This window comes from Triturus cristatus, chromosome 3_1 (assembly GCF_964204655.1).
Source record: "Triturus cristatus chromosome 3_1, aTriCri1.1, whole genome shotgun sequence".
Classification (NCBI taxonomy): domain Eukaryota; kingdom Metazoa; phylum Chordata; class Amphibia; order Caudata; family Salamandridae; genus Triturus; species Triturus cristatus.
Window position 1 is genome coordinate 686,000,203 of NC_140583.1, and position 144,179 is coordinate 686,144,381.

At 45.6% G+C, this 144,179-nt stretch overlaps 1 protein-coding gene across 1 annotated transcript; it reads right to left on the minus strand.

The window, feature by feature from the left end:
• Nucleotides 1-16,560: 16,560 nt before the first annotated feature.
• Nucleotides 16,561-119,686, minus strand: LOC146860803 (spexin prohormone 1-like). Its single transcript, XM_085646378.1, has 5 exons — nt 119,549-119,686; nt 119,379-119,456; nt 119,243-119,300; nt 48,588-48,665; nt 16,561-16,792 (listed from the first exon to the last, which is right to left on the minus strand). The coding sequence occupies exons 1-5, from the start codon at nt 119,549-119,551 to the stop codon at nt 16,734-16,736; spliced, it is 276 nt and encodes a 91-aa protein (XP_085502504.1). The 5' UTR covers nt 119,552-119,686; the 3' UTR covers nt 16,561-16,733.
• Nucleotides 119,687-144,179: the final 24,493 nt, after the last annotated feature.

Genomic DNA, 144,179 nt, shown 5'->3' on the forward strand with positions numbered 1-144,179 from the left:
TCATATTTTTCCTCAGTTCATATTTTATGCGTCCCTTCTCGGCTGCTTTTCTCAGCCGTGTCAGACGCAGCATCATACTTTTTACCCGTTTCTTTATTGTCTTTTACATCACTGTCAATCGCTTTTCATGACCTATTTTTTAGATCCTTTTACGTGTCATTATAGAGACTACTAGTCTTTTTTCTTTGTAGTTAATTTTCACGCGTGTTACCAATCAATCACGCCCGCTAACATTTAAACCAATGAAGTCCTACTTCATTCACTCTCCGATCCAGGACCCGGAAATCCATCGTCTACATTCGAAGATGAGCGCTCCGTAATCCGTACACGAAAGTAAGTGAATGCTTTCCAGCATTCCAGGACTCAAAATCTATCCCTTTTTCACATGTTCAGATTCCTGCCATTAACATTGATGTTCTAATTTTTCCAGGAGCTTCTACGCGTCCGTTTACAGACTAAAACCTATACAAGCGCCCAGTTTGTCTTTCTTTAAGTGAGTTTTTTAAAGCATGTTTTACAAACTTTATTTACACGCCTTGGGATACAGTTTGAGCAACCGCTTACTTTCTCATTATTCTTTAGAGTGTTTGTACCACACGTTCACCATTCGGTTGCTTTCACCAGCTTTTATTCACCATCCCATTAAGTCTTGCACGATCCACTACCCTTTTTATTTTTTCATTTCACCCCTTTTTTTCTTCACCACGGGTATTATTCACTTATCTTTTCCTTTTATACACCTCTGACAACAGCGCTTTTTCGACTTAGCATGACACAGATTTTCTGGTACCCTGTTTCCTCATTTTCAGCTTGACAGCCCCTGATGAAGGGCTCATAAACCCGAAATGCATTGGGCAGCATGAAATGCATCAAGTTAAAAAGCATTTATTTTGAAACAATGAAAGTTATCCTTTTCAATAATTAAACCATGAAGAATTAATGGATTTAAGTACAAGATCAAATAAAGGATCAAAATACAAAGAAAGGTTGTTTATTTTTGATTACATCTCTCAAGAGTGCAAAAGGGAGACACTCTTTACGATTTAAGGAGTGCAGTCAATACCTTACAACATCCTCACACTCAGGAGGATTCACCCAATTGCACAACCAACCTACTTACCCGTGAGATACTTATTTTATCCAGGAGTGCGATTATCTGTTCATTTACCACTTACATTCCCTTTCTGAGTAAAACAGAGCACGCACCCACCATGTCATTAGAAGACATCGCGAAATCTACAGAAAACAGAGCTGACACTTTCGTGTATACCACGGAAGACACCCAACAAATTTATGATTTATTTGAGGAAACAGAGGGAACTAGCACCAGTACAATCTCAATACAATCAACCATCAAACAATTATTATACGCCTCCAAGAAAGTCATCAATCAAAAATTACATGCCAGCACACTTATCAAATACCACAAAGTGCAACGGATACCTAGGGGACTAAGAATAGCGCTAAAATCCACACTCTGCAAAAACAACACCCGGTTCACACAAAAATGGGAGGCTATCCTGAACAAATGCTCGTTGGATTTGATTTTACTAATAGTAGAGGAACTGTCTAAATTAGTAGAAGATCTCAACCAAGAAATCATTGAACTCAAACAAGATTTGTCTACCAGACTAGAAGACACGGATTGGAATAAAACACTACAGGACATCAATAAATAACTCGATGACTACACCAAAGAGATTAACAAAAGGAAAATCAGAAAATTCAAAAGAGATACTGTCGTCTATAAGCTAGGAGAAGTATATACCTGGGCTGAAGTGTATGCCAATAGACGACAACAGAGAACCAACACAGGTCGGTTTTCAGACACAGACGCTTCATCTTCTGACGACGCGTCGCAAAAAAGACCACCACGCAAACCAGACAAGACCCAACCCTTGGATACAACTAGATCAACACACGACTCACCTGAGTCGGAAATAGCAGGTCCATCAACATTGCATACCACTGATCAGTCTTTTTTAGACCCAGGTCAAAGACCACCAGACGAAGTAGGAAGAAAAACCGTACCACCAAAACCAGTGGCGAAAGGAACACGCAGCCAGAGAATTTAGTAATCAACATCTCTAAACATAAATTGACAGATTTCCAAATCAATACCTTACAGAAAGGATTATCCTTTGTACCTACTTACCATTCCAATCCTCTTGACATTGAGATAAGTTTTTTCAAATTCATGCGATCCCTCCATTTAAAACACTTCTTCAACAACATTGTGGAGCCCACCAAAAGACCCAAAGAAAACACTCTTCTAGGATTACGTAATACAAGTACTTTTATGGCTCCCACCAGCCACAAAGTATTGGACGCATTTGAAACCATCACTCTCAAAGAGTTGAAAAAGACTTAAAGTTTCCATAAAACTACAATTACCAACATCACCCACAAGGAACAACAAGCTTTGAGACAAATCGCGGAAACAAGCGAAATTACGATTCGCCAAGCCGATAAAGGGGGAGCAATGGTGATTATGGATTCTGACTTCTACGAGAAGAACGTCCAAAATCACATCAACGATCTCAACACATACATGATGACAGCTTCCGATCCCACCCAGGAATTCATGAGAATCTTACAAACTATTTTGATTAAAGTATTAGACCTAGGCACTATTACTACAGAAGACGAGAAATACCTACGCAAAATCAATCCAGCGGTGCCTTACATCTATATGATTCCCAAGATACATAAGAACGCTACAAATCCACCTTTCAGACCCATAGTCTCAACCATCAAGTCCATACATGAACCTATCGGGAAATATTTGGATAAACACTTACAACCTCTGGTCCAATCTATGAGCACATACATAAAAGACACCACGGACTTTCTAAATATACTGGAAACAACGCGAGGCAAAACCGACTCTGACACAGTACTGTGCACCATAGATGTAAAAGCCTTATATACATCAATACCACATGACAAAGGAATGGAGGCAGTTGAATCCTTTTTACTTCACAGTGACAATCCCACAGACCTGAAAGTTTTCCTGATGGAACTTATGCATTTTACACTTTACCACAGTTATTTTCAATGGGACAATAAGTTTTATTTACAGTGTTCAGGTACGTCTATGGGCAATTGTGCCGCACCAACATATGCGAATCTCTTCATGCACAGATTTGAGCTAGACTTCATTCTAAGTAACAACACATGGTCACAGCACCTAATACTGTATAAAAGGTACATTGATGACATTTTTTTACTTTGGCCAGGATCCATAACAACACTGCAAGATCTAATTGATGACCTAAATCAGGTGGACAACCATATTCAATTTACATCTTCTATCAGCAAACAACGTATCTCATTTCTAGATGTTACCATTGAAAACATTAACGGAATTCTAACTACACAAGTGTACACAAAAGCCACTGACCGCAACAACTTTATTCATTACCACAGCTTTCACCAACCATCTCTAAAAGATCATCTTCCATATTCTCAATTACTACGACTCAAAAGAATATCAAGTACCGAAACATCATATACAGAAAGCAGAAAAGCATCTATGGAAAAATTCAGAAAAAGAAAATACCCAGAGGTCATTCTCAACAAAGCACAAGAGAAAGCCAACAAAACCACTAGATCCACTTTGCTAATCAGCCAAACAAAAAAACCAACAGAGAACAGAAGCGTTTTTGTATCTAAATATTCTGTACAAAGTTACACCTTCAAGAAAACGATTCTTCGATTTTGGCCCATGTTGGCAACTGAAGCAGACTTTAGACACATATTTGACGATCCTCCTTTATTCGCGTATCAAAGATCAAGGAACCTAAAAGAAATATTAACCTCTCCCAAAGACGCAATTGAACCTCAATACAGAGGAACTACCCCATGTCTCAATTGTGGCAACTGCAACTCAATTATAAAAGGCAACATCATTCAACATCCACAGAAAGGAGTTAACATCAAACTCAAAGTATCAGCTACTTGCAACAGTCAAAATGTCATTTATATGCTGAAATGCCTGTGCGGACTGGCGTACATTGGAAAGACTGAACGCAAAAAGCGTATCAGACTCAACGAGCACAAAAGTAATATCCGTACTAGAAACGCCAAATCACCCATTGCTCAACATTTTGAAATCGCGAAACACAACATCAGTCAACTTAGATTCCTAATTTTGGAACAAGTAACCATTCAAAAAGGACGAAACAACACTCAACACCTGCTGCAGAGGGAAGCATACTGGATAAACAGAATGGACTCTATCAGTCCCAAGGGACTGAATGAACGATGTGACTTAAGTTGCTTTCTATGAGACATACCCCGTACAGTCTCCAATGCACTTTGTATTGTATTTTGAAGGCTACCCTGAATGATGTACCATGTTATTATACGAGCATGTCGTATCTCCATGAACATGATCTTTATGTTTTTGTTTACACACGCATGTACTACTTTGTGTTTATGCTTGCGCATTATCCCAACAGTCTCATAAGCTACTGATCAGAACCTTTTTTCATCTCATTGTCTCCACTACACAAGATAACACACACTCCTTTTTTACCAACTTTCCATTACAAGCTCTGCCTTTTTTTACACCACATCGCACTCGTCTTGCACTTTTCCAGTTCCTATCCTCTGTTCATTCACCTTCACGAGTTCTTACTTTACTGCTGGAGCTCGATCTTTCGCTGTCCGTCTCACCAGGAAGGACCTCCCAAGGGCACATTACTGTTGCAAAATATTTTCTACACATTATTACCATTATTCCATTCTACATTGCAATCCTTGTAACGTGTCTCTTACCGTTTCACTCACGGTACAACGTAATTCTTGCAACGTGTCCCTCACCATTTTATATACGGTACATTATAATCCTTGCAACATGTCTCTTACCGCTGTACATACGGTAATATTCATATTTTTTCTCAGTTCAGATTTTATGCGTCCCTTCTCGGCTGCTTTTCTCAGCCGGGTCAGACGCAACATCATACTTTTTACCCGTTTCTTTATTGTCTTTTACATCACTGTCAATCGCTTTTCATGACCTATTTTTTAGATCCTTTTACGTGTCATTATAGAGACTACTAGTCTTTTTTCTTTGTAGTTCATTTTCACGCGTGTTACCAATCAATCACGCCCGCTAACATTTAAACCAATGAAGTCCTACTTCATTCACTCTCCGATCCAGGACCCGGAAATCCATCGTCTACATTCAAAGATGAGCGCTCCGTAATCCATACACACATCCGTACCAAGTAAGTGAATGCTTTCCAGCATTCCAGGACTCAAAATCTATCCCTTTTTCACATGTTCAGATTCCTGCCATTAACATTGATGTTCTAATTTTTCCAGGAACTTCTACGCGTCCGTTTACAGACTAAAACCTATACAAGCGCCCAGTTCGTCTTTCTTTAAGTGAGTTTTTTAAAGCGTGTTTTACAAACTTTATTTACACGCCTTGGGATACAGTTTGAGCAACCGCTTACTTTTTCATTATTCTTTCGAGTGTTTGTACCACACGTTCACCATTCGGTTGCTTTCACCAGCTTTTATTCACCATCCCATTAAGTCTTGCACGATCCACTACCCTTTTTATTTTTTCATTTCACCCCTTTTTTTCTTCACCACGGGTATTATTCACTTATCTTTTTCTTTTATACACCTCTGACAACAGCGCTTTTTCAACTTACAAGCATGACACAGATTTTCTGATACCCTGTTTCTTCATTTTCAGCTTGACAGCCCCTGATGAAAGGCTCATAAGCCCGAAATGCATTGGGCAGCATGAAATGCATCAAGTTAAAAAGCATTTATTTTGAAACAATGAAAGTTATCCTTTTCAATAATTAAACCATGAAGAATTAATGGATTTAAGTACAAGATCAAATAAAGGATCAAAATACAAAGAAAGGTTGCTTATTTTTGATTACATCTCTCAAGAGTGCAAAAGGGAGACACTCTTTACGATTTAAGGAGTGCAGTCAATACCTTACAACATCCTCACACTCAGGAGGATTCACCCAATTGCACCACCGACCTACTTACCCGTGAGATACTTATTTTATCCAGGAGTGCGATTATCTGTTCATTTACCATTGGATGCTGGAAAACCCCACCATAGAGCTAAATTAGTGATAGGTACACTTTTAGGGGTAGTGATAGCTGCTATAGTTGCGATAGTTGTAGCCTCATATATAGTGTCACACAAGGAGGAGGAGGAGGTACAGGGGACACCTACCACTTTCAGCCAAAAAGGGGTTACTATAGGAGCCCAAAGAGCTTTGACATTTGAAGAAAGTCGTAGATTCCATGTAGACCTGTCTAGAGGTGATTTCAAGCTTAATGCTTATGCGAAGCTGTTGTATGAGTATGTTGATGCGATGGATGCGAAAGATTGCTATGTGTGCATGCATCGACCTTCTTCTGTAGATGAGGGTATTAGATACCATCACCTTCCACTAACATATGGGATTTCTTGCAGCTTATTGCTTAGCATGTTCTATGAGAGGAAACAGTTTGAGTATTTCTTTTCTAATTATGATGCAGTACTTCCTGAAGTTCCGGCATATAAGCATTTGAATAAGTATGATTATTATAAGTCAGAAGACAGACTCCGGACTTCGAGCCAGAGGCTGGAAGCATCGACACTGCATGGAAAGTTACCCACCAGGAGGTGCCTAGCTGGATGATCACTTGATGTGACGATGGGTGTGTCCTATGATTTTGGAGTTAGGGTTAGGGACAGAGTCCGGGAAAATCTGGGGAGAGAAGATCTGATGAGAGAAAGGAGCATCTCAGAACGAGCTCTGTAGTTTTATGCTATTTGACCCATTTAACGTGAGTGCACTTCTTAGGAAGTCTTCACGCTCTGACACCTTGTCCTGAACTTGCCTTAGAAATGCTAAGTAGGGACGTCACATTAGTGGTAGTGTAGGGACAGACTGATGCTTTTTACTTACGAACCTCCAATGAAGAAGACTCTTGATGTAGGCGCAGTTATCTTCTACGTCTTGATTCTCAAACTGATCATTCTTTGTATGCTTCATGGACTCAATTTCACCCGTAGGTTTGGCTTTGAATTAGATCTAATGTATTTCTACACCCCTATCTTGAGGTGCTTGTATGTCCAATTATTCTTGACCTTGTAATAAACTAACTAAACCTAGAACTGGTGATTCTTCGGAGTCATGGTTTATTGGAATTGTGATATATGATAGGTCAAGATATTTCTCCCCTCTACACTTTCAAGCAGAAACCAACGATCCATCGGCCAGGGCTTCCAGAGTAAATCTAGAATGTGAGACCTGGCATCATCACTGGCAAGGAGTTTAGTGCTGTAATCGATTAAAGCAAAGAGTCGATTAGATCCCAAAGTACCCCCTTTAAAGATTGACTGGATAATGGAATCTCTCCAGGATGCTAAATGCTGTTAGATACCAGGTAGTATTTAAACAGAGGAAATAGCGCCTTGGCCCAAAATGTAGAATCAGATGTAAAAAGGGCTGTGGGAAGTCCTCTGGGCTGGGACCCCATCTTTCCACAGCCCCGCCAGCTTCAGGATGCAACGTTACTCTAGATAACTAAAAGAGCATCATTCGATGAGTGATCCATCATTAAGTGTGTTAGTTAGGAGCATCTTCACTACTTCCAGAACAACAAGATGGTCACTTTATGATCCATACAAACATTGTGTGGCCGTGCAGTCGACGTCTTATGAAAAGTGTGACATCTGAACCGAAACCTAAACAGGTTTTAAATATTCGCCTTGGTGCCCCTCTTGCTTACGGGTGTTGCTTAATTGATCAACGACCAAAATTGTTAGGTGTTCTTTTTCTTGCTTACAAACAGCAATCAGGTCCAGAAATCTTCATTTTTTTTTTCTTTTTGGCATGCCAAATTGATTTCCTGAAAAGGGACTTTGAGTTTTATAAATTGAGTTTTGCAGTTGGAGAGGCAGACTGCTGAACAAGGATAGGCATATTGCGGTCAACTTTACCTCTCAAGACCTTCTGAGGTCCTGTCAGTTTAAATTTGGAGGACAACAATCACATGACTGCGTGCTGGGAGGGAGATTGAGTTGGAATTTCTGAAGGATCTGATCTGTGAAGTTCATCCAGTGCCTGATGGGGGAGCTTCTTTGAGAGATGGATGCAGTAAACTGAGTTCTGACCCTATCCAGAGCCTCTGGGCTGATTTCATTATCCCATTTTAGTAATTTGAGGATTTCTGTCTGTACCCCACTGCTGGTGGGGGGAGCACTTTCCAATTTCACTGGGCTACTGACAAGATGGGTTTACTGCAGTCTATGGTCGCTATCAATGCGAATCCCTAGGGAGAAGCCATCAATGTACTTGAAGAGTGGAGCTGAGCATAGAGTATATCCAATGTAAGAGGTGAACTTTCCAGCAGCTAGCTCCAGCCATTGAGGTGCCTGAGACCTATGGGATCTCACTCTGTCAGGAAGGACTCTGCAAGTTTGCTCCGAATGTTTGTCACTCCAATTTTGTGCTAGAATATCACATGCAATGTCCAGGTTATTAGCCTCCCAACATATTGATCCCCGAAGCAAGTTGGTATTGAAGTCACCAGATAGCAAGATATTTGCCAATGGGAATTTTAGCTTAAGCTCTGTTAAGATAGACACTAAGCCCCTGAGTTTCACCTTCTTTCCAGACTTGCCGGGATTTATGCAGACATTCATAATCAGGAACAGGACATTTTGCTTGTTGTGGGGTGTGCTTAAGTAAATTGCTTGGACCCATAATTCTTTCAGGGGAATATCCCCAGGCGTGTGGTGCAGTGATGTAGAAATGTAAGCTGTTAGGCCAACCATTGGCCGACCATGTCTCTTGGTTTTGGTTCCTGGTTTCTGGTATTCAACATACCCGTTTGGAGGAAATGCGGTTTGAACCCAAGTTTCTTGCAGTATGCGGAGATCAAATTGGTTTCCGAATGTTACAACTTCATAATCTGCCAAATTTTGGATAAGTCTGTGGATATTCCACGACCAAAGTCTAAGTTTTGTCCTAGATAGGTGTTGGCTGGCGCAGCTTTTTTTATTTTGTCACAGAGATCTTCTTGCCTAAAGGGTTTTTGGCAGCCAAGTCCAGTTAGATGGGTGGATCTCAGTCTTTGTTAGACTTTGTGTTTCGTGTGAGTTTTTTATAGCTGAGTACGGGCAACAGTACGGGTTACAAAAAAGGGTTTGTTGGGCCTCGTGCTCCTTGTGCATTTCTTAAGACTTAGGGGCTTATTTTCAAGCCCATTGCACCATCGATGTGTCACTTTTTTTAACGCACCTGCCGCGCAATGCGCTTGCCCATATTTACAACGCCACGTAAAGTCACCCTGCATGACTTTTCATGGCCTTGAAAATATGGGCCCCTTTCACGTATTACTCTGTGTTAGTGCGGGGTTGCATGGGTGTTGCTATTGGTGTTTCCACGGAACAGCCATGGAACTTGACGCACTGCAAGATTTACAACATTTTGTAAAACTGGGAATGCGTCAGAATCCTATGCCTCCCCTGGGGAGGAGTAGGAATGGCGAAATGAGGAAAAATGTTTTTATTTCTCCTTGTTTTTTCTCTTTCTATGTTTGCTGCTGCTTTCAGCAACCCGCATAAAAAGAGGAAAATGCCATTAATTATTGTTTTTGTACAGGATGGTGTCCCTTCCTCAACAAAAACAATCATCCCTGCAGCGCAAGCCCCCTTTCAAAATGACGCAAGGGCGCCTGCACTGGCGCATTGCAGCCTATAGTGCACCAGCACAGCAGAATGCACTGGGATCTGTCGCATTGCTGTTAATACGATGCATCCCTGCGCTTTGAAAATGGCAAAACACGTTGAAGCTAAATGGCTTGTAGCGCCGTGCTGCGTCATTTTCTTGTAGATGAGGCCAGTCGAGAATGCACTGTCGATTATCCTGTAACCCCCACTCTTTCAGGCTTTATATCCCATTCTTCTTGTACTGCAGATTTCACAAGGATTGCTTCCACCCATATAAGGGAGAGAAAAGTGACCTTAGTGGGTTCAGATTCTTGCTTTCTTCTCGGCTGTAGGAACTCAATCAAAGAAATGTTCACAGATTTTATATGGTTGGATTGGAGCAAGAGAATAATGTCTCCCCTTTTTAGAATGTTGTGTTTCCCCCTTGTTTGGTATTAGAAGAAGAACCAACTGATTAGGCTTGTATGAGTCAGACTAGCCCTTGGGAGGGTCCCGAGCGTTCAGCATCGCAGGAGGGGAATGATGTGGTGGAGAATCATTCTGGCAGGATTCTCTCTGATGTACTCTTATAAACAGGTTTAAGCAGAGTTCCTGAGTGGTGCCAGATTTGTTGTGGAGCTGGATGAGTGCTCGTTTCCTAGTTGGCGTGCTGTTAGATTTATTTTTACGGTCTGAGTGCACTGAGACTCCTCATGGTGTCTAGGAAGCCTCTTCTTGGGTATCTTAGGGGCCTTGACTCCGTCCATTGTCAAGAGCTGACTGCTGGGTACAGCCAGGGAACTTGAGGAACAGAATGTTCTGACGAGGCACCTGCCAGAACCGGGATGTTTAAGGAGGTCCAAAGAGCCGGCACATAAGGTTTAGCATCTGGTGGAGAAGTGTGGCTCACTGGTTAGAGGCGGCAGATCCGTAAGCAGAGAATCGGCCAGGGACCAGGGTTCAATTCCCGACGCGGCAGGGTCGTGGACCAGGGTCAAAACGGACTCGATAATTCTCGCCTCGGTACCTACTCTAACCAGGAACACACTCGGCAACTCTGGGCATTAGCTTGCCTCATCTCCACAACGGCCCCCCACATTCGCCGGGGATGCCTGGTTTCACCTTGGAGATACCCTGGAGGGACCATCTCACAGGGATAGCCAGGACGGGTTCCCCAGCGGTCTACAGTGCCAGGACGCCTCAAGGCAGCAGTGCGCTTTACAAGACACATACATTTACATACATTTACATTTACATTTACTGTAGTAGATTCCCTCTGAATCGTATTGCATTGTTTCCTCAGCCGTTTGCAAGATCATTTGCTCAGCTGTGCAGGAGATATATCACTAGGCAGGGGAGATGGCATAGTGGGTTTAGAGATAACTGCGATGATGTTGCAGGTGTAATGGGGGGAACCTTCTTTCCTCGGTGGTGGAGCCCTAATTGTTCCTGAATCCGTGACAGATGGTTTAGGGGTGATCATTTGTGCGCCTTGTGTCCTGTCAGAGTCAAAACTAGTAGCAGTATGCTGTGGGTCACCCACATTAGCTGGGTGGTTGGATAGTGGACTCTGGGACCTGAGGTCCTGCAGCAGGGCTTCCATAATTTGCGGCAAAGTAGACAGTTTATTCAAGATCAGAGCGCACAGGCAGGATTCCAACAGCCAGGTCTGCCTCCGATTGTGCCCGTTTAATCAAGACATTCAGGTCTTCCAGTATCCTGCCTATACCTGTTATGAGGTTCACAAGGGACCAAGGATGTCCACTTGTGCATCTAATTTGTCGGAATGGGAGCTCAAGACGGTTGCCATTGATTGGATGGTGCACAGCAAAGAAGACCACAGATCCATCATTTGTGACGTTGAGATGGGAAAGTTGTTATGATTTAATGGCAGGTTGCATTGGTTTGGGGCCCCTGAGAGGGCAAAGTCTGCATTGACACCCTGAGCTGGTGCCCCAGATGTTGTTTTTATGATGAGGGTTGAGGTGGATAGGGGGCCCCCAAATGGGGTCACTAGGTAAGTAGTGAAAGAGGTGTAAGGCAGTAGTCCCTTCTGTGCCTCACTTAGCCTTTCCAAGTCAGGGCTGAGACAGACATGGAGCTTTCACTGCAGTCGGACGTTCTCTGGGCTATGCGAAGCTATTTCAAAAGGGGGCAGAACAAGAATCAGACTAGAGCCAGACTCTCAGTCTTCCGTTTCAGGTTCAAGATCAAACGGGACAGAAGACTCAATGTTGGTTTTTGAGCTGGATACGGCATTTTCCTCGAATCTGTGTGTTGAGTGGCTGGAGAAGTAGAAGTTTGTGCCGGAGACCGATCCTGAGCTTGGGCTTGAGATGCATCTAATCATGAAAAAGTTGATGCGGTAGTTGCTGCCCCTGATGCTGTAGCTTCTGCAGTGTCAGTATCTGCCTCCGATGCTGTATGTGTTGGTCTCCTAAAGAAGTTGCTGGTCAGATTCCTGTGAGATGTCTGGGGTGAGCCTCTTATCTGGCTGAAGGAGTAAAAGGGCTGGGGCCCAAAGGTATTTCCAGGTCAGAATCACTGTGAATGTTCCCTCGCTTGATATCTAATAAATCCGTAGGGTAAGCCCTGGACATCCTGGGCCTCAGGCTTGCCTTGCCCACAATATTGCCCAGAGGCAGATGACTGTTGCAATTGGATGCAGCTCATTGGCGCAGGTATGGAGTAACAGGCGTAACTGGCTGGCTAGCTGCTCACCCTACCACTCCTGCCACCGCTCTTCATAACCTGTCCCTGACTCGGCGGGGTGCTCCTGTGGGATTTTAGGGCTGTGGTTGAATACAGCCAGGGAGAGGCTGCTGCAATGATGAAAGGGCTTGTGAAGCATAAGGTGCTGGATCTTGCAGTCCCTGTTTCAGTGCTAAAGGTATGGAGGTAAGGAGGTAAAAGAGGTAAGGTGAAGCAGGTCTAGTGGGCTGTGGGCCGCAACTGCACTGAGTCCTGGCTCGGCTGCCTCCTCTGTACTTACATTAACCCCCCTGGTGAGGCCCCCTCTATTGGAGGACAAATGCCAACAGACTAGCCTGGTGCTCACCTCTCCGCACCTTCGCAATCTAGGCCCCTCACACAGAGATACCCCATACGGGCAGGTCAGAAGGGTGGGGAAGTTGGCTAGTCAGCCAGAAAGCCTGGAAAGAGTGTAGAGGGTGGCAGCAGGCCTCCTCCTTGTGGCACGCGGCTCACAGTGGTGGTGGCAGCAGTATCGTTGTCGAAGGAGCCACGACGGTCTGTGTTGCTGCGCTGCGAGTATCCAACCACGCCTCCAAAATATTCTGCCTCTTCTTTTGGTTGGCAGTCATGCACCTAAGTAAAGTATTTATACAGTACTTCAAGCAGTAATAAAATGAAAACACCACAGAAGAAAAATCCCAGCTCAATTTAGGAATATAGGGTAAAGTGTAACACACTTTACCCAGGGGCCTTCATCTTTGGTGAGTTGCTGAAGGTCCTCTTGTGACCCCTGTGTCTTCAGTCTGTGGGTCCTCCTGAGGCTCTTCTCTTGCTTCAGTGGGCTCCGCTACTTGTTCAGAGCCTGCTCTGACTCTCCTACTGTTAGTGAGTCCCTTGGACCTTGCTTTTTCCAAAGTTGCTCCTTTTTCATCTTCCAGGCTAGTTGCGGCTACCAAGGCTGGTTGGTGCTCCCACCAGACACCAACCACCAACCACCTAGTCATAGACATCAGACATGGGACAGCTCACGCACAGCTCCTGGTCTTCCTCAGCGCCGCCTGGTCCTAACAGCTGCAGCAACAAGGTCACCGTTGACTCCGCAGAATCTTTTGACATCGGTGGCCATTGTGTTTCCGCACCTCCTGGTCTCCTCTGAGTTGCATAAACTCTGTCCCCATCTGCTCGCAGGTTCTTCGCTTCCAGAATCCACCCTTGGATTCCATGGGACTCCTTAACAGTCTTCTCCAAAGGTATCTTTTTCTAAGTCTCCCATTGCTATCTACAGCAGGTTCTGACTTCACTTCACCCCTATGCACCCAGCTTCCCTGGTGCAGGTTACCTGGTTCCTGTGGCATCCACGGGTGGGGTGGCTCTCCAACATTCTGTCTTCCAAAGGTTTATTCAGGGTCCTCCGGGAAGAGTCCTTCTTCTTTTAAACTGCCACTGCAACATCTTTATTGACTTCCATGGGCACATGGCTGTATTTCCACTCTGCACACAGCCTCCGTGAGGTTCCTGGGTACTCACCTTGGGTGGTTCCTTGTGTCCCCTTTGCAGTTCTTATTCCACTTTCTGTCTATATGGTTTGGCCTCTCTCTGGTGACCACTGTATTTTGTGCCTTTTACCCGATTGCTTTTGAAGTATTCTTGTGTATTGTGCTGATATCTCCGGGTAGGAGATATACCAACATGATAGTGATATTGTGTTGTAATAAATAGACTTATTTTTATTTAAAACTGTGTGGTTTCTTTTCATCTAACTTATATTATAGATTAAATTAGTAAAACAAGCTGCTTAACACTCCTTCAAGATACACCTGAAGGCAGCTCTTCACAACTACCCTTGCGCTGGCGCACAAACTGCTGCCATGCATCGGCGCAAGCCCCCTTGCACCATGGTGCAAGGATGCCTGTGTCATGGGGAGATTGGTTTTGTGCAGGAAGGGGCACCTTCCTGCACAAAAACAATCACTGCAGGCAGTTTGCTCTCTCAATGCATGCTGTAGAATGCAGCACGCATTGAAAGAAGAAAAAACGAGGAGGAATGAAAACATTTCTCCTCGTTGCACCTCTAGGGGTGGCGTAGCATTCAGAAGCATTTCCAGATTTCGTAAATCTGGAAATGTGTCTTGTTCCATGAGTGTTGCGTGGTAACACCCACAGCAACACCCATTGAACGCCCCTTTCATGCAAAGTGCTGCGTGTAAAGGGGCCATATTTATAAGGACAGAAAAAGCAACGCAGGGTGGCTTTTCCTGTCCTTGTAAATATGGAGCAGTGACATGCTCCACCAGTACGTCACAAAAAGTGCCGTACTGGTGGCGCAGTGGCCTTGTAAATCTGCTCCTCTATTTTACCTCCAGTACTGAGCAGCTTTGAAGGAGTACTGCTGACCATGAGCAGGGCAACGAGAATTATGCGATTCTGCGATCCCTGCTTTTTTGCATAATTTTTAATTTACTGCATTTGCTACATCATCCATCATCTAGTCCATAAACTGAAGATTTTAACAATAAAAATTGGTTCTAACTAAAATGTATCAAAAGTTACAAACGTTTTGAGGTGGGAGGCCCTTCAGAAATTTTAACTTGTCAACTTTCACTTATTCTGTATTTGGTTGGTAAACCATTACTAATGAGGTGTTCTTTGCCCAGACAGTGTAACCACCTCGTGAAAATATCATAGAAATAATAAATACAATCAAAAATGTGCCGTATTATGCCGCATAATTTGCCTTTTCTTGCTGCATAATTTGGTCAACTCTGCCACATAATTTGGTGTTCCTCTCCCACATAATTCCATTGGCCCGGCTCACTAATCCTATTTTTCATGTTAATGACCAACAGTTCATTATTATGATTATCGATACGTCCCATCTACATATTTGGTTAAATTAGGGACAAGTAAGCAATTACAGAGTACAGCGTATACTCTATTGAAACAAATTTTCCTAAACTACAGACTGGCTTGTGTTCTTAATGAGGATCTGAAGGTTGAATAGATGGCAGTGTTTTATCTTGGATGACGTTTTTGAGGCATATAAAGAAACAAATCGCAGTTTCAAAAAGTTTGGTTGAGTCAGAGAAAATATTGACTTTGAAATTTAAGAAACAGAAACCTATTTCACCGGCTGATATATTTTTTATCAACGAGTAATACTGATAAATTAAGATACACTGGGTTTAGGTGTATGAATATGTGCCGCACAGTCGCACTGGTCTGTATCATCAGCACATGCACAAACAGTTACGGAGAACATCTTGATTTCATGGAAATATGCAGCATGGTGCCTAATATGAGCTCATGACTCCAGTGGTGGTAAGTAATTTTAGCAGGGAAGGTGGTGGGGGGGGCACCATGCACCCATATACACTCACTGACACTCATGCATTCACACACCCACACATACACATTCAATACACTCACTCACTCAAATACAAATAAATACATACATTCATAGATACATGCACTCATACACCAAACATTAAAAAATACAAAACTTGAATGTTCCTGGGGAGGGAAACCTCAGAGGTAACAGGAAGGTTGGAACTGCTGCATTCCCTCACAAGAGAAGGCAGCAGTCTCTCACTCGTCACACAGTGGTATGGGGTCAGCAAAACTGCTGACCCCACCCCACTCTGTGACGAGTTGTCACTGATTGATACTTGGCCCTAGACACTTAGGGGCTTGAAACTGAAGCGCCCAGATCCAAGGCAATCAGTGACGCTCCCTCTCATCAGAAGGCGGGACTAAAGGCACTTTTGCAAGGGTGAGGAGGCCTCGCCCGCAGAGCTGTGAAATACTCAGCCTAGCAAAGTTCAGCTCAGGCAGCCAGGAGCCCGTGCAAATAGCGCATGTCTAGCTACTGGCTGCCTGACCTAAACAAAAACAATGTCTGTCAGGCTGACCTTTGTTCGGTCTGACATATACTCTCCTTATGGGGAAAAGGGTAGGGGGCCTGGCCCCTCAGTCCATACGGACGGGTCACCCCTACATGACTCCTTAAGTAGTATTATTTCATACACATGTTATCATGAGTGACAACAGATTTAGAATTGATACCTTTTCAGTATAGGAAGCTGAGTAAACTGTGTCTTTATTTAGTATAGTTGCTATATTTGAGTAAATACCTATATACAAATCAAATGTGAAATCTGCAGTCACCTAGATCTTACTTCTTAAGCCCAGCCCATTATTTTGTTTGGGTTACGCCCCCACGAGTCTTGATATAGGTGCCTAAATAAAAATGGTGGGCAACAGTAGTTTATCATACAATGACAGCATCGTTAGCAATGAGAGTGAGGTTGGTTTATTCTTCTCGGCAAATTAGCATCCGCATTGCATCCACATTTCAGGTCTGGTATCGTCTTCTTAAGGTGACATGTTCCAGTGGTCTTGACCTTTCATAACCTAAAATGGAAAAAGAATGAAAAACTTTGTAATGTCAATATCAGTAGTTGTAGAATGCTCGATGGTGGAGGTGATATGATGTGTGATGCAGAGAAAGTGGGATTTCAGGCTTGACCGAGTGCAGTCATGGGTGAAAGGAGTTTTCTTTAGTATGCATTTGCTGCAATCCTTAAGACATTGGGGTATGAAACCGACTGATTACAGACATTTAGAGCCCCAATCACAAAGGGCCTTTGCACTCATGGCAGAGGCCCCACAGTTGTGGCGAGGACCTCACACTCATGGCGGAACTCCGTACTGCAATTACCCATTGTGGAGTTCCCAGCATGAGTGCTGAGGCCCTTTGTGAAACAGCCCTTTTCTGTCGCAGAGACACACTTGACTCTTGTATTCTATGAATCCAGGCTAGGCTATTTACCCTTACAAGTTCTCATGACTGTGCACCTATACGGAGTTAGTGTACCAATGTAACTCCTAGCTTAATTTTCTGAAATATGACTGAACATTTTTACTCCTGATTGTATTAGTTTATTCAGTTTTCTTAAGTTCCTCTGTGCGGAGAGGGACCGACAGAGTGTAAATTAGAACAGGTCGGGTTGCTCTAAACACCTTCAACTTTGATATTTTATGGTTTGAATACAGTACAATCACCGGGGTTTTTTTTCAAATAAACAACCCTAGATTGCATTTTACATTTAATAGGAGAAAAGTAAGTAATTGTGAGAAACCTGAGTAAGGATGTGCCAGGGCAATTGTAGGTTCCACGCTCTAATCATGTCAACTGTGGTCCTACTGGGAGCCAAGAAACCCTTTTAGAACTTGACTCTCAGGGTCAAAGCAGAGCAGTCCAAGGTTGACTCTGGGAGATGATGTGGGCTGGAAACTCATGATCAGCAACTCAACGATTAACATTCAAAATAATGTCAAGTATAGTCAGTGCTTTTTCGTTTAAAAAGGAAATGTGACATAATGCACACATAACTAAATAATAGACAAACATATGTACAAACCGGACTAGCAAAGTACCTGATGTACACCCTACAGGAAGGATTCAGGTGTTAGCTAACCACTTAGAAGCAGGCTAAACGGTATGAGTCTGGGGCACCTATAATGGTATGAGCACCAACAAACCCAAACCCCTAAATTCACAAAGGGATGTTCCTTCACCGCAAGGGCTTATTTTTTAAGTAACCACTACAGACGGTCATTTTTCACTTTTTGATGTGCCCGTTGGGTTAAGATGATGCCTCGGTCCTTGTGGGTCACACGCTATCCTGTCTCCAGGAAACATGAAACAGTCCCAGGGCTGCGTGGTCCTGTGCGTCTCCCCACTGCCTGCGCCCATCAGTCACCCATCAGTAAGGTGCCTGGTGGAGAGGACCACTGCCTTCTGCTCCTCCGGCACTTCACTTTTCATCACAGGGGAGTGAGTAGACAGCAAGCGGACTGTGCTCGGTGCCTGGAAATCTCCCACCGCCTAGTGCCATACAAGTCAGCACATCGACCAAAAGTTGGGTCCCATATCTACCTAAGTGATAATTAATTAAATTAGTCCAGCGTTCAGCAAGCTCACCGGGTGGAAACAATCAACACTGATAGGAATTTATTAACCAGAGGAGGTGTCCCCAACTCGCAGGGCACCCACTGCAGGGATGACAAGTCTGCCAAAAGTAACAGGTACTTTTCTAAATATCTCCAGCCTGTTGGCCCAGTTAGGATGGGATATTTTGCTTGGTGCCTTTGCTGGTGTGCTTGAACCACCATATGTGCTGGTAAGGTGTATCCTAACCCACAGAAATGTACTTATGGGTTAGCTGGTGCTCTTCCACAACCACTGGTGCTGCTGCTTTATTTTCCTCAGCAGCATCACAGCTGTAGTGGCCTGGATCTGCCTTCCTGTCCAGTTCTGGTTGCCTCTTAATTTCTTGACCTAAGGTAGTCCTATCAGCGCCACATAATCGGTAGACAGAACACTGTCCCCACACTCTTGGCTTGTGAAGATAAATCTATTGTCCAAAGAAGAGACAATTGTACCTGACACACTTTAAAATGCCACCTCATTAGCACAGTAATAATCTTGCCAGCAGGACAGCTCATGGCTGATTTAAAAAACAAAATAAAATGGTCGCACACTGCTTACCTACCAACGTGTTACCCCAATGAACTGTGGTCCCTGTAGTCAGCGTCGGCGGGTACGCCTATGCTCAGTGGTGCATGCAAGTCAGAGTAGCGTTAGCCATCCCTGGACACGTGTTTCGAGGTTGTTGCCTCTCGTCAGCAGGGAGTAGGAAGAGTGTAGGGTTGCTAGTGTAGGCTGTTAAAATCATATCAGGTCTGGTACCTCTCGTAACAACGCAGGTGCGTAACCTAGAGCCCGTCGGCTTCCGGGGCTCAGGGAGCCACTAAATAACTAAACAAAATGGTCGCACACTGCTTACCTACCAACGTGTTACCCCAATGAACGGTGGTCCCTGTAGTCAGCGTCGGCGGGTACGCCTATGCTCAGTGGTGCGTGCAAGTCAGAGTAGCGTTAGCCATCCCTGGACACGTGTTTCGAGGTTGTTGCCTCTCGTCAGCAGGGAGTAGGAAGAGTGTAGGGTTGCTAGTGTAGGCTGTTAAAATCATATCAGGTCTGGTACCTCTCGTAACAACGCAGGTGCGTAACCTAGAGCCCGTCGGCTCTCGGGGCTCAGGGAGCCACTAAATAACTAAACAAAATGGTCGCACACTGCTTACCTACCAACGTGTTACCCCAATGAACTGTGGTCCCTGTAGTCAGCATCGGCGGGTACGCCTATGCTCAGTGGTGCGTGCAAGTCAGAGTAGCGTTAGCCATCCCGTGTCCAGGGATGGCTAACGCTATTCACACTTGCACTCACGACACGAGCATAGGTGTATCCGCCGACGCTGACTACAGGGACCACAGTTCTTTGGGGTAACACGCAGGTAGGTCAGCAGTGTGCGACCACTTGGATTTAATTAATTAGTGGCTCCATGAGCCGAGGAGTCGACGGACTCAGTTTACGCACCTGCGTTGCTATGAGAGGTACTTTACCTGATAATGATTTTAGCAGCCTACACCGCAACCCTACACTCTTTCCTACTCCCTGCTGACGAGAGGCAACTACCTCGAAACACGTGTCCAGGGATGGCTAACGCTATTCACACTTGCACTCACGACACGAGCATAGGTGTATCCGCCGACGCTGACTACAGGGACCACAGTTCTTTGGGGTAACACGCAGGTAGGTCAGCAGTGTGCGACCACTTTGATTTAATTATTTAGTGGCTCCATGAGCCGAGGAGTCGACGGACTCAGGTTACGCACCTGCGTTGCTATGAGAGGTACTTTACCTGATAATGATTTTAGCAGCCTACACCGCAACCCTACACTCTTTCCTACTCCCTGCTGACGAGAGGCAACTACCTCGAAACACGTGTCCAGGGATGGCTAACGCTATTCACACTTGCACTCACGACATATTTCTAATTGAATTATAAGGCCTTAGCAAGCCATTACCAATTTAATCTGAGTCTCATTTGTGACAGTTCAACCAGGGCACAGATGCCAGGCTGGATTGGACAACAGTCTTTCTCAATTGAACATTCAAACGATCAATTTATTGCCTTGATTAATGTGCAATTACCCAAAAGTAAAGATTGAATTGTATTTCTAGTGGTGTCGGATCATTGACCAAAATGAATAATTTTATATGTTGTTTTGAGCAGCCCAATACTTAGTAATTTCATAGGGTTTTTGGATTCAAAATATAAAAATATACTGTATTCCTCGTGTTCTGCTCACTAACAGAATCAAATTACTTCTAGATTTTGGTCTTAGATTTGGAATTAGATATTGAAGCGTGTCTGCTTACCGGTTTTCGCCATTAAACAGACAGACAAATGGAGAGGTTAAATCAATGTCTTAAAAGGTATTTAAGATATTACGCCTTTAAATAAGATGAGGATTATAGTAAAATGGTATAGTCAGCAGAACGAACCTACTTTAATACTGAACAATCATTGGTTGGAAAGTCTCTCTTCTTTTGTATGAACGACCATAATGCTTGAATATTGCCTTTGAATCAGCCCGTCTGTACATCAGTTTCCTTGATGCAAGAAAACATCAGTGAATTAATTAAGGCACAGAGATCAGGACATGCACCCCAATATGTTGTTGGTAATAATGTATGGTTTCTCACAAAAAACATCCGCCTGAATAAATTCTCTAAGTTGCAACCCAAATTTGTGCATCCATTTCATAATGAACAAATTGTGAATTCAGTAGCTGTAAGTCTGGGGACGCACTTATCTTCTCGCATTGCCGTCTTGTTGGTTGTTTGCTGCTATACTGCCTGGGCCTGCGCTGGGACATCGCGCCGCCGCCACTACCACTACCACGGGACACTGCCTAATTTCGTTTCTGCTCCTGCGCGCGGACTACCTGGGACTCCATTTCCCAGAGGGCAGTGCGGTCTCGCGTGAGGAGCAAAGTCAGCTGGTCCATAAATCTCTTTGGCGACTCCCGTGGCGCGGGACGCGTGCGGGCTCTCCCGGGCTAAGCCCGGACCAAGGGCGGGCCCATCCTTGCCCGTCATCGGCCGTAAGAGGCTGGGCCATGGCTCTTGGCTGTTCAGTTCTGATAACCATTTCAAGGTACTGTGTATATAATCACCACGCTTGAAGGTTGATCTTACTGAAGGGCTTTTTGCCTGTTCCGGATCTGGACTTGTGTGGGTTTGAGTGGTGCTAGAACTTGCTTTTGTATAATCAATACAGCATGGGGAAACGAAAAACATCAACTGCCCCGCCCAAGAAGAAGCAGACAAAAATGGGGGAAGGGCCCTGTCTATCCGTATTGAATTATCTGACTGGTGCAATGGTGCTATTGAAAAGCAAATATCAAATGTGGAAGAGGCTATGATTTCAGATAAATCTAATAGTAGAGGCCTCTATTGTATCCACCACTGTTAGAAATAATACCAACATAACAATTGACCCCCGAATGGACCCTCAAATGGAAAAGCCTAACAGTCCAGATGGTACAGAAGTTAGAAATGGTTTTGTGGTAAACATCTCTGACCATATTGTCTACACTGATTCAGAGAGTGACCCTCAGCCACCCCTGAAACGACCTCGAAATCCTGATAACCCTCAAAAGCAGAATATGGAAAGTAGTCTAAAGGGTTTGGCCACAATAAATTCAAAACAAACAAAAGTAATAAAAAAGGGCAGGACACCGGTACATAATAAAATCTGCAGGTGGGAGAAGGCCTTAGCCAGTTCTGATGCAGGGATACAGATCGAAGTTATAAAAGTGAAAAATAAATTGGAAGCCTTTGATACTTACCTTAGGGATATCTTAGGAAAATTGAATGGAAGATTGGGAGTAATAGAAGATGTACTGACAAAAGCCCGCAATAAATGCGAGCTTTCAACAGATCCTAAGGTTACACAATATGCAAAAAATAATGTTACTTTTTTAGATCCTGGTACATATATACAAACGCATAATCAAAGTTCGCCACCAATAAACTGGAAATGTGGGGAACAGCTCCAGATTATCGATACATAATGGATGTAATATTAATCAGCGTGAGGGGCAAAGTGTGAATAGAAAGCCAAACGTAATGAGAGGTCTAGAATTTGAGAAACAAGTGCCATTCATAGATCTACCTCCGGCTGTAACTCCATACACTGTGGTACTAATTAATGTACCAAGGCTGCGTAAAGGGACTGAGGAGACATGGGAAAGTTTAAGAAATAAATCGTTATCCTGGTTGGGGGGCAGAACAGGCTTAACAGATAGACTATTCAATGAGTTTAAAATGGCTAGAAGGGTGGGCTGGATAGGAAGGGGACAAAAAGACCAGGAAGGAGACTGTGTGATTTTGAATTTTAAAACCCCATATTTAATTGAGACAATTTTGGGCAAGGTGCATAATAGTCCAAATCGGGAAGATCAGATCAATATTGTGCCATTAGGATACTTCTATAAACTCAGCTACTTTGGTTATGTCACACAGAGAAAAGTCGCTCCACTGACAACTCACAGTACAAGTTATGGAATACCCACTTTTAACCGCTTTAATATGTTACTGGATTTGGAAGAAGTGGATTGACAAAATGGGTCTGATAATATTTTTATGAATGGAGTACCTAAGATATATAGTGTATCAAGTAGGGATAGAGCGCCAATGAATTGTATGGTTGATGTTGGCATGGGCGGCTTGGCATTTATGGGAACATATGAAATTGTAGCACATCGGAATATATCAGAAGGCGACTTAGCATTGATTGTTAAGTCTGGGAATCCTGTCACTAGTGATGATGCGCTTATGACAATGATGGATACCAACCCGGGGTCTAGCATAGTAGAAAGCTTGATATCTGACAGAACCCTAGTGAGATGGGTAGATGTAACTTTATGTTTTAGAATATAGCAGGCTTAAAATCTAAAGTGAATAATGTAATGTGGTATGTATTTATACAACAATTTGAAGTTTTCAGTTTACAGGAAACATGGGTGACAGAACCAATACATATTAATGGTTACAGAACCTTTCATACCAATGATATAGTTTCCAAACATGGTAGAGCAAAAGGGGGGCTGTGTACGTATATCTCGAACTTAGTTAATTTTGAAAAAATAGATCTGGTGTGGGAGGACTGTTTTTATCAAATTATTAGATTAAAGGTTGATACAAATTGTTTAGTAATACTTGTGAATTATTATAATAATATTCCCCATGATTAATTAGAAGGGGTTGTGAAGGCCATACGTGGACATCTGTATAAGTTGCAGGAGTTAGGGAGCAAAGATTTGATTATGTTATGTGGGGGAGATTTTAATACTGCTCTTTGCCAACACTCGGATAATGGGAACTGTGGATTTACATATGATATGGAGACTTTTCTCCCACATTTCCCACATACAATGTATGGTGAATGTTTAAATGAATTAGTATTCGAGTTTGACTTGGGTCTTGCAAACAATTTAAGTAGTCCCCCTGTGCCTCTCGGCCCTACGTTTCATGGGCATGAATCTTTCTCTACGATAGATTTCATCTTGGTTTCTAATCGTTATGGCTCAATCGTTGATGATTTCTCCCAACACCAGATTGCACTGAGTGACCATTTTGTTCAGAGCGTGGGTATATTGCTATTTAGACAAAATGTTGGCAAAGTCAACAGCCCAAATATTATTTTAGAAAATATTGCTTTATCCCGCCAAAATGGTTATACCCTGAGTTGGGAGAAAGTGGTACCCTCAGATTTTTAGTTGGGGGGTAACAAATTGTTACAAGGCGATTAGGGTATGTTTGGATGAAAATACTGCACCTAAGGATATTATTGATAGTTTTACTATAATCATAGATTACATTAAAAGGGCGCTTAGGAGGAGGGAGTTCCGGAGCCAGGTTTTGCGGATTGCCGCGACGCTGAGCAGTGCAGAGCCGATCTGTGTGGACGATCGAACGGGAGCCGCTCTTCGTAGCTCCCTTTCAGTTTGAAGCTTCTCTCTATTCGCCTACCGCCCAGCTGTTGCTCGGGGGTCCGCGGAGTGCTGCTTGGGCTGGGGCTTGGGCTGGGGGCTGGGGGTCTCTCTATTGACAGCAGGATTCCCGCGATTCCACTTTTACGGAGCCCGCTGCCGAGTTGGCCTCAGGCCTGGACCTTGCTGACAGGGCGCGAGTCCAGCGGCGGTGGCGGTGGCGGCAGCAGGAAGCGGGAGCAGTTGCCTTTCCATTCGAGTGGTTCCTGCGGCAGAGAGCCTCAAAGAGCCGGGTTCGGAACCGGCGCCATCAGCAATCAGCAGCAGTAGCTCCAATGCACCAGTGGATTCAACGGAAAAAGTCCATCAAGGAGAGCAAAAGACAACAGAGGTGAGGGGTGAGAGGTGGAGTTCTCTTTTCATTTTGAAAACAACCGCAACCACTGCACCCTGTCCCTCCTTGCCCTTCTATTACCCAGTTATCAGTGCTAGTAGAACCTGTTGGGCACGACACAGCTGAAAAAACTTCCTGTAGGCTCTCACCCAATCCGCTGACTGAACAGCCCTAGCCCTGGCCAGGTTTTGCGGCTTGCTGGAGGCCAGAAGCCAGACACCGTGCGAGTGACCGATTGAGTAGGTTTCCCCTCTCACTGCCTCTTACGGCCTCACACGGCCTCTCTCACGCTTTCACTGCTGATTTGCCGTCATTGCTGACCTACTGCTCCATCAACTCTGCACTGGCCCTGCACCGCCGGAATTTGGCGAGAGCAGTGCCCAGGAGAGCGCAGGTGTTATCGAGTGCCAGTAGCTGGCACTAAACTCAGAGCCTACAACCAGTCAAAAGTAGGCAACCAGACAACAAGGACATGAGATCAGGGACAAACAGGCAAGCGCCACCGAGCAAAGCTTCACGTGGTAAAAAGGCAAAAAAACCTAAACCAAACTCTGACACAACCCCCCACGAAAACCACATTCTAGTCGCTGTACAATCGGGGGGGCCAGCTGTCTTGAGGACATCAACGGCTGGACCCGTGGGAACACCAGTCAAAACTGGTCACATTTCAGGAAGCCAGCTCAAGATCGACAAAATCTTCTTTTTAAAAGCCCCGGTTTCTGCACTTTTTGCGACAACAAAGGAGGCACAAAACCTGCCGAGCCCCATCCAACCAGCCAAGCCTAAACTTTCTAAACCTTTGGCAAGCTCTCTTTCGGGCAACTGGGCACTCGACCAAATATCTAGCGAAACAGTACGACCTCTCCCACTCTTACCCTCCGATCACCTGGGTAATCAACCTCCAGGACATCGCCTGGTATCTGTGCAGGTCCAGGCCCAGGTCCATAATCTAAATCAACCTGTGCCTAAAATTATGTCGACACCTCTGCTGCAAGAGGACCAGACTCAACTTAACTCTCAATCAACTAAAAGAGACGTGATGAGTGACCAACATCCATCACCAATTTTTTTGACAAGCTTAGGAAATGAATCTCTAGAGAACATCTTCAATAGTCTGGATAAAACGAACTTAAACGGCCACAGATTCAAGGGAGTCTTGCCAAAGGAGCTACTTCAGGGTGAAACTGACGGATCACCAAAACAGAGGACAAGAGGGGAATACGCCCGGTTACTATCCCCCCCTGCATTAAACGGTTTAAATCAACAAAAAACCACAAGATCAAGTATACTAAAAACACTGGCGCCAGGGTCCATTCCATCACAACACCCATCTTTTAATGAGCCTACACAGGGCCCTGTTGCCTCTACACCATCCAATTTGGCAGATATCCTCGACAATCAAAGAATCTGGATAGAAGACAGCATTAGCTATGGAGGATCAACAAACAAAGAAAACAAGCAGCTGCCTATTTCCATTTCATCAGGAAGCAAGATCTCACCTACAGGCAAACAGGACGGGCGTACAGGTAGCCAAGAGCCCAACGTTCACTGGGGGAACGCACTAAGAAGTACACTTGACAAGGCTATAAATGCACTCAACTACCAGTCTGATAAAATGGAGGTGCAAATTGACCTCATAAATGTAATTGCAGAGCACATTGCACTCATTAGCTCCAAGATTGACACAATAATATCTACACTGGTAAATAGACCAAGGGTGGAGGGCTCCCTAAACAACACTTCAAACAAATTTTTATCCAACAAAGGACACATTGACCCTTCACCAACCATTTGTGATTGTGGGAGTATCATTGAGAAACTAGCGTCTCTTCCTGAAATCCTAAAAGATATACTGAGAGTTGTAAAATTATCAAACAATCGCAAAACCAACCAAGACCTATCAGTTAACAAAAAAAACAAGCCTAGAAAAGAAAAAAGTAGTGTTTCAAGTTCTCAAAGCACAAAGTCTAGTAAAGGGGAGGACAGGTCACACAATCAAACAGTTCATACAGAGCATCAGCCAAAGGAACCCGCCATTCTTGACCTTCACCCAACTATGCCCCCGGTCACTCTCCACCCTCAACCCCAAGCCAATCTGACAAAAAGGCAAAGGAAACGAGTCAGGAAGGGAAGATCAAAGGCAAAAAGCAATCAACCAACTGCCCTAGACTCCCTCTTTCCGATATTCAGAAACAACTCAAGAGGAGAACCAGTAAAGCTACATAATCCCCCGAACACTTTGATTAGTAGAACGGAGGATTCAAAGCAAGAACGGTCAAGCCTTCCGAACAAGAAATCTACAACACTTGAGTCACCTTACGAACCAGGCTCAACACCAACTGGGAGTTCGAACCAGCGTTTGTCACTACTAACATCCAGAATTATTACAGAAAGTTCTAGTAAACCAGGATTGACAAAGGCCACATTAGTAGAGGACGTTCGAAATAAGCACTTAGCAAACCACCACTCACTCTCAATTCACTCAATTACTTCCACCGAGGCCAGTCCCCCTCCAAAGTCTCGGAGCACAGAGATAACAGAAAAAAGGGGTGGCGGAGAACATGATAAAAATTCTAAGCACTCACGACACAAAACTAGGCTTGTTAACCAAGAGTTTGACCGGACCCCATTGAAGATCACGACGAAGGGCTCCTCTAGGCACTGTGCGGTTTATAGTTCTACCCGAGCACAAGTTGAATCCAAAATACACCAAACAAGAGCGATGGGACTCATTAGGGACATGACCCCAATTAAGATCACAAAAATTGAACACGAACGCCAATGTTCAATTCACAGCAAAAATCATGATCAAGTAAAAATTATCCAAAGCACAAATGGAGAACAGGCGTCCCCCAGGGATAAGAACAAGGAGAAAAGCTCAAGTCAGGCTCAATTCAGGCCTACAAGCAATGCTGAATCTCTCAAACCGGACTCCCGAGTAAGCCAAACAATCTGCAAGGAAGACATCGAACCAATTTTATCATTTATACCAGAATATGTAACAAGAGGCAGGCACGACACACTCAACAGAGGGAACATAATAAAATTAATCAATACTATTCCAGACCTAAGGGGAATAGTTTCCCAAGACTTGCTGGCAGTGGAATTTCGGCAAAACAAACACTTTCCAGACACTGAAGACTCAGTTACCACCTGGGCCTCAAAGGACATAGCTGCTAAAATCCTTGCCAACAAAGAATCATTCGAGAGCTGGGGTATAACCCTGATCCAACATAAACGCCCCAGATACCCATATCCCCTAACCGGAGGCACTTCCTCACCAAAAGGGAATGAACCAATTGGTCACAAGCATAAATCATGTCTCCGTGGTGTCCGCTCTATTACTCAGGAAAAAACCCCTGGAACAACGCATACTTATCCAATCCAGCCTTGCAACAAAGGACCCTTTAGTCCAGTCCAGGATTGGTCATGGATTCCTTCGACTCTAAATCAACAGAGTTCCTAAAAATGACACAACTCTATTTTCCAACAAACACACACTAAACCAACATACCGACAAAGCTTATCCGGAAACAATTAACTTGTGTTCATGGAACACACATGGCTTTAGTAGCATGGATCAGGATCACAAGACTCAACACTTTTTTCAAAAACACGACATACTCCTCCTCCAAGAGACCTGGAACCTGACACATCCCGCAATTCCAGGCTTCGCAGAACACCACATCTTGGCGAAGAAGCTGTCCAAATTTGGACATCCATGCGGAGGGCTATCGATATACGTATCTCAGAATTTTAACTGGGAAACCGAGATGTTGGATGTGGGGTTAAGCTGGGTTCAAGTAGTAAAAATAACCAGAAAGTTGCTACAACAATTTTTATTAATAAACATCTACATTCACCCCGAACGGTCAAGCAAGGAAGAAAAAATGGAGACACTAGCCAAACTCATTAAAGTCCTACAGAAATCAAACGAGCAATGTCCTCTGATAATTTCAGGGGACTTTAATTCTAACCTAATGAGAGACGGAACATCTAGTCGTAACCAGACCACAAAACTCGGATCAGGTTATATAGCAACGTTCTTGAATACACTAGAAACACAGGGCCTGACAATCCTCAGAAGTGAAAAAAGGGGAAACTCAACAACAGGACCAACTTATATGAGTGGGAAAGTCAAGTCCACCATAGACTTTACAATAATAAGTAAGAGCATAACAGCTAGTATTGTAGACTATGACATAGTCCAGCGTACAGAAAGTGATCACTTTCCCCAAATCATCAGGTTGAAATCAGCAGTCACCAGGCTTAACAAGATAATCTCACTGACTCACTTGCCGGAGAAATTTAATTTGAGAAAAATCAGATGGAGAGGGGGAAAAATCGAAGAAATCCAGGCAACAGCAAACAAATTTATGTTAGAACATGAACAACCAGAGGATGGAGAGCTTGTAAAACACTGGGAAAACCTGGTTGACACCTTAATTCAAAAACATTCTGCTCCCCCAGCCACTCCAAACAACTTAAAAACCTTAAAAGAACCCTGGTTCACTGATGAACTAAGACTGGAAAAAAAAAAATATCTAGGGAGCAACGGAACGTTCACACGTCCAAAAATCAAGGAAACAATTCGAACTACACTCTGTTAAGGAGCCTGAGGAAGAATTACCGTAAAATGCTGTGGGTGGCAAAGGCCAAATACAAAGAATCAATCTGGCTAAAACTTCTATCAGCCAGTAAACAACAAAACTCTCGGGATTTCTGGGGGATTATTAACAACTTGAACAAAGGCGAAGTGATGTCTCACGATCCTGGCATTAATGCCGATGTCTGGGAAGCCCACGTAAGGAACCTCTATGCAACAAAGGACACTGCCCCATCTAACAAAATGCTACGGGCAACCAACGCAACGGACTCAGGTAACCAAGTGGGCCCCCAGGAAAGTTTAAATAAGCTAATCGACCTGGACAAGGAAAAACGGGATTACGACCACCCAGTACTGACATCCTGCAAAAGTGTAATAAAACTTTTACAGAAACTAAAACCCAGGGTGCTCCTGGCCCAAACGGACTACCGACAGCCATATTTAAATTGAATAAGGACTTCTGGTCCAACCACTTAACAGCTTTGTTCAACCAAATCTTTATCACTCGTCGTATGCCTACATCGTGGAAAGGAAACATCATCCACCCCATCTACAAAAAGGGGAATAGAAGAACCCCAGCTAACTATAGGCTGATCTCTCTCATAGATGTAGAAGGAAAACTGTATGCTTCATGTCTTTTAGAGCAGGTTCAAGTATGGGTAGAAAATAACAACTTACTTCCCATTTTCCAAATCGGCTTTAGACAGGGGATGGGGACAACAACAAACCTGACGACACTGGCACTGCTGATGGAGAGAGCTGAGAAAAAGAACCAACGATTGTACGGGTGTTTTATAGACATAAGAGCAGCCTTCGATCGAGTGAGCCGGTTAGGACTATGGGAAAAGCTCAAAGACTGGGGGATGCCTAGGATGCTGCTAAACGCTATAATCTGCCTATACACCGACACATGGGCAAGGGTTAAATTAAGCCAGGGATCGAGCTTAACATCAAAAATCAAAACTCAGGACGGCTTAAAACAAGGCTGTGTCCTGGCCCCGTGCCTATTCAACCTGTTTTTGGCAGACTTAGGTAGTAACCTAGGACAAATAAACAACCACGCACCCAAACTAGGGAATGACTACATTCCAATCCTGCAGTTTGCGGACGACATTGTTCTACTAAGCAAAACCCCAATAGGCTTACAACGTCTGATAACCAACCTTCATTCCTATTTAGTACAAGAAAAACTGGAACTAAATAGGGAAAAGACAAAAATTCTTCGACTAGTTGAACATAAGAAGATTAAATTTACATGGTCGATTGATAAGTCAGTACTGGAAGAAGAGAATTACTACCGGTACCTAGGCGTGACAATTGGGAAAGGCAACTCAAAAAAAGAACATACTCTGACTATAAAAGCAAAGTCCCAAACACTGATTTACGCATATAGACAGCTTCAACAAAAAATGGGGGGTCCCAATTATACGCACCTCCTGAGGGTAATGTCTGCCCAAATTCAACCTACACTATCATACGGACTAGTCACTTGGCTCGGAGGTGAGGCCAAAATTTTAAACGAACTACAGAATAAAATCTACAAATCTGTGTTCAATCTGCCTAAATCAGCATCTGCGGCTCAAGTCCGCCTTGAATTTGGCTTACAAAATCAACACTTTCGCTCAATGTCAAGGTTTGCAAAATGGTGTCATAAACTTCGGCTAGCCCAACCCAAGTCCATGGGCCACGTTTGTTGGCAAGAAATAAGCTCCCAAGACAGAGAGTCTACCGGAAATTCTTGGGCAATTTACCTGAACTCCTGTTTGCACGAATTAGATCTCCTAGAAACTTGGAACAAAGAAATCGAACATACTACTTTCTGTAAAATAGCCAACAGAGTGGCAAAAAGGAAATCTTTATTAGAGGACAAAACTATACTGGCTTCTCGACGCCACGCTTGGACCGTAATCTCTTCCTACTCTTATCAGAAACAGCAGACCTATTTAGCAACTCACTTTAGTCAACACTTAAAAAAAATCTTCATAGACTACAGACTGGGTCTGCATTATTCTAAAGATCTAAGACCGTCGTGGAAATATCAGAATGAAAGTCTCCAATGTAGACTATGTGGATACCATAATGAAACCCTAACTCATCTGTTTTGCGTGTGCCCAGCGCTAATGACACTGAGAAGGAAATACCTACGTGCTATTTGTCTCAATTTGAACATAAAAACATGCCGGCAAGCGATAATAACTTGGTTGAGTGGCTCCTCTCCCACTTTTGCTTGCCGGGGACTCAAATTCATGACAGAAGCTAAAAAACTACTCCTGGGCAAATGAGCAGCTCTACACTTTAACTAAAGTGGAACACAGTGATTAAGGCCGGACGCTCTACCACGTGATTACATCTTAAAACGTGTTAGACTAAGAATTCAAAAACTATAAGTTTATTCTTCCGAGGACTTGTGACCTGGTTTAAAAAAAAAAAAAAAAAAAAGACAAGATGAAACAAGTAATTTATGATCGCAAGTTTTACAATTGTTTTTATTAAATGTGGATTGTAATAATTTTTATTAATTATGCAATAAATTGAATTGAATAAAAGGGCGCTTACTATTAACACAAAGCGTAGAAACAACTGCAAAGGGAGAAAGGGGTGGTTTGATCTAAACTGTAACCGGGCCTATAGAAACCTTAAGCATGCCCTGCATAAAGAAGTTAAAGACAGGGATAAAATCAGAGAGGCACGGAAAGAGTATAAGCTGGCCCTAAAAGGCAGAAGAGATAACTTGAAAGCAGAGGCCTGGATAGACCTTCATGAAGCATCAATTGCTAAAGATTCGTGTGCATTCTGGAGGGCAGTTAATGCACCTTTTTTTAAAGATAAGGCGGTATCTACTATTGAGGTGGCTATCTCAGAGAATAGATGGACAGGGCACTTCTCGCTTTTGTATGATGTAACAACCCCACAGCCATATGAAACGGGGAGAATGAAATATTTTAACAAGGGATGTTGTGGAGGACAAAGGTTTATTGCCTAGGGACCTTGGGAAAGCAATATCATTTGAGCTTAGTGAGGTAAATCTGGCCGTTGGCGCAAATTCGGGAGGGAAGGCAGCGGGGCCGGATGGTGTCCCTGTCGATATTTTTTATGCTAATACTGCTCTATGGGGCCCTTTATTGACACAAGTATTTCATGCATCTAGCTTGACAGGTTTTATTTCAACATGGTATGAGTCCATCTTTGTCCCAATATTTAAAAAAGGGGATAGGAATGACCCGGCCTGCTATCGACCAATATCGTTGTTAGATTCAACAGTAAAAATCGTAGGTCTGGTTATATTGAACAGGCTTCAGGATTGGGCAGAAGAAAGGTCGGTGATAAGTGACTTAGAGTTTGGCTTTTGTAAAAAGCTAGGCACAATTGAGCAGGGCCTAAACTTAAACATTTTACTAAATAAGTATATTAAGGAAAAAAAGGGGCCCCTGTATTTGGCCTTTGTTGACTTATCATCGGCATTTGACTGTGTCAGTCACAATGCGTTGTGGCTTATTTTAGAGGAATTGGGCATCAAATCAGTTTTAATCTCTTTTATAAGAGAGTTTTATTTAAGGGCGAGGGCACGGGTACGGTTTGGGACGGGTGGAGAATGCACAGGACACTTTAAAGTGAAACGAGGTGTTAGGCAAGGGTGTGTCCTTGCACCGTTTCTTTTAACCTTGTACATAAACAATATTGAAAAGGTTTTAGTTCAAGAATGTAAAGACCTACCAGAGGCTGGTAAGCGCCCTATTGCCGCATTATTATACGCGGACGATGCGGTCTTAATGGCATGCATCCCTCTGGGATTGCAAAGGGTGGTTTCCAGCTTTGCAAATGTTATGTCAGAGAGAGGTCTCACTATTAATTCCTCTAAAACCTTTATAATAAATTTTGGGACAGGGTGCATAAAGACAAAATCCATTTTTATTGATAATAAACGGATAGAAACCACAAAGATATTTCACTATTTTGGAATATTGTTTGATCGTACGGGGTCATGGGTGCAGGCTGTTAAAGCAAGGAGATTATTCTACGTTAAGACCTTATCTGCTCTATCTAACCTTAGCAGTAAATTGGGCAGACGTCCCACGGTGGAACTTTCAGATATTTATAAAGCGAAATGCTTAAGCGTTGCTGCATATGGAGCAGGCATAGTGGGGTATGCGGAAGTGGGTTCACTCCACGTGGCTGAAAATATGTTCTTAAAATTTTTATTGATGGTCCCTAACAGCATTTCCTCCTTTGTGTGCCACACTGAATTAGGACTGGCATATTTGGAAGATATTATAAGGATCCAATCAGTCCTATTGTGGCATAGGATATGGATAATAGAGGAGACAAATTTTAATAGGGGAGTTTTAGAAGAGTGTAGGGGCTTGGATGGGGCAATAAGGATTGGATGGTTGTCATACGTCAAATCATTTTTATATAATATAGGACTTCATGAATTTTATGATAAACCGCTCACTATGGTTTGGATGAGCACGAAAAATCTAAAGAATATTTGTCTGAATTTTTTGTCGGAACAGAGACTGTGTACTGACCTGAATAAAACTTTGGTTCAGGTACACAATCTCATATTGGGAAGGGTATGCCCAGACGTGGGTCCCGTGCTCACTACGCCACTGGAGTCAAGCTATCCTGGCTGAAGAGGGGTGAAACCCCGAAAGCGGTCCTAGGATGCTTGATTCCGGTCCAGGGAAGACATGGCTTGGCAGTTCGGGCTGGACTGTTCCCATGAGGCACAGGGTCAAGACTGATTTGCATATGGCCATGTCTGAACTGGGGTGGCGTGGTGAGCAAAATAACGATGGATTAAACCCAGATCTGTGACTGGGGGTGAATGTTTTGCCAATGTGCAACATTCCGTCCATCATCTTGTGTGTTACACAATCTCATATTAACAACTTTCAGTCTCCAACCATACTTATGCCTGTCTATGAGTGACTACGACCGATTCCTACTTGTGCGTTTCCGCCTGGGTACTCTACATAGATTAATAAGCCTCTCTGTTGCCGATGATTGGTCAAAACAGTTCTGCAAATGCCTGTGTGATGACACCTCTGACCAGTCTACAATACACGTGTTATTCTTTTGTAAATTTTACACCATACAGAGAAAAACATGGATTGTCCCTGTTTTAAAAGAATTAGGTATGAGGTCTTGTCGCTTTTGTGGCACTTCAACAATAAGAGACAGTTTTTGTTGTAGCCTCTGTAACGGCCTTTTCAAAAAATGTTTTTAGACTTAGAAAAACGATTATAATGTGATAAAAAGCAAATGAAATGAAGTTTATATATGTACTACTGTGTCCTCTTATGAAGCTTTTATTATATGTATTTTAATAATAATGTATAACGACTTTGTATGTGCTTTTATGGTTATATATTTTTGTAACCGAATAAAAGTATTATTGAATTGAAGTCTGAAAGTACTTCAGAATGAACATTAATCGGGTATGCCATAAATTGAATGTATGTATAATGATCACTTGATGTCCAAATGCTATTTAGGAAGTGAAATGTTTTCTTAAGAATAGAAATAACAGATGTTTATAATTGTTAATTATTTTGAATGTATGTAAAAGACAACTCAGAGCCTAAGATAACCAGTCTCATGAGGTGCATACATATGAAGTTGTATGATGAACATTTTAGTAGTACTTATATCTCATTATATTTCAGTTTCAGGAAGGTCATCTTTATACCGAGAACACAGGTATTTTTTGAAAGTATATTCTTTCACTGTTTTAAGTTAGATGCAGAACACTGATGCCAGAGTATTTAAGATCTCTTTTTTGCCTGTGGATACCACTTAATTTCTGTTCTCTATGTATGTCTTTTTTTGAAGTCGCAAATGGCCCGATTAGTAGAATTGGGTTGTTTGTGACCACAAAAATGCTTTTTGGGACACACTGGTACAGAATTGCAGTTTAGGTTTGCAAATCGGTATTTGGGAGGGGCACGTTTAGGGCATCTCTTCCAAATACTGATTAGCAGTAGTATTTATTAATGTTTGCAAAACAAATATATTTTACCAACTAGTGAAAGGAAATAGTAACAATTTGCAAATGAAAGCGGTCCCCCTGGGGCCCATTCACCTTTGAGAATGTTAAAAATAAATGAACAGCAGGTAGTGATCCCACGGACCAGTGTCTACTCTTTAAAAATGAAACGTAAATGTTTCATTTTTTTTTAAACCTACCCCATTTTTCTTTAGAAAAAACTGCTGTTTAAACAGACTGCTTAATTTAAAAGCAATCACATATATGGTGGTCTGCTGACTGCAGGGTGCCACCATCCTTCTGATAGGTATCATTCCTAATGGGTCTCAAACTGCCACCTATCTCATTAATATTCACGAGGTAAGTAGCTTTGGGGGCCACTAGGAATCGCTATTGACACTGGACACTCTCCCCATGGAGAGCATCTCTCCACAAGAAGTTACCTATAGGGTTACATAAGGGTGCTCAATGTTTGACTTCATGTTTAAAATACATACTGGTGTAATTCTATATATGAATGTAATGTATCACATTTTTGTCTAACTATTTTTTCTTCCTCACAATTGTTTGTATAAATGAATATTTGTACTCACATTTTGTATTGAATAGTGTAACTTTACAAATCACAGACATATTATAAACGTTACAAAGTGTTTCTTAAACACTTAAATCATGGTGAAATGATTAAACCAAGTTCCAAGGATTTTGTACATATTGGCCCTTTCTCTGCTAAAATAAACAGCAGCGTGACAAAAACGGCAGCCAGGCGACTTTGTTTATTTAAACTTTAGCATGTCCCACCTGGCCACCTTTATCGGACGTAACCCACCATTGTTCAATCACATTTTTTTAAGTGGCATATTCAAAATTGTGACTTATAATCTGACTTTAACATTAAAGAGGATTTTAAATTACAATTCTTTTGAAGCCAAACATAGCATTTATACCTTTCCCCCCAAAACGTTTGTCATTTATTAAATGTAATAACGTAACCCGATGTTATCCTATAGGAGAGGTAGACCAAGCAGTAATGAAAAACGAATTTCCCGAGTTTTTTCAATACCAGGACATGCAAAACTTTTAAGTTCATGTCACACTTTTTAAATACACTGTGCCCTGCCCTATGGGCGGTCTACTGCTATCATAGGCGTGGCTTATATGTATTAAAAAGAAGATTTAGCCTGGCACAAGGGTTATTTTGGCATATTAAATTGGCAGTTTAAGAATGCACACAGACTGCAATGGCAGGCCTGAAAAATGTTTTGAAGGGATACGTAAGGGGGTGGCACAATAAGGGATGCAGGCACACTAGTAGCATTTAATTTGCAGGCAATAGGTACATGTAGTAATACTATAATAGGGACATATAAATAAATAAAATGTGTCAAAATTGGGTGTAAGCCAATTTTACTATGTTTAGGGTAGAGAGCAGAATCACTTTAGCATTGTTTAACAGCTGTAAAATGCACACAGTCTTACGGCCAACAAAATCTAATTTTAGTAAACAGGAGGGGAGTAGGAAAAATATTTGGGGGAAGATCCATCCTAATGCTGCCAGGTCTAACAAGGGACGTTACTGTGAGTTCCTTTCCCTTTCGTATATATTGCAGCTTAAACGGGTGCCCCATCTGCCATTGACTATGCTGGTTTCTTAGGAAGTCTGCAACCACATGGAAGTTCCTGCATTTCCTCAAAGTTACCACCAACAGGTCTTTGGAAGGTCTGGCTTGTGTGGCCCAAGAACCCAGAGTCATATTTGTTTCATATTTACCTCCTAGTCGTCGAAAAAGTGAAATCCCATCATGCTGTCCAGTGGTTTGTCTCCTCAGGTTGCCTGTAATTTGCTCTGTGGATTTAGTCTAATCTAATTGGAGGTGCATGGAGGTGAGAAACAGATCCAGCACATATTCCTGTATGCTTTCTCCCCCATACCCTTTGGCACTTCTCTGCACTGAGAGGGATTTTGAAGGTGCTCCTACTCACTTAGCAACTCAATAATCAATTTCTACTGAGTCTGCATTGTTTCCCCTAGCTGCACATTCTCTTCTAACTTGTCATCAGCCATACCTTAAAGATCATCTACCTACCTTCAAGATCATCCACCTACCTTCGATTTCTGCCACTTCCCCATGCAGTTATTGAGGCCTTGAGATCCGACCTGATCAAGCCCACTAACGTCATAATAATTTGATACATAAATGTAACCAAGTGTGTTAGACCTGTCAGCCCTTTGGGTGGTCCCTCCTCATCATTATTTATTTTGTCCCACTTTTGCCTCAACCCCTGTTTGAATTTTTCCTTTTTATTGGGAACCACCAGACTTTTTCGTGTTGCTACAGATTCAGGGAGCCATTTTAGCTACCCCTGAAACTTCTGTCTGAGGGCCTGGAGCACAAAATGGTGACCTCCCATGACATCACCAGCATCCACTGGAACCTACCAGCACCTTCCAGAACCTTCCAGGAGATTCCAGAACTATGTGACAGTTGGAAACCGTTTAGAATGTTGGGAGGATAAGAGAGGCAGTTGGCAGTTGGAGCTGGCAGTTGGCACCTGACTGGTGAAGAGAGAGGAGCACAGCAGTGAAGGAGGAAGGAGTGAAGCAGCAGGGGTGGAAACTTGTGCCTGGAGTGGGGTCCATAAACCCACCCTTGATACTTGTCCCTACTGATGGATCCCAGCCTATAGCCCTGTGTGGGAAGAAGTCAGAAGAAAACCATCCTAAGGACCTGGACAGCAGGAACAGGCCTTAGAAATAAGAAGACAGCAAGATTCTGACCTGAGAACTGGTTTCCCTGGAGCCTGGCGTCGAGTAGCCGAAGACCTGGAGCCCGAGGTGGAGAAGCGGCGCTGACTGAGGTAGCAGACGTCGTACCCGGAGCCGCCTGAGGTCGTAAGAGGGCGCCGGCGGGGGTCGAGAGGAATACCAGAGGTCGAGGAGGAAGTGAACCGAGGTCGAGTGAGCGGCGTCATCGGAAGGGTGAAGTCCGCCCTCCGGAGTCGTCGGAGACCGAGGTCGAGGAGCACCGGAGGTCGGGAGTGAGGATCGCACTCCGGAGTCGCCCGGAACCTGTAAGGAGGAACACCGGAGGTCGGGGGTGAGGATCGCACCCCGGAGTCGCCGGAAGTCGACAGCGAGGCCAGGCCGGCCGACGTCATCGGAGCCGAGTGCGCCATCGGACCGGAGCCGCCCGAAGTCGACATCGTGAAGAGACTGCCCGACGCCGTCGAATCGGAGGTCGAGTTCGAACCGAGGCCACCGACATCGGACCGGAACCGCCTACCGGCGTCGACAAAGAACTGACACGGTGCCGAGGCCGCCGAGACCGAACCGGAACCGCCTCACGGCGTCGACACGACTCCAGCGGCGTCGGAACATCAGAAAAGGGCAGTAAGTGGAGTAGAGGGCGCCTAAGGCCCTGTGGAGACCTGAGAGACTACTCTGAGGGGCTAGGGAGGTGCTGAAACCCACCTGACTGTGCCTGGGGGTGAACTGGGACTAACCTAGAGAGGTTGTGTGGAGAGGGAAGCCAGGGCATTGGAATTTCCCCCCTCTTGATCTACCTCAGTTTAGGCCTCAGCCTTTGCCTCAGCCAGGGAGTAGCCCCCCTCAAGCCTTCCACACCCTACAAGCTGTACCTGGGCCAAATCAGCCCTTAAGAATTGAAGTGCCATCTGATTCACAAAGTGTACTGTATACTTCTAATTGTTTATTGGGGATACTGTATTTATTAAGTTCTTATCTATTTAATGCTGCACTGTATTTATAGGTCCACAGGACTTGTTGGTGTACAGTATTTATTGGTACAGTATTTATTGGTACAGTATTTATTACCTCAAAGTATTTAATTGTCTGTATATATTGCACTTGTATTTATGCCCTGTTATTTATGATCACCCCTATTTATTTCAGCAAACAGCAAATATTTATTTGACCTGCTCTATTTAAAATGTATATACTGTGATTGTTATTTATTTTCCCAATCAGCAACTAAGAGAAAAAGATAAAGAAGAATATTTTCATAATTTTTACGGTGTAGAGTCGTTTTTGGAACGGATGCACGCATGGTTATTGTATGGGTATATTGTATGCTTAGCACTGCGCCTGTTTCCTGACCACTCGAGCCAAGCTACCCCGTTGTGTCGGGAAGGTCCACCACCACCCTGCGGAGTGGGAGTGGGCTGTTTCCAACATAAATTGGTGTTCAGTGGTGGGATCGAGCTGTGCCTACATATACTCAACAATAACTGTGGGTAGTCCATAGGCCTACACCGGGAGTTTTCTCACAGCGGCCTTCCTAATTGTGGGTTTTTGTTTTTTCCAAATTTACTCTGGTGGTGGGAGGAGGTATTACTAAAGGTACCCCCCTGCATTGTTACTGCACAAAACCTATCCTCTAACCTGAGTGGGCAAGATGGAGTTTGTTCTTGAAGATTTAGAAACATACACTGTGGCCCAACTCAGGGAGTTTTGCCAGCGAGAGGGGGTGTACTGTCCCCCAGGAGCAAAGAAGGGTGCACTCCAAACCAGCTTAAGGGCTTGGGGGGAGGCACGCCGAGAAAGCAAGGCTGAGGAGGAAGACAGGGATGGAGAGCCTGACCCCGAGGGGGCTGAGATGTACCAACCTGAGGTGGGGAACCTGTCAGCAGGGCCCAGGACACTTTCTAGGAAGGGCAGCACTGTCTCTAGCGGGGGCTTATCCAGCGTGGAGTTAGCAGATCGGAGAGAGAAAAGACAGCTCACATGGGATTTAGCAAAGCTGGAGAAGGAGAAGGAGGAACAGAGGTTGGCTCATGAGACGGAGAAAGAGAGGATGGCTCATGAGATAAGACTGAAGGAGATAGAGCTTCAGATCCTAAGAATTGGGGCACCAACTGTTCCTAATGGTGGCAGCCAAAACCAAGAGTCCACTAGGGAATCCAAACCTTACCTGCCAAAGGACATTGTGGCAAGCTATGGGGCGGGTGACGACATCGCCAAGTGGCTCGCAGCCTATGAGGTCTTATTGAGGGCCCATGGGGTTCCAGTGAAGTACTGGGGAGGGGGGTTGTACAAATACATGCCTCCAGCTGGTAGGGATGCTTTATTGGCCCTCGAAGAGGATGAGCAGACCCACTACCCCACCATGAAACTGGCGCTCATCAGAAAGTTTGGACTAACACCTGAAAAGTACAGACAGAAGTTCAGGGGTAGTCACAAACTGGGCACACAGAATTGGGTGGACTTCCTGGACTATGCAAAGAAGGCACTGGAAGGTTGGATTCAGGGCAGTGAAGTACGGAACTACGAGGAGCTGTTTGACCTAGTACTGAAGGAACACCTACTCGAGAAATGTTTCCCTGAACTGCGGCAACACCTGGTGGATAGCAAGCTGACCAGCCCCCGGAAGCTTGCTGAGGAGGCGGACATTTGGGCTAGTACCCGGGTGTCCACAAGGGGGACTGGAGGGGATACTCAAAAGGCCGGACAGGGCGCCCCCCAGAAGAAAGAAGGAGGGGAAAAGAAAAAGGAGTTCTCCAAAGGCCCCCAAAATAACTTCCAAGGGAAGGGAACAGGATTCACCTCTAAGGCTAACCCACCCAGAAACCCTAATCCTGGCCAGAGTCAGCAGCCAAGGGTTGTCCATTGCTACGAGTGCGGTGGCGTTGGACACTATAAAGGAGATCCGAAGTGTCAGAAACGATCACCCCCTCCCACTGGAGGAAAGCCCCCCGGAGTAGCTAGTGTCGTGCTCGGGGAGGAGATGCCCTTAACTAAGGGAAGGGAGTGGGCGGGTGTCACTTTAGTGTCCCTGGGAGAACGGGAGATGGTTCCTAAGATCCAGGTGCCCGCAAATACCGCAAAGTATGGGCAGTGGATCACCATCAATGGCCAAAGAGGGGAGGCTCTGAGAGACACAGGAGCCAGTATGACTATGGTACGTAGCCAACTGGTGTCTCCAGAGCAAGTCATTCCCGATGTACTCCACCCAGCCGCGATGGCTGACGGCAGAACCGGCCACTATCCCGTGGCTGAGGTTCCCTTTGAATGGGGGGGGGTTGCAGGTTCACTTCGAGTTGCCGTAAGCCCTGCCGTGCCAGTCGATTGTCTGCTGGGCAATGACATGGAGCACAACGCTTGGAAGGAGGTGGAATACCGGACTCATACCGAGATGCTGGGTACACCTGACTGGGCCTGTGTTAGCACAAGGTCCGAGACTACCCGAAGAGGGAGCTCATTCCGGCTGGAGCCTGGAACAAAGGCCCAGCCAGCTGCCAGTCAAGGGAAGAACCGAGGACAGGAGGAGCCTGCCTCGGCGTCTCCACCCCGTAGGACGGATAGGCCACCGGAGGTGGTGGACCAGGAGTCTGCGGAGGGGGACGTTACCAACCTGGAGGACCTACCCATCCCGGCCGAGTGGCACGTGGAGGGAGGCCCGTCCAGGGAGGAATTCTGCCAGGGCCAGAGGGAGTGCCCTACCCTTGAGGGGCTGAGGCGACAGGCCGAAGCCCAGGCAGCAGGGAACGTTGAAGGGAACTACAGTGTTTACTGGGAGGATGGCCTCCTCTACAGTGAACCCAAGGCACCCCTACATGGATCGTCACGAGCCTTGGTAGTCCCTCAACGTTATCGAGCCTTCCTTTTAGAGTTGGCTCATGAGATCCCCTTGGCAGGACACCTGGGGCAAGACAAGACCTTCGCCCGTCTTGTCCCACACTTTTATTGGCCTCAGATGAAAGTGTCGTCCGATACCTACTGCCGGACATGTGTGTCTTGCCAAGCCAGTGGGAAAACAGGGGTGAAGCTGAAAGCTCCCCTGGAACCACTTCCTGTCGTTAGCACCCCCTTTGAAAGGGTGGGCATCGACATTGTGGGTCCATTAGATCCACCGACTACAGCTGGTCACAGGTTTATCCTGGTTCTGGTGGATCATGCCACACGGTACCCAGAGGCAATACCTCTGAGGACCATAACAGCACCTGTTGTGGCTAGGGCCCTGATGGGAATCTTTACCCGAGTGGGTTTTCCCAAGGAAGTTGTGTCCGACAGGGGGACCAACTTCATGTCAGCATATATGCGGGCAATGTGGAAGGAGTGTGGAGTGACCTACCGGTTCACAACTCCTTACCACCCCCAGACCAATGGTCTAGTGGAAAGGTTTAACAAAACCTTAAAAGGCATGATCAGAAGTCTGCCTGAAAGCCTGCGGAGGAAATGGGACGTCCTCCTACCCTGTTTACTTTTCTCCTACAGGGAAGTGCCACAGAAGGGAGTGGGCTTCAGCCCCTTCGAGCTTCTGTATGGGCACCCTGTACGTGGACCTCTTAACCTGGTGAGAGACGGATGGGAAAGAACTCCCAGAAAGCTCCCCCAGGATGTGGTGAGCTACATGCTGGCCTTCCGGAGCCAAATGGCTAAGTTGTGGAAGCAAGCTTCTGACAACTTGGAAGCCAGCCAAGCAGTGATGAAGGCGTGGTATGACCACAACGCTCACCCGGTGGAGTTGGAGCCTGGCCAGAAGGTGTGGGTGATCGAACCAGGAGAGCTTAGTGCCCTCCAGGATCGCTGGTCAGGACCCTTTGAGGTGTTGGAGAAGAAGGGAAAGGCTACCTACTTGGTGGACCTGAAGACCCCTCGTCAGCCCCTGCGGGTGCTGCATGCCAACCGCCTCAAACCCCACCACGAGAGGCCCGAAGTCATCTTGATGATGGTGACTGACGGAGGAGAGGACGTGGAAGGCGAGCCTCTCCCTGATCTGTTTGCGTCTCAGGAAAAGGATGGGTCGGTGGAGGGAGTGATTCTCTCCCCATCTCTAACTCCTGAACAGCAGGAGGACTGTCGCCAGGTCCTGGGGCAGTACTCTTCGTTGTTCTCCCTTGTCCCGGGTAGGACTCACCTGTGCGTCCATGACGTGGACACAGGAGACAGCCCACCTGTGAAGTCCAAGATCTACCGGATGTCAGACAAGGTGAAGGCCAGCATTCATAGTGAAGTCACTAAGATGCTGGAGCTAGGAGTGATTGAACCTTCTAGCAGCCCCTGGTCTAGTCCGGTGGTGTTAGTACCGAAAGCTGCACCACCGGGTGCCCAACCAGAACTGAGGTTCTGTGTGGACTACCGGGGACTGAATTCAGTGACAAAAACTGATGCTCATCCGATCCCTAGGGCGGATGAATTGATTGACCGGCTGGGAGCTGCCCAATATCTAAGTACCTTTGACCTTACCTCAGGGTACTGGCAGATCTCGTTGACTGATGGAGCAAGGGAAAGGTCAGCCTTCTCCACGCCCAATGGCCACTACCAGTTCTGTGTGATGCCCTTTGGGCTCAAGAACGCACCTGCCACGTTTCAGCGCCTGGTAAACCAGATCCTCACCGGAATGGAGAGTTTCTCTGCTGCTTATCTGGATGACATAGCCGTCTTCAGTAACAGCTGGGAGGATCACTTGCGTCACCTGCAAGCTGTTCTCCAGGCCCTGAGACAAGCTGGATTGACGATCAAGGCCAGCAAGTGCCAGATCGGGCAGGGGTCGGTAGTGTACCTTGGACACTTGGTGGGTAGGGGAACGGTGCAACCCCTCCAGGCGAAGATCGAGGCCATCATGGCCTGGGAACCCCCCAAGACACAGACTGAGGTCCGAGCATTTTTGGGCCTCACGGGATACTACCGCCGCTTCGTGAAGGGGTACGGTACCATCGTAGCCCCTCTCACGGAGCTCACGTCCAAGAAACAACCTCGACGGGTAGTCTGGACGGAGGCTTGTCAGCAAGCCTTTGAGAAATTGAAGAAAGCCATGTGCGAGGCCCCGGTCTTACGGGCCCCAGACTTTTCCAAGAAGTTCATTGTCCAGACAGATGCATCAGAACATGGCATTGGGGCAGTGTTATCGCAACTCAACGAAGAGGGTCTGGATCAACCCGTGGTCTTCCTATCCCGGAGACTACTTCCCAGGGAACAGAAGTGGAGTGCAATAGAGCGTGAAGCCTTTGCAGTGGTATGGGCTCTGAAGAAGTTGCGGCCATACCTGTTTGGCTCGCACTTCCTAGTTCAGACCGACCACCGACCCCTTCGTTGGCTGATGCAAATGAAGGGGGAGAATCCCAAGTTGTTGAGGTGGTCTATTTCCCTACAGGGGATGGACTTTCAGGTGGAACATCGGCCTGGAGTGGACCACGCCAATGCAGACAGTCTCTCAAGGTATTTCCGCCTTAGTGATGAGAACTCCCAAGGGGTTGGGTAGCTCTCCCCACTTTCAGCTGGGGGGGACGCGTGTTAGACCTGTCAGCCCTTTGGGTGGTCCCTCCTCATCATTATTTATTTTGTCCCACTTTTGCCTCAACCCCTGTTTGAATTTTTCCTTTTTATTGGGAACCACCAGACTTTTTCGTGTTGCTACAGATTCAGGGAGCCATTTTAGCTACCCCTGAAACTTCTGTCTGAGGGCCTGGAGCACAAAATGGTGACCTCCCATGACATCACCAGCATCCACTGGAACCTACCAGCACCTTCCAGAACCTTCCAGGAGATTCCAGAACTATGTGACAGTTGGAAACCGTTTAGAATGTTGGGAGGATAAGAGAGGCAGTTGGCAGTTGGAGCTGGCAGTTGGCACCTGACTGGTGAAGAGAGAGGAGCACAGCAGTGAAGGAGGAAGGAGTGAAGCAGCAGGGGTGGAAACTTGTGCCTGGAGTGGGGTCCATAAACCCACCCTTGATACTTGTCCCTACTGATGGATCCCAGCCTATAGCCCTGTGTGGGAAGAAGTCAGAAGAAAACCATCCTAAGGACCTGGACAGCAGGAACAGGCCTTAGAAATAAGAAGACAGCAAGATTCTGACCTGAGAACTGGTTTCCCTGGAGCCTGGCGTCGAGTAGCCGAAGACCTGGAGCCCGAGGTGGAGAAGCGGCGCTGACTGAGGTAGCAGACGTCGTACCCGGAGCCGCCTGAGGTCGTAAGAGGGCGCCGGCGGGGGTCGAGAGGAATACCAGAGGTCGAGGAGGAAGTGAACCGAGGTCGAGTGAGCGGCGTCATCGGAAGGGTGAAGTCCGCCCTCCGGAGTCGTCGGAGACCGAGGTCGAGGAGCACCGGAGGTCGGGAGTGAGGATCGCACTCCGGAGTCGCCCGGAACCTGTAAGGAGGAACACCGGAGGTCGGGGGTGAGGATCGCACCCCGGAGTCGCCGGAAGTCGACAGCGAGGCCAGGCCGGCCGACGTCATCGGAGCCGAGTGCGCCATCGGACCGGAGCCGCCCGAAGTCGACATCGTGAAGAGACTGCCCGACGCCGTCGAATCGGAGGTCGAGTTCGAACCGAGGCCACCGACATCGGACCGGAACCGCCTACCGGCGTCGACAAAGAACTGACACGGTGCCGAGGCCGCCGAGACCGAACCGGAACCGCCTCACGGCGTCGACACGACTCCAGCGGCGTCGGAACATCAGAAAAGGGCAGTAAGTGGAGTAGAGGGCGCCTAAGGCCCTGTGGAGACCTGAGAGACTACTCTGAGGGGCTAGGGAGGTGCTGAAACCCACCTGACTGTGCCTGGGGGTGAACTGGGACTAACCTAGAGAGGTTGTGTGGAGAGGGAAGCCAGGGCATTGGAATTTCCCCCCTCTTGATCTACCTCAGTTTAGGCCTCAGCCTTTGCCTCAGCCAGGGAGTAGCCCCCCTCAAGCCTTCCACACCCTACAAGCTGTACCTGGGCCAAATCAGCCCTTAAGAATTGAAGTGCCATCTGATTCACAAAGTGTACTGTATACTTCTAATTGTTTATTGGGGATACTGTATTTATTAAGTTCTTATCTATTTAATGCTGCACTGTATTTATAGGTCCACAGGACTTGTTGGTGTACAGTATTTATTGGTACAGTATTTATTGGTACAGTATTTATTACCTCAAAGTATTTAATTGTCTGTATATATTGCACTTGTATTTATGCCCTGTTATTTATGATCACCCCTATTTATTTCAGCAAACAGCAAATATTTATTTGACCTGCTCTATTTAAAATGTATATACTGTGATTGTTATTTATTTTCCCAATCAGCAACTAAGAGAAAAAGATAAAGAAGAATATTTTCATAATTTTTACGGTGTAGAGTCGTTTTTGGAACGGATGCACGCATGGTTATTGTATGGGTATATTGTATGCTTAGCACTGCGCCTGTTTCCTGACCACTCGAGCCAAGCTACCCCGTTGTGTCGGGAAGGTCCACCACCACCCTGCGGAGTGGGAGTGGGCTGTTTCCAACAAAGTGTCTCTGTGTGACATGGCCATACTGGACTATGCTGTGTGCTCTCGTCAGCCCAGCTGAGTGTATTGTCCCATTCCTTTAGTTGATTTGTTTGGCCCACATTCCTTTGACTGAGGGGTCCCTTCTGGTTCTATCACCTACCATGACATGTACAAGTGCCTCCTCCTGCAGGCCCAGATAATGCTGCCCTTACACTTGTCAATCTCTTTGCCACCTATGCAGTGCACTGTATTCCTGCAGGTTTATGACCTCTGGGTTTTCATTTCATTTCATAGTTCACTTCACGGATCAATCAGATTTCACTCATGTGTCGGGGTCAGCGATACTCCCCCAAGCTTCTTTTGTAGGGCCACATTGTCCCAGCACCTGCATGCCGGCTTTGAAGCCTCTTTCCACCATATGCCGCTCACCAGGATTCGGGCCTCTGTAGCTCTGCTGCTTGTGTGGCCTTGTGAATTTAGAACTCTGACCATGTCCACCGTGGCTTTTCTGGCATTCTTCCTGCTGTGTCCCTGGTTCTTTTCTCACAATGCTAGTCAGATTCTAAAACCTGTAACTATTCCACCCATAGTATTCAGGGCCGTTGCACCCAATACATCAGGCTGTCACTGCAGTCTAACTTCCGCCATGGTTAGACCCTCTGGTAACTGGGAAGCAAGCTCTCCCATTCTCGAGGGTCTCGAGGGTCTGGGCTCCTGCACTGCTCCTCAAGCATGTCTCCTCTTTCGTCGTGAGATGTGTGGAGATGCGTGAGCCCCTAAGTAGCGCTCAGGTGGACCCCGGGCTAGTTTCAGCCACAGTGGGAAGCTAGCACCACGACAGCAAGACTGAGGAGTTCCAAAATTATTTACTGATCTCTAGAGCCACAGGGGACGTTTAGATGCATGGCATAGCATTCCTCAAGACTTTAGATGGTCATCCCCTACAGCGCTTATTGGTGATGACAATGGAACAATTCCAACTCAAAAAATGCACACGTGTACGTGTTGTTGTATTGAACAGTATTATGATTTCCGTTCTTGCGATTGTATATGATCCTACAGAATGATAATGAAAACAATATGGAAATGATATTGCGGGGTCCAAATTGAATGTGATTATATAATTCAAAAAGTTTGTAGACACAGGCATCTGAAACAATCCGGATGCTTGACTTAAACGAACTTTATGCATGATGATCGACTGAGGAGCTACTTTTGTATACCCATCCCCAGCGGCTCTTAATCTACGAACCCGTATACAATAAACAGGCTTGCATACAGGCTTTACCTTTGAGCAGTTAGTACATTTAGCACCCATCGTCCCCAGTGCAAGTCTTGAGGGGTTGGAGCTAAGTTCCTAAACTTTTAAAGGGTGTTTGAAACTGATGTCTCCCTACTCCATTGGCTCTTCTTTCTGTGTACATTAAGCCAGCAAGGGATGTTATTAATATTAATAAAGTACTGATATATTAATAGCATGCTATTGCGATATGTGGAATACTTGCTGTGTGAAGAAGGTAATCCCCACTCACAAATGTTGGCATGTGTATCACACCCACATCCTCCTCCACTCCCCCCCCCCCCCCACACCCACGCACAGTATCACCAACAAAGTAGCCCCAGTCAGGCTAAACTTTCAGGGGCAGATTTACAAACCCCTTGCGCCACTTTTGCGTCACTTTTAACATGGGAAAAGTAACGCAAAAGTGGTGCAAGGGCTTGTAAAACTGCCCCTCAGTCTTTATCTGAACTCAGAAGGCAAGAATGCTGCCTAAATTGTGTGTAATTTTATTAATTGAATCCTCTGCTTTAAAAGAGAGAAAAGGAGCTCATTATTTGCTTGTTATGTGTGGAGAAAACGAGGGAGTTATTATTTATAATTATACGCTTTTGTGACAAAAAAGACAAGCTTTCGTCATGGCTCTTCACTTCGTTTACACATCTGCAGCTAGCAACCTGAGAAAAAAGAACTTGCATGAGATTGCGCCTTTGATGATGGCTGCTCTCGTAATACTGACATTTAATTTAGGAATGAGACCAGAGTGAAAATTAGCATGCGTTATAAAACTATGTAAATAATATCGACTGTCATACTTTTAATATAGTTTGTCCAGTCAGCCAAATCAAACTTGTAAAACTCCTCTTCATTTTCAGTCGCATATCTTCTTCCATCTGAAAATATGAAAAATAGATGTTAAATTAAACTAAATGTCAAAGGCCCGTTGGAAAAACAAATATGGTAAAGGCCCACATAGAACCAAGGGGCATATCATCAAGGGCTTTATCTCCGCTTTTCTGCCTTTAAAAGCCAGAAAAGCAGAGATAAAACCAATGCCCTACACTACGCCTATCTTTGTGTCTCTAATGAGATGCAAAGTGGGCGTTCCTGACATACACTACATGTCAGGAGACCAATAGCGCGTCTTTGCGCTATCAGCAAGGATGCCCTTGCATTTTAGCAGACGTTAGTTTTTGGAGAAAACTCCCAAAAATCCGGACAAAGCCACCCCTAACATTGGGGGTGGATCTTGCTGATACGACCAAAGGGTCGTATCAGCAAGGTTATTGCCCTTTTGCAGGGAGCATCGCTGGAAAACCAGCGATGTTCCCTGCAAAACGGTGATAACATCGCTATCTCTGGAATTTTTATCTCCCTGGAGCAGCGTGTTGATGATAACGCGCTACCAGGGCGATAAAAAGCAGAGATAGCCAGCGATAAGAAAATTATCACTAAGCACGGCCAGCGATAATTATCGCTGCCCGTTGCTGATACGGCCCTACCTTCGCAATAGGGCCAAGATTGTGTCAGTCCTACTTTAGATTGTAGTTGCTGACTTCATAGCATGCAACGGAGAAAAGAGAAACTGTTCTAGTTAAAATCACATTAGCATTTTTGCACCCAATCAAAAAATATGGAAATTAGTTTCTGAAACTATTGTAAAATATATGACTCTACTTTTGCTTGTAAATTATTTTTTCATGCGCAACAACATTTGAAAAAACTGATACTCTGATAGCTCTAGTATCACTTGTGGATCAGCATTCAGAACAAGCATTGGCAATGCTATTAGATCCAGAGGCCCAGCTAGACCTTATGCCGCCGTGGACAGCACATGATACTTAAGTATGCATGCTGTCTTATATGTGTATGGTACATATCATGGAGGTCTGTGTTTTACATTTCGGAAGCACAGGTTTTACAGAGGCTGGAGAGGTGAGGATTGCTCACAGGAGATGTGGATTGCTGACATTCCTCAGGGCTGGGGTGGGTCACACACACTGAAGGTAGAGGAGTGGAGTATCCTCTGTGCACATCAAAGGTCTCTGATTCCAGGAAGAGTTACTGGTCAGTGGAGCCTGGGTTCATTGTCATTCCCCACTGACCAGTGGGACTGATAAGGTTGGCCCTACCAGGGAATCTGATATAGAAGAAGGCTTAGGGCCTCATTATGACACCGCCAAAGAAGTGCAAGGCCCGTCCGCCCCCAGATTACGAGCTCAACTCGTGTCTGGTGGACTTTTCTTTTGCCGTTCCCATAGCGGTGCCCTGAAAATAGGCACCGCCATGGAAAGGCAAAAGCAATTCCAGAACGGCATGGGCTGTGAAGTCCATGCTGTGCTGGAACTTAGGGTGCATGCAAACAGGGGGGCACATGTTGTGCCCCCAATGAATGCATCCCCATGGCGGCAGAGGCATGAAGAACTGTAGGCCCCCCTTTGTTTCCCCACTGCCGGCCTTTTCATGGCAGGCTCACCGCCATGAAAAGGCTGGTGGTTGGGAAACTGGTAATATGCTTGGCAGACCGCGGAGGTCCCGCCCTTCATATTGTATACCCCTGTCCACTGCGCCACTGCCAGGGAACGGCAGTATCCCCGCATAGCTGTGGAGGTCCAATTGTCTACTGCAGGACCGCCACCGCGAGTCTGGTGGTCAAAGGCCACCAGACTCGTAATCAAGCCCTCAGTCTTTTGAAATTTTCTGAGGCATATTTCAGTGGAGGCTTCTGTTGTGGGTTACTCAGAATTAGAGACAGTCCTGCTGTAGTAGACTGTCCCATGAACAAAGGGCAGTTCAGAGGAAGGAGCACTTCAAAGCAGCTGACACCCTCAACACGACTTTTAAAGGCCAGACACTAAATCACAGTTGCATCTGGATTTGGACTATAAAAGTTGGGGGTATGTGTCCCATGCTTTGTGTAACAGCAGTTTCATAAGGAAATGCTTGCACTCATGAATGAGTGCCCTGGCCTTTCCAGGACTGCTGGCTGCCATCAGGTCGGGCAAGACTGTTTGAGGCTGGTTTGCTATTAGCTTCTTACACAAACTTGGCACTCGAAAGCTGCTAACAAACTCTTAAGGCAAAACTGAAACGTTGGGCTGCATGGGGCTAGCGTGGGACACGCCAGGGAGTCGACCCCATTATAGAATGGAGAATAACCACCCATAGTAGAAGAGACCGAAGGTCTCCAGGATTCCACCTGGGAGAGTGCTAGCATGCTGGCCTTTAAGAGGACTATGCGTGTAGTGTGTTGTACATGCTTTGTGTGTTCACATTACACACTCCATTTTGCATAAATGGTTGTATTTAACTGGACAATCCAATTGTTGCAACTACTGTTTGTATGGTGAGTTATGAGTCTATGTTGTATAGCACCTATCTCCCCATGAGAATACTTTGACTGCTCAACCTGTGCTATCGCTGAGAGTCAAGTGCGGGACGGAGTAGTACTTAGCCCAATTACTCAAGACCCACAGTAGGTCAGGCCCAGGAAAAAACAATAATAAAAGGCCTTAACACACATGGTTGGGCCCAGTAGCTCCTGCTTACCCTATGGCCCTCTGAAATGGATTCTGACAAGGATAATGTTGTTGCCTGGTATGTTTGGATGTACCAATAGAAACCACATATGCAGTCATCCATATACACAGAGAAAATGCCCAGGTGCATACAAAGAAACACAAATGTAGGCACATTTGCAGTCAAAGAACACCAAAACTAGCACATGTAGTTAAAGGTGGATCTTGATTCGATACATGAATGGATTGATGACTACTTGGTTGTATACAAGAAAAAATTAAGCTTAGATGGGTTTGGGTACATACAATAGTGAGTGTGTAGTTAAATGGACGAGTGTGGTTGTAAAGATGGTTGGAGACAAGTTTGGGTAAATAGATGAATATTTGGAAGTGAGTGCATGGATATGCACTTGGGTGAGTGTGTCTATGGGCAGACAAAGATAAAGGTGTGGGTAGATGCGTAGGGAGAGGTGAATGATTTCTTATGGCAAAAAGGATAAATTGATGAATGCATGGGTTAATAGGGTAGATGGACAAATTACTGTTGATGGTGGCAACGGTGTAAGGATGCATGGATGTGGCTGAATGGCATAAGTGAGAGATTTCAGATTGTAATGATCGGCTAATTAACAATGTCAGCAGACTGCAGTGACATATGAAATGTGCTAGAAATTACACAGTGAGATAACTACTTGCTACCTCATAAGCTTTCAAAAGATGACTGTTATAGTGTTATTTTCTTGAGCTATCTAATAACCTGTGGATGAATACATCTACACAAAGGCCTTTTCGGGTAACTGGTCTGAGCTTGCAGACCTATCAGAGAGCAAACTGGCACAAATCATCAGGCCCTGGAAGTCTGGAAGTCTGGAAGTCCCGCCTTTTTGTATTTCAAACCCTTCCAGGAGACTGCCCCTATTACACATGGTCCTCCGCTTTTTTAATATAGGTTCCGTTGTGCGTACAATTTTTTTTCTTGTTTGCCTCAGCTTGACGCTGTTCTTCATGTTTCGGTTGGCATTTGCATCACAGGTTTAATACATTTTTTAATTTGGAGGCCATGCACCTTTTAACGACATGCCCACTTTCATTTTCACCATTGTGTCTTGTTTCCTGCTTGTGGCAGCCTCCTCACCCTGTGCCATCTCTCCCTACCCATTCACCCCACCACCCCTCTGACATTGTTGCTTGTATTTTAAGTGATTTGCCCAAAATCACAGGACACAGCTTTAAACCTGGGACAAGTAGGCAACCTGAGAAATAAGGACAAGGCCTGTGAAAAAACAGCAAAGCAGGCCAAGACCACATAACGAGAATGACAGGAAATACAACCAAGAAAATTAGACTAACGTATTTTAGTGTGGCGGTCCACATCCCCGCACTTAAATACAGAGTCACACATTAATGAACCTCCTACAAACAGCTTAGAATAGGGCCACACCTTTTTCTTAATTCAGAATGATGGTTATGAAAGGGTTATATTTAGAAACATGTTGTTCTAGTAACCTGCACCAGCTTCTGGAATTAACAATATCCACCGCTATGGCCATTTTACACAGTTCATCAGTAACAGGGAACATGAACTCTTCAAAATTGGCAGAATACAACGGGAGGATAATTCATGGCTAACCATAATGTGAAACCTGCAGATCATGTGGGGGACTCAATTACCCAACACTCATTGGCCCACAGGGCACTGAGCAGGAGAAGGAGCTCCACTGCGCTCCAGTGGCGCGGGGCGTCTGTCGTTTGTATGGGGAACTCAATTGCCCACAATTCATTGGTCCACAAAGCCCTGAGCAGAGGGGCTCTAATGCGCACACACTTCATAGTCGCTTGTTGCTTTGCTGCAGTTTTAAGATCTTCTTAGAGTTTCTCGTTTTTCAAATGGGTGTATACTCCGATATTTATATACTTCCCTTCATCATTGCTTGATTTTTGCTCGCGAGAAAGTGTTGCTCATAGTTGTTGAAAATCACTCATAATAACACTGAAATTATGAAAATACCACACATCACAGAAGCAATCTGAAACGTTGGCAGCTATAGATATGTGTGGGTGTAGGAAGCTGTGTGATTTTGTGTTTGGGTGTTTGATTGTGTGCAAAAGCCTGATGGTGTTTACAGTTGTCTGATAATATGTGTAGGCATTTGATGTTGGGCACAGGTGTGTGATTTTCTGATGGTGTGGGGTAATCAAATGGTGTTTGTGCAGGCATGTTATAGTCTGTGTAGGCATCTAATGGTGTTTGTGTGTGAGTCTTATTGTAGGTGAATGGGGTTCTCATGGTAGGTGTGCAGGGTTGACTTTTGAAAACTGTGTGTGGGCTTGTTATGGTGGCTGTGTGGCATACAATTGTGTGTGTGTGAGAAGGTGTGTGATGGTGGGTGTGCATGTATCTGATGTGTGATGGTGTATTGTGTGCTTAATTGTGTGCAGTGGTCTGATGCTGTGTAGGGTCATTATGAACTGTTTAGGCATTTGATAGCATGCATGGGTGTGTGATGGGTCTTATGATGTGTGGCCATCTGATTTGTGAAATTGTTTGATAGTGTATGGACAGCTTGTGATAGGCGTAAGGGCATCTGATGGTTTATGTATATGTTTGATAGTGGCTGTGTGGGTGTCAGATGGTGGTGTGTTTATTTCAAAATGTCTGTGGGCTTCTGATCATGTGTGTGGGTTTTGCCTGGTAGTAGGTGTGTGGCGGTCCAATGGTGCATAGATAGTGGGTGTGTGAGGGCATATGATGATGGATGTGAGGGCATGTGATGGTAGGGGGTCTGGGTTTGTACATTGGCAATTGATAGATGATGGTGTATTAAGGTCCACTGTGTCTGGGTGTTTCATGCTGTACTTAGGTATTTGAAGGCATGCATGGATGATTGATGATGTTTGCAATGTCCTAGGGTGTTCGTGGTCATCTGTTCTAGATAGTGTGTTGGCAGCTGATGTAGGCCCGTCATCCATTGTTTGCGGGCATATCTTCCTATATGTGGCATCTGATGCAATGTGATGGGGTTGTGTGTATTTCTAATAGGGAAGTGCTGGTATCTGATGGTGAATGTGTGGGCATGCGATGCGACTATGAGTGGGAATCTTCTGGTGTGTTTGTGTCTGTCCTATGGTAGTCCAATGAGAGTCTCATGGTGACTATGTGGGTGTGTCAAAGGATAGGTGTGTATGGGCTTATATTCTATATGGGTGTCTGTTGTTGTGTGGTTATGTGTTTGGGTGTTTATGAACAAGTGTGGGTGTTATATATGGGGCTGTGGGCATTTGACATCATTTATGGTATCTGAAACAGTTTGCAGGTCTATTATGATGTGGCTAGGCACCTGCTATAGTGCATGGGTTTTTGATAGTGTGTGTGTCATTGACTGATGGTGTGGGAGAGTCCAGTGTTGTTTGGACATCTGTCTATGTAGTGTGAATGTTTTATGGTAGTTGATTAGGTGTCTCATGGTTTGTGTAAAGGGGGCATCTAATCATAGCTTTATTTTGGGCCTGTTTTGTGTGGGCGCCAGGTGGTGTGTAGAGGGGTTTATAATGGTGGGTGTGTATGTGTCTGATGTGTGATAGTGTTTTTAGGTTTTTCATTGTGTGAAAATGTCTGACTGGGTGTTTGAGGGTTATTGGGTATTTGATGCAAACACGATAAGATGATGGAGGGAGCGCTGAAACCTTTCAAACACTCACCCCCAGTCACTATTAGATCTGAGTTAAATCCATCATTGTTATTTAGCCCACTTCACCACTCCAGTTCAGACCCAGCCATGTGCAAATCAGTCTTGACCCGGTTCCTCATGGGAACAGTTCAGCTCTAACTGCCACGCCAGGACTACCCTGGGCCGGAAACAAGCATCCTGGGACCGTTTTTGGGGTAACACCCCTCATCAGCCAGGATATCTTGAATCCAGTGGAAAAAGGAGTAAGGGACTCGCGTCTGGGCATACCCTGCCAAATGGTGAAAAATGCAAACACAATAAGATGATGGACAGAGCGCTGAAACTTTTTTAGACACTCACCCCCAGTCACTATTAGATCTGGGTTAAATTCATATAGTTATTTAGCTCACTTTACCACCCCACTTCAGACACAGCCATATGCAAAACAGTCTGGACCCTGTTCCTCATGGAAAAAGTACAGCCTGAACTGCTAAGCCTGATTTTCCCTGGGTCGGAAACAAGCATCCTGGGACCGATATTCTGGGAACCACCCCTCACACAGCCAGGCATATCGGGTATTTGATGGCATCTGCGGCTATCTGATGGAGTGCTTGGTGTTCAAGAGTGTTTGTGGTTGGCTGATGGTGTGAGTATATCCAGTGGTATTTGTGCAGGCATCTGGTAGTCTGTGCAGGCACCTAATGGTGTTTGTATGTAGTTTCTCTGGTGAATGGGTGTCTCACGGATGGGATAACGGGATTGATGAGAGGGGTATGAGCTTGTACTCGGGCTGGACTGTTTCATGCCATTTGGTAATATATTTGGATTATTTTATTGTGTACAGGTGTTTTATGATATGCATGATAATTCAGTGATGGTTTGTGTATTTGTTATGATAAGTTAGTAGATTATACGCATGTAAATACCAATAGAGGCGGTAGAAGAATGATACAAATATTACCTGACAAACTAACATAACAAACGAGAACCCTAGATATAACTTGTCCTGACGGGTCTGCAGAGTTTTCTGAAAATAGGAAGCACAGCTGAACAAAGCCTGGAGCACTATGTGTACACAATTAAAGTAAAAAGGAGAACCAAATAATAATCTATACTACTAGGTTTTCAAGGCTTTTCTATAATGGAGATGCAAAGATATTATTTGCAGTAATAGGGAGATTGCTCCAGAGTCTGGAAGCTGCCACTGAGAAAGCCCTTCTGTGTGGACCCTATGGAATCTGGGAACTGAAAGGAGAGCAGCATCCTGCGATCAAAATGACTGACTCGGGGCATAAGTATTACAAAAAAATTCTCAGATAGGGTAGTCAAGAGTCATAAATAGCTCTGTGCGCTGGACAGAGACTTAAAAGGAAACCTTTTTGCCACAGGAAGTCAATGCAACATAACCAAAGAAGAGGAAGAACAGGCATAACTGCACAAATCAAGGGTAAGTGTAGCAGAAGCATTTTTAATTCGCTGGACCTTATTCACCACACCTGATAGTGCATCCACAAAAAAAGAGTTACAATAGTTGAGGTGAGTAGGAATAGTCACTTGGACCACAAATCAGTGGGCCTGAGTGGGAAAAAGCGGGACGATTTTCTTTCGGTCTTCGCTGGGTTTGAGGCTTCTGACCACGATGAGGCCCAGAAAGTAGATGAAAAAGGTCTGGCTGGAGAGATATGTGAAGTTCAGAGGACCTCAGTCTTAACAAAGTTAAACTTTAGGGCACTGAATCACATTCAAGGAGCAGCAGTGGTCATGCATTGGTGGAATGTCTCAAGTGAGGTCTTCCTTATCCAAGGTATGATCAATTACGTTTTGTCAGCAAAAATTATGCAGGAGACATCAAAAGGCCTTACTAAAGAGGATGGATACAGATGATTAATAGTGTCAGACTTAGAGCATATCCCAAAGTAAGGTGGCTCTTTAGGAATATTTTTGATGTGTGAGCTGATACCAGGAGAATAGTAAGAGACCTCTGAGAGGGGCACTTCCAAGACAATACAAAAGTGAGAAATGGAATTTTGAATTACAGTCAATATTTGCAAAATGAAGCAGCTTAATCTCCTCCACAGAGAAGGTCTTCGATTATAAACAAGGGATACAGAGACTGCATGATAGGCATCAACAGAAGAGCTGGTCCCACTATGTGCAAGCATTCACATTAAAAAAGGAAAAGCATCCCAACCATCACTGGACAGAGATGAATACTAACTTCATGAGTGAGGCCATGGATCGACCAGTTAACTAGCCCTTCAAATAGGGGAAAACCATAGAAGAAATGGGAATTTGCAAAGAGGAGAGTGTTCTGCAGGCAGTTAGAGCCAGTTACTGCCAGTCAAGAGAGGGCAGCAAATATGCAGAACAAAATGCTCATGAATGTACCTGGAGACGTATTATACACTGAAAAACAGGGTATAAAGGGCATGTCCACCCGCTTTGTGCCCCCTGGCACTTTGGTATTATAGAATGGGCTGCAAACACTTAGACGCCCCATTCTGTAATATTGATAGAGCTGGAGCACATGTAGCGCCAGTGCTAAAATGTGAGGCATTCCCTCATCTACATGATGGCGTGGCCCCATGCAAATGAGGGAATCACTTTGCACAGTATTATGGACGCAGGTGCAGAGGCAAGCATGCACTTAGGAGATGCCTCCTAAAGACAGTCTTCTGAGGGGGGAAAAAGGCTGTCCTAAGGACTCCGCAGACATCCCACTGCAGGCGGATGCAGTCAGTCAATGCACCCACCTGCAATGGGATCTCTCTCCCCTCTTTAAAGTGCAGGTGGCATGCCACCTGCACTGTGAAACACAGAGCAGCTTTTAAACAGACGCTCCATATTTCACTTGAATGCACTGCCCCGAAGGCAGTGCGAGTTTGCAGCTGCCCTGGGGCCAGCACATTTGTTGTAATATGGCACACTGTCCCTGTTTGCACCCGGGTCACCTGTTTAAAGGTGTGCCATAGTGCAAATAGGGAAAGTAAGCCATATACATAATACAGCCCCAGGTCTTAAAGTGGACATGCTCATAATAAACGTGGGCAGAGACAAGGTGGTATAAAATTACAGGGCATGCCCATAAGGTGACTGTAATTTGAGAACATCAAGGAAAGTTAAAAAGAAAGCAAAACAAACCAGGAAGAAATTAAGATAAGCAAGCTGAGGGTGATCAAGTATGTAGAGTCAAAGGTCCGGTGGTAATTACAACTCTGAGTGCAGCCTTTTGGAAGGATTTCAAACTGGGTTTAGCCAGTTCTTTAAATAAGGACTTAACAGAGGTATTTTGTCTTTCATTTGGTAGTCATAGAGAATACTATTAGTCAGTAAATATGAAATTGGCCATGGAAATACTCAGTATGTTGTTGAAATAACATTAAGAATGAATGCGAGCTGATCAACGTTGTTTACATCTCCACTGGTTCAAATGTCAGAGTATTTTCTTTGTGTCTGGTACTGAAAAAAGAGAGCAGCAAATTCAGAGTGATGTGCCATTTGATGCTTTTGGGGGGGGAGGGATTCAGAAAACCATTACCTAGACAAGAAGGTTTGTTAGGTGTTGTATGCCTGCTTTGACTGTGCTTTGTTCCACCGCAGACCTCATGAAGAGTGAAACACTTGTCTGTGGCTAGGAAACTGAATTATTGGAGGAAATAAATAGTTATCAAGCTTTGCTTCCCAGGAAAACTGAAACATTGCAAAGATGTACCGCCTTTATAATGGTGTCACCTGAATTATAACCCATTTTAAAGAATTTAAAATCCTAATTGAATTTTGTAGCGAATAATACCCCCTCACTACCTCCTTGAATATAACCACAAGCACGGCAGATTCAAGGGGTAAGCTTACAAACTGCGATTATTCCAAATCAAAAGGCATAAGATTAAAATGGAATATGGTATCACCAGAATTATTTATTTCTAAAGTTATCAATACAAATAAGGCAGACTTTTCAACCCTTTTGCTGCTAGCCCTCTGTCCTTGTCCCCCCCCCCCCCCCACCCCCATGCTAAGCCTTTTTTTTATATTTGGGGCAGTTTGCGCTTAGACCCCTGCAACTTTTTGTTCAATTAAGGTATCCATGCCCTTTTTTCCCAACACACTGAGGATTCTAAAGATACCCAGGGTTTGTGGATTCCCCTGGAGGGGACCCAGAAATTATCCAAAACACAGCTACATTTCGTTTTTTTTTTAAATAATGGGAAATAATTGCTTCAGAAGAAAGCATCTGTTTTCTTCCCTGTAAATGGCATCAACAAGGGATTTGTGGTGCTGAAATCACCATCTTCTCAGCTTTCAGGGACAGCCAGACGTTTGTCAGAAAACCAAACTTTTTTTACACAGTTTTGGCATTTTACTGGGACATAGCCTATTTTTCCTATGTTTTGTGCTTTCAATCTCCTTCCAGTTAGTGGGAAAAATGGATGTGAAACCAAAAATTGGATCCCAGAAAGCTATACATTTCTGAAAAAGAAACAAAAGTCTGAATTCAGCAAGGGGTCATTGTGTGGATCCTTCAAAGCTTTTTAATCAAAACTAACAGTTGAAAGTAGAAAATATTGAAAGTAAGTTAAAACAAAACAGTAATTTGTGCCAACATATTCACTTATAACTTCTTCTACGTATGACAGATTTTTTAAGCAATATACCGTTACATCTACTGGACCCTTCAGGTTGTAGGGATATATAGGATTTGTAGGTTCACCAAGAACCCGAGGAACCCAGAGCCAATAACTGAGCTGCGTCTTGCAATTGTTTTTCATTGTGCACAGGGAGTTTAGCAATTTGGTAGAATATAAAGAGTGAAAAATAGGTATCAAGGAAACTAATATATTTTCGAAATGGGAACAAAATATAGAGTTTATAATCAGTGGTTTTTTGCACATCTTCAAAATTGTGGGTACACATACAAGCATAGGAATTAGAGGTCATTTTTCAAAATGACTTTTTTTTTACAAATTGTCCTACATTTGGAAGGCAAAAATGCAAAATAATTAAATTATTCTACTATCCTGTGTTCCCCCAAGTCTCCCAATAAAAATGCTACCTCACTTGCGTGGGTAGGCCTAGTGTTCGCCACAGGAAACGGGCCAAAACGCAACATGGACACATCACATTCTTCCAGTGAAAACTGACCCTATTTTTGCAATGTGCCTAGTTGTGGATTTTGAACCCTAGCTCTGCCGGCACTACCTAGCAAACCTATACATTTTTTAAAACTAGACACCCAGGGGAATCTAGAATGTAGTGACTTGTGTGACTCTCACCATGTTCTGTTACCCAGAATCCCTTGCAAACCTCAAACTTTGTCAAAAAACGAATTTTCTTCACATTTCTGTGATGGAAAGTCCTGGAATCTGCATGAATCCACAAACTTCCACTCACCCTGAATTTCCAAAAGTCTCTCGATAAAAATGGTGCCTCACTAGTGTGGGTAGGCCTTATGCCCGCAAAAGGAAATGGGCCAAATCGCATCGTGGACACACCACATTTTTACAGTGAAAACTGAATCTTTTTTTGCAAAATGCCTAGCTGTGGATTTTGAACCTTAGCTCTGCCGTAACCTCGGGAAACATAGCAAACTTATACATTTTTTAAAACTAGACACCCAGGGGAATACAGCATGTGGTGACCTGTGTGTCTCTCATCAGGAGCTGTTACCTAGAATCCCTTGAAAACCTCAAACATTTGTGTGATGAACAGTTCTGGAATCTGCGTGGATCCACAAACTTCTACCCACTTGGCATTCTTCAATGTCTACTGATAAAAATGGTACCTCATTTGTGTGGGTGGGCCAAGTGCCTGCGGCAGGGTAGGGCACAAAACATGTTGTGGAGACATCAAAAATGACCTATCACAAAACAACCTAGTTTTGCAAAGGGGCTCACCTGGGTTTTTGGCCCAGCGCTCGGCGGCCATCTAGAGAAACCTACAAAACCCAGACATTTTTAAAAACTAGACCCTTGGGGCGGTCTAGGGAGGTACATCTTGTGTGGAGCCCCCAAAGTTTTCTTACCCAGAATCCCCTGCAAACCTCAAATTTAGCTGAAAAAAAATAAAAGAAAATCTCAAATTTCTGTGTGGGACAGTTGTGACATCATAGGGCTGACACATTTTTTACCACCCAGCATTCCCTCTGGTCTCCTGATAAAAATGGTCCTGCACTTGTGTGGGTGGGCCAAGTAACCGTGACAGGCAAGGGCCCAAAACACATTGTGGAGACATCAAAATTACCTACCACGAAACAACCTGTTTTTGCAAGGGGGGGTCATCTGGGTTTTTGGCCTCGGGCTTGGGAGCCATCTAGGGAAACCTACCAAACCCACACATTTCTGTAATCTAGATACCCGGGGGAGCCCAGCGAGGTATGGCTTGCATGGACCTCCCAACGTCTTCCTACCCAGAATCCCCTGCAAACCTCACATTTAGCTGAAAAAATCAAATTTTTCTCAAATGTCTGTGTGGAAAAGTTGTGGGATCACAGGGCTGACACAAATTCACTACCATCCAGCGTTTCCCCAGGTCTCCCGATAAAAATGGTACCTCACTCATGTGGGTGGGCCAAGCACCTGCGACAGGCAAGGGCCTAAAACGTATGGTGGAGACAGCGGAATTACCTATCACAAAATGACCTGGTTTTGCAAGGGAGGTCACCTAGGTTTTTGGCCCGGGCTCGGCGGCCATCTAGGAAAACCTAACAAACCCACACATTTCTGAAAACTAGACACCCAGGGGAGTCCAGGGAGGTATAGCTGGTGTGAGCCCCCCAAAATATTTCTACCCAGAATCCCCTGCAAACCTCAAATTTAGCTGAAAATATCACATTTTATACACATTTCTGTGTGGGATCACTGTGCCGCCACAAATGCCCCCAGTAACAAAACTGCCCCTCACAGCCAGAAAACCATCCCCAAAACCTCCGGCCCACAGGGGAAAAAGCCCGGTACCCGCTACGGCCAGTCCGGCCCTGCAGCCACGCACTATCCATGCACACAGCCAGCCAAGCAGCAATCCACATACACCACCAGCCAAGAGCTACTCCACGCACACCACCAGGAAAGTACCAATCTACACACACCGTCATCAAGCATGAGTCCACCCACACCATTGGTCAAGTGCAGGTCTACACACACACACACACAAACCCTCCCTGATTTCTAGTGAGTTTCTGCCCCTGCTTGGGTGCAGATGAGACTTAAAATATCACTGAAACAGCCAAAATGTCTGCCTAAAAAAAAGGGAGCGACCCTTGCCTATGGGGATTCTCACTGACATGCCAATAAACATATCTCTAGTGGGCTTTCTGCCGACCCCACGGGCGGCAAATAAGGGATTATTGCCCCGATCTGCCTTCTGGGGGAGGTGGGCAGAAATCTTTTTTGGGTGTGGGGGATTAGCATGCCCATTCTCAGCAGCCCCCACTTGCTAGGTATAATAAAAAACATATTTCCCTGGTGCATTGAGGGCTTTCTGCCCCCCCCGGGGGCAGATGAGGGGCTATTGCCCCATCCGCTTCTAGGGGGGCAAAAAGACTCTGTTAATTTTTGGGGGAATGGGGGCATTGGTATGCCCCTTCTGGGCAGCCCCCACCCCTATGTATAAAAAAACAACATAATCCCTGGTGCCTAATGGGCTTTCTGCCCCCCCTCAGGGGAAAGCCAGGGGCTCTTGCCCCCATCTGCCTCCTGGGGGGGGAACAGTGGCATTTTTTTAGGGGGTGGGGCATTGGCATGCCAATTTTTGGCACAGTAGGGGGGTGCAAAGGCCCTTGCCCAGGCGGCCGTTCCCCCCTCCCTGGTGTCCAGTGGGTGGATCCCTGCTTAGGGATCGCCCTCCTGAGGTGATCTCTTTTCCAATGATACCTTTTCTGTCTTTCTATGTGCTCGGGGGGAGTAGATAACCCCCCAGAGCATGTAGAAAGTGAAACTGAAATGAGCCGACAGGCTCATTTCAGTTTCCGTTTCAGAGAAATGACATTAGCGAGACGTCCGCAGTAATTGTCTGAAACCTGCAGAACAGCCTTGGGAGTTGGGGAAGCCCTTCCTCAGCACCCGAGGCTCTTTAGGGCTGAAAGAAATCCCTCTGGTGATCACCCCTGAGGGGTTTTTAGTGCCATGTGAGCAGACGGCCAGGAGCCATCTGACCCACATCCGCCCTGGTGCATCGGACGGCACACGGCAGTCTGACGCACCAAAGGGGTTAATCTGCTTATTATTGGGCCAGACCCACACAGAAGTCATCAAGGTTTTAATAAAATCTGCACATCTGCCTCAGATGTGTTAACATAGAAAAGATTGAGATCTGAAATGAAACATTTTAGGGGGTTTGATGCCGCCTGTTCGGCTGTACACAAACAGTTAAAGTCTGCCCCTTACTCTAATCCCAGATGCGAGATTAAGCAATCCCGTCACATTTATAAAGGTGTATTGGAGGAGCATAAGACCAAGATAAGAGAGAAAGCATGGGAGGATCTATCAGAAGCAGGAAAGGCGAGGGACCCTATGAGGTTCTTGGAGGTAGTGAATAGTTGATTTTTCGCAGACTGGTTATCCTATATTGGAGTCCCTAATACCTGGGTGCCGCATCATACAGATGATTTTTAGGTCTCGCTGAGCCCAGCGCACGCGCCGGATCGGAGAGACATTTTGTATGTGTGTTTTTTAAGTGCTGCTGGCTGGCGTAGTGCTTGCGTGCACGTGAGCGTGCACGTGCGCAGCCGCCATGCGCTAGGCCAGCCAGCAGCACTCAGGAACGCCTTTAGTGATCATCGCGATCACTTTTGCTTTCACAGCGATCGTGATAGCGATGACTTTTGTGAGGCCTCGCGCGCACACAACTCCCGCTTCTCCCCCTCCCCCACCACATATCGCGTCTCGCGGCCGCTTGTTTAAAGCGTTTTCAGTATTGCATACAAGCCATAGTTGCTGCTTATTTATCTTACACAACTACCAAACATTGACAAAGACAATAGTCTTGACTTGTTCGAGGTATGATGTTACTTCTTTTTTTTTTTTTTTACCAAGAAGCCATAATTGATGCATGTTAGTTTCAGTCACAAACTGTAGATACTGCTGCACTCGAGTTTTGCTCTGCGTGTGACTTGCATCCTGAAAGCCACAATTTGTGTAATCACTTACATTAATGAAAAACTGACAAGTTACCAAAAATATATATCCCTCTCAAATATCGAACAAGTGAACATGCGCATGAGATCTAGGCAGGCGTCCCCATAGCAGCCTTATGCATAGTCTTTCCGTGCTTGTGACGCACAGTTACAACTCTGAAGATTTATTGGCAGGCCAGAACAGCTGGTAAGAAGAGTAGAAGTCTGCTGAGATTAGTGGGATACACCCCCACAGTATACTTCAAAAGCATGCTGTTTTCAGGCAGTGAGTGTTTCTTTCTTTGACGATCTACCGTTTTTGATTGTTATTGGGCCTAAGTTTTAAAACTCAAAAAGACTTCTTTACCCGAAGTGGTTTTTTACTTGTTAGGTCGAGGCCATATAGGGGCTCATCAAGAACACAGAGCGGCTTGGAGTCCACCCATTGCTTACCAGCACCAGCACAGCATCACTCAGCGCAAACAGAGTATCACTCAGCGCCAACACAGGATCGCTCAGCGCCAACACAGTATCACTCAGCACCAACATAGCCTCACTCAGCACGAACATAGCATCACTCAGCACCAACATAGCATCACTCCGCGCCAACAGAGTATCACTCAGCACCAACACAGCATCTGTGCAGCCTCTACTCAGCATCAATCAACACCACAACAGCACCATCTCCATATCAGCACATCACCACCAGTGCAACCCCACCACAGCATTAGCACAGCACCACTTCAGAATTGCCGCAGCCTACCTCAATGCCAGTGCAGCATCACCTGAGCACCACCAAGCATCACTTAGCACCACCTCAGTATCACTCAGCATCACCACCTCACAAACACACCACCTCAGTGTCACCAGTGCAGCACCATCCCAGCACAGCATCAGTGCAGCACCACCTCAGCATAGCAGCACCTAAGCACCACCTCAGCATCAGCACAGCACCATTGCAGCCCCACCTCAGCACCAGCGAAGCCCCACCTCAGTTGCAATTCAGCACCAATGCAGCACCACCACAGCATCAACACAGCACCACATGAGCACCAGTGTAGCACTACCACCTCAGCATCACTCAGCACCACCAGAACGCCGCCTTAGCATCAGCACCTCATCAGTGCACCACCAGCAGTGCAGCACCAACCCGGCATCAGCACAGAACCACCTCAGCATCAGCCCTTGGACCAACAGTGCAGCCCCACCTCAGCAGCACTCTGCACCAATGCAGCACCACCTCAGTATCACTCAGCATCACCACCTCACAAACACACCACCTCAGTGTCACCAGTGCAGCACCACCCCAGCACAGCATCAGTGCAGCACCACCTCAGCATAGCAGCACCTATGCACCGCCTCAGCATCAGCACAGCACCATTGCAGCCCCACCTCAGCACCAGCGAAGCCCCACCTCAGTTGCAATTCAGCACCAATGCAGCACCACCACAGCATCAACACAGCACCAACTCTGCATCTCTCAGCACCACATGAGCACCAGTGTAGCACTACCACCTCAGCATCACTTAGCACCACCAGAACACCGCCTTAGCATCAGCACCTCATCAGTGCACCACCAGCAGTGCAGCACCAACCCGCCATCAGCACAGAACCACCTCAGCATCAGCCCTTGGACCAACAGTGCAGCCCCACCTCAGCAGCACTCTGCACCAATGCAGCACCACCTCACCATCACTCAGCATCACCAGGGCACCAGCTCTGCTTCACCTGAGCACCAGCACCACCTCAGCATGACTCAGCGCGACCACAGCGTAACTCAGTACCACCACAGCATGAGCACAGCACCACCTCAGCATCAGCAAACCATCCCCCAAGTACCACCACAGCACCACCTCATCACTGCACCACCACCAGCGCAGTACCAACTCAGCACCAGTGCAGCACCACCCCTGCATCGGTACACCACCACCAGTGCAGCCCCACCACAGCACCACGTCAGAAGCAACTCAGCACAACACAGCACCACTTCAGCAGTAGTGCAGCCCCAACTCAGCACCAGCGAAGCCCCACCTCAGTTACAATTCAGCACCACCACAGCATTAGCACAGCACCGTGCTGAAGCCCCACCTCAGTTGCAATTCAGCACCACCACAGCATTAGCACAGCACCAACTCCGCATCACTCAGCACAACCTGAGCACCAGTGTAGCAGCACCACCTCAGCATCACTCAGCACCACCAGAACACCGCCTTAGCATCAGCACAGCACCACCTCATCAGTGCACCACCACCACCACCAGTGCAACACCAACTCAGCGCAGCCCCACCTCAGCAGCAACTCTGCACCAATGAAGCACGACCTCAGCATCACCTGGTCACCAGCTCTGCTCCACATGAGCACCACCTCACCATGACTCAGTGCAACCACAGCATAACTTAGTACCACCACAGCATCAGCACAGCACCACCTCAACATCAGCAAACCATCCCCCAAGTACCACCACAGCACCACCTCATCAGTACACCACCACCAGTGCAGCACCAATTCTGCACCAGCGCAGCACCACCTCCGCATCAGTACACCACCATCAGCGCAGCCCGACCACAGCACCACATCAGAAGCAACTCAGCACCAACACAGCACCACTTCAGCATTAGTGCACTATCACCTCAGCACCAACACAGCATCACTCAGCACCACCCTAGCACAGCAACACCAAAGCATCACTCGGCACCACTTCCGCACAAGCACCACACCACATCAGCACCACCTCAGTATTACTCCGCACCACCTCTGCATCAGCACAGCACTACCCGAGCATCACCACAGCACGACATCAGCTCAGCACCATCTAAGCATCAGCACAGTGCCACCTCCTCATCATCAGTGCACCACCAGTGCACCACCTATGCAGCACCACATCAGCACAAGTGCAGCACCACCTCAGCACCAGTGCAGCACCACCTTAGCACCAGTGCACCACCACTAGCGCAGCTTCACCTCAGCACCAACACAGCACCACTAAAGCATCAGCACAGAATCAGCACAGCACCAGTGCAGCACCACCACCTCAGCATGGCTCAGCACCACCTCAGCATGACTTAGTACTGCCTCAGCATCATTCAGCATCACCAGAGCATTCCCTCCGTACCAGCAAACCTCCATCTCAGCACCACCCCAGTCTGTCTTTGGGATCTGGCATCAGTTGAGTCTCACCTAGTGTCTGTCCGCTGCTCGTGTTCAGGTAATATTTCCAACCTCCACCCTTCCGTTGATTATTCCACCCTCCCCAACAACAAAAAAGCTATAACAAACGAGCATTAGAACACACACGAAGAATTTGCCAGCATTGCAAGGACAAAAAAACTAGAAGACATTTTTTATGCTAATTCGATTTTTAATAGGGTCGTTCAGTTGTGTATAATGTCCTCTTGGTTATATATAGGGTAACAAAATGCTTAAAACACTTTTTTATTGTAACTTTTCAACATGCCACACTGCTCTATAACATAGCTTAAAGACATTGGCAAAGCCAATAGCTTTGGCTAAACACTTATAAGGACCCAAAGGCGAGACCTATTGGCTATGCCAATGCTTGTTATATGAAAGAGACTAGGCCTGATTCAAAGGATAGGGGACTGCTTTTAGAAACAGATCTGCAAGCCCTTAATACAATAAGTTTGGAGGAGTGGCTAAGGCTTTATCAAGGAGTATTGCTGAGAAGGCCCCCGGGCCTGACGGAGTCCCTGATGATATTTCTAAATCTAACACATTGCTTTGGAGTCTATTTCTAACAAATGTATTCAAAAGCCACAATAATTGGTCAGCTCCTTGATTATTGGACTAAAGCTATCATCATGCCAATCTTCAAGAAGGGAGATAGAAGTTCGCCTACCCCCCCATCGCCCAATCTCTTTGATATATTCAGGAGCTAAAATCCTTGGTCAAGTCATTTTGTTATGACTTGAAATTTGGGCGGGAGAACATAAGATCTTATCCAAAGCTCAGTTTGATTTTCATGATGGGATTTGCACTATCGAACAATGTCTACATTTATACCATGTGGCGGGCAAATATGTGTTAGCAATGAAGAGGCACTCCATTTCGCATTCATGGATCTCTTGAATCCTTAGATTTGGTAAATTTTAAAAAGCTGTGGGACATAAATGGATAAACCGGGGGTAGAAAAAAATGTGTTATTATTAATAAGACGCCTGCATGCTGAAACTTAATTTTCAATCCTATATGAAGTCACAGACGAGTTAACCTCATCCATTAGGATATATAGAGGTGTCCGCCAAGGATGTATCATGGCACTCTTCCTCTTTCTGTTATATATAAACAATGTTAACAAATACTGACTTGAAGAGGCGTGGCTTGGAGTGTCAAGATTGCGGTCATACTCTAAGAGTCCTCACACCAACAGGGATTTCTCCTCTTGTCCTGAAGACCTGCAACTCCCCGTGGACGGGTTCTATGTGCCAGGGGGCTTGGATGACCCTGGACCTCTGTGAAAACTATGTTTTCCTGAGAGGGGCCTTCCCCATCATGGCAGTGCCTGTGCAGCTGGGCCACCAGAGTACTCGGGGCCTCGGACCATGGGGCAGCCTGGGGTGCCCTGCCTGGGGCCTGGAGTGCAACGTTGCCACCACTCGGGGCTCTGCCTGCCCTCCTTCGCCGCAGCCTCCTGACTCAATGGATGCTCCCCTTCTATTCAGCAGCACCCCATGCGCATGCCACTGGGCCCTGTCTGATGACATCTGGCCATCGAGGTCACAGCCACCGGTCCTCCCTGCAGGCTTTGCCTCCCAAGGAATCTGCTGTACCCCACAGGATCCCACCCCAGTGCATGTGGCTCGTGGGCCATATGGGGGATACAGGGTCCTTGCCCTGCAGCTCTCAGTCTTGTCAGGGCACTATCCTGTGGCCGCCTGTTTCTGAACCCTGCTGCTGGTGTCCCTGTTCCTCAGTGGTAACGCCTCACTGCTGTGTCTTCCTTCTACTTCCTAGAATGTGAGGCTGAACCACAACTGACTATTTGGTTTCCTTGATGGCGCGGGGCACTCCCCTTTCTGTTTGCTTTTCCTCATCTTCAACATTGGCCTTAGGAACGGGATTGTTGTGGGGGCTCTGCTGCCTTTGAGACCTATATGAGTGATCACTGAACCCCCCCAGATGGTGGCACCGTACATTTGCCTGGTCCTCCTTTTGTTGCACCGATTATGGCAATTTGACCTTTGGGGCAGGTGTGTGTGTTCCCTGTGGCCCTCAACCCCCGTCATTAAACACGGATGCTAAAGACATATTCAGCCCTTCCTGTTTGCCTAAACCATAGTGTGGTTCTGCCTCTCTTCTGTGTACAGTCTCCCATTGGTGAGGTAGATGAGTCTAGATTTCCCCCCTTCACGGCCAGGTCTGGCCTGACCTTGCACTCTTCGACTGTGAAACCTGCAGGACTTTATGGGGAGCGCACCGGAGTGTGACTCTTTACATGGGACTTAGTTAATCGCTGCACTCACTGATCCACCCTGCATGGACTGTACCCCTCCGGTGCCCCTCCACACTATCTTGTCCATGCGCTCTGCTGTTTTCACCTCTCCCCGATGCTGCACGGCCCTCCTATGTTGTGCCCACCTGTTCCTTCCTCGCCTTGGCACGGGCCCTGCTCTCCTTGCAGGTCCACTGGCCTTCTGCTACATTGGTTGCTTCGTTCTTCAAGGTCAGGAGGAGTTGCATTGTTTCCTGGACCCCAGCTGCTCATGCTGGCCTGGGTTCCTTGTCTGAAAATATTGTGTGACCCCGTCTCTCCTCCAGACATTGGCAAAGACAAACCCACCCGTCTGAGGACCTCCCAGACTCACATGGGGCAATTCAGAAACGGACCTGGGGCAGGCCAGAACAGAGGTGCTAGCCCTGGGACGGTGTCCTGATGGGAGAGTGACCATGCCACGATTCTTCAAGATATTCAATCCTCCATAACTGCTGTGGAAACCAAAATAAGTGACTTGCAGGTGGATGTTGCTCTGCTGCATCAGGACCTGCGCAACTCTACAGCCAGAATTGCCAAAGCTGAGTCCTACCTATTCATGGTGGAAGATGATGTTACTACTCTCAAATCCCAGGTCATTATCCTTCTCACAGTGGAGCTCTATCGTTGTGCTGAAGATACTGAGAACTGTTCCCCATGCAATAACATGTGCATAGTTGGTGTTCCGGCAGGCAGCAAGCCACAACAAGTTGCTGATTACCTCACATCGTGGATCAAATCCTGGATGCCTCCTGACCAACTTTTCCTTTGCTTCACCATAGAGAAGGCACACTGGGCGCTGACCCCTAACCTGCCTCTGGGAGTGTCCCTGAGGCCATTGATTGCCCGAAACCTTAACTTTAGAGACCAAGACACACCCTTAAGAGAGGCCCGCTCCCGTCCTGACCTCTGCTGTGGTGATGCCAAAGTTATCCTCTTCCCTGTTTACGCCAAAGAGGTCCAGCAAAAACATTGTTCTTACCTGGTGGTCAAGCAGAAGCTCAGGGCGCTTGGCCTTCAAAACTGCCTTCTCTTCCCTGTTGTACTCCGAGTGGTCCACACAAATAAGTCTCACTTCTTCAACAATCCAGAATCTGCATGGACATGGCTTTCAGAGGAGTGCCCACTCCACAGGCTCGGTGGGATCTCCCCCCAGGAGCCCGAGCCCACGGGATCAGCCCAGATTAATCCAGCACCCAAACCATGATGCTATCGCACTTGTTCTCGCAAGAGGCGTACCACTAAACAATCCAAATCTTTCCTGCCACCCCCCCTGACATGAGATCAATCTCCATCATCGACGCACTCCCTCCAGTTCGATGCAACAGGGTACCAGCTGGCCAATGCGGCCTGTGGTTGCAGCTCCCCCATCTCCCGCTGTTACAACATCAGACACTGACTTATCGCAGAGTCCCTCAATGTGACTTTGTACTCTCTCTTTTTCCTAATCTACTAAGATACCTACTCTTGGAATTTGTATATCACATTTCCCTGATGGCCACTGCTTATCCTGCATTAAAGAGGGGTTTGCTACTCTATTCCCACATTGAAGCTTTTTTGTGCTTTCCCTTTCTTTCTTCTTTTCAGGGCAACAGATGCCTCTGTGGTGAAAGTATGGGGCGGGGTGTTGTTTGGGGATGGGGACTCAGTAATAAGTCATTTAAATTGTCGGTTAAACTTTGTTTGTATAGTAGCTTGTTTTGTAACGCACCTAGGCACACACCGATTTCCTTTTCTCAGCAGCTTGATACAGTAACGATGTCCCTTGTCGCACATCATGGGCATGCATTAGGGCCACCCCATTGGGCTGAATGTGTCACTCTTACACACCCTACCTTCACACAAGACTCCTTCCCTGGATACGACATCCCTCTGTGTTCTGTCCTGGAACGTTAATTGGCTTCTAAATCAGGGTGTACGGCAGTCAGTGGTTTTGTCCATCAACAACTTCCTGAGGTCCTTATGCTCCTGTAGACTCACCTGTTGGGTAACTGCTGTCCCTTATTTGCACGTAGAGGCTATGACAGAGTTTTTCACTCGGCTTTACTTGAGAATCCTGAGGGTTGGCTGTGTCACTTTGTCACTCCTTCCCCATTACTGTCACTCATGACATGAGCGATACCCAAGGCCATTTTTTCACAGGTACTGGTAAAACCTTTGCCTGGTATGCATGTACGCACCCCCAGCAACTCTGGATATCTTCCTTTGCGACCTGTCCAAGACGCTTCTCGACCTCCCCCAGAGGCTCATGTTTATAGGTGGTGACTTCAACACATTCTCCGTTCCAGATAATGATTCTACATGTCCCCCTTCTGTGTCCTGGAGCACCAGGGCCCGTCATCTCTCTAACTGGGCGATGACTCTTGGGCTCTGTGAAGTGTGGTACCCCCGGGTTCATCAATTTACACATACATCTCTGGCACACCATTCCCACATAGATCTTGTTTTTATGCCGCGCCGTCTCACATGCCCAGATACTCTCTCTTGCTGTGCCATCTCACATGCCCAGATCCTCTCTCAGGTCAAATCGGATCATTCTCCTCTTTTCATTTACCACGGCTCCCCCAGAGATGACCCACATCCTTTGTAGCGTCATAACGTGTGGTACCTTCAGGATAAGCTTTATGTTCTGGCTCTCGGAGCCAAACTACTATCCTACATTCAAAGCAATGAAAGCTCCATTGACTCTGCTGGTACCCTCTGGCCCGCCAGCAAAGAGACCATTGGGGGTTTGCCGAAGCATGCATCCGAGCACAAGAATGGACTCACTCCCTTGCTATCACCCAAATCAAGCTCCGTTCCCTCCACCTGGAGGGCTGCCTTGCGACAGACCCCCATGGTGAGGTCCCCTGGCAATTAAGCCTCTTGAGTAAAGAGATACCTCTCCACTCTTTAGATGCGGCCAAGCACTTTTGGCATGCTTCAACAGCCAGGATCCATGGGTGAGGGGACAAGAACAGGAATCTGCTGGCCTCTTATCCACAGGCTAATAGAATTGTACCCAAAATTATGAAAATATTAGGCAACACTTAGTGTACACTCTCAGAGTTCGCACATTCGCCCACTACTACGAACGTTTATATACAGTGCCCCCCTCAGGTGAACCCTGATTCCACCATCCAGTTTCTCGAAGACATGCCTTTCCCTCACCTGCCCCATGCTGAGGCTTGCATACTAGACAAGCCATCCACTGCTGAGGAGGTTGGGGCAGCTATCTCTGTTGTATCCTCTGGGAAGACCTCCATCCCCGCAGAGTACTTTATGACACCTCCTAGCACTTTATAATGATGAAGCGCAGCGTAATGATGATGTCTCCACGCACGCCTCAGTTGTATTATAAAGCTTTATTAGCACAGAGCTTCACTAGAAACGTTCATACAAGTAAACCTGGGTCAAACCGTCTTCTCTAGAATCTGACACACAGGCAGTGTTCCAGATTCTAGATTCAACAAGACACCACACATTTCCCTCCTTTAGAAAAACAAAATAAAGTAAAAAGGACTATAAAAAAAAAACATTTTGATATATATATTACACACCTAAAAATACAAACAATACAATCTGAACAATGTTTACACTGCACCAAAATAACCTACATAAATTAACGCAAAAACATGAAAATGATTATTTCTTACTTACATAATAATCCCTATATCTAACAGGCATTTGTCTTGACCTGTGCACACGGTCTTTTACCAAACCACTGACATTTGGTGAAACACGCCTTCTCCAATTGGTGATATTGTCAGACAATTTGGGTAACACAATACCATCTGATCGAGATGCCTCTTTATCAGGCCACAAGAATTGTGGTACCTTAATCACTTTGGATAGACTCCACACATTTCCATCAGACAACTCAACCACCTGACAACCCACTCGAAGTACTCTTAGTGGATGAGAATAACGCGACTCACCAGCTTTGACAAACCTCCCTTTCTTCACACGAACCCAATCGTTGATTTTAACTGGCACACTAACATCTTTACTCAAACCACTTTTATCCATTCCAACCCTGTCATCCTTGAAAGAACCTATATCTCTCATCCAACCTTGACTCAAATTAGATATGCACTTCCGCCCCCTCATCTTCTCAAACGGTGACACATCACCCGTGCTCCTAGGAGTATTCCTGTAACTCCACAAGACTTCACTGATAGCTTAACTACAATTTTTTCCATTAGAAATTGCCAATTGTAACCCTTCCTTAAAAACTTTGATCCACCTTTCAACAATCCCATTACTTTGAGGATAATAAACAGAAGCACGTTTGTGACTAATCCCATGTCTCTCAAGAAAATTTTTCATTTCCATAGAAATCAACTGTACCCCATTATCTGTCACCAAAATTTCAGGAAAACTCTCTCTTTCAAATACCTCATTCAAAAATTTAATAACCACACTAGAAGTCACCTGGGGCACAATTTTAATTTCTGGCCACTGTGACAATTGATCAATTAACACAATAGCAAACACTGGATTGTGACCTAAACAAATAGGACCAGCAATATCCAAAGACACACACTGCCAAACCCTAGTTGGCCTAGACACTGGTAGATGATCATAAGTCAACCCTTTTTGTGATTTATCACTTACACTGCATTCTACACAATCCCTAACCTTGCGCTCAATGGCTTTGTCCATGGCTGGCCACCAGAATTCACTCCTGATTCTTCGTTTCATGCTTGTCATTCCCGGATGACCTTCATGGGCCATGTCTAACACTGTTTGTTGTAACTCAACTGGGACCACTAACTGTAGACCCCTCATTAAAATATCCTCTTTAAGAGACAACTCATGCGAAACTTGCCAAAATGGACGCGCCCCTTCCGACACTTCGGCTTTCTTAGGCCACCTGGATTTGACGTATTTAATCACTTCCCCAAGAACAACATCTTTTCCACATGCATCTTTCCACTCCTTCTCTTGAATACAACCATTAGACACCTCACAAATAGAAACCACCTTCTCCAGATCACAATCCTCTCCTACAACATTGTCATCCACAACTGGCAACCTTGACAAACAATCTGCCAAAATATTCCTCACGCCTGGAATATATTCGACATGAAAATGAAAATCTTGTAATTTATACTGCCATCTGGCAATCCTAGAAGTGGCTTTACCACAACCTTTCGTTGTGAAAAGATCTACCAACGGACGATGATCAGATCTGACTTTAAATGTGGTCCCATAGACATACTTCCGAAAATACTCTATCCCCCACCAACAAGCAAGTGTTTCTTTTTCCAAAGTAGAATACTTGCATTCTGCACCCTTCAATGGTCTTGATGCAAACCCAATGTTGACTAAATGCCCATTCTGATCTTGCATCAACACTGCGCCTAACCCAACATTGCTAGCATCAGAAACAATTATTGAATCAAACGCAGTATTGAAAGTGGCCAAAGCAGGTGCAGATGAAATATCCCTTTTTAACATTTTAAACTCATTTTTACAATTGTCATTCCAAACAAAAAAAACATTTTTTTTAAATAAATTTCTCATGTGCTCCGTTTTGTCAGCAAACAATGGTATAAATTTAGCATAGTACTCAGCTAACCCTAGAAAAGATCTTAACTGATCTTTGTTCTGTGGATCAGGAGCTTGTTCAATAGCCCTAATTAAATTTTGTTTGGGCGACACCCCACGTTTGTCAATTGAATGCCCCAAATACTCAACAGACTCTACACCAAATTTGCACTTTTCTTTAGTCAAGGTTAACCCATTATCTTGGAGAATGCACAAAACCTTATGTAATATGTCCGTATGTTCAGTGGAATTGGCAGCAAAAATTAAAATGTCGTCTTGGAAATACAACACATTATCCATGTCCTTAAACAATTTGTGCATCAATCTTTGAAATACAGAGGATGCCGAAATTAGCCTGAAAGGCATCCTCTTGTATCTAAACGCACCTTCAGATGTAATGAAAGACGTTAGATGTTTACTCTCCTCATGTAATGCAATCTGGTGGTAAGCATTAGACAAATCCAAAGTAGAAAATATCGCTGCACCCTTCAATTTGGTAAACATCTCACCGATATTTGGTAACGGATGTCTATCCACCCATACACTGTCATTTAGATCCCTCAAATCAACACATAATCTAACTTTGCCATTAGGTTTGTGTACGACTACCACTGGACTTAACCACAAAGATGATTCAATCTCTTCTATGATATCCAAATCACAGAGTCTTTTAAGCTCCAGCTTAACAGCCTCTCTTAAATGTAATGGAACATTCCTAACTTTATGAACCTTAGGTACAGCATCATGTTTTAATAATATTTTATGCACAAAATTTTTAACAGCCCCAACTTTGTTGTTGAAAACACACTAGGAAATCTTTTCTTCCACTCAGACGCAAGATCCATGTCGATTTGCCCAATTAAATCCGAATAACCCAGAACCTGATCCGGATGATTAGGGTCTAACCTAATCATCAGATCTCTTTGCTGAGGCCATCCCAAAAGGCATGAACCTTCCTTGGCCACATAGATTTTTGAAGTAATGGTTTTACCTTTGAACGTGAGAGTGGAAATAAAATAGCCAATTACATCAATGGGTTTCTTACCATAGCCAACCAATTTGATGTCAGGAGGTGATAGACACACATCAGGAAATTCTTTAATCCATTCATCTCCTATGAGTGTGTGTCTAGCACCAGAGTCTGCCATAACCCTCACATCTTTTCCTCCAATGGACACCGTACAAAATGGAGCATCTTTCAAATTACTATTAATTTCATAAACCACTAACATGAATTCATCATCATTAATGGCATCCTCAACTTCTTTTATATGCTCATCCTTCTGCGTCTTATGTTCAAAACTTTTACTACGTATCCTATTTTTGTTTCTGCACATTCTAGTATAATGCCCTTTTAATTTGCAGTATCTACACACTTGACCTATAGCAGGACACCTTTTGTCGTTAGCCAAATGACCTGGTATACCACATTTAAAACATATATATTCTTTCTTTTCTTGCGTAACTTGAGTTTTATATTTGTCTTTGCTAGCTGTCGAATCTGCAGCGTTCATAGCCGTGACCGCATTAACTTGTGATGCTTTTTGCTCAGCAAGTTCTTTTAAACCCAACTCCATATCTTCAAAACGATGAGCAATATCCATGGCCTTATCCAAGGTCAAATCTTCAGCAGCCAGTAATTTTTCTTGAAGTTTCACATTGGCAACTTTATGCACCATTTGATCTCGCAGCATTTGATCATGAAATGAAGAATAGTTACATTTGGATGCCAGAATTCTTAAGTCATTTACAAATGTGTCTATAGATTCATTTACCAGCTGACCTCTGCTAAGAAATTTATGACGTGACACTACTTCGTTGATTTTTTTTATGTAACGTTTATCCAATTTCGAAATGGCTTCTTCGTAAACATCAGCATCTTCTTCTGATGATGAAATGCTATTAGAACAGGGTGGAAGATGGCTTAACACATATCTTCCCTCAGCACCTAAACAATGTTTTAATATGGCCAGTTTCCTTTTATCAGTATAGGCTTCACCGCCTATAGCTTCAAGATAAGCTTCAAAACCTTCTTTCCAGCGTTTCCATTCTAACACTGGTTCACCAGGCGATGTCAAAAATGGAGTGGGAGTACTAAAACCCTCCATTTATACCAAATTAAATATATTTTAGCCAAAAATTCACTGGTGCTTTATTGCTATATGTATATAACTAGTGTTAATGTTTTGCACCTTAACTATCTTCTTCGCACAATTTTAATTGTTCCGCATGTATTTTCACAAAAATCCTGTTCCTAAAACAGATGCTGTGCACATCAGCGATGTACACGGACAAATTCACTCGTAGAAGCCTTAAAATGGCCGACACGTTACGTGAATGTATCCCAAAGTATGCCCGCCAGTCTATAACTTCATCACGCCAGAACGCGCGCTTGCGCAGAGCTTCACTCCAGCCCTGAACTCGACCAAAATGGTTAAAAATAACTATGTGCTTCACCGAAGCTCTTGTGGACACCGGATTTTCGACAACCGCCTTCCGCTATGCTTCTTTTGCATCAGACGCGGTACCGGCTCACTCACTTCGAAGATTGACGGTCGCTTGATCTGCCGCTCACAGGACTCCAGGTTTACTTTCCGATTTCTTTTCCGTTTGTTCTCCGATCGTCGCCAATGTAATGATGATGTCTCCACGCACGCCTCAGTTGTATTATAAAGCTTTATTAGCACAGAGCTTCACTAGAAACGTTCATACAAGTAAACCTGGGTCAAACCGTCTTCTCTAGAATCTGACACACAGGCAGTGTTCCAGATTCTAGATTCAACAAGACACCACACGCAGCGGGGTGCCTTTCCCTCAGAACTGGACGCTGCTATAGTCATGGTGATTGTTGGACTTGGCCCTTTTTGCAGGTTTATCCCTAAACTTTTTGCATTTCTCCTATCCTTTTCTCTAACATGGTGTTGGTGGTTTTAGGCCTCTGGGCACTTTAGCACTGCTGTCCAGTGTAAAGTGCGTGCGCTCTCGGTGCTACATTTGGTAAGATTGGTCTACACCTGTTTGGCATATTTAATTTACCTGCCAGTCCCTTGTAAAGTGGTATCTCACATACCCCGAGCTGGAAACTTAAATGTTACTGGTGGGCTTGCAGTGCTGATTGCGCCACACACCAAACCTATCTCAGGCCACTGCCATTGCAGGGCCTGTTCGCGCAGTGTGACTGCTGCTGTGACGAGGCACCTAAAGTGTGTGCCATGTCTGTGACCCCCCTTTTACTGCATATCAGTCACCCCTAAGGTAGGCCCTAGCTAGCCCTAGGGGCAGGGTGCATTGTAGGTAAAAGATAGGACATGTACCTTAAGTGTGTGACATGTCCTGGTAGTGACAAACAGCCATTTTTGTTTCTCACTACTGTGGGGCTGCCCTCCCATAGGAATACATTGGGGATTCCCTGATAAGTGTTTCAGTGGTAATTCCTGATATGAGAGGCGCAGCGCGGTCAAGTTTAGTATATTTGGAATGGTAATAATAAATGCTGAGCAATGGTGTTCGCAGATTTATTATAACTATTTTAGAAATGCCACATTTAGAAGTTGGCATTTCTGTGTGCTATGTGTCTGCCTGCCTGATGTGAATTGCATGTCTGGCTTTTGAGTGACAGGGGCTGGGAGGTGTGTGTGGCTCCAGGAGGGGCAGGGTGAGTCAGCGCTAGGCTGAATAGGACATCTACATTGGGAGTGGTGGGAGGAGTAGTCCCTGGTCCCTGAATAGGATTGTGCCTGCCCTAGTGAATGCTGGCTCCACCCTCCTGTGGTGTGTCTGATGACGAGCCCCCACCTAACAATGGAGAAGAGGAGCCCTGTCAACAGAGTGCTCCAAATCACCCCTCAACCATTTGCATCTGGTTCCCCTAAAGCCGTGCCCTGCAGACAAAGGAGAAAAGGAGTATAGGTATAGGGGTTGTAACCCCATTATTGTGTGCTTGTTCCTGAACCTTCTGGGGCGTGCTCCGGCTAGGGCCCAGGAGGAACCGCCATGAGGGCTTGCCTCCCTGGGCCCTGCATTGCCCCCTTGATCCCTAAGGACTGTAGGAGACCTCTTGCGCCCTGTGAGTGTTTTATTTTACTTTGCCCAAGAAGAGGAGAGCGTAGGCTTCGCAGCGCTGAGCTGCAGCCACTTTCAGAGGGAATCCCGTTGTAGGGATTCCCCCGTGATGCCTAAGCAGCGGGTGTCCACCGCGCGTTTTCTCTTATTTTTGTGGGTGCTCACCTTGCTTATTTGATATTTAAATTGCGGGTGCCCATCCCACTTATGCTTTTATTTTATTTGAGGGTGCCTACCCCACATCTTCGTGAAATCACCGCCGCGGCCCGAGTCGCCAAAGAAATCCTCTCTGGGCCGCTATCAGCGCGACCCGGAAGCCAGGCAAGCTGCCTGGTTGTGAGCAGGGCCTGTTGCGGCGCCAGAATTGAGCAGGGCTCCCGTGAGCTGTGGGAGCCTCGCGTGTAGTAGAGGCCAGGCGGGAGCCCACAACGCACTGGTGACCCGAAAAGGAGAGCCCAACCGGAGTCCTGAGGGCTCTCCCTGCCCCGCAGTCTTCAGTGCCGCCATGCCGAGGAGAAGAGGAGACCAGAGGAGTCCTGCCCTGCAGCCCCAGTGAGTGGGGGCTTCTCCCTTGTTGTGGTGCTGTTCGATGCACATTACCGGTGCTTGGTGAGTCTGAGTGGCCCTGCCTGACAGAGGACTGCTCCAGCGATGGGCACAGTAGTTTCAGGGCCCCAGTGGGGGTCCCGAGGGCCAGTGGTGCCCGTGCCTTCTTCCTTCTTGGTTCTTTTTACAGCTGCCCCGCCTGGCAGAGGGCAGCTGCATCAATGGGGGCAGTTTTATTCACAGAGCCCCAGAGCGGGGCCCCAGAGAGCCAGTGCCCCTTTTGTTTCCCAGCTGCGCCGCCCCAGAGTGGGAAGCTGCACCGATGGGCATATTTGTTTTTAGAACCCCAGTGGGGGACCACAGGGCACCAAGGTGCCCATGCCTGCTCTTTGTTTGCTCCCAGCTGCCCAGCTGATAGAGGGCACTTGCAAACGTTTTCAGAAGATTTGCATAGAAGTCCCTGAGTGGGACAGGAGAAGGCACAGTGGTGCCAGGCCTTATTTGCTTCACAGCTGCATGGCAAATAGCGTCAGCTGTAACGTTCAGGCTATCATTTCTTTGGGGGCATAGTGGATGAGACAGGAGTGAGATTCACTCCTATGCCCCAGCGGAATTGCGCACTTGTGGATTCGGCTGCCTTGGCAGCCAGCCCTGACATTATGGACATAGGGCATTTGAACCCTCTGAGAAGGCCATTTGGCCAGGGGGACAGTGGGAGGTTGATAGGGCGCCAGGCCCTACTGTGATTTACGTGGTGCTAGGAAATGTGATTTACACACCGTGATTTCTGCCTCTGGTATTTATGTTTAGGAGGTGATTCCCTAATCTAAGAGTTCTGCTTATGGTGTTACTGCATCACGTATTTATGCTTGTGAGGTTATTGTCTAATGCATTTAGACTTATGTGGTGATGGCATAATGTGTTTATGCTTATGAGGTTGGGGCAGAATGAATTTGATGCCTAATGTGATGCGGCTTGCATAATATGATTTATGTTGCAGGATATGATGCAGATTATAGTGATTTGCCAGTAGTTACTGGTTGTGTTCTACATTTATTATTGGTTCTACATTTATTATGTGTACTTGTGATGGTTCTGACAGGGGCGCAATCTGCCCTTTCAGGTGCATATAATCCCCTGTAGATATTGCCTAGTGCTAGTTGGCACAGTGTAAATGTGTGATTAAGTCTCTAATGTGTTTATGATAATACAAAGGCTATTTTTGATATACCTTGTGTGGAGTTCCTTTTGTGGTGTGCCTAGTATGTTGCTGCTGTGTGTGGGTTGCGCACACACTTTACACATTGCCTCTGGGATAAGCCTGACTGCTCGTGCCAAGCTACCAAGGGGCAGTGAGCAGGGGTTATCTTCAGTGTGTAACTCCCTTGCCCTGACTAAAGTGGTGGTTTCTGACTGGCTTTGGGGCAAGCCTTAGCCAACCAGAAATTCCATTTCTAACATTGGTGGTCAGCGGTGAGGATAGGACCACAGCGACAACTGGTTGCACTACAAAGCTCTGAATTTAGATAATCACAAGTATGGGGATTATTGTTTCAAATTTGTGGTTTTCTCCTTAAAAGTGTTATCTTTTGATCGCCTTGTACTGGAAAAAAGCAGAGGCCCCTCCAATTACTATCTGGTTCACGCGTCTGTGGCACACTGTGACTATGGAATTGCTCACCGCACGCCTGCAGTCTCGCAACACCCACTTCACCAAACTATGGCAGCCACTGGTCACTTACCTTTGCAAAATGGAACACGCACGTCTTCAACCTCCAAAACTCCAGGCCCTACGCCTCTTTGAAGACACTGTGTGTCCTCCTGACCCTGACAGATTACCTGCATATTCCATCTGACCCAATCCCACCACACTCACTGTGTGCTCTGAAGAGCAACCTGACTATTCTACGCCCTTGCTTCTCCCCCCCTCCACCCTGCCACCCCATCCCTCTTTGCTATTGCCCCTGGTCACATCTCTTGGACCTGATAACCGCTTCGGCTTCTTTTCCCTGCATCTCTCTATTTGCCTTCCACCCCTCTGTCTTGATCCCCTTTCCATTTCTCCCCTTCTCTCTTCTTTAAGCTTTCCTGTCGCCTAACCTTCCTCTATCTATTTCTCTATGTTCACCTCTTTTTTCCCTATTCAGATTGATTTTGGGTTTTCTTGTTCTTCTTGATTAAAGGCTCCTCCAAACTGAGCTTCTAAGCAGTGCCTCTCCCACTACACGGCCGGCCCATCATGGGTTGTAGGCAACGAACTGTGTAACATCCGCAACAATAACAACTGCCCGCGCTTGGCACGTCTATCTACAATTACGCGGTCGGCCCTTCACAGCATTGTAGGCGACATGCTGTGTACACGAGGACGTCCCCTCTGGTTCTTCATTGAAAATAAAAAAGATTTATATCAAAAGTGTTCTTTTTTGGAAATGTGTTCTCTTGTTGCACTATGGGTTGTGCATCTTGCCAAGGACAGAAACCAAAAAAGCTGTAGGAGGTAACTACCCATGTGCAGACTGCTATTTTGGGGATTGCCCTACAGTGGAAGCGGGAGGGGACTACTCCAATGCTGCTTGTTGTGGGGTTGGCCTGCAGTGGTTAATTAATTGACAAGGCGACACTAGCACTGGAGGGTAGATAATCCCCTGGGTGCAGTTTTAGTTTTCTGGATTCCCCAGTAAGGGTGGGATGCAGTGGTGGCAGCAAAATGGAGTCCAGTGTAGGAAGTCCCACTCCCAGAGCCCGGGAGATGGTACCTAGTTCCCAAGAAGAGGGGTACAGGTTGAGATTCAGGAGCAGTAAGAAACTGTTTCACCAGTCTTGGGGGGAGTATGTGTATGAGTGTTGTGATGCACTGGACGATTGGGTGTTGGTTAGCACGGCAAATGATTTTGAAGGGCTGTTCAATCTGGTTGTCAGAGAGCACATGTTCAGTCATTGTTTTCCGGAGGTGTGCCAACACCTGTTGGAGTGTGAGTTCTCTAATTCCAGGGAACTTGCATGGGAGGCAGACCTCTGGCTGCGTGTTAGAGGATCTGAAGAGGCAATTGAGAGTGATCTTAAAAGGAGTGGCTCAGGTATCTTCAGGACCTGCGTGGTGGAGGAGGTTCAGAGTAGCCCAGCTAGGTCCCAGTGTAGTGGGAGGGGTGTAGGGGCTCACGTGCTGTCCCTGCGGGGAAGGAGTGAGTGTGGGGCTGTGTATCCCAAGGTGCCCGAAACCCAGTCTCAGAGCCTGGATGGTTCCTTAGGGGGACACCAGTTTGGGGGCCTAGGCTTTACTGGTAGCCCATTTGAGGGGGATCTCCAAGTGTCTAGAGAACCGGGAGCCTCTGTAAGTAGAGCTCCGGTGGTTCTGGTGTCTGGCAGTGCCACTCCTAAGTGGAGGGTGCAGAAGTCCAGATTGATGGGTGAGAGGGGGAAAGAGTCCCCAGTGGAAGAACCAGTGGGTCAGGGGCCAGCCGGGAGAGCTGAGTCACCATTGAGTGACCATGGTGACACCACTTCTGTCCTGGGGATCCTCACGCACTGTCAGATGGACAGGGGTCAGGAGATCTACGTCAGGCAGACTGTCACACAACATATGAGTCATGTCTTACCCTCTGGGGCACGCGTGCTCCCCAGGAAGTCCTGGTGAGCCAGGCGGGTGCTCAGTCACAGGGTTCCGTCCCTGGGTTGGGAGGCCAGGTTCAGGTGTTGTCTGACTTGGAGGGAGGGGCAACTGTAATCCGTGTCCTGACAGATATAGCTTCTAGGGGTACCACTCCAGTTGGGAGGGTACAGTGCTCTGGAAGGGGGTGCAGAGTGAAGGAGTCCTCGTCTGCGACCCCGGTGCGCATCATATCAATTTTGTCACAGTCAGAAACCAGTGCGTCACCTCCCCACGTGGTAAAAAACTTGACGCATCGCCTCCTCTCTGGTAAGGAACCGATGTATCACCTCCCCTGCGCAGCAGTTAGGAACCAACGCATCACTTGCCCTGAAGCAAGGAACCGATGCATCACCGTTCTTGCGTGTAAGGAACCGACACATCACCTTCCCTGCGACCCTTTTGTTTGTTTTGCGTTACGCATCCCAAGTTGGTAGACCAGTTGCTGGAGAGAGGTCCTGAACTGGTGGGTGAATTGTGTTCTGAGGTTGCCTCTCATAGGAGGAGAGTGTGGAACCCCAGGTTGGAGGATCAGTGGCAGTTGGAACTACACTGAGAGAAAGGGTGGAGAATGGCTATTATGTGCCAGGGGTTACTGCCCCACACTCTGTGGATTGGCAAGGACCGGAGGCATATGGAAGGCCTAAGGCCTGGTCCTGGCTGTGGACAGCTAGAGAGTACCAGTGGTGTAGCCTAGCTGGTCCTGAGAGGAAACCACACAGGTTCAGAGTGGCATAGAACCGGAGGGTGTCCTGCAGTAGCGGGCCCATGCCCTTCTTCTATTGCCCAAAGCAGGGAAGCTCATCAAGGTAGTGATTGGTCTACCCTGCGTTTTGGCTGGAAGGGGGCTGTGTTGTACTTGGTTCTTTTTGCAGGTTCATCCCTAAACTTTTTGCCTTTCTCCTACCCTTTTCTCTGACATGGTGTTGGTGGTTTTAGGCCTCTGGGCACTTTAGCACTGCTGTCCAGTGTAAAGTGCGTGCGCTCTCGGTGTTACATTTGGTAAGATTGGTCTACACCTGTTTGGCATATTTCATTTACCTGTCAGTCCCTTGTAAAGTGGTATCTCATATACGCAGGGCTGGTAACTTAAATGCTACTGGTGGGCTTGCAGCGCCGATTGAACCACCCACCAAAGTAGCCTTTCAAACCTATCTCGGGCCTCTGCCATCGCAGGGCCTGTGCACGCAGTGTGACTGCCGCTGTGACGTGGCACCTAAAGTGTGTGCCATGTCTGTGACACCCCTGTTACTGCATATCAGTCACCCCTAAGGTAGGCCCTGGCTAGCCCAATGGGCAGGGTGCATTGTAGGTAAAAGATAGGACATGTACCTTAAGTGTGTGACAAGTCCTGGTAGTGACAAACAGCCATTTTTGTTTCTCACTACTGTGGGGCTGCCACACATAGGAATACATTGGGGATTCCCTGATAAGTGTTTCAGTGGTAATTCCTGATACGGGAGGCGCAGCGTGGTCAAGTTTAGTATATTTGGAATGGTAATAATAAATGCTGAACAATGGTGTGCGCAGAATTATTATAACTATTTTAGAAATGCTACTTTCAGAAGTTTGCATCTCTGTGTGCTGTGTGTCTGCCTACCTGATGTGAATTGCATGTCTGGCTTTTGAGTGATAGGGGCTGGGAAGTGTGTGTGGCTCCAGGAGGGGCAGGGTGAGTCAGCGCTAGGCTGAATAGGAAATCTACAGTGGGAGTGGTGGGAGGAGTAGTCCCTGGTCCCTGAATAGGATTGTGCCTGCCCTAGTGAATGCTGTCTCCGCCCCCCTGTGGTGTGTACGATGACGAGCCCCCACCTAACAATGGAGAAGAGGAGCCCTGTCAACAGAGTGCTCCAAATCCCCCTGAATCTGTTGCATCTGGTTGCCCCAAAGTCCTGTCCTGCAGACAAAGGAGAAAAGGAGCATAAGTATAGGGGCTGTGACCCCATGATTGTGTGCTTGTTCCTGAACCTGCTGGGGCGTGCTGCTGCTGGGGCCCAGGAGGAACCGCCATGAGGGCTTGCCTCCATCGGCCCTGTATTGCCCCCTTGATCCCTAAGGACTGGTTGGGACCTTTTGCGTTTTATTTTATTTTGCCCCAAGCAGAGGAGCGTGTGGGAATCGCAGCACTGATCTACAGCCCCTTTGAGAGGGAATCCCAACATAGGGATTTCCTGTGATGCCTAAGTAGCGGGTGCCCACCCCGTGTTTTCCCTTATTTTCGCGGGTGCCCACCCCGCTTATTTGATATTTCAAATTGCGGGTGCCCATCCCCCTTATCCTTTTATTTGATTTGCGGGTGCCCACCCAGCATCTTGGTGAAATCACCGCCGTGGCCTGAGTCGCCAAAGAAATCCTCTCCGGGCCGCTATCAGCGTGACCCGGAAGCCAGGCAAGCTGCCTGGTTGAGGACAGGGCCTGTTGCGTGCCGCCAGAAGTGAGCAAGGCTCCCGTGAGTTGTGGGAGCCCCGTGTGTAGTAGAGGCCAGACGGGAGCCCACCCCGCACTGGCGACCCGAAAAGGAGAGCCCAACCGAAGTCCCGAGGGCTCTCCCAGCCCCACAGTCTTCAGCGCCGCTGGGCCAAGGAGAAGAGGAGACTGGAGGAGTCCGGCCCTGCAGCCCCAGTGAGTGGGGGCTTCTCCATTGTTGTGGTGCCATTCGAGTCACATTACCGGTGCTTGGTGAGTCTGAGCGGCCCTGCCTGACAGAGGGCCGCTCCAACGATGGCACAGTAGTTTCAGGGCCCCAGTGGGGGTGCCGATGGCCAGTGGGGCCAGTGCCTTCCTCCTTCTTGGTTCGTTTTACAGCTGCCTCACCTGGCAGAGGGCAGCTGCAACGATGGGGGCAGTTTTATTCACAGAGCTCCAGAGCTTGCCTCAGAGAGCCAGTGCCCCTTGTGTTCCCCAGCGGCGCCGCCCCAGAGCGGGCAGCTGCACCAATAGGCATATTTGTTTTTAGAACCCGAGTGGAGGACCAGAGGGCACCGAGGTGCCCATGCCTGCTCTTTGTTTGCTCCCAGCTGCCCCGCCTGATAGAGGGCAGCTGCAACGTTTTGAGCAGATTTGTATAGAAGTCCATGAGTGGGACAGGAGAGGGCACAGTGGTGCCAGGCCTTCTTTGCTTCACAGCTGCATGGCAATTAGCGTCAGCTGCAACGTTTAGGCTATCATTTCTTTGGGGGCCTTGTGGATGAGACAGGAGTGACATACACTCCTATACCTCATTGCAATTGTGCACTTGTGGATTCTGCTGCCTTGACAGCCAGCCCTGACATTATGGACATAGGGCATTTGAGCCCTCTGAGAAGGCCAGTTGGCCAGGGGGACAGTGGGAGGTTAAGACGGCGCCAGGCCCTACTGTGATTTACATGGTGCTAGGAAATATGATTTACGCATCGTAATTTCTGCCTCTGGTATTTATGTTAAGGAGGTTATTCCCTAATCTAAGAGTTCTGCTTATGAGGTTACTGCATCATGCATTTATGCTTGTGAGGTTATTGTCTAAAGCGTATAGACTTATGAGGTGATGGCATAATGTGTTTATGCTTATGAGGTTGGCGCAGAATGTATTTCACACCTAATGTGATGCGGCTTGCATAATATGATTTATGTTGCAGGATATGATGCCGAGTACAGTGATTTGCTAGTAGTTCCTGGTTTTGTTCTACATTTATTATTGGTTCTACATTTATTATGTATATTTGTGTGGTTCTGATAGGGGCCCAATTGGCCCTGTCAGGTGTATATAATCCCCTGTAGTTATTGCCTAGTGCCAGTTGGCACAGTGTAAATGTGTGATTATGTCTCTAATGTGTTTATGATAATACAAAGGCTAGTTTTGATATAACCTTGTGAGGAATTCCTTTTGTGGTGTGCCTAGTATGTTGCTCATGTGTGTGGGTTGTGCAAACGCTTTACACATTGCCTCTGGGATAAGCCTGCCTGCTCGTGCCAATCTACCAAGGGGGTGAGCAGGGGTTATCTTCAGCGTGTAACTCCCTTGCCCTGACTTGAGTGGTGGTGTCTGCCTGGCTTTGCGCAAGCCTTAGCCAACCAGAAATCCCATTGCTAACAGTGATCCTGAGGACTCATTCCCCCTCTATTGTTTGTGCCAACTATCGACCCTCATCAACAGAGAGGCCAAAATCTTCACCGTGCTTCTGGCCACGCACTTTAGGCAAGTCCTCCATCTCCTTATACACCCAGATCTAAGCGGGTGTATACCTGCCCGTAGCATGAGACACTGCCTTTGACGCCTCCATGTCACCCTGGCACACTGTCATCTCCTTCCCTCTAGCCTAGCCTACTACTCATCAATTTCAAACAAGCATTGGCATAGCCAATAGGTCTCGCCTTTGGGGCCTTATAAGTGTTTAGCCATGCAACAGTTGCATAACTAAATACTTATAAGGTCCCAAAAGCGAGACCTATTGGCTGTGCAAAGTGGCCGTGCGGCCGCGAAAGTGAAGTAATCGCGGTAAAGCGTGGCACGCGCGCCCGCGCACATGCACTGTAGCTCTACGCTGGCCTGGTAACACTTTTTGTAGCCCTCTCAATAAGTCTCGCCATGACCACATAGCCCTTTATGCAAACGATGCCCTTCTCTATCTGGCGGACCTCGCTGCCTTCATCTCCTTCAGTGCTACAAAGAGGCCTCCGACCTCTGTGTTAATCCATTCAAATCAGTGCTGGTGCCCCTGACCCCATCCCACGATTGCTTTGATTGGCAAGATAATACCCCTCTTTGCCATCTTAGTTTTAAATACCTAGGTGTCTGGGTCTTGCTCCACCCTGAGCTTACCTGGTACCTCAACCTCAGACCCCTGAAGTGGAAAGCTAAAGAGGACCTTGCCAAATATCAATCCCTCCCGCTGAACGTGATGGGCCACATTGCATTGTATAACATGATGATCCTGTTGAGGTTTCTTTAAATCTTCCAGAACCTCTCGCTATCTGTGCCGCTCACCTGGTTTCATGTTTTTGAAAGGGTCATGACCTCCTTTTGGTGGCACGGATCCAGATCTCGCCTCACGTTTGCTTACTGCCTACTTCCAGGGGGCCCCATATGATGGGGACTTTCGAATGCCCAACTTATATCTTTATTGCCTGGTCTCCCAACTTCTGGTGATACACAACTGGTTTAATGGGGGCTAGTCAGACACTGCCTACAGACTGGAACTCTCGCTTTTAGAGTTACCCCAGACTTTGACCCTGTTCTACGGATCCCCAATCCCGTGCTCCATTCTCCCGGTGACCAGTGTGGTACTCCTGGCCTGGAGGGCTGCACTCTGTCACCACCTTGATGTAGCAAGCTCCCCTCTAGCACGGCACCTGGTTGCGGTAAGTTGCGGTGCTACAAGGCTTTGAGAGGTGGGATCTCATTGTTATTTAACAACTGGGTGATGTGTGGTCGGGGTCACACACAGAATTCTTTCATTTTATTTTATTTATTTATTTTACTTATTTGCCAAGTTTTATATAGCGCTGGCTAGACCCAGAGGCATCAGAGCGCTTTACATGAGGATCAGTGAGTTACAGGTTCCATAATTACATAGACAAGTATAGACATAGAAGAAAAAAACAAAACATGAGATTAAACAATAATGTGAGATTATTAGTGCGTACACACGTTTTATGGGTAGAGGGGGAATGGTAAACGGGGGTAGGGAATACAGGTAGGATAACACAACGGGGAGGCGAGGAAAACGATGTCCAATGTCAGGCTGGGTAGGTGCCGGCCGAGGGGTGAACCAGAGCCAAACTCATCTATAGCAGCATATGACAGCTCCACGGGGCATCAGCCAAAGTTGCTCGGGCACCGCAGTATTCATGTGCTCCAATGCATTTATGCACTTTATTTCACACAATTTGACAAATATCTCCAGTTGCAGCAAGCCCTCCTCATTTATCGCCCTTAAATTGACTCGCTCCCAGAATTCAGTTCACTAGAGGCCAAGCTTCTGATGTGGCCACTGGGCAGGGGTGGGGTCTCCAAAACCTTCCGTACACTGATAATCACCGCCCCAGGTACCTTGGATCATCTGAGGTCTTGCTGGGAAGGATGGTTGGGTCCCCCTGAAGATGATGACTGGCGGGACGTGATGATGGAGCAAAGGACCATTACCATATCCTCAAGGCTGAGCCTGATCCAGACATTCTATTTACACTGTGCCTACCTTTCCCTGGCTTGGTTGCACCAAGCAGGTCTCCTTCCTGAACTGATTTGCCCCCAGTGTCGGGACATCCCTGCCTGTTGTTTCTACTTGGTGTGGTATGCCCTAAGATTTAAAAGTTCCTTGACCCTGGCGGTTGTCCTGACTGAAGTCCTGAGTTGGGAATTTGCACTTTCACCTTTGGTGATCTTATTAGGGATAATGGTGGGAATCAGAGGCTCAAGGGCAGATCGCACATTCTTAGATACTGCCCTCATGGTGGCCAAGCAAGCCATTGCAACTCTATGGAAGAACCCTACCCTCCACTCTCTCGCAATAGCGGCGGGGGTGGATTGATGAGCACAGTGGGATCACAGTGTCTATAAGGCCCAGGGATATCCCTTGAAACATGATCGTGTGTTATGGAAATGGCTGGGACAGATTGCCTGGGGCCCTACTTGTTGCTTTGTGTTTTTCAATGCTGCCTTTGTTCCCTGGGATTGTATTATTCTCTGGCCTATACCGTGGTTGGCAGCTGCATCATCTCCTACTGTATATTTATATGCCTTGTTATTTCCTTTGTGGAAAAAACAATAAAATCTGTTTATCAGAAAACAAATACTTACTTGAAATGGGTATTGATATGCTGAGGATGGGAAATCGTTTCAGCTCAATTTTACTATATGCCGATGATGTGGTGCTCATCTCAAGAACAATGAATGGTCTTCAAATTTTATTAAATTTGTGTTTATCTTTTTATGAAAAGTTTGGATTTAAAAGTGAATGTTACCAAATCTTTTTTAATGACCTGTGGCTTAGCTAAAAAAAACAATTAAGAACTATTGGCTGGATGGGACAAGGTGGCACAGAACTAAGACTTTTAATTATTTAGTAATATTATTTAATTCCTCCCTGACTTGGTCACCCACGATAAATTAAGAAATCAACATGTCAAGTAAACTAATAAAGCAGTGTTCAGATTTGCACACAAGCTGAGCCAAAACCCAGTTGAACAATGAATCACTAATTATTAAATGAAATGAAATGGCGATTTATAGAGCGCGAAACAATCACACGAGGGTGTCAAGGCGCTTACTCATTGAGACCAGATTTTGACTAAAGGGTTTGCAGGCACTTTAATGAATAAATAACAAGGTCTTTAACGCTTTTCTGAAGGCTAACAGATGTGTCTCCTGTTTCAATTTTATAGGTAAAGAGTTCCACAATTTAGATGCGCCTCCCCCCCAGGAGCATTTTTTCACCCTGGGAACAATAAGATCATGTGCAGAGGTTGAGCGAAGATTGCATGCTGGGATGTAGGGTATCAAGTTCCATTTTAAAAAACCTGGTCCTATACCCTGTGTGGTCTTAAAGACAATACATAAAGCCTTAAACTCAATGGGGCAGATTTATGTTGCACTTGCGCCACTTTTGCGCCGCCGTTGCGTCACTTTTGTGACGCAGCAGCGGCGCAAATCCTGCGCCATGGTGCGGGGTATTTACAACGTGATGCATCTGGGAGATGCGTCACGTTGTAAAGCCCTGCGCCACATGTAGGCGTTCCAGGGCAGGTAGGGGCGTTCCGGCGCAGGAACGTCTCCTAAAAGTGGCTGAGTGAAATCTACAAGATTTCACTCAGTCACTTTTAGGCCCATGCTGCGTCAAAACCCTGCGCCTGCTTGAAGCAGGCATAAGGATTGACGCAGCATTGTACAGATAGGGCCCCCCAGAACATTGCTGGAGCTGCGACGCGCTTGCGACGCAACTCCAGCAATGCGCCACTTTTACGGCACAGATGCGTCACGCATCTGTGCCGTTTTTGCCCCATGGTGCGCCGCATTATAAATGCGGCGCATCCATGGTGGTGCAGCTGTGGCGCATAATAACTGGCGCATCCCTGCTGATATGCAGGGATGCGCCAGTTATCATAAATCTGCCCCAATACGTTTGTTTATTGACATCCAATGTAAGGCCTTGAGTGTCTTTGACACAGATCTGTGTCTTGGGATATTCAGCAAGAGCCTAGCCACTGCATTCTGCACAACCTGCAGTTTGATTAGGCATTTTGTCCGGAGGTTGATAAAGGGCCCGTTGCAGTAGTCGGCCCTGGAAAGCGCAAGTGCTTACCTGTGAGGACATACTGGGCTGGCATCTGGGGCTACTCAAACATAGACGTTCTCAATGCACAGAAAATAGCTTTCTTTGCAGATTATTGTCGGTACAAAGAAGCATTGCATCCATTATTGGCCATGACAAAATAGACCTAACCAATATGAAAGATGCGCTTAGTCTGGCCCTGTTGATCTTATGGATAAACTGATGGGTCAAGCAGGCTTGGTTAGAGCCTATCCTTCAGATTGTTTAGCATTAGATAACGTACACTACAGTCCATGGTTTGTATATGTTAAGAGAATATTTTATCAGAGTGCCAGAAATGCATAATACCCTGGGGCGATTGTTATGAGTTGCAACGAAAGAATCAAATAGTGCTTTTTAGAAATTCACATGGAGTTAAGGAGGGAATGAGTGACAATGTTGCCAAGTATCCACCACAGGGCTAGAACCTTATTTATCACTTACATTGACTCCGTCAGCGTTTTCTCTTAACCCGCTTTAGGCTGAACCCAGAGCACTTTATTAAAGCTTTCCCTACTCAGAGGACCTTTTTAGGTCTCGCGTAGGCAGTGCACATGCGCTGTCTCTCTGAGACATCCAGTAATCTGTATAGCGAGAGTAATCCCGCCTGCTGCTTTCTTGCTGCTTGCAATTGGCTTATTTATGTGTAAGGCCTCCTTATTGGTTGTTGGTCCGATGCATTACTTCCGTTTTTATCAGAAGCAGCACCGACCAACTACAGTTTTATTGTGCTGTAGGGCTTTGTCAGTTTCGTTTAGGGACTACTTGTTTTTAATCAGCATGGCGCCCGCTTCATGTGCCTATGTTTATTATGCCTGGGTGCTACGGCGCCCGCATTCATGATTACTTTCCCTATGCGCATATGTTTAATATGCATGGGCGCCGCAGTATCCGCTTTCATCTTTCGGTATTTATATCTGTGCCTCTTCTTAAGCTGTCCACATTCATTTCAAAACAGCAGTGCTTAAAATCCAGAACTTTTCTTTCTCCTCATGTGCATTTTCTGACTCTCTTGAGGATCTGTCACTCTGAATTGCATGAAATTGGAACAGATGGGCTTTATTAAATGGCGCTCTGCGTAGGATCATCGCGGTCACGTGTTGGAAAACGTACTTCTTGCAACCATGCCCTGAGAGCAAGGTGGCACAGCTAGCCTTCCAAGATGGAAAGCAACCTTCCTTTAATGGGAGCTGGGTCTCATAGAGTACGTCCTAAAAGACAAAGCTATCGCCATTAGAGTTTCGAACAATACTTTTTATACGTTTGGCTCTATAACGGGAAAATATGCAACTAAGTTTGTCATAACCAAATAACTAATGCTTGTCTCACTTTACTCTGAGGTCGTGAGATCTCTTTGCTGCACCGAGCTGGTCAAGCTCCTGTTTCCGGTGCGCCACGAGCTTCAGTTTTCACGAGCCAGCTTCAGATACTGAGATGCTTGGGGAGAATCACCGTACTGCCAGGCAGTGCTGCGTTTTGCAGCACTTAAAAGTGTACTAAATGGCAGCAATGTTTTCAGCGAGTCTTCTGCTGCACTCCTTCCAGGCCATTGCACACACACTTTAGGCAGCACTACCTGCGCCACTGCTGTCCCATATAATCCAGACTTGTTCTAGGCACTTCGCCTCTGACCTCACTCTGGAGCAGGAGAGGGAGGGGGAAGACCCAGGAATACTGATTTATGTTGCAGGATATGATGCCGAGTACAGTGATTTGCTAGTAGTTCCTGGTTTTGTTCTACATTTATTATTGGTTCTACATTTATTATGTATATTTGTGTGGTTCTGATAGGGGCCCAATTGGCCCTGTCAGGTGTATATAATCCCCTGTAGTTATTGCCTAGTGCCAGTTGGCACAGTGTAAATGTGTGATTATGTCTCTAATGTGTTTATGATAATACAAAGGCTAGTTTTGATATAACCTTGTGAGGAATTCCTTTTGTGGTGTGCCTAGTATGTTGCTCATGTGTGTGGGTTGTGCAAACGCTTTACACATTGCCTCTGGGATAAGCCTGCCTGCTCGTGCCAATCTACCAAGGGGGTGAGCAGGGGTTATCTTCAGCGTGTAACTCCCTTGCCCTGACTTGAGTGGTGGTGTCTGCCTGGCTTTGCGCAAGCCTTAGCCAACCAGAAATCCCATTGCTAACAGTGATCCTGAGGACTCATTCCCCCTCTATTGTTTGTGCCAACTATCGACCCTCATCAACAGAGAGGCCAAAATCTTCACCGTGCTTCTGGCCACGCACTTTAGGCAAGTCCTCCATCTCCTTATACACCCAGATCTAAGCGGGTGTATACCTGCCCGTAGTATGAGACACTGCCTTTGACGCCTCCATGTCACCCTGGCACACTGTCATCTCCTTCCCTCTAGCCTAGCCTACTACTCATCAATTTCAAACAAGCATTGGCATAGCCAATAGGTCTCGCCTTTGGGGCCTTATAAGTGTTTAGCCATGCAACAGTTGCATAACTAAATACTTATAAGGTCCCAAAAGCGAGACCTATTGGCTGTGCAAAGTGGCCGTGCGGCCGCGAAAGTGAAGTAATCGCGGTAAAGCGTGGCACGCGCGCCCGCGCACATGCACTGTAGCTCTACGCTGGCCTGGTAACACTTTTTGTAGCCCTCTCAATAAGTCTCGCCATGACCACATAGCCCTTTATGCAAACGATGCCCTTCTCTATCTGGCGGACCTCGCTGCCTTCATCTCCTTCAGTGCTACAAAGAGGCCTCCGACCTCTGTGTTAATCCATTCAAATCAGTGCTGGTGCCCCTGACCCCATCCCACGATTGCTTTGATTGGCAAGATAATACCCCTCTTTGCCATCTTAGTTTTAAATACCTAGGTGTCTGGGTCTTGCTCCACCCTGAGCTTACCTGGTACCTCAACCTCAGACCCCTGAAGTGGAAAGCTAAAGAGGACCTTGCCAAATATCAATCCCTCCCGCTGAACGTGATGGGCCACATTGCATTGTATAACATGATGATCCTGTTGAGGTTTCTTTAAATCTTCCAGAACCTCTCGCTATCTGTGCCGCTCACCTGGTTTCATGTTTTTGAAAGGGTCATGACCTCCTTTTGGTGGCACGGATCCAGATCTCGCCTCACGTTTGCTTACTGCCTACTTCCAGGGGGCCCCATATGATGGGGACTTTCGAATGCCCAACTTATATCTTTATTGCCTGGTCTCCCAACTTCTGGTGATACACAACTGGTTTAATGGGGGCTAGTCAGACACTGCCTACAGACTGGAACTCTCGCTTTTAGAGTTACCCCAGACTTTGACCCTGTTCTACGGATCCCCAATCCCGTGCTCCATTCTCCCGGTGACCAGTGTGGTACTCCTGGCCTGGAGGGCTGCACTCTGTCACCACCTTGATGTAGCAAGCTCCCCTCTAGCACGGCACCTGGTTGCGGTAAGTTGCGGTGCTACAAGGCTTTGAGAGGTGGGATCTCATTGTTATTTAACAACTGGGTGATGTGTGGTCGGGGTCACACACAGAATTCTTTCATTTTATTTTATTTATTTATTTTACTTATTTGCCAAGTTTTATATAGCGCTGGCTAGACCCAGAGGCATCAGAGCGCTTTACATGAGGATCAGTGAGTTACAGGTTCCATAATTACATAGACAAGTATAGACATAGAAGAAAAAAACAAAACATGAGATTAAACAATAATGTGAGATTATTAGTGCGTACACACGTTTTATGGGTAGAGGGGGAATGGTAAACGGGGGTAGGGAATACAGGTAGGATAACACAACGGGGAGGCGAGGAAAACGATGTCCAATGTCAGGCTGGGTAGGTGCCGGCCGAGGGGTGAACCAGAGCCAAACTCATCTATAGCAGCATATGACAGCTCCACGGGGCATCAGCCAAAGTTGCTCGGGCACCGCAGTATTCATGTGCTCCAATGCATTTATGCACTTTATTTCACACAATTTGACAAATATCTCCAGTTGCAGCAAGCCCTCCTCATTTATCGCCCTTAAATTGACTCGCTCCCAGAATTCAGTTCACTAGAGGCCAAGCTTCTGATGTGGCCACTGGGCAGGGGTGGGGTCTCCAAAACCTTCCGTACACTGATAATCACCGCCCCAGGTACCTTGGATCATCTGAGGTCTTGCTGGGAAGGATGGTTGGGTCCCCCTGCAGATGATGACTGGCGGGACGTGATGATGGAGCAAAGGACCATTACCATATCCTCAAGGCTGAGCCTGATCCAGACATTCTATTTACACTGTGCCTACCTTTCCCTGGCTTGGTTGCACCAAGCAGGTCTCCTTCCTGAACTGATTTGCCCCCAGTGTCGGGACATCCCTGCCTGTTGTTTCTACTTGGTGTGGTATGCCCTAAGATTTAAAAGTTCCTTGACCCTGGCGGTTGTCCTGACTGAAGTCCTGAGTTGGGAATTTGCACTTTCACCTTTGGTGATCTTATTAGGGATAATGGTGGGAATCAGAGGCTCAAGGGCAGATCGCACATTCTTAGATACTGCCCTCATGGTGGCCAAGCAAGCCATTGCAACTCTATGGAAGAACCCTACCCTCCACTCTCTCGCAATAGCGGCGGGGGTGGATTGATGAGCACAGTGGGATCACCGTGTCTATAAGGCCCAGGGATATCCCTTGAAACATGATCGTGTGTTATGGAAATGGCTGGGACAGATTGCCTGGGGCCCTACTTGTTGCTTTGTGTTTTTCAATGCTGCCTTTGTTCCCTGGGATTGTATTATTCTCTGGCCTATACCGTGGTTGGCAGCTGCATCATCTCCTACTGTATATTTATATGCCTTGTTATTTCCTTTGTGGAAAAAACAATAAAATCTGTTTATCAGAAAACAAATACTTACTTGAAATGGGTATTGATATGCTGAGGATGGGAAATCGTTTCAGCTCAATTTTACTATATGCCGATGATGTGGTGCTCATCTCAAGAACAATGAATGGTCTTCAAATTTTATTAAATTTGTGTTTATCTTTTTATGAAAAGTTTGGTTTTAAAAGTGAATGTTACCAAATCTTTTTTAATGACCTGTGGCTTAGCTAAAAAAAACAATTAAGAACTATTGGCTGGATGGGACAAGGTGGCACAGAACTAAGACTTTTAATTATTTAGTAATATTATTTAATTCCTCCCTGACTTGGTCACCCACGATAAATTAAGAAATCAACATGTCAAGTAAACTAATAAAGCAGTGTTCAGATTTGCACACAAGCTGAGCCAAAACCCAGTTGAACAATGAATCACTAATTATTAAATGAAATGAAATGGCGATTTATAGAGCGCGAAACAATCACACGAGGGTGTCAAGGCGCTTACTCATTGAGACCAGATTTTGACTAAAGGGTTCGCAGGCACTTTAATGAATAAATAACAAGGTCTTTAACGCTTTTCTGAAGGCTAACAGATGTGTCTCCTGTTTCAATTTTATAGGTAAAGAGTTCCACAATTTAGATGCGCCTCCCCCCCAGGAGCATTTTTTCACCCTGGGAACAATAAGATCATGTGCAGAGGTTGAGCGAAGATTGCATGCTGGGATGTAGGGTATCAAGTTCCATTTTAAAAAACCTGGTCCTATACCCTGTGTGGTCTTAAAGACAATACATAAAGCCTTAAACTCAATGGGGCAGATTTATGTTGCACTTGCGCCACTTTTGCGCCGCCGTTGCGTCACTTTTGTGACGCAGCAGCGGCGCAAATCCTGCGCCATGGTGCGGGGTATTTACAACGTGATGCATCTGGGAGATGCGTCACGTTGTAAAGCCCTGCGCCACATGTAGGCGTTCCAGGGCAGGTAGGGGCGTTCCGGCGCAGGAACGTCTCCTAAAAGTGGCTGAGTGAAATCTACAAGATTTCACTCAGTCACTTTTAGGCCCATGCTGCGTCAAAACCCTGCGCCTGCTTGAAGCAGGCATAAGGATTGACGCAGCATTGTACAGATAGGGCCCCCCAGAACATTGCTGGAGCTGCGACGCGCTTGCGACGCAACTCCAGCAATGCGCCACTTTTACGGCACAGATGCGTCACGCATCTGTGCCGTTTTTGCCCCATGGTGCGCCGCATTATAAATGCGGCGCATCCATGGTGGCGCAGCTGTGGCGCATAATAACTGGCGCATCCCTGCTGATATGCAGGGATGCGCCAGTTATCATAAATCTGCCCCAATACGTTTGTTTATTGACAGCCAATGTAAGGCCTTGAGTGTCTTTGACACAGATCTGTGTCTTGGGATATTCAGCAAGAGCCTAGCCACTGCATTCTGCACAACCTGCAGTTTGATTAGGCATTTTGTCCGGAGGTTGATAAAGGGCCCGTTGCAGTAGTCGGCCCTGGAAAGCGCAAGTGCTTACCTGTGAGGACATACTGGGCTGGCATCTGGGGCTACTCAAACATAGACGTTCTCAATGCACAGAAAATAGCTTTCTTTGCAGATTATTGTCGGTACAAAGAAGCATTGCATCCATTATTGGCCATGACAAAATAGACCTAACCAATATGAAAGATGCGCTTAGTCTGGCCCTGTTGATCTTATGGATAAACTGATGGGTCAAGCAGGCTTGGTTAGAGCCTATCCTTCAGATTGTTTAGCATTAGATAACGTACACTACAGTCCATGGTTTGTATATGTTAAGAGAATATTTTATCAGAGTGCCAGAAATGCATAATACCCTGGGGCGATTGTTATGAGTTGCAACGAAAGAATCAAATAGTGCTTTTTAGAAATTCACATGGAGTTAAGGAGGGAATGAGTGACAACGTTGCCAAGTATCCACCACAGGGCTAGAACCTTATTTATCACTTACATTGACTCCGTCAGCGTTTTCTCTTAACCCGCTTTAGGCTGAACCCAGAGCACTTTATTAAAGCTTTCCCTACTCAGAGGACCTTTTTAGGTCTCGCGTAGGCAATGCACATGCGCTGTCTCTCTGAGACATCCAGTAATCTGTATAGCGAGAGTAATCCCGCCTGCTGCTTTCTTGCTGCTTGCAATTGGCTTATTTATGTGTAAGGCCTCCTTATTGGTTGTTGGTCCGATGCATTACTTCCGTTTTTATCAGAAGCAGCACCGACCAACTACAGTTTTATTGTGCTGTAGGGCTTTGTCAGTTTCGTTTAGGGACTACTTGTTTTTAATCAGCATGGCGCCCGCTTCATGTGCCTATGTTTATTATGCCTGGGTGCTACGGCGCCCGCATTCATGATTACTTTCCCTATGCGCATATGTTTAATATGCATGGGCGCCGCAGTATCCGCTTTCATCTTTCGGTATTTATATCTGTGCCTCTTCTTAAGCTGTCCACATTCATTTCAAAACAGCAGTGCCTAAAATCCAGAACTTTTCTTTCTCCTCATGTGCATTTTCTGACTCTCTTGAGGATCTGTCACTCTGAATTGCATGAAATTGGAACAGATGGGCTTTATTAAATGGCGCTCTGCGTAGGATCATCGCGGTCACGTGTTGGAAAACGTACTTCTTGCAACCATGCCCTGAGAGCAAGGTGGCACAGCTAGCCTTCCAAGATGGAAAGCAACCTTCCTTTAATGGGAGCTGGGTCTCATAGAGTACGTCCTAAAAGACAAAGCTATCGCCATTAGAGTTTCGAACAATACTTTTTATACGTTTGGCTCTATAACGGGAAAATATGCAACTAAGTTTGTCATAACCAAATAACTAATGCTTGCCTCACTTTACTCTGAGGTCGTGAGATCTCTTTGCTGCACCGAGCTGGTCAAGCTCCTGTTTCCGGTGCGCCACGAGCTTCAGTTTTCACGAGCCAGCTTCAGATACTGAGATGCTTGGGGAGAATCACCGTACTGCCAGGCAGTGCTGCGTTTTGCAGCACTTAAAAGTGTACTAAATGGCAGCAATGTTTTCAGCGAGTCTTCTGCTGCACTCCTTCCAGGCCATTGCACACACACTTTAGGCAGCACTACCTGCGCCACTGCTGTCCCATATAATCCAGACTTGTTCTAGGCACTTCGCCTCTGACCTCACTCTGGAGCAGGAGAGGGAGGGGGAAGACCCAGGAATACTGCGAGAGACGTAACATTATCCGTCTTTAGAAATCTTCAGCTTTCGTGTCGCTTCTCCCTAAGCCTGTCTGTAGGGAAACTGCCATAGATGATGATAGCATTCAGCATTAAAAATTTAAACATATAACAGTGGCCACACCCCGCCGTTCTCCACAATCATTACTCAGCTAAGAATGCCACACAAGGGTTACGTGAATGAGGGAAGCCTGGCCCTGCACGGTGCTGGTCAAGGTAAAGCGTGCTCTCTCTGGCAAAAATAAGCATTACATTTCCCTGCAGCCCTTCAGCCCTTCAACACATTTTAAGCCACAAAATATAGTTGGCTTTCTTTTTCTCACAGCTTTTTCACAAAAATAAATTATTTATTCACACTAACCCAAGTTCCAATGGGGTGTGTTTTCCGATTTTGGTTCACATAAAAATAAGCATCTGTTTGTTGTCACCCTGCGGGAAGGTCAAAGTACTACGGTTTCGGAATGTGGAAATCTGTTTCTCACTTAAAAGTTCCACTGAGCTGCCTTGCTATAACAAGCATTTGTAATGCAATAGGTCTCGCATTTGCAAGAGTTTAAGCTATTAGTATTGTAAATGACAATGCTTTGTATTTATGTATTAAAACCAAAAACATAAATAAAAGACATTGTCATTTACAATGCTAATAGCTCAAACTCACGTAAATGCGAGACCTATTGCATTGCAAATGCTTGTTTCAGAATCCTGCCTCCCTGAACTTGCGACGGTGTTTCCAATCAAAGCACATGTCACTTTACGCTATTTTGCACACTATATTTAACCCCTCGCATTCATTTTTGGTTCCTATTCTCCATTATACTGATATCAGATCATAAAAGGGTTTGCACTGATATGTCTCCAGAAATTAGATACACAAGCCATTTGTTTTGCTGTCTTAAACTTTTTAAAAGGACTATAATTATTTTTAAAAATATATGAATATATGAATCAGGATTGTATACCTTATAAGGGTTTTAATTAGAGATTTTAAATTTATTGTATTTGTCATATTTGGCCTTGTATATGGTCCACATTTTACTGTATATCTATTGGAACGTGTTCTTGTTGTGTTTATGTTCTTTTATGGCTGTTTTACATCCAAATAAAGATTGTTTGACTGACTGAGTTGCGTTTCACTTGAAAACCACAGATGAAGGGTATTGGTGAGTGCCCATTCTGTTTTGAGTGTGGCCACATGACTGTTGTGTTAACTGTGCAGAGGAAATAGAGGAAAGGTTGAGGAGTAGAGACATTGTTGCCAGTTCATCCTGAAGGCTACTCATTATTGGGTTTTTCAGTGGAAGGGCATTTTCTAAGACATATGTTTGCCAATGGGTTGCACAACATCACATACTTTGGGGTATATGTACAAGGAAATGGCACAGCGTGGCGCTGTAGCAAATTTTGTAGCGCAACGCTGCGCCATTTCCAAATTGCAGGTATGCTCCATATATACAAGAATGTGGCGCACCCGTGTTTTCCCTAGCACTAGTGCCAACATTGACACCCTTGCACCATAGTGTAAGGGTTCCTGCATTGCAGGGCTGATAGTTTATGTGCAGAAAGGTGTCCTTGACTGCACATAAACAATCAATAATGGCGATTCGCTCTTTCTATGTGTGATGCCGAATGCAACACACACAGAAAAAGCAAAAACGAGGAGAAATAAAAGTATTTCTCCTCGTTGCGCCAATCTAACACCTGCTTTAGCATGGCACTAGTTTTTGGCACTGCCTCAGATTTACAGATCCTTGTAAATCTGAGGCAGCGTCAAAAGCAATGGGTGTTGTGGTGGAACGCTCACAGCAATAACCATTGCATGCCTCTTTCATGCAGATACCTGCGTGAAAGGGTACCATATTTACAAAGCAGCGTTAAGCCACAAAAAGTGGCTTAATGCCAATTTGTAAATATGAAGCTGGGCATTGCGTCCCCAGAACATCTGTAAAAGTGACGTTCTGGTGGCGCAATCCCCTTTTACATATGCCCCTCTGAGCATTTAAGCACATTCATGGAATGGGTGTCCAAGTGAAGCAGAAGGTTAGAGCTACCCACTACCTGAACGATTTATTGTTTGCAGATCTGATGAGGACTGCTCGATGCAGCAAGGTCCTTCAATATGAAGGCTCAGAAGCTGGCATTGGTGTTGGAAGCATGAAAATCTGAAGGCTCAGTGAGATGGTCAGCCATTCTCGGTTATTGAGTTGAATACAATGAAGCAGCTCTCCAGGATACTCAGGGAGAAAATGAATGCATTCAGGCAGGCAGCTAATCACTGTACTTTTAGGAACATCTGTCAGACATGGCACTAGGTATATTTGCAGCAAGAGAGATATCTTTAAGCTGTCCATTCTCCAGGCAGTTGTCCAGTGTAATGGTGGACCTTAAGCACAGGCAACATTTAAGAAAGCCCAAGAAGTGTGGCAATGATGACTTGAGGGCCTGGGTTCAATTCCCCAAAAGATCAATGGCATGTCCATTTGGAAAAGACAGAAAGTGAGCAGCAGGGTTCTGGAGCTTTACACAGAAGACTTTAGTTTGGTAGACGTTCAAGTATTTCTTTGTGACAAGTTATGCACTGCCACGTGGCAGATAGTGGGAGTAGCATAAACTTTCTGGAGCTGTTCACCCTTATAGCAGCAATGATGAATTATGGGTGGGATTGGTAATTACTGACCTTCGGATCACACAGCTGGTTGATGGTGCATGAAGTCAGCAATTAGGCTGCACATACGAGGTTGCTACAAGTACTGATTCTTTACTTAACTGTTTAATGGAGAATGAAGCATTTATAGCAAAGTGTGTGGATTGGTACAATATTAGAAGTATTAACACTGTCTTTGTAACTGGAAGCAATTTAGAATATTGGCCCCTAGGACAGAGAAAAAGAGAGAGATGATACCCTTATCCAGGCTGGAAAAAAAACTGAGATAACTCCTTAGTGTACCGTCTAAATGTGAAGGGTTTCATGAGATCTCACAGTAATCGAAGAACAGCACACTGGCTGTCCAGCAGTGCGGCATCGTATTTACTAATGTATGCATGAAAGAATGGCAAAACAAGGATCCGGGGGGCATATGTATCAACATCTCCATTTGCGATTCTCAAATAGCGATTTTTTGAGAATCGCTATTTGAGAATTGCAAAACGGGATGTATTTAAAAAATCGCACAAATTTTGCGATTTCTTAAAATTCCTTAATTGCGATTAGCAAATTGCGAAATCGCAATTAAGGAATACCTTCCCATTCATTCCTATGGGCCAGGAGGCCCATAGCAATGAATGGGAAGTCCTTCTCAATTTGCGAATCGCTACTTCCTAATCGCAAATTGAGAATATTTTCTAAGGTGCAACAGTGTCATGATGACACCCTGATGCACCCCTGAAATCAGCATGTGTGCACATATGGCGCACATACATGCCATAAGGGCATGTATGTGCACCACATGGCACTTTGAAATATGCAAAAAAGTGCATATTTCAAAGAAATCGCAATTTACCACCAACTTGCAGTTGGTGGTTGTTGGAAGGGCGTTCTCCGGGGGGCTTCGGAGTACGTTCCTGACCACCCTTTGACCCACCTCTCCCAGAGTTAGGCCGAGCAATGGCGGGGAGGCCCTTCCTGGAAGGGTCTCGTTCCTAGGTTCATACACGCTGGGCTTACACAGAGGGACACCACACCGTAGTTCTTAGTAAGACAGTATACTTTATCGACAGTTTCAGGGGGGATCTTTATGATCTGAGATGCAGCTGTTGAGTCAATGCCACAAGCGGCGGCGGCTTCGTGATGAGGGTATTGGGGTAGCGGGACAGTCTTTTAGATCAGTGTCTCTGCGGAGTATCCTTCGCACAGCTCTCAATCCTCGAGCCGGGGGATTTGGGTTCACTCGGCAATCTCCGCCGATTCTCCTGGAGGGGAGCGCCGCGAGTCTCTCAGCAGGCACAGGTGGTTTCAGATTCTCGGGAGCCGCGACAGCGTCAGCAGGGCTCAGATGGATTCAGAGTTCGGGGAGCCGCGACAGCGTCAGCAGGGCTCGGATGGTTTCGGAGTTCAGGGAGCCGCGACAGCGTCAGCAGGGCTCAGATCGATTCAGGGTTCGGGGAGCCGCGACAGTGCCAGCAGGGCTCAGATGGTTTCAGAGTTCGGGGAGCCGCGACAGCGTCAGCAGGGCTCGGATGGTTTCGGAGTTCGGGGAGCCGCGACAGTGTCAGCAGGGCTCAGATGGATTCAGAGTTCAGGGAGCCGCGACAGCGTCAGCAGGGCTCGGATGGTTTCGGAGTTCGGAGAGCCGCGACAGCGTCAGCAGGGCTCAGATGGATTCAGAGTTCGGGGAGCCGCGACAGTGTCAGCAGGGCTCAGATGGTTTCAGAGTTCGGTCGAGCCGCGACCAGGTCAGCAGGGCTCTCGTAGGTCCAGGTCTTCTCTGCCTCCTGTCCCTTCAGCACCCCTTGTTATACTCCCCCTCCTCTTTGAAGTCCGGAGTCCTCGCAGAGAGGGGTCTGGTGCCTGGGGGCGGTGTGTCGGGATTTTCTGCCGCTCGGCCCCTTGATCTGTTCAGGTTGGTCTGGGAGGGACTCCAGACGCCCAGCATGCGAGGCGCCCGCTCACCGGGGGCCTGGTGGCCGACCGAAACCCTCCTTGGGGAGGAGATCAGAGGTGTGACCGGGACGGCGTCTCCTGGTCTGGCTTGGGGGATTCCCTCTCCCTCGGCCGGGCATGCGTGGTAGTGTCTTGGGTGTTGCTGGGGCCCCGGCCGGCCATCGGGTTTGTTGGGCCATGGTGGCCGGAAGTCTGTGATACCGGGGATCAGGTGGGGTTGCAGGGTTGCTTACTGGTCGGGAGGGTCCACGCCACAAGGCCGGTCTCACAGTGGTAATTTGCAATTTCTTAAAGAGAAATCGCACAACTTGGGTGCGTGTTACATTGCATTTAAGAAATCGCAATTTGCGATTTCGTCAATGCTTACGCAAACTTAAGAAATTGCAAATTTAGCGATTCCTTAAGATTGCGAGGCTGAAATGCCTCATACATCTCATTTTGCGATTTTGTATTCACAAATGCTGTTTTTTTGCGATTCACAGCGTTTGCGATTACAAAATCGTTTGATACATATGCCCCCGGGTTCCAAAAGGTTGGCTGTCTTACCATTTTTAGCGAATTTGAGAGAAAAAGGATAACTTCCAATGGATTTAAAGTAAGGGAGATGTTTCCTGGGTGAAACAGATTCAGAGAGAAAGCTGTTGCCAGAAGGGAGGGTATCACAATGTAAATGTTGAACAAAATCATAGGGGCATATCAACAACAACCGGCGATAATTATCGCTCAGCGCTCTTAGCGTGAGGATAATTATCGCCGGCTAGCGTGAATTTTTATCGCTGAGATAGCGTGCTATTAGCAACGCTTATCTCAATATCGATAAAAATCTACACGCTAACAGGCTAACGTGAGATTATCGCTGGAAACCCAGCGATAATCACACGTTACCTTGTTGATAGGGACAGGCAAACTTAGCCATGATATCCTCCTTCCATAGGATATCATGGCTAAGTCTGAAAATTAGCAGACGTAAAAAAGCAGCGTTAACCGCGGTTAGCGCTGCTTTTTTTGTCTCTAACAGGGTTAGCGACATTCTTGATAATAGGAGAAATGTCGCTTAGCGACATTTCTCCTAATATTTTACTCTGGAACGCCCCCTTTGCATCTCATTAGAGATGCAAGGGGAAGCGTAGAGTAAAAGGGTGCTAACATGCAAATTTGCGTGTTAGCACCCTGTTGTTGATAGGGCGCTAGTTTTATCTCTGCTTTTTTGGCTTTTAAAGCCAAAAAAGCAGAGATAAAGCCCTTGTTGATATGCCCCATAGTGAGGCTGGGAAATGTGTGTTAGGATTTAGGTGAGGTTTTATTGTTCAGAAGCACCTTTCAGTTTCCTTTCTCTGAAACTATTAAAGTAAGCAAGCTATCAGTGGCTAAATGTGGTGGACGTGAAATTAGCAAGAGTGGTTCAGAGGGAGAAATGCTGGACATAGAAAGTCAGGATAAGATTTTCTATTCCCATAATAAAGACAGATCAAGGCTGTAGGAATGCATGGGCCACACAAGGGGCTAGAAAGAATAGAAGGGTTTGTCTGGCTGATGATTTAAAACAATACGTGAAATCAGGACTGAAATTCCAGTAGGGCAGTTGGGTCATACAGAGGCGACTCCACTAGCCGTTTATTACTTTGAAGCTTTTAAGAAATGTTTGTTATACAGTCCAGGAAGGTGATGGGCAGTAATGGGATCCCTATTGAACTCCTGAAATCCACTAGCTCTATAATAGTACCCTACCTGAGGGACATGTACAACGAGAGCTATAAGAGGGAGTGTTTGCCGAGGACCTGAGACTTGCGTCCATTGTAATCAACCGGGAACTCGGGAACAATTGTGGGTACTATCGGCCGATTTCACTGATCAATGCTGAAGCCAAAATCCTTGAGAAATTACTGGATTCCCGATTGGCGCCACTCCTCACCTCGCTCATACACGTGGACCAATCCAGCTTCATGCCTGGCCACAGCACAGCCCTAAACCTCCATAGGCTCATAATGTGATCAGCCTCAAGCACGTCGTAAAGGATGATGCCATAATCTTATCCCTGGACGTCAAAATGGCATTCGATTCGATCGAGTGGCCGTACCTGTTTGAGGTGTTACAACGCTTGGGGTTTGGACCAAAGTTCATGGGCTGGATTAGGCTATTATATACAGATCTCAGAGGACAATATAAAGTTAATAAACGCACATCCCGAGTGTTCCCATTGAAGAGGGGCACCTGACAGGGTTGCCCCCTGTCTCCGTTGATTTTTTCCCTGATATTAGAGCGGCTGGCAGCAGGCGTCAGGGGGGATGTTTTATTAAGGGGTTTGGAATGGGCCGAGGGACAAGAAGACAGATGATATGCAGATGATATCCTGATCTACTTAGCAACCCCCACGAAATCACTATACAGAATTTTAAATATCTTCACAAATTTTGGGCTATACTCGAGGCACTCGATCAATTGGTCTAAATCCGTGCTTTTCTCTCTACATGGGCCAATTCCGAAACTCCAACCGTGGTGTGAGGTGGAGATCGCACAGGACAGGTTCCACTATTTGGGATTATACATCACCCCAGATCCTAATATTTTCCACACTAAAAATCTAGCTGCCCAGTGACCAGGCTGAGGAACGATGTTAAACATTGGAGAACCCTGCCCCTCTCCCTATTGGGTCAAGCTGCCCTTTTTAAAATGCTTGCGCTTCCTCAGTTTTTATATATACTCCAGAACTGTCTGATCGAAATACCAGAGTCCTTTTTCAGGAATGTCAAGAGCGAAGTGAGTTCCCTGCTGTGGGACGGGAGGGCGCCCGGCATAGCCCTGCATAAATTGACTAGGGGTTGGCACGATGGGGGCATCACTCTCCCAGATGTACACCTCAACTACTAGGCTTCACAGCTAGTGGTGGTGAATCACTGGCTATATTGCCCCCGATGGACCCAGCTTATGTTCTGGATAAATACCAGATGGGAAGAGAGGGATATCTAGAGGCTCTCTATTCCAAGGCCAAACTATAGCTATCTGGAGGCAGGCCAACAGGAAACTTGGCTGGCTGGATGTCCTGACTCAGGCTAACCTGCTGTGGTCGACCCAAAAACTTGGGACACCATGTCATCAACCCGGGTTTGACCGATGGGACACTATCGGTATTTCTATCATCGGTCACCTTTGGAAAAAAAGGAAAATGGTGCAATTTGCACAACTGGAAAATGACTATGGCCTGGCCGGGGTTTCCGCTACCTGCAAACCTGTCACGCTCTTACTTATGCACTCTTCGAGACTGGGGAGGTGCTGGAGTCCTCTCCCCTGGAGGATAGGTTACTCTCTAAATCCCTGCCAAAAAAAGCAAAATCACTGACCTATCATAAGTTGTGCAACAACCTGCCAGACCCACTTCGGAACCTTCGCGAACAATGGCAGGCTGACATAGGCCCATTAGAGGACGAGGATTGGCAAGCAGCGCTTATGTCTCCAAGAGAGGCAGCCATTCCTCTTTCAAAGGGGCCACACTTATGAAGATTGGGCGTAGGGACGATACATTTTTCCTGAGACAGTGCCTCAAGGAGGCCACCCTGTACCACAACTTGTGGGATTGCTCACACATTAGGGTCCTTTGGGATGGAGCCACATGACTTATGCACAGGGCCATGGGGAAGGATATCCAGCTGACACCGAGATTGGGGTTCTGAATATCTGGGAGGCAACAGACCTCACTGTAGTGGAACAGCAATGGGTCACCCTGGGTTATACATTGGTGAAACGTGCAATTGCAATGCACTGGGGTGCAGCTGAGGTGCCAACTATGGGGGGATGGGCTAAAGAGCTGGACAAATGCATGATTGCTGAGAGAGATGTGTTTAAATCCAGAGGATGGTCCAAGAAGTGGGACAAACAATGGGGCAAATAGAACACTTACCGTGGGGAGATATGCACCTCTCCCACTGTGGAGATGGAGATGCGAGAACAACAATGGAACGGACATTTATGAGCAAGTGTATGAGAGTGTACCAATATGCGAAAAATGTAATTTGTTCCATATGTAAAGATGTTTTATATGATATTGATACTGTATTAACAGTGACCGCTCAATTCTATAAAATAAAAAAATCTTTTTAAAAAAAGAAATGTTTGTACAAGGCGTTTCTGATGAAAATTGTTTGGATGACCATTACCTCAGAATAGACAGAGCATTCAAGATGGTGGGTGGTGGTGTGCCTCACAACAGCATCAGAACCATGGGTTGTTGGCCGTCTAATTGTTTCAAACAACATATGTGACTGCTATAGCAATGTACAATAAAGAAACACAAAGTTTGTTGAAGGCATTAAACCAATAGCAACCTTGGACTTTCTAGTCATCTTGCGGAGCCCCCTGGGAAATTCTCCGCTTGTGTTTTTGACCAGGTAAACTATAAAAGTACAGCTGCTTCACTACTAGATATTATCACCTTTTTGGCAGGGGCAAGAGACATAATGGGGAGTAAAGGTAGCATGTGGGTAGCGTCACCCGCTCTCCTAGACAAACTTGTTCTATGTATGTGTGAGTAGCTGTCCAGCGATATAGGTGTGGGTGAGGGGGCACCCAGACCTTGGGCTATTTGTCTGAGCTGTACTAGGGGAGAAACCTGATTGCACAAACTCACCTGATATGTAAAGGCCAGGGAGGCAAGTTGGACTAATAGAAGAATAAAATCCATAAGTGAAGGTCAAGAGACAATCCTTTGGCTGGGGAGTAAGAAAGTGCGGCAGAGCCAATTTAAGTCTTGGGCATAGTGGGTAACTGTTGAAGCCCCTCACCTTCCAGCAGTCCACTTGGTAAACAAGGGTTATAAAACTCTCTCTTTCCCTTCCTTTATGTCTATCTCTCAGTTTGTCTACTTTCTTCACCTCAGCTTCTCTATCTCACTTCGTACTTCCACATCTGACTGTCGCTTTCTCTACCTATAACCAGCTCACCGTACTCTCCTTTCAATCTACCTATCTTTTACCACCACACCTATCTTGTACTCTATTATCTCTCACCCTATCTTGCTCACCCCGCCTTACCAAGCAGCTTATCTCAATACCTCTTACTAACTTACTCTTATCTACTTCAGTCTACCTTTCCTTTCTCTATCCTGCCCCTCTCTTTCTGTCTCATGTTTCTGTATATCACTTATCTTACTCTCTTTCTCCTTACCTTTCTATTCTCTTGTTTCTCATTGCTCTCTACCTCTCCAATCACTAAATCCCTGCCCTCCTCACTATCTCATGTTTAAATACCTTTATCTCTGGCTGCTTCTGTGCCACTACTCGCTATGACACTCTGCCCCTTTTTCTGTGGCTCACCTATCTTTCAGTCTCATGACTATCTGCATACTTACCACTCCCTCTCTACTAATCTTTACATCTCTGTGTACCTATCCTCATCTCTCTATCTCTTCTCCCTCTAACTCTTCTCTGTCTACCTCCTGACCCTTTCACTATAGCTCTCTCTAGCCCACCTTTCTATACACATTACTCATGATCTCACTTCTCTCTCTGACATTCTTTGTGTCTAGCTCATTATCCCTTCCTGTCTACCCCCTCGCTTTACCTCAGCTCTCGCAAAATCATCCCTCCCACTGCACATCACAGCTCTGTTTCCATCTATACTCTTTTATCTCTCCCACATATTGTTTGCTATGCTCAACTTGATTTTTCTTTATCACATCACTCTCTCCTTCTCCAGCCAGCCACATTTCACCTCTCTAGAACCTCTTCTTTGCCACTCTCTCTTCACTTACATTCCCTACCTCACATCTCTCCCACTACTTTGTTTCTAGATACTGAATCTATCTCTTTCACTGCTCATCCTCTCATGTTACCAGACTACTTGTTCACTACCTCACTGTACCACCACCCACCCTCACTCTCTCTTTCTACCCCTGGTCTTCTGCTTTACTGCTATAATTACCTTACTCCTTTTTTGCTACCTTTTTCTCAATCGCTACCTCGTATTCTTTATCTGTACCATCTCTCTCTCTCTTTCTCGTTCTCATATCTCTCTGTACCGTTTCTCTATTTCAACTCACCCTTCCTCCCACCCTCCCTCCCTTCCTATCTTTATGGATCTCTCTATCTCACCTGCCTCTATCATACAACGTACCTTACCCTTTTAAATGTAACTCACACTCTCTCTCTACCATTGTATCAATCTCACCTCTGTTTCTCCATCTCACCTGTCTCTCTTCTTCACTTATTTTCTCACTACGCTTCTTCAGCCTTTCACCCTCTCTCTCTACCTTCTCTGCCTCATTGCTCTCTTTCCCTCGCCTGTGTTTCTGTATTTCTGTTTTCATTTTGATCCCTTATCTACCTCGCCACTGTCTTTCTAACATGCATCTCTCTGGACTTCTCTCACTACCTCACTTCTCTCTTTCAGTCTATCTCTACCTCTCTCAGCCTTTCTCTAATAGGGTAGACAAATGTCAGGGGTCTTTCCCCAATGACAATTTGTAAAAATATGCAACATGTGTTACATTTATTTTGAAGCCACAATTGTGGCTTCCCCGTTGTCTCCAAAGCCAAGTTACTGTTTATCTTCAAGTGATTGGGTTGTGAGTGGTTTATGATACTTTGTTGAGTCAGAACACAAAAAGGGGTGGGAGTTAAGCATCTGACTGGCTTCTTCCTTGCAAAATACCCCCGCAGTGTGGGTATTGAGCAGGGTTCATGAATGTGAGAATGTGGTAGAGTGCATCTGGGCCGCAAACACCCTCCTTTTACGGGACAGTGGAGTCACAATTGATTATCAAGATATAGGTTAAGATGATCTGCTAACTGCCAACAGGCAGTGCAGAAGGCCCACTGATAATCTTCATTTGTTGGCCACCTTTTAGATTGAGAGCTGGTCTTCGATACTATTATTGTCATGTCAACCAGTTTATATGATACAGAGGTATCAAGCGAGTTTCCAGGTTGGAAAACGAGCTTGGTTTGTGGGTGGAGTTTTGCATGTACACGAATAGCAGAATTCATTTCAGAGGTACTGAAGCTCAGATTGGAATCTCATTCTAGCAGTCTGCCAGTGAGTTGATCTGACTCTGATCCTCATCAACAGCCAGGATTCTGTCTGTACGTACATTTTATTAATTCCCCCCGCCCCCACCCCCCTGAACGCTACTCTGGCTTGCCCTACGGCCCATAGAATTTCAGCAGTGTGAGATGCATGAGGCCTTATATTCTACACATGAGCGCTACACATGAACTCTCCAAAATTGAATAATCTGCATCATGATCCACGCAGGTAGCCTTTTATTGAACGCGATGGCACCGCTCTCCTTTACAAGTTAAAGATTAATACACGACAGTACCTGTGTTAACGTTTCCCTCAACACCGATCAGCTTCTCTTTCAAAGCATTCTTATAAATTGAGTGTTGGCGCTGAGTCACCCCATCACATCACTTGTCAGAGGAAAGCATTTTACAATTTTTGCATCTGGAGGTTTAGCAGGAAAAAGTAACATTAACAGCTCTCGCTACACAACCGAATGGAGTCCTCAGCAATTGTAGTAGCCCCTCCCTTCTTACCTCACCACGGTACACATTCTACCCAGTGGGAGGACTCTGGAGATTTATTTGAAAATTATTTAATAGCGCTAGATGGGCAAGACTTTAGACTTGAGCACAAGAAAGCCCTATTACTGAGTACCTTGGGAAAAGAAGAACATCATACATTCAAGTGTCTTCCCGAAATACGGGGTAGTAATGACCAATTTATATGTTATGTGTATAAGGAAGCTAAATTGCATTTGGAACACAGATTTGCAAATGAGGAGAATATTGTTTTATCTGGGTACAAATTCTACATATGTCCACAAAAGTTGGGGGAGTCAACTGATGTCTTTGTATCCAGTATAAATGAACTTTCGCTCAAGTGTTGCTTTGGCCATATGACAGAAGAACTAAATCGAGACATACTGACAGTTTAATGTAGGAGAAAAAAAATGCAATAAAGGTTATGGGCAGCAAAGAACCCTTCATTGAAAGATGCACTCAGCACAGCAAGGTTGTGGAGCAGTCAGAATTGTGCATGAAGCAGATGGGAAAAAAAAGACTTGGCGGGTGGAGGTGCTGAGTTATCTGCGATGGACGGGAGAAAGTATAGGAGGGATGGTCTCTAGCAACAAACATTCTATTTTATCCTATTCTATTCTATATGGTACTTGTATAGCGCGTAGCTAGCCGTAGGCAATCCAGTGCTGCTAGGTTGAAGGCTTCCCTCCCAACAGATTAGAGGGGGTTGTTGTGAAACAACCAGGTTTTAATTAACTTAGGGATTGTAAGTTCCATTGGAGCCGATCTCAAAGAGGTGGGGAGGGTGTTCCACAATTTGACAAGCATTGGAGCAACGCAAGATTTGCTACAGGTGTTATGGGGAAATTAGGGATATAGCAATAAATGTCAGAAAGGAGTCAGGAACAATTCAAATAACTTGAGAGGTTGTCACAGATGTGGCAGTAATTTTCATTACCGAGTTTGCACGATGAGCAATGCGATCAGTAATGAATGCAAGATGTATGTACGTAAGAATCATTTTGCCTGCAAGTGCAAGGAGAGTGGCAAGTCCTGAGTAGCGCTAATGGAAGAATTGATAGACAACAGACTAGAAGACCAGGTGCTAAGAAGATATCAGGAAGGAAATGTCGAAGGATGGAAAATAAGACCTAAGGTGAAATTTGGGGTCAACAGCAGGGAAGTTGAGTTGATGTTTGATTCAGGATCCTTGTATACCAACATTCCGTAAAGCATGTTTAAAAAAGAACAGCCACTTACTAAATTGACAGCCAAAGACATTGATCCCAGATGATATTAACGAGAAAGAATTTACATATTAGGCTATTTCCAGGCATCAATAACAAAATATTTGAGAGAGATTGAAGGCAAGATGTCTGTTGCGGAAGATGGGCGACCAATCCCGGGATGGGTGCAGCAATATGATCTACATATCATAATCAATCCTCTTGCTCCCTGTCAGGTCATGGATGTACATGATATTGATATTGATAAAGTATTGGGGAAGTGCATGAAGTATTTAGGGAAATATTATGCTATCTTATGGGTTATGTCCACAAAAGCATCGTAAAGGATGCAGCTCTTCCAGTGAACACAGATTGAGAAGGGTGCCTCTGATGGTTAAGAGTGAAGTAAAGAAAATGCTGAAGAAATGATGAGGGTGGGTATTATTGAGCCTGCTGAGGCTACAAGCTGAATTTCTCCACTTGTAATAAGGAAATAAATTATTGGCAGCTTGAAAATTCGCATAGATTTAAGGGGTCTCAACCAGAATAGCGTCACCAGTAGCGGCCAATTGTGGGAGTGCTGCCGGGCCGTGACGTGGGGCGGGGGATGGGCAAGGTGGGAGGTAGTAAACCATGGAATACGGCCAAATAGAGGTAAGTAAACATATAAATAAATAAATCGAATTTCGTTGCGCGTGCTGCATCGCATTTGGCAACGAAATTCATTTTATTTATTTATTTGGCCGTATTCTGTAGTTTACTACCCCCCATCCTGCCCCTCCCCCGCCCCACGTCACCACCTGGCAGCTCTCCCACCACCGGCCGCTACTGATCGTCACAGATACTTTTCCCCTACCTAACATCAATGAGATGATTTTGTTGCTCAAGGGCGGCAAGCTCTTCTCTGAATTAGATCTAATGAGTTCATACCACCAGATCTGTGTACATAAAGAATGGAAAGGTTTAACGGCATTTGTCATGATGAAAGTGACTTTTCAGTTCAGCAGAATGCCCTTCGAGATATCGTCAGTAGCAAATGTAACTGTATTCCAACCAATGATCGCTCAGGTGATCAAAAGGCTCAAAAATGTCATCTACTTTAAGGATGACATACTAGTATTCAGTGAAACTGCACAAGATCACAACTGTGCTTTGAAATTTGTGCTGAACAGGTTACGTGATGCAGTGCTCACCTTGAGGAAAGGGAAGGGTAGATTTGTAGTAGAAGAGGTTGAATAATTGATTCACTCTACTTCTGGTGAGGGGGTTAGGCCAAAGGAGAATTTACTGAGAGCCATTAAATCATCTGCCATACCCCAGGACAAGGACCAATTGTGGTCTTTCATGGATCTCATTGACTACTTCTCTAAGTTTATAGAAAGATTTGCTGACAAAACTGAAAAAATAAGATATCCATTGAGGAAAGGGTGTGTGTTTGTGTAGGGCAAAGAACAATAGGAGGCGCTCAATGGAATTAGAAAAGAAGTGTGTGAAGCAGTTATATTAGTACCTTTTGATATCCAGTTCATTCCTGTTTTAACGGAAGATGTGAGTGCTTGTAGTGTGGGGGCTGTCCTTTCCCAAATGCATGGCAGAGCAGACTGTGGCATTTGCATTGCACTCCTTCAATAGCAGTGAATGCATCTATTCAGTCATAGATGGTGAGGCACAGGCTGTGGCCGGGAGTGTTGAATACTTTGGGACTATCTCTGGGGGTTGAATTTTTGTCTTCATACTAATCCCAAACCTTTGATCAAATTACTGTCACCAGGAGGTGCTGGAAAGGGATCAGCAAGATTGGCCAGGTTGGCATCCAGCTTACAAGAATATAGATACAAGACTGAATACATTCCTGGTTGGCGTAATGCTCAGGCTGACTGTCTTTCACATCTGGCATTGGACTGGGCTGAGATTGATAAAAAAGCTGTATTAACCAAAGATCAAGAAGGAACAGTGGTATAGTTGGAGGAGGTGGAGGAGAGTCATTGCAGTACTTTTACCTCTAGAGAATAGAGCCACTGTATGGTAACTTATGGGGTCTTGGAGGCTGTGAAACGGATGATAGTTGAGGGTGGACATAGGGAGAGCACTGTCTCTCCTTCTGTGAGACACTTTGGAAAGATTCTGCATGAATTGTCATTGTGTGTCCAGAATGTCATCATGTGCAACGATAATTGCGTTCCTCCCAGAGGTCTTAAAAACAAGATCATTGGCATAGCGCATAAGAGACATCTATAGCAGACTCTGACCAAGAGGTTAGTAAAGGAAAATTCCCAGTCACCAGGGATGAGCAATCAGGTTAGCGAACAGGTGGAAAAGTTTGAAGCTTGCAGAGAAAGTGAGAAAAGACTTAAGACAGGTGTGCAGGCTGCCAGTTGTCACATTGGATTCAGGTACTCCCTGGGCTACTGTGTGTATGGATTGTATTGGGCTAATGTCTGGTGAAAAAGGAGAACATAGAAATGCATTAGTGTTGGTCGATGTACACTCCAAATGGCTAGTGGTCAAATTAATGAGGGATGTAACTACCAGGAGTACCATTGCTGCTTTAGAGAGGGTGTTCGTGGAGGAGGGTTTTCCTCGGACAATCACAACAGACAATGGTACCCAACTCACTTCACTTGAGATGAAATCATTCTTGGAACAATGTGGGATTAAGCATCACCGCACAATGTTATATAATCCCCAAGCAATGGTTTAGTGGAAGGGCCAATAATTTGGTCAAAGGGGTGATTTTGATGACTATACAAGGTGGATGAAATAAAGTTTTTGTTTGTAAAGTGCACTACTACCCTAGGGGGTTTAGGCACTGTTGCTTGGAAGGAAAAATAAGAACTTAAATAACAGAAAAGAAGGGGGTATAGTCCTGAAGAAAAACCACTGGTTGATAAGCCATGCTTTTAGGGCTTTTCAGAAAGAAAGCAGATCTGACTTATTCTTAAGATCCGATGGCATGGACCTCCACAGTCTGGCTGTGCAGGATATAAAACCTCTACCTCCCCAGTTGGCTATTCTGATCTTGGGTATCATAAGAATGGATCCACAGGAAGAGTGTGAGGATCAATTCAAAATGAAATGTACCGTTGAAAACGGTGTTTGAGGTAGTCATGTCGTGAGTTATGTAATGCTTTAAATGGAATGCAAAGGGCCTTAAAATCAATTAGTTTTTTTATGGGAAGCCAGTGTAGCAGGGAGAGAAGATGCGATACTGATTTATGTTTGGGAACGGCCAGAAGCAGCCGGGCCGGTGCGTTCTCATGGATCTGCAGTTTGTTTAAAAATATGTTGTAGATATGAGAGAATAGTGCGCTACAGTAGACAATTTTAGACAGAATGAGTGTTTTGATCACTGATTTCTGCAGATCACATGGGATGAAAGGAAATATTTTCCTAAGAGTTTTCAGAATGAAAAAACAGGAGGAGGTGGTGAAGTTTTCATGTCCTTTAAAAGAGAACCTGTTATCAAAATAAACCCTGAGATTTTTGACTCTGGTTATTGAGGTTGGGAGCTCCCCTAGCTCATGTGGCCACCATTTGGGAGACCTAAAAGACGTGTTTCTGCCAAATAACAAAACCTCAGTTTTACCCGAGTTCAGTTTTAGGCAGTTGCTTGACAACCAGTTTCAGACTTGGAGCATGCAGTCGTAAAATCTAGACGCAGTGTCATCCGGGTTGCTGGCTACCTATACCAATACCACAATTTGAGGTGCCAGCTCATGACTCTACTGCAAATCCTAAAGATTTTATCAAGTTGGTCAATGGGGTTACAGATAAGTTAAAAAGGGTCGGGGTCCGTGAGGAGCCCTGTGGGACCCCACAAGGTAAAGAGACGGAAGAGGACTTGAAACCATTAAGCTTCACGAACTGCTCTTTATCAGAGAGAAAAGATTTGAGGAGCTTGAGGGCCTTGCTCCTGATGCCAATAGTGAATAGACGGTCGATAAGCAGTCTGTGGCTAACTGCGTCGAATGCTGCAGAGAGGTCTAATAAGAATAAAGCAGCATTGCCACCAGTATCTAGAGTGTGTCTGATTTTTTCGGAGGCAGTAATCAGATCTAGTTATGTGCTATGTTGGCTTCTGCAGCCAAACTGGATGGCATCTAGGAGAGCATTGTTGTTTATGAATAGAGAAAGTTCAGAGTTTTGGCCTCCTCCACAATCATGGCAGGGAAGGGTAGATGTGAGATAGGCCTGCAATTGTTTGGGTTATTGCTTTCTAGGTTGGGTTTTTTAAAAAAAGAGGAATAATTAAAGCCTTCCTCCATTCCTTTGGGAAATAGCCCATAGTGAACATCCTATTGCAATATTGAAGAGATGGAAAACAAGATGATCTGGGCTCAGCACACTACAGAGAATGGAGCATCTAAGGTGTCGCCTTTTGATAGGATGAGAGGTTGGAAACCAAGCACTAAATTGAGACCTGCGTGATTGTTAAATCATGATGGCAAAGTGAAGGAATTAAATTCTGGGGTGGAAACCAAGTGAGTCATTAATGTAGGAAATTTGGCGAATGTGAAGCATAGAAGGGTGAGTACATGGAGTCACAAAACAGAGGCAAATGGAATCATTGCATGGTTGCATTGTATAAAAAAATGGTGGGATTAAGGACTAGTGTAACAACCATGAGGAAATTAGAAGTTTCACACTGATGGAGAATGCAGAACTTTCAGGAAACTCCTGTGGTGAGTTGGTGAGAGGTGAAATTGACAGTGATGATGAGGGAAGTAATAGATGCAGAGAGAGAATACAAAGAAGTTGAGGCATGCATTCAGAGATGTCATAGACAGCCTCGTTGCTTGGAAGACTATGTTCAAGATTTGCTGGTATTTTTGTTAAGTACTACTTTGTTTTCCTCTTAGATCACCTTTTTGTATGGCATGCCTCAAATGCTGATATAGTCTTTATCATTGGTCAGTTGTTTTTTATGTGTTTTCTTTATGTTCAATATTTGTTTCTTTATAATTATTATTTGTTTTATTGTTTGCAAATTTATATTGTTGCAATTGTGTTGTGAAGTACTCTATTTTTGCCTCTTTTGGGCACAATAGGGAGTCTGTACCTAGAACCTTACAGTCGTGGGGTTCTAGTCAGGGTGGTTGGTTGGAGCGGGATTCTATTCATGACAGTTGGTGTTTAGCTAGAAGTAGGGAGTGACTCTCGTTCGGCTGTGCTTTAATAAGCAGAGTGTTACTTAATTTGCTGTCTCCGGACCCTTTGCTATAGGACTCTTGCCACGAGACTTTCACAGTAACAATTTGTAAAAATATTCAAATATTGACAGCAGCATTTGAACGCAAAGCCAACGTTATATTGCCTTCATTTAATCCTGAGTCAGTTATTTTTGTTTTCAAGTTATGATGTGTGTCATGTATTTGAGTTGTTGCACTCAGAGAAATGTATTTTCTGTGGTTACCTCGTTGTATATAGGTTGTTCCGTGCCACGCGCGAGGAGACTGTTGTGAACTTCCAGATCTTTCCTCCCCTATTTCTTTCTACCCACATACATTTTATAACGCCTTTAGGTTCATCATTTACAAATGTACAGTTAAAACTGGGCAGCGATGTTATGCACGTGCCACTCACGGTTATCAGTGAAAGTTCGCTTGAGCATCAAAAAGGTTTGTGATTCGTTCTCAAAGAGCATGGATCATAATAATACATTGAAAAAAATCATATCCTATAGTGCTAGCTCTTATAAGCAGTTTATTATAAGTGGAACGAATACAACTGTGTAACCAAATGACCACCATGACATTATGTACAATAAATGGCATACAGAAATAGCGGACATTTACTTCTCCAAAGAGCTATTTCTGGATTAGTAATACGTTGCTCCGTGGTATAACTGTGGAACCGATCGCACGAACTCAACGGACACATAATATCTATTCATAAAAAGATCTAAATGCATAAATGTACCAAAACATAAACGACTTGCGATTAATTGTATTGAACTACCTCAGTCATGCGGTAACGTTTTCAATTTAAACTTTGACCTTTACACGCCCATCGACTACAATACGCCCAAACCTCATTTCAGTACTGATGTCTCCATTTCGGCTGTTTTACAGTTAAATGTTAGGGCATGTTAATGGAACGATTTCCTGTCTGGCTTTACAGGGCACAACCATCGTTTGACATTGTGCCACTTATAACACAATGTCATGAATCACAACAAAGCATCTTAGTACGAACATAGAGAATTATAAAAAGAAAGTACAGGTTACTTACACTTTCCTTTAAGGTAAAGCATTGACTGTGGGCCCCAGTTTCTTGTTAAAACTTTATTCTAATTAAAAAAAAAAGTTACAATTATATCACTGAACGATTTAGTTTTCTTACGACAGCTCAAAGTTCCCAAACGTACCTTCGGGGTACTCCAGGGCTCCACTGTCAGAACCGTCATGAGGATGGCGCACGTGCACACGATAGCATACTTGGTATTCTGAAAAAATCCAAGCGCGTTTACAACAGTATCTGCTGAATGTACACCTCGGTGTCGAAAAAAGGACAAAATGTGGGTGGGGGTCCACCTACCATGTTGGGGTGAATCTTCGCTACGGAAAACCACGAGCTTCGAATCCCTGCTGTGTGCTGGCGGGTCCCCTCAGGAGGAGAAGCTCTTGAAAGTCCAGCCTCACCTCGCTATGTGTGCTGCCATCTCCGCCGTCTGAGGTTTTCCGGGCAGGTTTTCTCTTAATTTAACACCACGAAATATCGGAATTGAAAGAAAGACAGACGTTTATAAGGTGGCGCATATACAGTAAGGTGACGTAAGTACTCTTACGCGGAAAGGGCCGCAGGGCTGATTACGTTAGCGCCCTGCTGTCCTTGGGGCACGGTGCAATTCTGTGTTCTTTCCGGCATTAAATTGATCTGTTCTTTCATTAAACGTGGCCTAACGGCTCTGATAATGCGATTTCCGCTTTTGTTCGGATCATTCAAAGAATCCTGAACTGACTCCCTAATTGTTACTTAACAAATTGCCTACATTATTCTCATGAAAGTCCAATTGTGTCTCATTTTAGAAACCGCTTGAAGACACGTACCTTTCAGCCAATTGACTTTTAAATGACTAATTGACCTGGGTTTTTTCAATTGTACCCCAAAAAGATCTCATGATCGAATTTAAACTTACAAATTACAATCCGTTTGACTAAAATATAAAATCAAACGTAGATGCAGAATAATTGGGTTGCTAGCTGACTCTTTGTTCTCGGCTTTTTTGTGTTTTTTTTTGCATGCGATGGCAGAGGACACGTTCAATTGTCATATCTGTTAGACCTGGCACCTTGGTGTGAGTCTCCCTTCCACTGTTTTGTCGCTGTGCCTCATGTGTTTTTATGGTGTTGGCCGCTCAGCGCACTGTGCCACTGCCAACCAGTGCCACAGTGCAAGTGCTCCCTATGTAAAATGTATATGTTGGTTGGATTCCATGATTGGCTTATTTGGTTTAATGTCAGACCCCAGTAAAGTGCACCAGGAGTGCCAGGGCGTGTAGATACAAATGGCGCTGGTGGGCCCGCAGCACTGGTTGTGCCACCCACAGAAGCGGCCTGGTAAAATATGTCTAGGTCTGCCATCACAGAATCTGCATGCAGTCTGGTACTGACATGCTGACTGGCAAGTGCACCCACTTGCCAGTCCCTAAAACCTTCCCTTAACTTCATGTTAGTCACCCCTATGGTAGGCCCAAGGGCAGGGTGCATTGTAGCATAAGGTAGGACAAGCCCTGATGTGTGTGGCATGTCCTAATAGTGAATTACCGCCATTTTCATTTTTCACTATTGTAAGGCTACCCTGTTCTCATAGGCCAGAATGGGCGGTTAAGATTGTTACATCCTATGATCCTAACCGACCCAGGGAACATGGTAGAAAATCGAGTTTAGTATGCCTGAACTCAGAATAATAGGGTACATCTTTTCGTAAGGTTTATTTTAATATTCTGCGTTTGCAAATGCCACTTTTAGAAAGTTGGCATTTGCTTGCCTAACCATTTCAGCCCGCCTCTGCGTGATGTGTATCTGCTGCCTGGCTTGTGTGAGTGACAGGGCTGGGGAAACCCAGATGGGCAGGGCTAGGTAGCCTGGTGGTGAATAGAAAGATTGACCTGTAGATGGGTGGGAGGAGTACACCTGGACTCTGAATAGGGCTGTGCTCTGCCACCACAATGCTGGCTCCGCCCCCTGTGGAGCGTCTGATGGCTCTGCCCTGCACCCTGAAAGAAGAAGCCTGCATCGCATCAACAAAGTGCTCCAGAACTGGACTGAACTAGGCAAGGGCCCCCCTGGCCTGGGAGAACAAAAGCAATGGTGTATAAAAGAAGGAGCCCTGCTCCTAAGAAATCAGATCCGCTTTGAACCAAGGAGAATCTCTGCCTGAGGAGGAGGCGCCAGGAAAGCTGTAAGGAGGAAGACTGTCCCTATCCTGGGGGACTGGCCTGTAGTGGTGACCTTGCTGCCAAAGGAGAGAAGAGGAACCCTTTACTAAAGACTGCTTCATTTTCGTTTTCAAGAAACCTGTGCTTTCAAAAACGATCTCCAAGGGCCTGGAAGCAACTGTGGTGTTCCTTCCCTCGCCGGAGCCATAACTCCCGTGCCCATCAGCCCCTCCTTGAGCCGTGCCCGGACTGCTTAGCCGCCCCTGCCTTGGGAAGAGCCTCGCTCGATCCGAGCCGCACCCCCTATGCCGTGCTGGGCTGCCCCCGTCACCTCGCTCGCTGGAGGCCCGCTGCGCACCTTCACCCCTCCCACCGGAATCGGCGTTGTGAGCATCTCAAACGCCTCGGACAGCCCGGACGTAGAGAACGTACCCGGCCACCCCGCTCTGCTCACTTGCCAACCTGAAACACCCCGCTCTTGCTGTGAGCCTGAAGGACTAGACCCCCCTCGTAAAGCGTGGGAGCCCCGAACGCCGCCTCGCCCTTCTGAAGGGCCGCTGGACGCCTCGCACCCGCCTTTGCTAAAAAGAAACAAGGTACTGTAACTTACGAACTCGACCGCGAGCTCGCAACGAATCCAGAGTCCGCAACGTTCTGTTTTCCCTGCCGTCTGACGCGTGCCACCCGGTCGCCGTCTCAGCGCGAAGTGCGCTAAGGCCCACAGTTCACCTTGTTGCCCCGCATAAAGAGAACTTTCCATAATCATAGAGATCGTGGCCCCACCGTTTCACCCTTACTGGGTCTTGTACTAAATCTGTTGAAAATATAAAAGCCTTAGTTTTGTATACAACGTGCCTGGTGTACGTTTGTGGTGCATGCAAAGTATTTACTGTGTGTATAATTGCAAGTGCTTAACCGTGTACACCCTGAAGTTTAGCCTTGACTGCTTGTGCCACGCACCTAGAGGGTGAGCAGGGGTTATTCTAAGGAGCCATCCTTCACCCTGACTAGAAGTAAAGGGTCCCTGCTTGTCGCTGGTACTTGCCGGCGCCAACCAGAGTCCCCTCATTTCTAACATTGGAGGCAGCGGTGAGGATTTTCGGATTTGCATTTGTAGTTTGCATACAGTGGATCATTGATCACCTCATAGTGAGTGCAGACCAGTAACGCAGCCACAATACTATTGATTTTTTTTGTTTTGCCAAGAATCTCCACTTTTGAGAAACCATGCCTGGTTCACTCCCTGCAGGAAGGGCAGCCTCTATAGTCTCTGGAATGGATGATGTAGATTGGGGAGAAGGCGCACTTGAGAGCTACACAAATAAGGATTTGAAAGGTTTTTGCTCAAAGTTCAGAATATTCCCAAACTGGATTGAAAAACAAGGCCCAACTTGTAAAGGCGCTGAGGGCCTGGTATGAGTCAAGGGCACCAGAGAATCTGGTGGAAGTGGTTCCACCAGAAAGCGTCCACAAATTTACCAGAGGCCTGTCACCAGAAGAGTTGGCAGACAGGGCAGCAACCAGGGCACATGAAGTGGAGATGGCAAAGCTTAATGGGCAGATGGATATGGACAAACAAAGATTAGCCATGGAAGAAAGGAAAATCCAAATGGAACATGAGATGAAGCTGAGGGAGCTAGAGCTGAAGCTGAAAGTGAAAAGTTTGGAGCTTAATCCCTCCCGTGGCAGCACATCGCCAGTGCCGGCGGAATCAAGGGTATATATTCCTAAAGATATGGTTAAGGAGTTTTTTAAGAATGATGACATAGGGCAGTGGTTCAAAGCCTACGAAGTAGCCATGTCCTCCCACGGGTCCCTGAGAAGGATTGGGGAGCGGGGTTGTGGGGGCGGTTCTTGAGTGAAGGGCAGGACACACTGCTAGATTTGCCCTCGGATGTGTATAACTCTTACCCCCATATGAAGGATGCTTTAATGGCTAGGTATGGGTTAACTCCTGAAATGTATAGGCAGAGGTTCAGGGGTTGCACTAAGATTCCCAATAGTACATATGTGGAGTATGTGACTTTTTTTTGCAGGGCACTGGATGGTTGGGTAAAGGGTAGCAAGGTTGATAATTTTCAAGGGCTCCTTGATTTAATGGCATGGGAGCACTTGTCCAGTTATTGTTTTCTTGAGCTACTGATGCAGCGCGGAATGCAAAATCCCTCCCTTAGTCACAGATCATACATCACACTCAATCACTACATTCGCTGGTGGAGCCCATAACACCAACATTCATCCTCTATTAACCTGTTTTCAAGGAGGCGATTGTTCCATTCGCTGTAATGCAAGGAAGTACTCATTTATCCCTAATAGATTTCCCTACCTTTCTCTATTTATTAAGGCCTAAACTTCACCTTTTAGTACTCCTCCCATGAATAGGCCATGAATCAGCTAGCTGCTGGTTGAAGTGATAACTGAATCTATAATTTATTTACATAAATACACTTTTCATAATAACGACCCAACACAGTTCTTGTAATAAATCTTAAATCTTTATCTAAATAATTGAAAATCGAATCTTTTGTTTAATCAAGCAGTAGACCATCATATTTACCTATTCTGGCTAAAGTCGTCCTCTAAGTCAAAATCTTGGTCATCAGTTCAAACTGTCAGAGTCTTAGGAAACAGCTGTCCTGCAGTGTCACCGTCCTCTCCGTCAGCATAACGTCAGGAAATCGAAAATCTTCTGAAGGGTCTCGCTCCTAACCTCTCTATTCTATGATATTTTATAATAAAATTACATTTCAAAAGTAACGAGTAATATTTTTGAATGCTTCTGATTGGTCCGTTAAAATGGTTCAACAGCTTTCCCATACGCAAAATGTGTCTTTAGATATAGTTCATAATTTCTTCGGAAAAGTATCTTCTATTGTTTTTTTCAGGGCAGCTGGCTGGTAGCCTGGAGTGTCCTTGAGTGGCACAGTTGAGTTAGGGTCGCGTAGAGGCCACTGCTGCTGATGGTGACGCATGCGCACGTCACCCAGAGACCTTCACAATAGAGTTGTGTTCGTCAAATAGGGATGTCGGCCATTTTGTGGCCACCAAATGGTCAACTTAAGCAAAGAAACACAAAAACGTAATTAATACATGGAAATGACTAATAAAACGTTATCCCCTTACTAATACCCATATGTGTGTGTATTTATCTAGCAGAAGCAACACTTAATGCGGGTTATATTCACATTAATAAAGCACAAATCAAGAATACATCACGAAAGCAACATATATTCATGCAAAATTCTAATTATCTATGATCAATATGCATATACAATTTAATTTACGTATTAGTTAGGCCATGCAAATGCAATTCCCACGTGTATTCTTATTAGTAAGGTTGATTAAATTCCACAGCAATCCAATTAATACAATCACGATTAGTTAATTATTCTTATTAATTGAAACATGCAAAATGGAGAGGGTATACAAAATTTTAAAAATAAAACCCGCTCCAGCAATCCCCCCTTTGGTGATTTTATCACCACAACAACACTAATTTATTCACCCTTTTATGGATAATTGAAATGTATTCTTGCTCTTATTCATAATTCAGTTTCCTCTTCATCTCTTTTGCCTTTTTATACAAACTTTCTTTCCATTCTTCTAAAGTTATCTCTACTAAATCTCTATCTGGATCCTTTTCTTTTCTTTTTAGTTTTTCTCTTTTTATTTTATTCTTTGTTTTCTTATTTTTACAGCACATGCAACCTAATCTTAATATTAATAACACGAAAATCACACATGTTAAAGGAAATAATATTTTACCTATAAATGTACTACCTATTTTCACTAAGAAGTTTTTAATAGCAGCTATTTTCTTCCTAATCTTTTCCCAAACACCTTCAACCTCCAGTGGTACAATTTCATCATGCATTTCAGTAATATTTTTAATGTAAACTTTCAGATCTTTGCTTTCGTCTCGAATGTAAGTGCAACAATGTTGAACTTTCAGCATTCCACAGACTCCACCCTCTTTTGCCAATAATATATCAAGGGCAAGTCGATTTTGCATTACCATAGCACGCATGGCAACCATTTCAGTATTAACCAATACGAATCCTCCAGCTGTGCTTGTTGACAAGCGATCCACTACTGTTGATAATCTTCTAATATTGTTCGCATTCAGAGATATTCCCACTGCTGGTAGCAATGCTCCAAAAATGTCACCTACAATTTCTGCCCAAGATTCTCTTTTACTACGTACTAAATGATTACCTAAACTATGTACACCATCTTTACCTCTGTCCATGTGAAAGATTTTTGGAAAAACCAGGCCTACGTAACATGTGCCATACCAATGGTCTGGCAAACGATAACATGCCCTGTTCCCACAGATAAAATAAAGTCCAGGGAAAACTGGATCTCTTCCACCTTTAAATCCCTATCCACCCATGATTCGGTATGTATCATGGCACTCACTATTCCCTAGAAAATGATTGTCATACGCCGTTTGACTCCTTCTTATACACAGTTTCCCTTTCTGAGGCCAATCTAAAGCCAAAGTTGGATTAGACTCTCCCTTCATATGTTTTTCCATTTCTACATTCCAGACTGTTTTCTCCCCTTTTCCTTCAAATACCTTTCTTTGCATTTTCAATCTCCTTTCCTCGACCATGTCTAGGAATGTCTTTTCTTCTTTCTTCAAACTGCAAGTCAAATTATTTTTAAATATATACTCTAATGTTAGCTCCTTAGTTTCTAAGAAAAATTCACCTAATACCTTAGCAGGTCTTACATTGTTTAGTTTGTTATTAGCAGGCACTTGCGCAAAAATGTTATCTACATCTGAAAAATAATATTTTAATTTACCTGTCTCGTAAAATAAGCTAGCTATCACACTACATGCTATTCCATACGTTGCTGGAAGGTGATGATATGTCACTCCCTCTGACACAGATGCAGGTAACTGCATGCATACGTAGCAGTCCCTTACGTCCATAGTCCTTACATATTCATACAATAACTTTGAAAACACATTATTTGAAAAATCATTAATAGACCTATCTTTATGTAAATAATTATTATCTCTTCTAGTCGGAACTACCTTTTGAATCTTCTTTATGTTAGTAATGTTTTCAGTGTGTCCTTCTAGTGTATCTATGGTAACCTTAAAAGAAATCAAAAGAGCAAGTATGCTCCATAGAAGCATTAATAATCCTGTACAACAACAACACATTTTACACCATCTCTTCATGAATGTACATCTACTTTTGCTACTATCTATGTTAGCCATCTTTGTTAATTTGGACTGTGTCTTTTGACATAGCCTCTTTTTACTTCACAACTAGTTTTCTAACCTTAGGCTCTAAGGCCCTACTTGGTTCTACCAGTATCTATCGTTTGACTCAATTAGTATTCCTTCATCAGTAGTTTTCTAGATTTTCTCAGTTTGGCATTTCATCGTTTTTCACTTCTTTCTGTTCATCCAAGTACAGAATTTCCTGATCTTCCGTTTCTTCTTCTCCGATGTCGGATAAGATAACTCTCAGGATTCCTGCTTCTTCTTTCTCTTCAACCACTTTCAGTACAGCCTCCTCTGGATTTCCTTGACTATCTGCCTCTTCTTCCTTTTCAGGCAGAGCCACGTACGTCCATTCCGGTGACTTATACTTCTGGTTAGGTTTCCTTGTTCGTTTTCCTTCTTCCTTATTTTGATTAGTCTCTTCTTCTTTCAATTTTTCTTGGCTTGTCACCTCATTCACCTGATCTGTCCTTGGCAATTTCACTCGTGTCAGCCGATATCTCAATCTCTTTATTTTGTTTGGCCACACTTCGTCTTTTTTAACTCTTTTCTGTTTACCTTCTTTATTATTCTTTTCTTCTCTCCAAGCCCTTTTTCTTAGAACTCGACCTTCTGGTATTTCATTTTCACTCTCTTCAGATTCTGTTTCAACTTGCTTTTTCTTTTCAACAACTTCTTTTTCCACCACTTGTTTTGTTTTCCCTACTTCTGTCCCTCCTCGGGTCTCTGACACGCAATCTTCCTGCTGACTACTTGTCCCTTCACCTAGCTGGATGTTGCGGTTCCCTACACCTCATCGGGGGTCTTCCGCAATCTGTCCCTCTCTCTCTGTACCTGTCCCTTTTTCACTTTGATCTATTATTTCAGGTGGAATTTCTCTTGGTCTTTCATCTGAAACTTCCTTCTCTTGAATTTCTTTTACTGCTTCTTCGTTGTCTTTTCCTTTTTTCTTTCTGTGTTCTTTTCTGGGACCTTGTCTCCCTTGTTCGTCTTCAGAATCTGAACTGGTATCAGAAATCTGCAATCGTCTTCTCAGAGAGATACTTCTAGGGACTAATATTTGATCAGATTCTTTTTCCCCCCTTTCAGGATTTTCTTGTGTTTTTGGCTCTTTGTTATCTGATTCAGTACTTGACTCTGATTCGTCATAGTACTCTTTTCCTTTGCTGTCAACTGGATTTGGTATCCTCAAAGTATGGCTGGCATGGATCCAGTTTTTCACTCTAGCACACTTCACAGCTGTTGTTGTGGTCAGAATGACTTGTCTTGGTTTTCCCCACCTTGGAACCAAACAATTTTTTCTTCTGTGTTCTTTTATCCTTACCCAGTCTCCTGGGCTCAGATCATGGGCTGGCTTCCTTTCAAGAGTGGTGGCATCCGCTCCAACCTCATGAAACACAGAATGAACTGCGTCAGCCAGGCCTTTACAGTATTACAATACCATGTCATCAGTTATTGTCATCAGCTTGTTGACTGGAATGAACACATGCCTCATCGCTCATCCCATGACTATTTCATGAGTACTTAACCCTGTGGTTCTGTCTGGTATTGCTCGAATTGTCATTAATACTAGAGGCAAGACATCAGGCCATTTCATACCAATGGCTAAACACATTTTCGCAATCCTGTTTTTGATTGTACCATTCATCTGTTCAACCACACCAGAAGCCTCTGGTCGGTAGGCACAATGTAGTTTCTGTTGTACATTCAATGCTTCACTAATCAATTTTACAATCTCGTTATGAAAATGTCCTCCTCTGTCTGATTCAAGAGTCACTGGAAACCCAAACCTGGGGATGAATTCTCTCAAAAGTAGCTTAGCCACTGTCATCCCATCATTTCTTCTTGTTGGGAATGCTTCCACCCACCTGGAAAATAGGCAGACTATAACCAGAACATACCTCAGTCTGTTACATGGAGGCATTTCAATGAAGTCAACCTGCATTCTGGTAAAAGGCCCTCCTTCTCGGCCTATGGTTCCTAGACTCACCACTGTCTTTCTCCCGGGATTGTATTGCTGACATATTAAGCATCTCTGACATAGACTTTCTGCTACAAGTCTGAATTTTGGATTGTACCAGGTCTGCTTAAAGGACCTAATCATGGTGTCTCTCCCTATGTGTCCCTACCCATTATACATCCGTGCCATGGTAGACATCATGCTATCAGGCATCACTGGTCTTCCATCTTGATAAACCCACACACGGTCCTTTTCTCTTGGTGCACACCCTGCTTTTATCCACTGTTTCATTTCCTCATCTCCTGACTCTTCCTGCAATTGTCTCACTTCTTCCCAAGTTCCCACGACGTTAGTAAACATTACTGAGCAAGAAGACATTTCTCTTTCCTTGGTCCGATTAACCGAATTTTGATTTCGTGCACAATACTGTGCCATATCGTTCGCATACCTGTTTCCGGTAGTGATGCAATCACTACCTTGACTATGGGCAGCACATTTCACCACAGCCAATTGTCTAGGCAGCCTCTATCAATTTTCCAACCACTTCAGCATTCTTAATAGGGGTTCCACTTGAGGTCAGGAAACATCTTTGTAGCCAAAGCTGGCCAAAATTATGGACAACCCCGAAGCCATACTGGCTGTCAGTTATCACAGTCACTCTCACACTTTTCCCGATTTTGCATGCTCTGGTCAAAGCAACAAGTTCAGCTACTTGGGCTGACCTCACTCCTTTCAAATAAGATGCTTCCATCACTGCTGCAACCGTGCATACTGCATATGCTGCGCTTAGCACTCCTTCATCTGTTCTCAAACATGACCCATCAACGAACAACACAAAATCACTTTCTGGCAAAGGTACATCTTTTATATCTGGTCGTGGCTTTGTGCAATACTCAAGCACATCCAAACAATCATGATCTGCTTCATCTCTCACTGCCACATTTACAGCATCTGGTAACAATGTTGCAGGATTCACATTCAAACATCTCACAAGGCTCACATTTGTTGCACCTAATATGACCTTTTCATACTTAGTCAGCCGACTATGTGTCATATACTGAGTACGACTCCTTGTCAAGAGGATCGCCACATCATGAGGTACAAACACTTTAAACGGATATCCCATCACAATACCTTCACTCTGCTCCAATCTTCGACATGTTGCAGCCACTGCTTTCAGACACCCAGGTAAAGCTGCAGCCACTGGGTCAAGCATTGATGAAAAATATGCAATTGGTCTCCTTAACCTTCCATGTTTCTGGATCAACACAGAGAGAGCACATCCATTTCTCTCACTGCAATACAACTCAAACTCTTTCTCATAATCAGGCATGCCCAGTGCTGGTGCTTCACACAAACCCTCTTTCAATTGTTTGAATGCTGCCAATTCTTCCTTGTTCAATTCAAGGGGATCTTTTACATCACTTCTGGTCAAACGTACCAAAAGTTTTGCGATCAGGGAAAAATTGCTTATCCACTGACGGCAATACCCCACCATTCTCAGAAACATTCTCACCTCTCTTTTGGTCATGGGGGCTCTCATTCCTTTTATAATTCTGATTCTGTCTATTGTTATTTTTCTCAGTCCTTTCTCGATTTTATGTCCCAAATACTGTACTTCCTTCTTACAATACTGCAATTTTGCTGGTGACACTTTCAATCCTCCGTCTGCCAAATGATTCAGTAGTGCTATTGTGTCTACCTCGCAAGCTTCACGTGTTTTTGATGCCACCAAAAGGTCGTCGATACATTGCACTAGTACTGAACTTTCAGGCATTTGCAGATTTTCCAAAGATTTCTTCAACAATTGATTAAATATTGAGGGGCTTTCTGTATACCCCTGTGGGATTCGGCACCATGCCAAAATCCTCTCTCCAAAACGAAATGCAAAAATTTGCTGACTGTCATGATGCAATGGGATAGAAAAGAAAGCATGGCATAGATCAATTACTGTATACCACTCCGCATCATGGGGAATCTGATACAGAATTACTGATGGATTTGGTACAATGGGACAACATGATACCACAATTTTGTTTACCTTTCTCAAATCCTGCACTATCCTGAATTTCCCATTAGGCTTTTTCAGTCCCATTATTGGTGAATTACATGGACTACTCAATATTTCTCTTAAAATTCCTTGTTTGATCATTTTCTCAATTATTGGTGTTACTCCTTCAATTATCTCAGGTGTCAATCTGTACTGTGGAACATTTGGATAGCTTATTCCTTCCTTCACAGTTATTTTGACTGGATCTACGTTTCTCATTAATCCTACATCTTCTCCAGTAAAATCCCACACTTCTGCCTTCACAGACTGCTTTAGTTCTTTAGGTAATTCATCAGGGTTGAATATTGCATAAGTCTCAGTAACCTCATTTTCTCTGTTAGCTATGGTCATTTTATACAGTACATCCTCATCTGGTGTTTCAAATGCTATTCCATCTGGAGTACAGAATATAGTGCAATTCATTTTGCACAACAGGTCCCTACCTAATAAATTCACTGGACTGGTGTTGCACACAACAAAGCGGTGCATCTCTGAAAATTTCCCTATACTAACTTTTACTGGTTCTGTCAGGAATGTCTTTATCTGTCTGTTGGACACACCAACTACTTGGATTGTTTCATCCGAAAGAGGAAGATTCTTAACATCAGCTGATCTAACAGTTGATCGAGTAGCACCAGTGTCCACTAGGAAAGTAATATTTTCATCATTAACCTTCCCATCTACAAATGGTCCTGTCTGGTCTACTTCTAGAGTTGCGCCAAGTACGCACTCTTCTTTCTCCTTTCGGCACCATCAATAGCTTTCTTCTGAGTCACTCTCATCGCGTTGCAGCCAATACTGTGAAACAGCACGAGCGCGTGGCGGTTTATTTACCTGTTCTTCATTGTAGAATCCCGATTCATTACTAAACTTCTGAGTGTTTCTGCTCTGCGGGAAAGGTGGTTTTGGCACCTGATTCTGTGAGGTAACCACCTGCTGCTGTTGCTGCAGTTGACCACTCACCTCATTCTGCACCTGCGGATTCAATGATGCATTTTCATTATTAGTACTTGGAGGAAATTTACACTCGGATTTCCAATGCCCTAACCTACCGCAATTATGGCATGGGAACTTCTTTTTAGCTTCTTCTATATTACATTTCCCTTTTCCTGGGCCAAATCTCAGTCTAGTTCCTGGGTTATTTGCTTGTTCGACCAACTGAGCTTCCTGCCTTTCAGCTACCTTTACTTGTGCCCACATTGCCTTTTCTTTTAAGTTTCGCAGTTTGGCCTCAATTTCGTCACTGAAATACTCAATCTCAATACTTCATCTATTTTCTTATTCTGCCAATCAACCGTATGCTGTTTTATCATGTCACCAATTTCTGGGCGTAAACCATATACAAATCTGTATACGAAATGACTCAAATCCTTATCACTCAGGTTCTCTTCTCCACTGAACTGCTTAAAAGCTTGAATTAGCCTCTCATAGTATGCATGTACTGATTCTATTCCTTCCTGATGTGTTCGATCAATTTTTACCCAATCTGTCTCTTTAGGGGGCACTTTGTTTTTCAAAAATACCATAACCTGTTCATACTTCTTCATTACCTCAGGGTCCGGAGCTCCTGTCTTAGGATCCCTAGGGTACTCTTGAGTTGGCCAGTTGATCATCAACTTGCACTCTGTCCACAAATCTGCCGGTACTATTATATCAAATAGACTATTCAAATCTATCCATAGTACTTTCAACAATTTTACAAATCTGTCTACCTGCCGGTACCACTCGACGGGCTTTTCACGTAGTCGAGGGAAATCATTCCTAAAAGACAAAATATCCTGTCTTGTCCATGGGACATGTACATATCCTCCTCCTGGAATCTCTCTCATAGGGCATTCTGTCACTACCTTCTCCTTTTCTCTTACAGGAAAGGCTGAAAATGTCTTATCTAAGGCATCATTGCGTTTTCTATACCACCTGCTTCTCCATTTATCCACGTCTCCCCATTTTCTCAACAAAATGATTATGTCCTTAATTTGACCTATTCGTCCTGTGGTCTTCATATTCTCAATGTCCTTTTCAGTGAAATCTCCTCAATATGGTTTCTGTAAGGCTTTTACTTTTTCAATATCAATGACCATCTCATTTGCTACTTCTTCTAACCTTTCATGTAAGTTGTTTGCTCTCCAGGTCACACTCTTGCACAAAAATAATAATTCTTCATCCTGATATGTTTTCAATTTTTCTGTTGGGATAGTTCCTACTATTAATTCTTCCAATACCATTCGTAACTTGGCCACATCTATTGACTGGGATTCTTTATCTTGTTTCTGTAACCCTCTTAACCATTCACTTAGTTCTTCCACAGAAGGTCCTACCGGGTTTTCTATGCTACTCTGTTTCTCTGGGGTTCCAACAAAGTTTCTACTGTCGTTCTACTCTTTTCAGCATAATTCTGATTTATAAAGGGATTATTTGAAACATTTGGTTCAAACATATTTATTGTCGGTCCCCATGGATTCTCAATTTGACTCAGTTCTGAACTCTCAACCAAATTATGGTTCCGGTATGGTACCGTCAAGCAATGTTCGCTATCCTTTTGCTTCTCAAAAAAGGGTCATTACTGGACCTATGGTCACTGGAACTGTTACAGCTTCTAGATTCTTAGTTAATTCTCTTATTTTCTCTGTTAATTCTAGAGTTGTTTTGGCCAATTCCGCTTAATTTCCACTATTTATTCTATTCTCCGACTTCTTTTCCATTTCTCTAATGGAGTTTCTCTTTTCTAAATCTGGTGACAAGTCTCAGTCTTAATAATTCGTAATGTTTCTCTCATTGGGGCGTTTGGTGCCAACATTTCTGATTCTGGTCAGTACGGTGGTGGATTTTTATAAAACACATCATCCAGCACATCATCATCTGATTCATTTGCTCCGTAACCTTTTGATTCCAAATTATTCCTTTTTCCACTCATTTTCTTCCTTCATTCTCTCCTACCGCTCTTACAGGAAACATACCCTCAGTCATACTTGCATTCCGCCATCTTTTCATTCGATCATCATGTGTTTCATGTCCATATGACCTGCCAAACAGATATCTGTAACTTCTACCATTTCTTTGCTTTTCTCGCTCATGCATTTCGTCTTCCCACTCCGTCAATGCTTCAAACTGCGTCGGTCTAGGTCTTGGTTCTAAATACATCATCTTCTCCCTTAGATTCCTTAAAACAGCCAAATTAAAGGAACCATGTTCTGGAAATACCAGGACTCCATCGTCCTTGGTATATTTTACCCAATTATCTAACCAAATACAAGTATGATATCCATATTTCGCAATCATTAAAGATGCGGGAGTTTTCGGTGGAGGAAGTAACTGTCCTTCCCTAGTTTTGACCTGTTTATCTTTCTTAAACTACTTCTTAACTTTACCAAACCAGGACATCTTTTCCATATCTGGTGGCTGGTAATACATTTTCTTGGTTTCTGTGTATCGCTAGTCTTTTACAACTGTACCGCTGTTCTGTCCACTCACAGCGCGACTTCACGCTAACGCACCAATCAAGAGCGTCTACATCACTGTCACAGTCCTCTAATCCCAGCGCGACTTACATTAACGCACCAATGGGAAGTGTTTACGTCACCCTGTACTTCTCCAATCCTAGCGCGGCTTTACACTAATGCACCAATCCGGGGCGTTTTACACTTCTGACCGACTGTCCAATCCCAGCGCGGTCGTTTTGACGTCAGCAGCCGCTGCGGCAGCTCTGCTCCTGTCTACCCCTCCTTTACAAGTCCGCTCTGTGAACTTTTATTGCAACTTTTACAATTCTATTAGTAACAACACTAAAACATCTCTATTGTCCGCTTCGCTAACCAAGAATAGCAATAGACCTTTCTCACAAGAATTCCGTCTTTCCCGAGAGCAGCGCTTACCTCTGCCCTACTACGGAATCGTTACTTTCGTTGATAAAGTAGCACATCCCTCTACCTTACCCTTCTAACAAGCATCAACTAATCGCTTCTCTAGAATTAAGACACCTAATTAGAGACCCAATGCTCCTGAGAAATAACACTAGAGTTTTGCCATTAATTGGAATGCCTTCTCCATACACACACTGTCATACAGGGAAAAATGTAGACCATTTTCACAGACTTCTGTCTTTTCAGAGAGCAGCGCTTACCTCTGCCCTACTACAGAATTATGACATTCATTAACAAAGCAGCGCTTCCCTCTACTTTGTCCTTCTATCAAGCTCAGAGAACACCTGCTACATTTTCAGTGATAAGCGTTATCGGTGTGCCATTTGGTTTCCTGGTACTTAAAGACCAAAATTTCACAGGTAACCTTCGCTATCATACACACTTCTCTCACACAGAAAATATTTCTAATGGCAACACACGACGATGCTGCCGAATCGAACCCAGACAATGCGCCGTGCAACTTCACTTGTCACACTTTCTCCCATGTACCTACGGGCAACCACAATTCCGTCTTTCCCGAGAGCAGCGCGTACCTCTGCTCTGCTACGGAACTGTTACAAACTTCCGACTTCCTACATCCCAGAAGCCGTGCTAACAACATATAACTCAACGTAACTCAACATATAGTGTTAGTACATAAATCAATACCAATCAATAATCAATAAGCTATTTACAAGCAATGATCACTAAACCAAAACAGTAGCTAACCATATCTCTGCTACCAAGAAAACTGATGCAGCAGCACGGAATGCAAAATCCCTCCCTTCGTCACAGATCATAGATCACACTCAATCACTACATTCACTGGTGGGGCCCATAACACCAACATTCATCCTCTATTAACCTGTTTCCAAGGAGGCGATTGTTCCATTCGCTGTAATGGAAGGAAGTACTCATTTATCCCTAATAGATTTCCCTACCTTTCTCTATTTATTAAGGCCTAAACTTCACCTTTTAGTACTCCTCCCATGAATAGGCCATGAATCAGCTAGCTGCTGGTTGAAGTGATAACTAAATCTATAATTTATTTACATAAATACACTTTTCATAATAACGACCCAACACAGTTCTTGTAATAAATCTTAAATCTTTATCTAAATAATTGAAAATGGAATCTTTTGTTTAATCAAGCAGTAGACCATCATATTTACCTATTCTGGCTAAAGTCGTCCTCTAAGTCAAAATCTTGGTCATCAGTTCAAACTGTCAGAGTCTTAGGAAACAGCTGTCCTGCAGTGTCACCGTCCTCTCCGTCAGCATAACGTCAGGAAATCGAAAATCTTCTGAAGGGTCTCGCTCCTAACCTCTCTATTCTATGATATTTTATAGTAAAATTACATTCCAAAAGTAATGAGTAATATTTTTGAATGCTTCTGATTGGTCCGTTAAAATGGTTCAACAGCTTTCCCATACGCAAAATGTGTCTTTAGATATAGTTCATAATTTCTTCGGAAAAGTATCTTCTATTGTTTCTTTCAGGGCAGCTGGCTGGTAGCCCGGAGTGTCCTTGAGTGGCACAGTTGAATTAGGGTCGCGTAGAGGCCACTGCTGCTGATGGTGACGCATGCGCACTTCACCCAGAGACCTTCACAATAGAGTTGTGTTCGTCAAATAGGGATGTCGGCCTTTTTGTGGCCACCAAATGGTGAACTTAAGCAAAGAAACACAAAAACGTAATTAATTTATGGAAATGACTAATAAAATGTTTTCCCCTTACTAATACCCATATGTGTGTGTATTTATCTAGCAGAAGCAACACTTAATGCGGGTTATATTCACATTAATAAAGCACAAATCACGAATACATCACGAAAGCAACATATATTCATGCAAAATTCTAATTATATATGATCAATATGCAGATACAATTTAGTTTCCGTATTAGTTAGGCCATGCAAATGCAATTCCCACGTGTATTCTTATTAGTAAGGTTGATTAAATTCCACACCAATCCAAGTAATACAATTACGAGTACTTAATTATTCTTATTAATAGAAACATGCAAAATGGAGAGGGTATACAAAATTTTTAAAATAAAACCCGCTCCAGCACTACGCCAGCACCTGATTGATAGTAGGCTGACTAACCCTAGGAAGCTTGCTGAGGAGGTGGACCACTGGGTCAGTACCAGGGTCCACAAGGGTCACGTGGGAGATTCCGCCAAAGGTGAGCAGGATCCCCAGCAGAAGAGTGGGGTGTCAGGGGTAACCAGAGGGAGTTCCCAAAAAGTCCCCAAAGTAATCCCCAAGAGAACCAAGGAAAGGTTCTCAGCCTCCCCCACCCCCGAGACCGCCCGGGGCCCCGACAGGTCCTCCTGTTCAGAAGGGGACCCTGAAATGTTACAAGTGTGGTAACCTGGGGCATTTTGCCTCTGATGTAAAGTGTCCTCTGTATGGTAAACCAGCACCCACTGGTGCTCCATCCCGGCAGGTGGCTAGTGTAGCCTTGGGGGAGGAGATGGCAGTCCAAGGAGGGTGGGGTCCCGCTGAGATGTCCCTGGTCTCATTAGGAGACTGTGAGATGGTCCCCCAAACCCAGCTGCCTTATAACACTAAGAAATACAGGCAGTGGGTGACCGGAGCCAGTGTGACAGCTGTCAAGTGTCACCTGGTGTCTCAAGAGCAGGTGGTCCCAGGAGCATTCTATCCAGTTTTTGCCGCTGACAACACGGTGAGTCACTGCAAGGTGGCTCAGGTTCCCTTTGAGGTGGGGGGGGTCTCTGGTACTCTTCAGGTAGCTGTGAGGCCCGCCATGCCTGTAGACTGTCTGTTAGGGAACGACTTGGAGAGCTCACCCTGGGCTAAGGTGGAGTGGAGTGCTCACCTGGAGATGTTGGGTATGCCGGATTGGGTGTGTGTCACCACACGGTCCATGGCAGCAAGTAGAGGTGCTCAAGAGGTCCTGGAGCCTGAGAGGGAGGCCCAGGGACCGTCCTTAGAGAGAAGGAGCCGGGGGTGCGGGAAGCCGGCCCCTGAAGTTCCCACGGTCCAGGAGGAAGCAGACCTTGAGGGGGATGCCCTGGAGCCTACAGGGGAGCAAATAGATGAACTGGGAGACCTGCCTGAGCTGACCCATTGGCAGCAGGAAGGAGGCCCCTCCAGGGAGGACTTTTGTAAGGCGCAGAAAAAATGCCCTTCTCTCGTGGGTATGTGGCAGCAGGCTGCAGACCAGGCCGCAGGTGATCAGTCGGGTCACATTTCATTTACTGGGAGAACGACCTCCTATATACAGAGCCTAAGGTTGCTGAGCCTGGGTCAGCCCGTGCGCTGGTGGTACCCCAGGACTTCAGAGCCTTCCTACTGGGGCTGGCTCAGGATGCGCCATTGGCAGGAGAAGACCTTTGAAAGGCTTGTCACCCACTTTTATTTGCCTCAAATGCGCAGGAGTTCAGACACTCACTGCAGGACATGCCAGACTTGCCAGGCAAGTGGAAAGAGTGGAAGGAAGCAGAAGGCTCCACTCCAGCCATTCCCTGTGGTCAGTACCCCATTCCAGCGAGTGGGGATTGACATTGTGGTGCCACTGGACCCCAGGACAGCCATGGGCAACAGGTTCACCCTGGTCCTGTTGGACCATGCCACCCGGTACGCGGAAGCCATCCCTCTGAGGACAGTGACGGCCCCGTGGTGGGACGTGCACAGATGGGAATTTTCTCCAGAGTGGGATTCCCTCTAGAGGTGGTGTCTGACCGGGGTACCAATTTCATATCCAAATATATTAAATCCCTTTGGCAAGAGTTGGTGAAACCTACAAGTTCACCACACCTTACCATCCCCAAGGAAACGGGTTGGTTGAGAGATTCAACCGTACTCTCAAGGGCATGATAATGGGTCTAGAAGAACCCATGAGGCGTAAGTGGGACGTCCTCTTGCCATGCCTGCTCTTTGCATACCGTGAGGTGCCACAGAAGTCTCTAGGGCTCAGCCCCTTTGAGCTCCTGTATGGCCACCCAGTGAGAGGAGGACCTCTAAGTCTGGTCAAGGAAGGCTGGGAGCAATCTTCCAGGAAACCTCCCCAGAATGTATATAGCTACATGCTGGCCTTCCGGAATCAGAGTAGGCGATTCAGACAACTTGCTGAGGCAAATCTGGAAGCCAGCCAGGAGGAGATGAAGCTGTGGTACGACCAGAATGCCACTCTGGTAGAGCTTCAGCCTGGACAAAAGGAATGGGTCTTGGCCCCAGTGGAGCCCTGTGCGCTCCAGGCTAAGTGGACCTGTCCCTTTGAGGTGGTGGAGCGCAAGAGTCCTATTACCTATTTGGTGGACCTGCGGTCTCCAAGGAACCCCTTAAGGGTCCTTCATGTCAACCGCCTCAAGCCCCACTTGGAGAGGTCCCAAGTGGGCATGCTCTTGGCGACAGATGTTGGGATGGAAGAGGAGATCGAGCCTCTTCCTGACCTCCTGTCAGCCTAAGAGCAAGATGGGTCAGTGGATGTTGTCATCCTCTCTTCCGCCCTGACCCCTGAGCAACAGAATGATTGCCGCCAATTGCTGGGGCAATTTTCTGATCTGTTTTCCCTGGTTCCCGGTGTCACTGATTGGTGCGTCCATGATGTGGACACTGGGGATAGTCCACCTGTGAGGCACAAGCCCTACAGGGTGACTGACAGGGTGAGGACATGCATCAAGGAGGAGGTCTGCAAGATGTTTGCATTCGGGGTAATTGAGTCCTCCAGCAGTCCTTGGGCCAGCCCAGTGGTCTTGGTCCCAAAGGCTGCAGCGCCGGGAGCCACACCCGAACTCCGGTTCTGTGTGGACTACAGAGGACTCAATTCAGTCACCAGGACTGACGCACACCCCATCCCCAGAGCTGATGAGCTCATAGATCGGCTAGGGGCTGCCAACTACCTCAGCACGTTTGATTTAATGTCTGGGTATTGGCAGATCGCCTTGACCGATGGGGCCAAAGAGAGGTCAGCATTTTCCACCCCAGATGGGCACTACCAGTTCCGGGTTATGCCCTTTGGGATGAAGAATGCCCCTGCCACCTTCCAGAGGTTGGCCAACCAGGTGTTGGCTGGACTGGATTCGTTCAGTGCTGCCTACCTGGATGACATCGCAGTGTTCAGCTCCACTTGGGAAGAACACCTGCGCCACCTCTGGGAAGTGTTGATGGCGCTGCAGAGGGCAGGCCTCACGATCAAGGCGAGTAAGTGCCAGATCGGACAGGGTTCCGTGGTGTACTTGGGGCACCAGGTTGGGAGCGGCCAGGTGGCGCCCCTTCAACCCAAGATAGAAACCATCCTGAATTGGGAGTCGCCCAAAACCCAGACAGAGGTGAGAGCCTTCCTAGGTCTCACCGGGTACTACAGGAGGTTTGTCAAGGGGTATGGCAACATTGTTGCCCCCTTGACAGCGCTGACTTCAAGCAAGCAGCCCAGGAAAGTGATTTGGACTGACACCTGTCAGAAAGCTTTTGAGGCCCTGAAAACTGCTATGTGCACGGTGCCCGTGCTCTTGGCTCCCAACTACTCCAAAGAGTTTATCGTTCAGACAGACGCTTCAGAGCATGGTGTGGGGGCTGTTCTTTCACAGATTAATGAAGAGGGCCTAGATCAACCTGTAGCCTTCCTTAGCAGGAGGTTACTTCCATAGGAACAGAGATGGAGTGCTATTGAGCGTGAGGCATTTGCTGTGGTCTGGGCGCTGAAGAAGCTAAGACCCTACCTGTTTGGGTCTCACTTCCGGGTTCAGACAGACCACAGGCCCCTCAGATGATTGATGCATATGAGGGGTGAGAATCCAAAGCTGTTGAGGTGGTCCATTTCCCTACAGGGTATGGATTTCACGGTGGAACATCGCCCTGGTACAGATCACGCCAATGCTGACGGTATGTCCAGATTTTTCCGCCTTAGTGATGAGGAACTCCCTGGGGTAGGGTAGTTCTCCCCACTTTTCAGCTGGAGGGGACACGTGTTAGACCTGGCACATTGGCATGAACCTCCCTTCCACAGTTTTGTCGCTGTGCCTCATGTGTTTTTATGGTGTTGGCCGCTCAGCGCACTGTGCCACTACCAACCAGTGCCACAGTGCAAGTACTCCCCATGTAAAATGTATATGTTGGTTGGATTCCATGATTGGCTTATTTGGTTTACTGTCAGACCCCTGTAAAGTGCACCAGGAGTGCCAGGGCGTGTAAATACAAATGCCGCTGGTAGGCCCGCAGCACTGGTTGTGCCACCCACAGAAGCGGCCTGGTAAAATATGTCTAGGTCTGCCATCGCAGAACCTGCGTGCAGTCTGGTACTGACATGCTGACTGGCAAGTGCACCCACTTGCCAGTCCCTAAAACCTTCGCTTAACTTCATGTTAGTCACCCCTATGGTAGGCCCAAGGGCAGGGTGCATTGTAGCATAAGGTAGGACAAGCCCTGATGTGTGTGGCATGTCCTAATAGTGAATTACCGCCATTTTCGTTTTTCACTATTGTAAGGCTACCCTGTTCTCATAGGCCAGAATGGGCGGTTAAGATTGTTACATCCTATGATCCTAACCGACCCAGGGAACATGGTAGAAAATCGAGGTTAGTATGCCTGAACTCAGAATAATAGGGTACATCTTTTCGTAAGGTTTATTTTAATATTCTGCGTTTGCAAATGCCACTTTTAGAAAGTTGGCATTTGCTTGCCTAACCATTTCAGCCCGCCTCTGCGTGATGTGTATCTGCTGCCTGGCTTGTGTGAGTGACAGGGCTGGGGAAACCCAGATGGGCAGGGCTAGGTAGCCTGGTGGTGAATAGAAAGATTGACCTGTAGATGGGTGGAAGGAGTACACCTGGACTCTGAATAGGGCTGTGCTCTGCCACCACAATGCTGGCTCCGCCCCCTGTGGAGCGTCTGATGGCTCTGCCCTGCACCCTAAAAGAAGAAGCCTGCATCACATCAACAAAGTGCTCCAGAACTGGACTGAACTAGGCAAGGGCCCCCCTGGCCTGGGAGAACAAAAGAAATGGTGTATAAAAGAAGGAGCCCTGCTCCTAAGAAATCAGATCCGCTTTGAACCAAGGAGAATCTCTGCCTGAGGAGGAGGCGCCAGGAAAGCTGTAAGGAGGAAGACTGTCCCTATCCTTGAGGACTGGCCTGCAGTGGTGACCTTGCTGCCAAAGGAGAGAAGAGGAACCCTTTACTAAAGACTTTGCTTCATGTTTATTTTCAAGAAACTTGTGCTTTCAAAAATGATCTCCTGAACTGAGCCCCAGGACCATTGGGCTCATCCTGACCTTCACTCGCCTACCGCTGGACTGTGGTGTTCCTTCCCTCTCCGGAGCCGTGACCCCCGTGCCCATCAGCCCCTCCGTGAGCCGTGACCGGACTGCTTAGCCGCCCCTGCCTTGGGAAGAGCCTCGCTCGATCCGAGCCGCTCCCCCTACGCCGTGCTGGGCTGCCCCGTCACCTTGCTCGCTGGAGGCCCGCTGCGCACCTTCACCCCTCCCGCCGGAATCGGCGTTGTGAGCATCTCAAAAGCCTCGGACGGCCCGGACGTAGAGAACATACCCAGCCGCCCCGCTCTGCTCACTTGCCAACCTGAAACACCCCGCTCTTGCTGTGAGCCTAAAGGACCAGACCCCACTCGTAAAGCGTGGGAGCCCTTGATGCCGCCTCGCCCTTCTGAAGGGCCGCTGGACGCCCCGCACCCGCCTTTGCTAAAAAGAAACAAGGTACTGTAACTTACGAACTCGACCGCGAGCTCGCATCGGATCCAGGGTCCACAACGTTCTGTTTTCCCTGCCATCTGACGCGTGCCACCCGGTCGCCGTCTCAGCGCGAAGTGCGCTAAGGCCCACAGTTCACCTTGTTGCCCCGCATAAAGAGAACTTTCCATAATCATAGAGATTGTGGCCCCACCGTTTCACCGTTACTGGGTCTTGTACTAAATCTGCTGAAAATATAAAAGCCTAAGTTTTGTATACAACCTGCCTGGTGTCCGTTTGTGGTGCATGCAAAGTATTTACTGTGTGTATAATTACAAGTGCTTAACCGTGTACGCCCTGAAGTTTAGCCTTGACTGCTCGCGCCACGCACCTAGAGGGTGAGCAGGGGTTATTCTAAGGAGCCATCCTTCGCCCTGACTAGAAGTAAAGGGTCCCTGCATGTCGCTGGTACTTGCCGGCGCCAACCAGAGACCACTCATTTCTAACAATATCTTAAAAAATGCCTTCCATGAATCCCTCGCGTCTTCTACTAAAAACATTTTTTTTCTTGCCTTCTGTTGATATCACTTCTTCTTGCTTTTATTCTTCTTTATTCAGATTTCTCACTGGGCTGGGTAATATGAGCTAGGAGTACACATTTTGAAAAGGATGGCCCAACGAGACGGCAACTCAAAAGGAGTTTCAAGGAAGGGGTATTTTGGCGGCGTTAGTCAAGAGCTTTTTTTTTTTTTCAAAAGGAAAATCCTAACAAAATACATGCATATAAATTGATTCATACACAGGCTTTCACTGAGACATTTTTATCCATTGGTCTGTTGTAGTGTCATTATTATTTTGCTTCCACTAATAGAATTATTAAGCATGGAACTTTGAGTTACTCCACATCAGTCATTCACAGCCCTCACTGCAAGTGACGGTCTTTGGACTGTGACACCTGCTTCAAAATGAATCATCTTCAGTGCTAGGAACAGTTGGGCCAATGCACCTTTTTATTTACTCCAAATATTAGGTTTTGTTTGTTTTATTTTTTATTTTGTAAGGGCCTGGAAGTTTCCCAGACACCTCTACTGGGCCCTTGCGAATGCCTGTAGTGTGCTGCATCCCACGAGGGCACTGCAAGCAACAGACATTTTGAAACTGCCTTTCAAACCTATACAATATGGCTGTCCCTGCATATGAATGAGTGTTTATGCATATCGACATAGGAGCAACCAATTGTGATTCTGCTCTGTAGAGACTGCTGCATAGGCCTTTAAGCCTCAACATTTTGACCAGAGGAGAATCTGGTATCTTATCTAGTATTTCTGCCACGTTTGGTTTCCTTATATTGCACTCGTATTGCACTCGGGAGGTGCCTTGCTCCCGCAACGTGGGTGCCATACTGAACTGGTTTCAGTATTTTAATAGTTTTATGCTTTTCAGTTTCTCTCTGTTTATTTTAATGAAATTTATTTTTACAGTACTACGCGACAGCAGGGTAGCCTGCTGAATGCATAGAGGGGCATATTGTCAAGAACGTGCGATAATCATCGTCAAAATAGGTAAACACAAGTTCTCATATCGCCGTCTATCGGGGGAAAATAACTCCATCTTAACGTTGTATTCTCAACGCGGTGGTAACATGCAATAGTCTCCCGGTAACGCGTCAAATGTCCGCAATAACATTGCCAGGACGTCGATAAAAATCTCAACCCGAACGTGAAAAAAGTCACCATGGGCCCAACCGCGACACAAAAATCAGCGATAAGCAGCGCCAGGCCTGCAATTCACACACGTCAGGCAGGAAAAATCACTATAAAAGTAGAAAACAAAAAAAACAACTGCGAAGCACAATGGAGGTAGCCGGAGCAGGAATAGAGGACGACCAGAACCCCACAAGCCCTCCGGAGGACCAGGCCAGGACCTCGGGGTCAGGGAAGGGCAAGGACAAGAAGAAGAGGAAGACGCGGTTCTATCCGCAGGAAA

What these genes read in the sequence shown, in the direction of transcription:
- LOC146860803 (XM_085646378.1), bottom strand. An exon ending in AGCCCTGGAGTACCCCGAAG is followed by an intron (nt 119,301 to 119,378) that starts GTACGTTTGGGA and finishes TTTTTTAATTAG; the next exon opens with AATAAAGTTTTAACAAGAAA. An exon ending in GCTTTACCTTAAAGGAAAGT is followed by an intron (nt 48,666 to 119,242) that starts GTAAGTAACCTG and finishes TCATATTTTCAG; the next exon opens with ATGGAAGAAGATATGCGACT.